General features: G+C 40.3%; 1 protein-coding gene across 6 annotated transcripts; it reads right to left on the bottom strand.

Annotated features, from left to right (window-relative positions):
- Positions 1 to 6,237: 6,237 nt before the first annotated feature.
- FBXO34 (F-box protein 34) lies at positions 6,238 to 77,569 on the bottom strand. 6 transcript variants are annotated; one of them, XM_070469384.1, is made up of 4 exons: positions 77,414 to 77,495; positions 39,589 to 39,704; positions 36,097 to 36,176; positions 6,238 to 9,473 (listed from the first exon to the last, which is right to left on the bottom strand). In XM_070469384.1, exon 4 carries the CDS (start codon positions 9,461 to 9,463, stop codon positions 7,322 to 7,324), a length of 2,142 nt encoding a protein of 713 aa, XP_070325485.1. In that variant the 5' UTR covers positions 9,464 to 9,473; positions 36,097 to 36,176; positions 39,589 to 39,704; positions 77,414 to 77,495; the 3' UTR covers positions 6,238 to 7,321. The 6 variants fall into 6 exon arrangements, with proteins under 6 accessions (XP_070325485.1, XP_020745907.2, XP_020745909.2 ...); XM_020890248.2 differs by lacking the exon at positions 39,589 to 39,704 and having other exon boundaries at positions 77,414 to 77,505; XM_020890250.2 differs by lacking the exons at positions 39,589 to 39,704; positions 77,414 to 77,495 and adding an exon at positions 77,044 to 77,065.
- Between the last annotated feature and the right edge of the window lie 23,785 nt (positions 77,570 to 101,354).

Genomic DNA, 101,354 nt, shown 5'->3' with positions numbered 1-101,354 from the left:
AAGGTGGATGGGGATACCAAGAGTGATGACTGCACAACAGCAAGAGCAGCTCAGACAGATGCTGAGGCACTGTTGCCGTGGTCATCCTACTCTTGTTTACCTGCAGGAAGAGGCCAGCCAGCAGTAGCAGAGCAGGCAGGGAAATGGAAGGAGTCCTGAATAGGGCATGTGCTTCCATGTCAGTCCTTCACCTCCCTGGGTAACAGTTAAAAACATCCTCCCATCTAATGGGTACACACAGATTCCCAGTCTTCAGAGTTAGATCATGATTGATGCAGGAGTCGGGTAGAAGCAGATGGAAAGAACTAAGGATAAATTTGTCCTTAGTGGTTGGGAGGTCATTTGAAAATTGCTTCAACAGCATGCACTAGGAAATTTGAAACCAGCTTTTGGGCAAGCTATCTGAACCCCAGCTGTGAAATACTCCAGAGAAGGCCACCAGTAGCAGCCCGTTCCAAGGATCTGGTGAGAAAGTATCCCCATAAAAAGGGTTCACTGTCTGCCTAGAGTTCCAAAGATGAAGTGTCTTGTTTTTTTAACCAAAAAGGACCGGTGGGACCATCTTTTCTAGAAGAAAAGGGATGGTAAAACAGCAGGAGGTGCATCCGTGACTCTTGTTGTGTTTTTGTAGGAAGGAATGAGGTAATAGTCTGGTGGGGAGAAAACCTGATGGAGAATTCAAATGGTCCCTTTAAAAAGTGAGAAATAGACAGGGGGTATCTGACAGCACCAGGTAAGCTGAAAAGTGGGTGGGAGTCAGTAGGGCAGAAGCAGCTGAGTCATGAGGGCACATTAATACCTTCAGGTCCGTATCAGCTTGTTCACCATCTCCCCCCTTGGGCATGGCTTTTTAGCATTTACTTTATGACTTCAGAAGGCACCTGGATTTTGAGGAAAGGGCTCTCCTGCCCTTCCCAGAAACTTATTTCCCTAAATTTAAAACATTATGAGGAAGACATTTGTAGAGCATAAGCAAGTAGATGGCTCTTGATTTTAACAACAGAGGGGCAAGTGGTTTGGAAGGTAGTAAATGGGAGAGACACATCTCCCAACCAAAGGATGATTAATAATGATAGAAATGGTATATCTTCTGCATCAGTAATGTATTCAGTAACAGTTGCCGTCAGAGTAGGAAGGACCATGTCTAGCACCCTGGACTTGCACCCTAGTGTGCACTTATTTTCTGGCTTAGGGATACTGGTACTGGCTTACATTGGAAGTTCTGCTGCACTGATGGCCTTGGAGAAAAAGTCTGCTGAGGCCTGGAATGCTCTTGACCAAGACCTTTAGTGCCCAAAACATATGTGCATTAATGTTTTAGAAACACTCACCTTATAGCAGTGCTGTCCAGTGTAATATTTATTGTAGCCCACATATGTGATTCTAAACTTTCTGGTAGTCTCATTAAAAAGGTAAGAAGAAATTGGTAAAATGTATAATACAGTTTAATTCAAGATACCCCCAAATACTATTTCATCTAATTAGTGTGAAAAATATTAAAACGGCGGGGCTGTTGTGGGGAGGCTGTAGGAGCGTTCATTTGTATTCTTGCCCTGGGCCACAAAAGCTGGGGAGGGGTTATCCCTTTATTTACACTTAAACCCTCCTTGAATTCACTCTCTTCTGGGGTGTGTCCACAGTCCTGCTGAGAAGGTATGCAATAAAGAGCCTCAGCAGAGCACACATTGGAAGCCTGAAGGGAGACTGCTGACCTGGGAAAAGATGGGCTGAGAGGTCCCAGCCTAGATGCCAGGGCAGCCAGAGCACTATCTCTGCTTAGGAGAAGAATCAATCCAGGCTGGGGTAGAAGGATTGTTTGTGGCAGGCCACACACCCTGCAGCAGAATCGTGCCTGGCTACCCATACAGGAGACTTGGTGAGGAAGAGCAGAGGTTGTCAATGGCTCTGTCCCAGAAGAGAGTCCCGTCCATCCCTGCCTTCCCACTGGGCTGCAAATATGCAGTTACACAGAAGGGCCGTTTCCCCTCCTAATGGATAGGGCACTAACAGAAACAACTTTGCTCTGCATTTTACTGATTGGCAAATAGTCGATTTTGAATCTGGTTTTGAATCTTCTATCAACTTCTTCATACTACTTAATAGACATCTAAAAATACCAGTTAGTAAAGCAGTTTTATTCTCTGATGGGGGTGGTAGGGGAGGTGGACATAAAGGAGGGAAATAATTAAAATAGCACAAGTGATTCTGCCCGAGTTAATCAGGAGACATGATCTGCTCATCACTCAGCAAGCACAAGTCCGTTTACAGGACTTGCACATTTCCCACCACTGTGCCTGGTATGTATCCTTTTCTGCTGGTGGGAGATGGACGTGCGGGACTTCATTTCAGCTGTATGCCATTTTCTCCATAAAGGCTGACTTCTGAACCTAATCCCTGCTGGGTTTTGTCATTCCAAAGAGAAAAGCAAAACATTTAAGTAGAGGTTTCTAATTTTAAACTTTTATAGCCTTAAAAGAATCTTAATCCAAAAAGAATTTGAGACAACAGGTCCCAAAACTAGTTTGTTCTGAGGTCTGTTCTCTACTAAGTGAAGAGGAGATGAGGGACCTTTAAGAGGGGAAGGTTTCACTTTGCATTTCAATCAGAGGACCACCACGTCTCACCAGGGTTGTTGTAGCAGAGAATATGGGCATCTCTGTGCTCCCACTCCCTTCCCAACTGCTGATTTTAGTGGCTCTGCTCCTTTAAGATTATGTATGTATGTGTTATTCACTTCAGTCGTTGTGTGACTTTTTGCAACCCCATGGACTTTTTTTTTTTTTTCTTTTTTTCCATTTATTTTTATTAGTTGGAGGCTAATTACTTTACATCATTGCAGTGGGTTTTGTCATACATTGAAATGAATTAGCCATGGATTTACATGTATTCCCCATCCCAGTCCCCCCTCCCACCTCCCTCTCCACCCGATCCCTCTGGGTCTTCCCAGTGCACCAGGCCCGAGCACTTGTCTCATGCATCCAACCTGGGCTGGTGATCTGTTTCACCCTAGATAATATACATGTTTCGATGCTGTTCTCTTGAAACATCCCACCCTCGCCTTCTCCCAGAGTCCACAAGTCTGTTCTATACATCTGTGTCTCTTTTTCTGTTTTACATATAGGGTTATCATTACCATCTTTCTAAATTCCATATATATGTTAGTATACTGTAATGGTCTTTATCTTTCTGGCTTACTTCACTCTGTATAATGGGCTCCAGTTTCATCCATCTCATTAGAACTGATTCAAATGAATTCTTTTTAATGGCTGAGTAATATTCCATGGTGTATATGTACTTTTCTGCCCGGCTTTTCTGTCCATGGAATTCTCCAGGCAAGACTGGAGTGAGTTGCCATTCCCTTCTCCAGGGGATCTTCCCACCCCAGGGATCAAACCCAGGTCTCCTACATTGCAGGCAGATTCTTTACCATCTGAGATATTGAATAATACCAGGTCAAGCAAACCACCTAGAATAGGTGTTACTGCCTAACTGGGTTTTGCTTAAACCAGTTAGATGTATATACACTGGAAGTCCCCCAAGGGTTCCTAACCACAGTGATGTTTGCTCTTCCCATGAGGCTATGCAGACACCAACTATGGCCACACGCTTCGGTGCATGTCATAGAAGGGACTGCACATTTCCCATGAAGGTCCTTTTGCCAGTCACGGAGATTGCAGCACTAGCTTGTCTGAACCCAAAGCGACACCCGGGATAGAAACTCAGATTCCCTAAGTGCCGGTTGCTGTGCATGGCAGAGAATGCCTTTATGTAAACACGGCATGGTGCCTGACAGTAAGGGCTAGGTAATGCCAGCTCTGGTTACTGGTGCAGTCTATGGTACAGCAGGGTTTTGGCACAGATGGGCTTTAGTCTTTTTGAGGTAGGCTGTGGGAGGTAGAGGAAGAATAGCCAGTCTGCTGAGTCAAGAACGAATAGAGGCTATTAAAGCAGTGGGGGGAAAAAAATGCCCAGGAAGACCCACATAATAAAAAATCTGAGTCCAGTTCATAAAGTTTGGCAGGGAGGCCCTGACAAGTCCAAGTTAGAAGGGTGGTTGGACAGAGTCCAGGAAGGGAACTCTGAGATCAAGCTTAACTATCAACTCACAACCTTCTGCAGTCAGGAAGCCCAAAGGAACCTGCTGCCAGAGAAGACATGACAAAGCCCAGATCATACCAAACACAGCTGACAGCACCCAGCAAGACTGCAAGGGCTGCTACGGAAGCGACCCTAACCAAGAAAGCTTCCTGGGACCAGCTGTGGCCAGAGGAAAAGATCCTCCCAGGCCCCTTCATCCCTCTTCACGTTTCTTATACCAGGAGTTACATACAGTAGAGCGCAGTCAGACTATAAACACTTTATGGCATGTGTGTGTACTGGGTGTGAGGCCCTGAGAGGTGGCCTGGCCAGGCCGCCCTTCATGAGCCCTGAGTGGGGTTGCAGAGCAAGGTCCAGGCACACGAGGCAGCAGAGAGGAACTACCTGGCAAACCAGCTGGGCAGGGCAGGTGGGGGCTGCCGAGGAGCCGCCGCCTGTGCAGTTGTCAGTGTGTTAGGGCAGGGAACGTGCTCAGTTGTGAATGAGCCTTCTACATGGCCATATTAACGCCAGAGGCATTTTGACAAGGCCTGAAAAAAATGTTTTAACCTTGGCCCTTTTGCCCTTTCTGGATTTCCTTTCAAACGGTGAAGTGAGGGGTGGGAGAGAGCTGCTAGGCCAAGTATTTCAGACCCTCTAAGCAAAAACTGACGGGGTAAGTGTTCTTTATTTGGGTCCCCACAGGGGCGGAGCTTGAGTGAGCCTGGGGTCCTCACGCCCACATTATTTCCTCTCGTGTGAGTCTAGGATTCTGCAGTCAGGCAGGGAGCACTGCAGTGCTGAAGTGAGTGAACTGGTTTCCCCAGCTTGGCACTAGGGGGCTCTGAAGCACAGCATCTCTCTCCTAAGGGGAAAAGCTACCCTTGTCTAGAAACGAAGACCAGGGAGGAGGCGCCCTCTGACGCCACCTGCCAAAGTTCTCTTACCAGTCACACAGACAGTCCTGGGAACTGGGTCTTGCATCGGATTCAAAAGGGGTCATCGGTGATTTCTGAGGACCCCAAGAATTGCACGCCAAATGGGGTTGGGCTGCCTTGTCTTCTGCTCTGTGTCAGTCCAGGCCCTCACAGTCAACAGCTTTGTGTCCCACGTGGAACCAGATCCAGGATGGCTGGCCTGGGAGAAGCACGCAGGGCACATGTAGAACCAGGCACCAATAACAGTGAAAGCTGACGCACTCCAGGCACTTTCTGCACACCGCGCTGTATGAAGTCCCGCGAGCGCACACCTTTACTCCTGAGTCAGGAGTGAAACCAGCCCACGACATCAGGGAGGTACCCTGAGACAGCCGCTGCGGAGCAAACCACAGGGGAGGCCCGTGCGTACTGGAAACTTCAGCCCTGGGGAGGGAAAGCGTTCACCCTCACGTCGGCTGGGGTGAGTCACGAGGAAGGACACGAACGTCCTGAGGGGGAAGTCCGCCTCCTCAGCCTCGTCTGGTCCTGTCGGAGGTATCCTGATGTGCCTGCTTGCTCAGCATCCAGAGACACCTCCTAGTTTTAGTTTCCCCTTTTCAGGGAGGAGCAGCTACTGCCTAAGGGTAAGGGCAGAAAGCAGCCGCCCTGTGGCCACACCACCTCCGCCACAGGTGAACCTGGCTCCCTCGACCCCAGCCTCGCCCCCTGCTAGGCAGTCCTGGCCAAAGCTTCACTCCACCGTCACATGCTTCTCCGATCATCGCTGCCGTCGGCCCCGCCGCCGGAACCCTCACCAGCGCCTTCTGCCAGCCCGGAGCTGGCGGCTGCAAGGCTGTGTCGGTGGCTTACTCAATTCAAGCCGACCGAGCTTGCAGGTCCTCCACAGCAGCTTTCTGGGGCCAGATACTTCCCAGCCCCACCAAGCATTACATGAACACAGGTCTGAATGTATCCTCACTGACTTCAAAACAATTAACTCACCATGCGTAGATAATAACGCCTCATCCAACAGGAAATAAAGGCAGTCCTGGGCAGATGAAAGCAAAATAAGTGTTAAAGGTCTGTAAAAATGTAAGCTCACATTGTTAAGATGGCCTCTTTCCAATTGTAGAATTCTCTTTCCCCCTCCCAACAACTCAATTTTTTAAACAAATTCTTAGGACTCAGTTTATAGTATCTCTAGTATTACCTCAAAAAAGAAAACAAATCTGCAAAACTCAAGTTCCACTTAAGATGCATGTTTTTATTGAAGTTAAAAAAAATTTGTAACCAGACAGAAAGAATAAAATAGACAAAAATGTTATAATCTGACTATATAATATTCTCTCATTCTTGGTGAATCACTAAAATATAACAAAGGATTGTTCTCTATGCTAATTTTTAAGGTTGTCCAGTTAAACCATTATTTGGTATCCTTTCAACAGGTTAACCTCTTAACTATTTAGAGTTTCTTCTCAGAAACATTCATATATTATACAGAAAACATTCATAGTTTATTTGGGAAACATTCATATTTTATACAGGATGTACAAATTTGAGATGAGACCCCCCCCAACCCCAAAGAAACCAAAACAACCCACACGATTGTAGCTGCAACGCTATCCTAGCTGCATTGTGGTGATTATGTTCAGTCAGCGTCCACTATTTACAACTGGATTTTAATGGTGTTATTTACAGAGGGGCCAAAGCACTCATCTAAAGCAAAGGCGCGCGGGTTTGAATGTGCACTTTCATAGCCCTAGGAAAACACAACCATTATATACACTGTAAACACCACAGGCCATGAAATCTGTCTCCACTCACAAACATCAACCTCACAGATCAAGCATACAAGGTCTAAGTAAGGTGCCTGACTTGTCCTTTGTAAGCATACTTTTCATCCAAGAGTACTGCTATTCTTCTCATAGGACACTATTCACTTATTTCAAATACGGGGCCAGTGCTCGACACATTCCCGGAACCCCTTTTCGGGGACTGCCTGCATAGTCTGTGACGCACTTGATGGTGGCCAGTCTTCGTCCTCAAGGACTTGACTTGGGAAAACAGGCACAGTTATTCACAGCCAGGTGAATCAAACCGTGGGATACAACCCTGAATCAAACGTGAGGCACCACTATAAAATGATGAGACCAGTTTTCTTATACAGATCATAAATTCAGAGATTTAAGATGCCTGAGCAATGGCGGTCCTGATGGAGTAGCAGAGATTCTCCTGGAGTGATGACTGAGAGGCAACACTCACTGAGATGGTGTATCTAGGTGGTGTTTGCAGTTTCTGAAATTGGTCTGTTGCCTCGCACATATACTTTAGTACTCCTCCTCAGCTTCAGTCCCTTTTGCTTTCTTATGGATTGCCCGATTAAAGCTGTGGCAGGCAGGGACCCAGTGATTGTCATGGAGCCCCAGCTTACAGCCAGGGAAGCCCTTCTGAGACCGGTGGCAGCACATCCAGTAGCCCGGGCCGTAGGGCAGCGCCTGGCAGTAGGGCTTGGGGTGCCACCGGCACAGAGACACATCCCCTCTCACGTACTTCTTCTTGCACTGCTTGCACGGGTCCTCCCTGTAGCGTGGATCCCGCACCCAGCGAGAGTCTGCCGGCCTGATATTGTAATATTCAATGATAAACTTGAAATAGCAGCAGGTACATTTAAGAGCCACTAAACTCTTAGTAGGAAGTAACCTGAAGATTTTCACCATGATGTGGTGGGGCAGAAAAGCCATATACTGCTGAGGCTCTAAAAGCTGTTGGATTTTAAACCTGGTCTCCAGAAAGTCATGTGACACCTGCTTCTTCCAGCTGGACGCCTCAAGCATTGGTAATGTACTTTCCACAGGAGAGGCCAGTGGGACAAATGAATCAACCGAGACACTTTTTTCCTCAGATGCGCTGTCACCTTCAGCAACCTCTTCAAGCTGACTGGCCTCAGAAGACTCTTCTGTTGTGGCTTCATTTGACTTGGAATGGCCTGACTGGTGCTGACCAGATGGCAAAAAAAACAACATCCCTGGAAGTGGGTCTTCACAGGACTCCAAACTGGAAGGCTGGTCTTTCTCCACCTTGGACACAGTGATACTAATGCACAAAGATTCTTTTTTGCGCTGATCAGGATTTTGGTTAGCAAGTGGCACAAGCTCTTCACTAATGCCATCAACAGCATCTGTGGGCAATTCAATGGCTTGGGGACAGGTGCGAGGAGGAAAGGGTGGCCCAGCAAGTTCCTCTGTCATTTCCACATCGTGCCTGTTGCTGCTTTTCATGGCAGTCTGCTGATCTGGCTCTAATTCTGCACTGTCCGTGTGCAAACTCATGCCTGCCGGCAACGAGGGACAACCTCGAGGCGCACTGTCCCAGGCCTGGTCCCCCTGAGGAGAACAACGGTCAGCTCTTAAGGGGCTGCAGCCCCCAGATACAGACCCCACAGTTTTCACCTGAGTGTCAGGAACCTCCAAGGCGCCTTTCTCTGCTTTGCTTTCCTCAGCCTGGGTGCCATTCACAAGCAGCACGCGGCCCACATTGCGGCGAAAGCTGTTATTCCTCGAGAGGCTCCCGGGCTCTCGCTGGCTCTGCCGCTTCAGGCACTCGGACTCCAGCCTGGCTACCATGTCGAGGACACGGACGGGCTCGCTCTGTGGTTCACCAACCTCAGGATTTCTCCTTTCTGCAGGTTCTTCACATGCTCCTGGGGCGGACAAAGGCTCGGGGGCTGGAGGTACACCTCTGGATTGCCCGGAAAACCGCACCACAGCAGGTGAGTTAGTGCAGTTTTTCGCACAACTGGCTAGCAGAGCGCTGGCTCTTTGCTCAAGGAAGGCGACCATCTGTATGACCGATAGAGGCCTCCCGGCATACGTGCCGTCCCCGCCGTCACTCACGTAATGCACAGAACAATGCTCGATGCCACATGCAAAAGGCTCAGGCTGGTAGCATCTACTGTTGACCTCCTTCATCCTTTCTAACTGTATCTTGGCTTTTTTAAGATCCCCTGATTTTTTCCTTCTTTTAGTAGCTCTCCCATCAATATCCCAGGAGCTTTTTATTTTCATAGATCCTATTCTATTACTGCACTGGTGGGCTGCAAAGAATGCTATCTTTTCCCTGGTATTCCCCGGTTTCACAACAGCCCAGATATCGAGTGGCCCTTCCCCTTCTTCACCCTGGTGGATTGTTGCAGATGGTGCATTCTTCTTGGTTTTAACATTCAAGCTGCTCTCTTCAGGACTCTTCCCACTCATACTGCACAGAACATTTGGAGAAAGGATTCCAAAAGGCTTTCGAGACGATGCTTTACCAAGAGAGGCTGAAGGAAAGACACTTGGTTTCATACAGCTAGCTTTGCATTCTTCATCGCTGATGGCCTGTTGGTGGCTCATAGGAGTTCTCAGAGTTTCTGTGCCGATTTCCAGAGGTTGCCCTTTCTTCTGGAATTTCCAGTATGGCTTAAGGTGCATAACAGAGGTTCTACAAGAAGGAAATACACATTTGATTAAAAGTCTGATTTTATTTTTAGAAAAGCTTTTTTAAAAAAAAACTTATACTCGCATGGTTCTAGCAAGTAATAGAAACATCTTTCAGTTTGCTAAATCTCTACCAATTCTCATTTCCGCTAGTTTTTCATATACAAATCAAGAACAACAAAAGCAAAAACAACTATTTTCCCTGGTTTACATGCTGGAAAATAAATTTCAGACTGAGTGACTAGACTAAAGGAATTTCAGGCTGGCATTAATTAACATTCTATACATAAAATTAGTACTTTAAATGTAAAAAAATTTGAACTTACTAATAAGACACAGTATAGAAGAAACAATGGTATAAAAGAAATCCATCCAAAATCCCTGGTATATTAACGCTTTTCTAAGTCACCATAACTAGCATTTTATTGATTGCAAAACAGTGTATCAGAATTGTTATATTGATTTCTAACCTATTGTTACTGTTGAATATTTTAGACATCTATAACTAACAATCTATCTGTATAAGCTCTTAACTGTCAAATTTTCTGCAAATAAAATACAAAGTCCACAATCTTCATTAATTCACTGGTTCAGGAAAAAAGTTCCTGTTTTGTTCCCTGGCCAGGGATGGAGATGGGAACCATTTTATAAATCACAAAGATAATTACATTTAGAGATACATGTTCTAGTCCTTGTCATATCACTAATGGCTAGACAGGGTGATTTTACCTTGGGTAAGTCACTTCCTCTCCGGGTCTGAGTTGAAATGTTAACTTGAGGGGTTGGGATACTAGTCTAGTCAAAGCTATGGTTTTTCCAATAGTCATGTACGGATGTTAGGGTTGGACTCTAAAGAAAGCTGAGCGCCAAAGAATTGATGCTTTTGAACTGTGGTGTTGGAGAAGACTCTTGAGAGTGCCTTGGACTCCAAGGAGATCCAAACACTGTGTCCTAAAGGAAATCAGTCCTGAATATTCATTGGAAGGACTGATGCTGAAGCTGAAACTCCAATACTTTGGCCACCTGATGCAAAGAACTGACTCATTGGAAGAGACCCTGATGCTGGGAAAGATTGAAGGCAGGAGGAGAAGAGGACGACAGAGGATGAGATGGTTGGATGGCATCACTGACTCGATGGACATGAGTTTTGAGTAAGCTCCAGGAGCTGGTGACGGACAGGGAAGCCTGGCGTGCTGCAGTCAGTGGGGTCGCAAAGAGTTAGTTGGACACAACTGAGCAACTGAACTGAACTGGGATACCAGATTATTTAATGATTTTTGTTAGTTTGTATGTCAAGATATCCCACTGCTACACAGAACACCACGGATTGAGAAAAACAAGTCTTGTTGGGATGCCTGGTCTCCCAAAAAATAAACCTACAGCCCAAAATGAACACCTGAAGTCACAGATTGGTGGGAGTGAAGCAAGGGCTTTCACAGGTGGGCTCTCAACCCACTCTTGTTCCTAGGAATACAGTCTAAGCCACACACATGGGGCAGTCCGTCACATCCCTTTCTCATCGCTCCGTAACAGTTACCCAGGGCCTGCACAGGCAGCCTTCATAGTGATTGCTTTCAGATAGCAATGTTATCCATCAAGAATGAAAGTGATCATCCAGAACATATTTACTTTTCATTTCAAATTTAATTCCTAGAGTCCAGTCTCAGCCAAAGGAAGAAATATGGATATGAATATCTTCCAGCTAGGTAAAGAGAAACCTTACTTTTAAGGCACACAAAGTAACGATACCCTGAAATAGATCAGGTTGATTTGTTTCAGATCTTTGACAATTACAGTCTACATTTGTTGAGATCACCTCCTTGTGTGCATTGAAGCATTTTTAACAGCTTTATATTTTATAGAATACAGAATCATTAGATTCTGTAAGTCAGTTTTACAAGGAGTTACCCAGAATTCCTTAAGAAGACAATAAAGATATATACAAATAAAATGAATATAAGAGGCCTCTCTTATATTCCTAGTGCCCTCTCTCTGTGTCAACAATTTTCTGGTTTTTCATATCTCTTCAATCCCTTCCATGTAAAATGTTAAGAAATTGAGGTGTTGAAAAATCCAATTAATTCACACATAATGATCTCATTACAGAATGCCTGTGAATAAATTTAAACTTCAGCATGTGTGTGCCATTCTGCACTGCACATTATGTTCTCTTCGCCTTCCTCCCCCACACAGTTATTTTAGGTGCTATTATTGATAGACAGCGATATTTGGAAGAAACTAATGTGATTACAGAAGGCTTTTGTTTGTGTATATTAACCTGCAAAGTCAGCTCAACTAACACATTACTAATAGACAAGGTTTTAGTAGGATTAAAGTAGATGATCCCACTGAACAGGAGTGAGGGGAGGTCCAACAGTGAAGGAAAAAAGCCAGTAAGGTCATTCGATGCAACCAGGGTGACTGCTGAGAGTAAATGGTGATTCTGTGGGACCCCCAAAGGAAGCAGAACCTTTAGGCACAGGCTGGAATCCTCCACTGTTTGAAGGATGGCTGAGGTATTAACCGCTTGCCCTTCCTTTGCTGGGGTTGGAGGCCCTGAGACAGTAAAATGCTGGCAAGACTCAGAGAAACTTGCAAAAATTGAGAGTTTGGGTTGAAGTCAGTGTTGAAGCACAAGGATGATAGAGGGCATCTACTGCAAAAATCCGTAAAATAAAAATTTTACATTTCTGAGGGATTATGTCAGACAGTGGTGTCTGCCCACCCCATCTCACTCTCTTAAATACAGACAGGCACTGCAGGAAGCTCCAGTCAGATTTCCATGGTTGCCAATCTCTTCATACAACTGTATTTTAAAAGTTCACCACAATAAACTCCTGATTCCTTGCAATTAAATAAAATGTGGGTTATAGCACCTACCCACACATGAGTGTTTGTTAGATGCTCAGAAATGTCCTTGAAAAAAATTAAGATCCCTGTGCCTGCTGAATCAGAATTTCTGGGACTGGGCCAAGAATCTGTTTTTAACCTTAGATTTAATTTGAAAGAGAATTTAAAGGTCGGTCATGTGTTAGATGCAAGAGTGTCAGTGGGGTTCTGGTTTGGGCTGGGGGGCTGGGCTACTGACAGGTGTGAGGTGGAACTGCCCAACACCATTCAGTCCACACTGAAGCATCTACTCGGACAGACAGGTAAAGACAGACCCATCTTTTTATTTTTTATTCTCATTAAAACACACACACAAAAGTCAATGGCCATTTTATTGCCAAATTTCTGTCCAACTCCAGCTCTTCAGTTTCTTTGCACTGAGGAGTTCGCTTTCCCAGCTCTCTTCTTCTCCAGCCTTTAAACAGTGATGTATTCCTCAGAGTTCTCTCTCTAGACCATTATTACTCTTAAGCTATATATCTAAATGACCTCACAGTTTTAATGAGCACAGACTCATGGCGCTCCAGTGGTATGCTCTCTCAAGCTTCATATGCTATGACATGCCTGACAGACATACTCACCTGGATGTCAAAAAGAATCCCCAAAATCAAAGCGACTACTTAATGACATCACCAAGTACCTAGTCAACCACTCCAGAAGAGTCGAAATCACTTCGGCTCCTCCTCCTTCGGCTCCTCCTCCCATCACTAAAGCTAAAAATGGCTTCCTCCTCTTGTTCATCCCGAGTTTTGGCTGCCATATTTTCTCTCTACAGTGCTCTTAGCTAAAAGCCTAACCCCTTGAATCAGTGAGATGCAAGGTCATGGAGCCCACTCCTGCCCTTTCATAATTCAAACTTTGGAAGCTTGTTCACAGGCCATTAACACAGGACCACGTAGATGAAAGCCAAATGTATCACCTAAGATACAGATTTTAAGATAGGCAGAGCCATAAAACTAAGGAAACAGCTTCAAACTTTTTTCATACTAACTGCCACCCATTTCTTTCTATCCATTTATTATCCAAAATTTATTAATAAACACTCTGGGCTGGAATTTAGTGGTGCAATTATAAATAAGACACAGTTACTGCCCTTGGTTGGTTTAGTCACTAAGTCATGTCCAACTCTTGCAACCCCATGGACTGGGGCCCGCCGGGCTCCTCTGCCCATGGGCTTCTCCAGGCAAGAACACTGGAGTGGGTTGCCATTTCCTTCTCCAGGGGAACTTCCTGACCCAGGGATCAAACGCGGTTTAAGGAGACAGTAAAATCAAATAGGCAATTACAATATAGAGTGCGAAATGTGTTACAAGGGGCGGTACAGGTGCCGTGAGAGTCCCTGAGGGCAGAAGGTGGAGGAAGAGGACAGAGGAGGAAGGAGAGTGTGAAAGGGGGAGAGGGACTGTCAGTACCAAGTTCAGTCTGGAGGGCAGACAAACAGGTCAGAAGAGCCATGAAGGAAGATAAAGTCCTAGGAGTTCAAAAGTTAGATGATGCTTTTGGGGAAACTCAGGCAGCTGAGAAATAATGAGCATCCCAGCTAAGCTGAAGAGACAGAAGTAAATGGATCAGAAACGAAAAATAGGCACCATTTTATTTAGCGACTGATTATAAATGGAGGTTGAGGGAGGGAGTCAAGGATGGCTCCTCATGGCTATAGCAACCTGATAAAGAGTGGCACCTTTTAGTGAGACACCGACAAAAGCAGGTGAGCTGTTAGTATGCAGCAGGGGAAAAGGTAAGTTCAGTTTTAAGAAATCATGCATACAAGTCTGACCAACAGAAACAAGAGGGAAGGAACAAGACAGTTGCAACAGAAATTCAACAAGGATAAAGTTTTCTGGACAGAGATGATGATGTCTTTTTCCAGAATTTTCACGAGTATATACTGCATATATTACTATTATAATCAGAAAAAATGCACATAAAAGTAAAGAGCAATCACACATCCTACAGCAAAGCCATATAAAGAATTCTTTTCAGGGGACTTCCCTGGCTGTCCAATGGCTAGGATCTGTGTTCTCACTTCTGAGGGCTGGGGTTCAATCCCTGGTCAGGGAACTAAGATCTAACAAGCCAAGCTGTGCAGCAGAAACAAAAAAGTCCAGTTAGTGATGGAGATCCCCTGGTGCTCTGCTGTGAGGAACTGCAGCAGAGGAAGAGAGGAGAGTCAGAAATTCATGGAGCGAATGGCAGGTGGAAAAGTGAATGTTTGCAACTCTCTCATGAAGTCAGGCTGTAAATGATCTCTGTGCACAAACTGTTACTATAAGTCCTTTCCAGGAATAAAGTGAGATATAACAATGAATCAATTAAAACTTGATCAACTTTTCCTCCTCCAGTAAAGGCCAAAATCTTGCTTTCAAGTAATTCCAGTATTCTTTATCAATTCAATTTCTGATTTCAGCTCAAAAAAGCTGGAAAAAACTCTAACCCAAACAAACTGTACAATCTGAAAATGAAGCCATGGAAGAGAATTTAACTTTGCTTGGGGCGGGGGGCGGGGGGGGGGGGTGGGCGGAAATGCCTAGACAAATGTTAAGAGTCTAAAGAATCACACTAACTCCAGTCTACAGAGAAGTGAACTTGATCATGAGGAAATCAAATGGCAATATGGGAGTAGAGTGAGGAAAGGAACGAGATTTCCTGACATCAAAGGCCTGTTTTCTAACTTGTCGCTCTTAGTCTGTGGCCTTGCCTACCTAAACAGGTTGGAAGATAAGGCGTTTCCTTTTTCTTTCTACTTTATTCAAGTTTCAGGAATGCTAATTCCAAAGACGAGTCATTTATCAGTATAATAGGAGCTCCTCTTTATTTACAAAAGACTAGAGGAATAAAAAAGTGTTTTCCTTTAGAGGATGAAAAAAGTAGAGAGTAAATAAATCACTGTTTCTTTAAAAATGTAAATGCTTCCAGAGAACATCTTATTATGATGGCCTTCTTCACTGGACCATTACAGAAAGGATTAGCAGCTTCAGCAAAGTACTAAATGACTTTTGAAGCCCCACAGGTAGATGGTAGTAGAATTAAGATCAGAATTAGATAAGTCTCTTGGATCTATATTTTCTTTAAACAAAAATAAAAAATTAAAATCCTAGGTCCAATTATGACACAAATAAAATTAAATAATCTGCATCTATTCAAAGATCAGGAAGCAACAGTTAGAATTGGACATGGAACAACAGACTGGTTCCAAATAGGAAAAGGAGTACGTCAAGGCTGTATATTGTCACCCTGCTTATTTAACTTATATGCAGAGTACATCATGAGAAACGCTGGGCTGGAAGAAACACAAGCTGGAATCAAGATTGCCGGGAGAAATAACAATAACCTCAGATATGCAGACGACACCACCCTTATGGCAGAAAGTGAAGAGGAAGTAAAAAGCCTCTTGATCAAAGTGAAGGAGGAGAGTGAAAAAGTTGGCTTAAAGCTCAACATTCAGAAAACTAATATCATGGCATCGGGTTCCATCACTTCATGGAAAATAGATGGGGAAACAGTGGAAACAGTGAGAGACTTTATTTTGGGGGGCTCTAAAATCGCTGCAGATGGTGATTGCAGCCATGAAATTAAAAGACGTTTACTTCTTGGAAGGAAAGTTATGACCAACCTAGACAGCATATTTAAAAGCAGAGACATTACTTTGCCAACAAAGGTCTGTCTAGTCAAGGCTATGCTTTTTCCAGTAGTCATGTTTGGATGTGAGAATTGGACTGTGAAGAAAGCTGAGTGCCGAAGAATTATGCTTTTGAACTGTGGTGTTGAAGAAGACTCTTGAAGAGTCCCTTGGACTGCGAGGATATCCAACCAGTCCATCCTAAAGGAGATCAGTCCTGGGTGTTCATTGGAAGGTCTGATGCTGAAGCTGAAACTCCAATACTTTGGCCACCTGATGTGAAGAGTTGACTCATTGGAAAAGACCCTAATGCTGGGAAGAACTGGGGGCAGGAGGAGAAGGGGATGACAGAGGACGAGATGGCTGAATGGCATCACTGACTCGACGGACATGGGTTTGGGTAGACTCCAGGAGTTGGTGATGGACAGGGAGGCCTGGCGTGCTGCGATTCATGGGATAGAAAGAGTCGGACACGACTGAGCGATTGAACTGAACTGAACTGATTCAAAGATCTATTCAAAGAGCTTCTATCTTTCAAATTGGGATCAGTTTTTCTTAAGTGCCACATAAAACTTCTACTCAGAACTGTGATGATTTAAGCAGATGTGTCATAAGAAGCCACACTAACCTACAAGTATGTACAACTGCTTCTATGGCTATTACAGCAGAAAAAAATGCCAAGATCAGGAGGGTGTGAATACCGGCAGAGACTTTTTTTTAAAAAAAGACTCCCACTAACCTCTAAGCATTGATAGAATGCATCCAACTCTCAGTGTATCTTAACAACAAAACAGAACAAACTCTAAGCCAGAAAAGACCATATTTCTCAAACTGAGCTCCAAAATATTTGGGACTGGCTTTTTTTCAGGAGGGTGTTCACTCCTTTTTTTAAATACTGCCTAGAGTCACTTCATGGGAACTTTGAACTTCTCTCGGAAGGACTGATGGTTACTAGTGTATAATTTAATGGAAAAATCCTTTACTGTCTTTTAATATTATAGTTATTTTTCCTATTTCCAATATTTCTTACAGAAAACAAAGGAAGACTTCTATTCTTTTACATAATAAATTGTTACTTCTTTGAATCTGCTGGTGCTTTTTTAAAATTTTGAAACCAATCATTCTTCCATACCTATTTTATGTGAATTTATATTTTAAACCAATGGCAATTTTTTACATCATTTGCATATGCCATATATTCAAAGAAATAATCAGAGCATATGTCCTATTTGATTAAAATGTAACTTGGACATAAGGATGTCATCTTCTTTAGGGAATAAATGTTAGAGAGTCTAAGGCCAATCATGACCACAGTTTAAAAACCGATTAGGTGCCAAATAACATTTCATAGGAAAACAAATCAGAACAGCAACTAATTCGCAGGTGTAAATGCAGCACCCACACTGCGCTTGTCTGCCAGCGTCCTCACCACTCCATCCTGAGCCAGGCAACCTAACAGCCCACTGGGCACAGCTGGCCCATTAACACTGTTATAAACAACTAAGTTTTATTTTCAATTTTTATTAAAGTACAGCTGATCTACAACGTTGCTTTAGTTCTACTGTACAGCAAAGTATACCAGTTATACATATACATGTATCTACTCTTTTAGGTTCTTCTCCCATATAGGTCATTACAGAGTATTAAGAAGAGGTTCCTGTGTTATATTAGTTATCCTGTGTCCTTATTAGTTATCTATTTCTATATACTAAACCACTAAATTTAAAATTGGTTTATCCCTCAGGAAGGAGGAAAAAGGTAAAAATTCAGGATAACAAATATTAAAGCATCAAGCAAAATAGTTTGCTTCCATTATCAATGAAGACAAATGTTAAGATTCTTGTCAGTAATCCTGGGTGGAGGTGGAAGCAGGGAGGGGATTACTTGACCTACAGTGTTTATCAAAGAAAGAAGCCCAAATCTCAGTCCTGCCCAGCTGTTTTAGTAATTCTTCTCCCACATCCCTGTATAATTTGTTGAATCAAGACTGCAGTAGCAGTCTTCACTGGGTGGTCAAGGTGTTAAGAATTACCACGTGTAAAGAAATGAAGTTTATGATCAATAGAAAACAGAGAAAGTTGCTTTGGGGCTGTTATTGGAGCTTACCATAGCCGGTTTAAATACGGAAGTGAAAAATCAGTATTTTTCCAAGGGGAAACGTGAGAAATGTACACTACAGAAAGCCAATTGTTAGACACTGAGGAGACCAAATTGTTGTGTTACGACAAAAATCACATACTGGGTTTTATGTAGTTGTATAACACATCTCATATAAAACTTTTCTTTCAGTACACAAAGTAATCATGTTTACATTTAGCTACCTTCCAAAGGCCTGGAAGTAGCTAATGATCAACCAAACAGTATCAGAGTAACTTTTAATCCTACTAGCCAACACAAAAGGTGGGCAGAGGGGAGAAGAGAAAAAAAATATTATTACAGAAAATCTAAACTAAGAAACTCCAGTACTCTTGCCTGGAAAATCCCATGGACAGAGGAGCCTGGTAGGCTGCAGCCCATGGGGTTGCTAGGAGTTGGACATAACTGAGCAACTTCACCTTCACTTTTCACTTTCATGCACTGGAGAAGGAAATGGCAACCCACTCCAGTGTTCTTGCCTGGAGAATCCCAGGGACAGCGGAGCCTGGTGGGCTGCCGTCTGTGGAGTCACACAGAGTCAGACACGACTGAAGCAACTTAGCAGCAGCGGCAGCAAACTAAGAAAACACCTATGGCAATTCAGCACAAAATCTTACCCCAGTGGCTCAACAGTAAAGAATCCACCTGCAATGAAGGAGCCTCTGTTTCAATCCCTGGGTTGGGAAGATTCCCTGGAGGAGGGCATGGGAACTCACTCCAGTATTCTTGCCTGGAGAATCCCATGGACAGAGGAGCCTGGTGGGCTACAGTCCACAGGGTCACAAAGAGTTGGATATGACTGAAGCGACTGAGCACACACAAAACCAAGAAAACCTACTGCAATTCAGCAGAAAATCTTAAAAAGAGAAAAGAGCAATAGGCAGAAATCACTGGCAGGTCTTGTTTAGTCAAAGCAGCTCCATTATTTTCTATATACCAAAGTCAGCCAGCAAAAATAACATTGTGCTGTGAAATTTTTAAACCTAGCTACTCTCTATGCAAAGGTACTTTCTGTGACCTTCCTCAAAAAGCAGCTTTGGACCTGTTCAGACAACTGGGCAAAGGATAAGTTTATATAGAAGTCGATCTAGGAACTCTGTGGATATAATTTCACTAAGATGTAAGCTCCCAAGGACAGGGACCCTTGTCTACCTGGTATACCACTATTGCCCTAGAATTTTACTCAAAAAATGTTCGTTGAATTTGAATGAATGATGTATTCTACATTATACAGCCTGAATCTCGAAACCAGAGTGAGAATGTAACATCTGTCCCTACTGCACAAGCACCTCAACTGGATGGCTATTGCCTGTTGGATTCAACAAGGTATTAGTGGCAAGAAGAATGTGTGGCAAGTGTCTCAGAAAACAAAACTGCTATTTGTTAAAATGATTTATTATACTATTATTTTCTAAAGAGTTACCTAAAAATTAACTTACTAAAGATCCATCTGGAATACTATTGAAAAAATCAGGTTTTCTTCCCAATGCAGATATATATGAAGAATAAATTCAATCACACTTATCAGCTATGATTAGAAAGGGAATTCAGCTCACCTGAGGAGCACTGAGCTTGACAAGATGTGAAGGGAGTAAAGAAGAAAGTCAGTAAGAAAGTATTAAAGGAAACGCATTAGTTACCTAACATATTAGTTATCTGGTCACTTTTAGACTCACTGAAGAAAATCTCTCCTATTAACCCCACCACAGATGCTTTCATGAACTTCTTTGTGAGCTGCTCAGACCACTAGGCCTTAGATCAATCACTCTCCAGTTCACCAGTTTCAGCTTCTTGCTTTAAATGAAATATGAAAGACATGACTGGGTTTTTCTAAACAAATTAATTCTTTCCATAAGCAAACAAAAATACTCATATAATACATATTAATAGGAATATCTGGAAGGTCATCAAAGATATCAAGTGAGCCCCACAACCCAGTGAATAATACTCAAATGTAAAAATGCAGGTTCAGAAACAGGAGTTACTGTAAACTACAAAACTCAACAAAATCAGATCACCTTCCAAGCCTCCCTTCTACAATTTTACCAAAAAAAATGCACAATTTTGAAACCAAGGTCTTCAGTAAGTAACCCCACAGTTAACTACACTAAGTAGACATATCTTTGACTCAGAAATGATTTTTAATCAATCATATTTTTTGCCTAGAAAAGATTTTTTTAATTAATTGCATAAGCTCATTAAAAGAAATGACTTACATAAGCAAATAAGACTTTAAAACAGCAATTAATAATATACAAGTAGGCAAGTACACACTAATTACAAGGTATATTTATCCCTAATAATTATTTCTTGCTAGGAAATAACCACCAGTAAGCAATCTAAGACAATTTCATAACTGGATGAACTAGGTGGGTCTGAAGTCATCCTGAAGTAATCAGCTACCCTACACAGCATATAGTACATCTCAACACCAAATCATATACTATATATTAATCACTGCTACAAAGTCAGAGAAACAGAATATTAATTCAAAATAAAATGCCTAATTCATTAAATGCATTAAGTAAAATTTTATTTCCTGACGGGTTTTGATTCAAAATAAACAGAAGGAACGATAGATATCACCATTTTCCCAATTTTACTGAATTAATGGATCGAGGCAACGATCATCAGTAGCTGCTAACATTACAAAACTGAAACACAACCAGACATTACATACTCCTGATGGAGGAAAAAAGACACTTAAAAAAAATTCAGTTCTATTCTGGCCAATCCTTTAGCGCTAGTCTCAGAGAAAATACAGGAGACAGAAAAAATTAATATATATGTGTGCATGTATGTATGTAATTTTAAGTCCTCATCCCTTAGATATACATCCTGAAATCTTTTAAGCTTAAATGATACATTTTCAAAACAAAATGGGGGAAGGAATTCCCTGGTGGTCTGGTGGTTAAGACTTTGACTTCCAATGCAGGGGATGCGGAGCAGAAAAAAAAAGAACCAAAACACAAACACAGAAGCAATATTATAACAAATTCATTTAAAAATGGTCCACATCAAAAAAAAAAAGTCGGGGGGGGAGTGGTTCAGAGTACAGATCAAGCAAGATTGGCAATTAGATGACATATTATTGAAGCTGAGCAATAGCAAAGTGGGATTTATCATTCTATTGTTTCTGTATTTGTTCAGTTCAGTCACTCAGCCATGTCTGACTCTTTGCAACCCCCGTGGACTGCAGCACGCCAGGCTTCCCTGTCAATCACTAACTCCCGGAGCTTACTCAAACTCATGTCCATTGAGTTGGTGATGCCATCCAACCACCTCTGTATTTGTTACCTAACTGAATTTTCTCAGAATTACTGGTTTTTTAAAAGGAGAAATAAATAAATGGAAGCATCTGATAATGATGGATGGCTGAGTCCAGAAATGTCCATCATGCACACACAGTTGAACCTGCATACCCTCTGATTACAGGGAGAAAACTGGAATTCACAGGTTCCCTGGTTAGGGAGCTCTGCAGGGATTATTGTTAAATCCGTCCCGGATAAGCCCCAGGCTGTTTGATGCAGTACTCCTTCCTGGTTCAGACCCAGGGCACCAACCAACAGAAGTTCTTCATGCCCTTTACTGAAAACTGAACAGGAAATAAACCAGAAGGCACAAAAAAGATAAGAAAAGGAAGACAAACACACAGGCAGTCAAATAAAAAAGAACTGAAAGACAACAGTGGTCAAGACCAACCAACTCATTTCTCAAACAAATATGGCTGTCAGTCCCTCATTCTGTAACCTAGATGTGCAGCTTAATACCTGAATCTGCCTTGCAAAAAATGCTCTTAACTTTCACAACTTAAAAGAAAAATATAAATATTTAAATAAATACACATGAAATTTTGCTATTTAAAGATATCTTACTGCAAATTCTTTTCTAACAAGTCACCCCCCACATTCACTCATGGGGAAGGGGGAAATTACAGTATTAATATTAAAATATTAAAATTATTAATAATGTAACCATTGATATTTACTGAGTACTTAAGCTGCACACTATGGAGTTTGATTATATATGTATATGTATTAATTTCATCTTCAGGACAATTTTATGAGATACATAAAATTACTATTATTATTTATTTATCACCAATGTGGAAGTGAACCATGTGGAAGCTGACCAACTAAGTATAACAAATACTAAGTGCTAGGTCATTTTTTTTTTAGGCTTTGCCGCGTGGCACGTGAGGATCTTAGTTCTCTGACCAAGGATCAAACCTGTGCCCTCTGCAGTGGAAGCACGAAGCCCTAACCACTGGACTGCCAGGGAATTCCTGCTGGGTCATTTTTAAAATGTGCTTCATAATATTTTATATGAGGCCATGTATGTGTATATACACATATATTTATATGACAATTAGTAAAACAATCAAATGATTTGTCTACAAGTCACTAAATGGTCTGTACACAGGTTCCTAATTACAAGTACAGTGTATTTACAACTGTCACAGACCACAGTCACTTTAAGTTCATTTTAACAGAAATGTTTCTCTTGCCCAGGAAATAATCAAAGACCCAAAGATAACTGAACATACACAGATCCAAGCTGAACAAAAAGCCAAAGGAAAAGCATTACATATCATCAGCTCCTTAAGAGTACATCCCTGTCTGAGATTTCATAAACCCCTCATTGGGTCAAGTACAAATCACTCTACACAAAGGGATTCTAAGAAAAATGCCAGAATTATTCTACAATAGCATCCTCGTCTCCCACATCTTCATCAATCTGGACTCCAAATACAGGGGCAAATAATGTTAAGGAACGCCTCTGAATGAAAACACCTGCCCTTCGGGGTTGTACCAGATCATTAACGGATCCATCTAACTTGCTAGTGGGACACCCAGTTTGACAAGGCAACCTCCCCACTCAGGGGACTATTTCATAATCTTAGAAATAAGCCCCAAATTCCACCTTACCTCCCACAAGAAAAGTTGTGCCACATGATCTCCTTGTTTCTCTACAAAGCCTCAACATCTTCTCAGTCATCTAAGGTTGACAACTCAGCACAGTGGTTCTCAAATTTCTTGGAACCTGGGTCATTTTCAGAATCTGAGAAAAGGTCTGAGTTCTCTGCCCCAGAAAAATGCCAGAATATCCACAAAAACAACTCTGGACTGAATTTTTGGGAAATCTCGGGCTTATGATTAAATAGCTGCTGCTCTGGCTCCTCCTCCTCCTTTTCCCTTCACCTTCACAGTAGCCATCTGACCTTTCTTCCCACCTGTCAGTATCTTTATCACTCTTTATCCAGAGAAATACTGAAGCCAAACTGGGTCCCTACCTGCCCAGGTCTCATCCACAGCTTCACCTCTACCCACCAATGGTTACTATAAGCCTTGTTTGAATTCTCAGAATACTCTCTTGGGACACTTACCGTGTCTACCTTGCCTCCATCTCCCCTACTACACTTAAGCTCCTGAAAGGTAAGAATAATCTTACTCCTTTCTGTATCTCTTATAGAGCATGCAGCTAAGTGCCCTGCACATAGCAAACATGAATGTCAAGCCTGAGGACTTAAAAGAAGTCAGCCAATCAGCATAACCTCTTAACTGGAAGGTTAGGCGTGTCTGATTAATCAATGCTTGGGCAGCCCAGGAAGCTGATGCAACTAAGCAGCTCCACCCATCATTTCCTGATCTAGCACCCTGCTCTCTCAGAGATGGGGGTATGTGAGGTGGAGACTCAGAGGCTCTCCAGCCCATGGTCAGTTTTCTGCAAAACAAAAAGTAGCTGGGCTTGAGCAGCAGCATTTTTCCAGCACTCTAGTTACCTAAAACATTCTTATGCAGTATCAGCTTTTAAAGAAAATCCTGCTCACCAGCCATGCACAAACACACATTTCCATATACTGTCACTTTAGCTACAATAAAAACTTTACATGTTACTAAGAACCTCCAGAACAGAACAATCTAGATATGCAGGCATTCAGCTATGAGTTAGGCAACCTTCTTCTCATTTTCAAAGCCCCAATCACATCCTTTAAATACTAAAATATACAGATTCTAAGTTTCAGTAAGAAACACTGTGAAGTCTCCACATGATTCTTTAGGATATTAAACACAGTTGTCTAAGGTCATGTTTATATATAGATTTAAAAAAAAACAAATATCAGTGTTAACAAAACTGATGATAAACAGGCTCCTGCACATCCAAACTAGAAAGAGGACACAAAGAAATTTTTAAAGCTTCCATCTTTAAGGTATATAAAAGCATAAACTATGTCCTATTATAATGTTTTGGTTTTTTCTGTGTAAGTTATGTATATAATATATATATATATATATGACTTACACAGAAATATATATAACTTACACTAAAAAAACACCATAATGCTTTAATTACTTCAATAGAAAACCCTAACTTCCCTGGTTCTAAATTAGTTAGATAAAGCATGCAGAGTTCACACCCAGAACCTTGAGGTACTTCAATTATTAACAAAGCAAACCACAAAGGAAAACCTGATCAGATTTCAGTGTGGGTTAAATAGATGCAAAACTACAGATACCAAACAGCAAAGCCAAACAAAATTCTCTCCCCTAAATTTTTATTAACAAGCTTATTCCTCTGTCCTACTGCCCAATCTTATACACAAGATTTTTAGTACAATAACATAACAGTAATCTTAATTCACAAACTGCTAGAATTTGTGACTCATTGGTATAATTCTTGCTTTCCATCCTCAAAGCAGGATCCTACTCGCTAGGCAAGATGGCCCTGTAGCTAACAAACCAATCCATCGGAAAAAAGAAAACAAACATCCTTCCTAAACAAAACAGCACCTGAGCAGCAAGGAACGTTTTGTATCTACAAAGCACTTTCATAAGCATCTCACTGAGCCCTCTTTCTGTCCCTCAGCTTATGTGCATGTTGGGGCCTTTGAGCCAGCTGCTCCTTCTTTCTCCCCGATCTCTGCATGTCCACCTATCCCCTTGAGGTCCTCATGTCACCACAAACTTCATATTCCTCAGTGTTTCTGTACTTCACAGCCTGCAACCACTGTGCCAAAAAGGAGATAGAAGCCCAGAAACTGAAACCTGCTGAAGATCACAGTAGTGATGTAGTCATTACCTCAGAGGTCAACATCTGATATGCTAAAAATTTAAAACATCATATTTTAAGTTATAAAAGATTTAAATAAATAAAGAGGCTCGCCGAGTTCTCTTTATGAAAACATTCTTCAATATGTTTTACTTCAGGAACTGACAGTCCCATCTTGTATTAAACCCTTCCCTCCCAGTTTTAAGACAATCTAAAAAAGCTCTGTATCCAAAACATCTTCTACAGTGATTAGCAAAGAACTAAAAATTTCCCAGGGGCAAACCAAAAGCTAACATGCATCACCTGGGAGAGGTGATAGTGCTAAGCCCAGGTCCAACTATAAGCAGACACTTTGGTGGTGGTGGTGTAGTCGCTAAGTCATGTGCAACTCTTGCAACCCCATGGACTGCAGCCCACCAGGCTCCTCCATCCATGGGATTCTCCAGGCAAGAATACTGGAGTGGGGTGCCATTTCCTTCTCCAGGGGATCTTCTTGACCCATGGATTGAACCTGGGTCTCCTGCATTGCAGGCAGACTCTTTACCGACTGAGCTACAAGGGAAGATAGTAGATATTTTAAAATCAGCCTATTCAGGACTTTCCTGGTGGTCCAACGCTTAGTAATCAGCCTGCCAATGCAGGGGACACAGGTTTGATTCTTGGTGTGGGAAGATTCCACGTGCAAAGAGGCAACCAGGCCCACAGACCTAGAGCCCATGCTGTGCAGCAAGAGACGCCACCGCAATGAGAAGACCTCACACCACAGTGAAGAGAAACCACTAGAGAAAGCCTGCGTGCAGCAGCGAACACCCAGCACAGCCGCAAACAAGTGAATAAAAGTCAACACTTCTTTTTCTTTAAAAAAAAAACACACCTCTGTGGAGTGTTGCACACACAATGAATGTCCTCATGCCGAGTGACATTCACTCTAATTCTTACTTTTACTCAGCGGAATGTTTGTGTGAGAAAAATATTAAAACACTAACGCATGATTAAACAGAACATTCTTCAGTTCCTGAATTCGCTTGGAAAATAATTATTTAATACCTACAGATATGCTCCAATATGTCTGAAACTCTAATTCAAAATGAAAGCCAAACAATGTTAACAAAGGTTTCAGCAGCAGTTCAAATGGAGAAAAAGTAGTGTGTGAGTAACCACAGTATCTTTAAAACATGACAAACACAAAAGAATCTGCAGACTGAATGGCAGCATTTGTACTGCATGTGTCAATTTAGTTTCCAAACTTTATTCAAAGTAACATCAAAAAAATACTGAAGTATTGTATACATTATGAATCTATTTTCTCTTGACAGTTACGTAAATCGAGAAGCATACAAAGTTTACTAGTTTTGTTCATGTATATTTAATTATATTATAATGTAAAAAAATTTTCAATTCTACTCATACTGAAGGGTCTCAATAAAGTTCTTCCTTCAGATGGTATTCATACGTTCTTCAAATTTACAAGATACTGTTCCCAAGACCAGAAGTTATACAGTGAAAAAGAGGATGACAACAGCATAGAAAAAACTGTTAATGTATTTGTAAGTATATACCACAGTGATTTGATTAAAACTACAAAAAAGGCTGGCCCATCCTTATCCAGATGGGCAACACTGGTGATGCACTCAAACTGCTACTTTCTAGAGGGGCATAAAGAAAGAGGGCCCCTTAGAGGATTTTCACCAATCTTAAACATAAAAAATTCATCTTTGGTGAATTTTCTTCCATTTCACAAGTATAGAACCATTTCTAGTCTCTAATTGACTGTTCAAGTAATTATTTCTGGGCTTCCCTGGTAGCCCCATGGATAAGAATCCACCTACCAATGCAGGGGACGCAGGTTTGATCCCTGATCTGGGAAGATTCCCATGCCAAGGAGCAACTAAGCCCATGTGCCACAACTACAAAGCCTCGCTCTAGAGCCCGGGAGCGGAAACTACTGAAGCGGGAGCGTCTTACAGCCTGTGCTCTGCACCAAAAGCAGCCACCGCCATAAGCAGCCCGCGCACCTCAAGGAAGAGAAACACCCACTTGCCGCAATCAGAGAAAGCCCACGCAAAGCAACAAAGACCCGGCACAGCCAAAAATAAACACAATTTTTTTTAAAGGGTAATTATTTCTCCTTCTATTCAAATCTTACAGTTTGAAAGCTAAGTTGTAGAAGAGATCTTTCAATAATTCACTCAGTATTACTGAGCATGTATTGAGCATGTACCAGGAAATATTTCAGAAGTTGCGGGTATAACACTGGGCAAGTACAAAAATCCTCCTTCTCATAAAACCTGTGTTCTAGGTGGGAGAGATGAATAAAACACATACGATACAAAAAGGTAAATATGAAGGGAAATGGAAGCAAGAGGTATATGCATCTTGCACTAATAATATATTCAGGCATAAAAAAAGTGAAGTCGCTCAGTCGTGTCCGACTCTTTGCGACCCTGTGGACTGTAGCCTACCAGGCTCCTCCCTCCATGGGATTCTCCCTCCATGAGATTCTCCAGGCAAGAATACTGGAGTGGGTTGCCATTTCCTTCTCCAATGCATGCATGCATGGTAAGTCACTTCAGTCGTGTCCGACTCTGCGCGACCCCACAGATGGCAGCCCACCAGGCTCCTCTGTCCACAGGATTCTCTAAGCAAGAATACTGGAGTGGGTTGCCATTTCCTTCTCCAAGAAACAATAGGCGCACATACAAAAACTGCACTCAGTTGATGCCAGCAGCATAGGGCACACACACACGCACAGAACTCAAACATCTTTTTTAAAACTTTTAAAAAACACATGTCAAGCACATGCACCATCTGTGCTGTTTTCCTGGAAATCTGAAACATTCTGCCCAAGTTAGCTATGATACCTCAGGGCTCCTCAAACAGTCTGGGAACTAACAGTCTAAGCTCCCCCCAACCCCAGGGGTAAGTGGTTAATAAATTAACCAATACACTGTGCAAAGTGGCTAGCCCCAACCTTTCTGCAGGACTCCAGATTTGTAAACTGACTATTTGAAATCTCTACCTGGATATCTAATAAGCATCTCAAACTTTCCCTTTTTCCTGATATAACAATTAAACTTATGCTTTTGGGGGGTCATTATTATCCATACAGAAAATTATTTGGCTAGTCTAAAATGAATTATACTTGGATTTTCCTAAGCTCTTTAATTCTACTCATAAGCTAAAAGATTAGATAAAATCAGGGTAGATGTTTCAGGCAACAAATTTCAAATCACAATCTATCTTTTTTTCTTCCCACCAACCTTCTTCTCAGATCTTAGCTTTAAACCAATTGTTCAGGAAAATCTCTAAAGACATAGGCCCCAAACAACGTTGTCCCATAGAAAGATCTAAGACAAGGCACTTCAAAATCTAACCACAAGATGTTTATACCAAAGATTACCTGTGGCCCCCACCTACACAATTTGGCCCAAATCCAAAAAACACTTTTTGGTGATTAACCCTGGTGGCCGAGTGGTTAAGACTCAGCTCCCACTAAAGGGGTAGCAAATTTGATCCCTAGTCAAGGAACTAAGACCCTGCATGCTATGTGGTGCATCAAGTAAAAAGTAAATATCACTTCTAACCTTCACATCCTTTGATTCTCTAGTCCCTTAGACCTTCTCTACCAGTCATCTTCAATGTGGACTAGAGGGTGGAGTGTGGTAATCATATTAATGAGCCTTATTAACAGGAAGCTACTTGATCATCCTCAGGCAGAAAGTAGAGCCCACCAGGATTTATTTGGAAGTCTTCGTAATGTGATAGAGCCTCTCAACTCCAGATTTTAGATTTTACTTCTTCTCCTTTGCAAACTACCTCAGCTGTATTTCGTGCATGCCGAGAATGTTTAGACACACCTTGAGCAGGCCTGCAGTCTCACCTATGAAAAGGTATTTGGATTGTTTTTAAGTCCTTTTGAAAAGTAATGGAGTTGGCTCCTTGTTACTAGGGTGATGACAGCCCTAGAAACAGATATAATTTCCAAATGAAAATTCAAAGCATTCTGTAGCTTTGTTTTTTTAATCAGGAATGAGGTAGGAGGAGCAGCAGAGGCAATTATGGAGTATATTTATAAACATGTAAAGGAGTATGTTTCTTAACTCTGAATAACAAGATTTTAAATTGTTTAATTTACAGGAAAAAATGAAGGGAATAAGAGGACTGAAGAAAATAAACATCTGTTGTTGTTGTTCAGTTGCTAAGTTGTGTCTGATTCTTTGCGACCCCTCAGACTGTAGCATGACAGGCTTCCCTGTCCTTCACTATCTCCTGGAGTTTGCTCAAACTCGTGTCTGTTGAGTTGATGATGCCATCCAACCATCTTTTCCTCTGTTGCCCCCTTTGCCTCCTGGCCTCAATCCTTCCCAGCATGCTAGAGTGTATGTTAACATGTATAGCTCTACACCATCACTGAACTTGGCACTACAGAAATGTCCAGAATAGAGGTTGTCAGATTGGTTTTCAGACCGGTCTGAACGGGAAGAAAACTCCACTGAAGTACCCAAGAATCAACCAAAGCACCAGTATTATAGCACCAAGCCTAACGCTTCCAAAACATTAACAGTTTAAAGGAGAGATGCCACATCTCAATTAAAAGAAAATAATATTCCAGCACCTATTCTTGATTCTAAAAAAAAGTTCTTAGCAAACTAGGGAGAGAGTAAAAGTTTATCTTAATAAAAGGAATCTACCAGAAATTTACAGAAAATAGCATACACATTAGCAAAACATTAAAAATATTCCCTCTCAGAATCAAGAATAAAGATGCCAGCCATATTACCAAAAAAAAAACAGATTGAAACATTCAAGGAAAAGACAAAAATCTGTCATTATTTGCACACTACATGTTAAGGGGCTTTCAAATTAAACAATCAAATTAAAAACTATTTGGTTTAATAGTACAAAAACTTATCAAAGATCAAAATTAAAAACAAAAAACACTTTAAAAAGAGTTACCACATGACCCAGCAATTCAACTGCTACAAGTATGTACCCAGAAGAGGTACTTAAAAAAATACTGTGCACAAGTTTATAGCAGCACTACACTTGAATAGCCAAAGGGGAAAACAACCCAGATTTCCACCAATGGATGAATAGATAAATCATAATATAAACAAATAATGGATCATTATTTAATAATTGATACAGGTCCAATCCCTGATCTGGGAAGATCCCACAAGCCACAGAGCCTGTGTGTGCAGGAGTACCAAATCGCTTCAGCCACGTCTGACTCTTTGCAACCCTATAAACTTGTAGCCCACCAGGTTCCTCTGTCCATGGGATTCTCTAGGCAAGACCACTAGAGTGGGCTGCCATGCCCTCCTCCAGGCGATTTTCCTGATTCAGGGGTCAAACCCAAGTCTCCCGCATCGCAGGCAGATTCTTTACCATCTGAGCCACCAGGGGAGCCCCAACTGCTGAGCCTGTGCCCCAGAGCCTGGGAGCAGCAACTGCAGAGCCTGCGTGCCGCAGCTCCTGAAACCACACACCCGCGAGCCTGTGCTCCGTAACAAGAGAAGCCACTGCCGCAAGGGACCAGCGCACCACGCCCGAGAGAGCAGCCCCCACGCACCGCAACCAAAGAAAAGCCTGGACTTCCTTGGTGGTCCAGTGGTTAAGAATCTGCTTCCACTCCAGGGTGTGCAGTTCCATTCCTGGTTGGAGAACTAACATCCTGCATGCCACACGGTAAGGCCAAAATAAAAAAATTTTTTTTTAAAAGGTGAACCTTATGGTATGTGATTCTTATCTACATTTAAAAAGTAGATGGAAAAGAACAATCAGTAAGATCTGAGGTGAGAAAAACATAAAAACTTTAAAAAAAATATGCTAAGACTACAGGAACCAAAAAAGTATGGAAGGAGAGGAGAAACACATAAGGAGTTCAAGAAAACAGCAATCTAAATGATTAAAGACGCACAGTGAGTGGAAAAGCAGAATGTCTGAATAAACTGAGAAAACCAAATATCTGAGTAAAAAGGTAGATGCCTACTACACCATAAAAACATAAAAGTGCCAGACTGAATAAACTGCAAAATTTAATACTGTCAGTTATGAGAAATGATTTTAAAGTCTTAGTGGGAAATAATTCCTTACCTAAGCAAGAGACAAAACACTGAAATATCTGACTAAATACAAATTTTAAGTATCTACTTGGGGCAAACACACCATAAAGTTAAAGACAAGCGAAAGACTGGGAGAATATACACACAAAAGGTTAATTTCCATGACATTAAATATTTCACCTAGGTCAATGGGGGAGGGACAAAGTGTCACTATTTTAGCAATATTTTAGCATAATGGTATAAAACAAAAATGAAAAGACTATAGTCTGCAAAATACATGGAAAGGTATACAATGCCCAGCAAACTGGATGTTTTGGAAGGTGAGTTAGGGACATGTGTTTTTTCACATCTATTTTCAATGTTGTTTGAATTTCTGACCACGGAATGCTAATTTTATAATGTCAAAATAATTTTTTTTTTTTTGAGATGCTCAATAAAGGTTTATTACATTAAAAATACATCACTGGGCCTCAGGCACTCAGGGCTCAAACCCATGGGGCCACCACCTCTGAATGTGGAACACACAAAAAGCAGCAGCGGCTGAGGTGCCAGCTCAGGCTGTGGCCTACCTGGCAAACTCCTATGTGCCCTGTCTCAGTCAAGATAATTTTAGAAGGAAAGTCTGAAAGGCAAAACTTGAAGTAGATGAGGGCCACTGAAGGATTTTTTTAAAGGGAAGTATAGCATGGTTGGATTAGTTTTTCTGACAAATCCCTGGAACAGCTTTACAAAGAATGGCTATGAAAAGCACCAGTTTGGAAATATGACTCGTAATGATTCATTTCTCTATTCAACAAATGCTGAACACTTATTGGGGCTCGGCACTGAGCTAAGCATTGGGACCAATTATAAATGTTGCAAGTTGTCTCAGCAAAAGATCAAGTATGCTAGATATATTATACTTTGTGCACTGGTATAAGGGATGTAAGGCACCATTTGAAAGGCATCTGTGGATAATATTCTTCTGATACTCCTTATTTTACAAGAGGACCAGATATTCCTGATAATATAATCCATTTTTTGACAACTCGAAAAAGCAAGAAGTCCATATCAGCCTGTTCCTACAAGTAACTGTCTTGTTTTCAAGATTCTCTGACTTGATAAAGCCCATGTTCTAAAAATCTTTGAATAAAGAAATTTCAAAGCCACCCCTGGTCATTTTCTCCATATCTTTTTTTTTTTTTTTTGATTCCTTGGTTTTGTCAAAAGATGACTAAAAAAAGAGGACACAATATTAAGAGTTAACCCAAAGGAAAAACATTTTAGTGACTCATATTAGAGATATTTTTAATTGTGATTTAATCTGCATTGGTTTCTTTTTACAGTTGACATGTTCCCATTTTATCACACCCATCTGCTATTGCAACAGCAAGCCAGTTTTAACAAAAGACCATGACTATACATAAAAAATGTTTTAAACTTTCTCATCTTAAAATACATTTTTCAAAAGTGTCCACCAAGTGAAGGCAGGCATGAAAAAAAAAAAACAAAAAACTCTGCTGGTAACTGACAAACAATTCATCCTACCATTTATCTTTCATGTTTAGTCGCTCTGTGACCCTTTGGACTGTAGCCCGGCAGGCTCCTCTGTCCATGGGATTTTTCACGTGAGAATATTGGAGTAGATAGCCATTTCCTCCTCCAGGGGATCTTCCCAACTCAGGGATGGAACCAGCAGGTCCTGCACTGGCAGCTTCATTATCACTGAGCCATTGGAAAGGTCCCACCATTTAGCTTAGGGTATGTCAAAAACACGAGAGGTGTGGCAGCAGCTCCAAGTTATACCACTACCTGAGAGCTAACTGCTTAAATATTTGGGGCTGAGGCTTCTGGTTAAGCAGGCAATGACCATCACCTTGACAAAGTCAACTGCCTGAACGAGCTTTTCTTAAAGGTACCGTAATGCTACCACAATTCTCCCCAAACCATGCCAACAAGGTCCCCCATTTTTATAACTCCTGTCTCAAATGCATGCTGTGGGCAATGCCAAGCAAAATGCACGTCAGTTTCTGAGGAAGTGATTATGGCAAGCATGACAGTCAAGACCTAGATACCCCAAGGCAGTTCCAACTTCACAGTATTTTATTGTTTTCACATAAGATGCCTGTTTAAATATGTTAGTCAGGATGGTTTTCACCCTAACTTTATTTTTATTTACTGTTTTACTTTGCCCACGCTGGGTCTTCACTGCATTGCCTGGGCTTTTCTAACTGCTTCATGTGGTCTTAGTTGCTCTGCTACATGTAGAATCTTAGTTTCCCAACCAGGAATTGAACCTGCATCCCCTGCATTAGAAGGTGGATTCTTAACCACAGGACAAGTCCCTCAAGATGACTTAAGTTATACTTGTGAAAGACTTTTTAATAAGAATAAAGTTCAAACCCCAGAAAAAAATCTTTTCAGACTCTTGGTGGTGCATACTCAGTTATGTCCAACTCTTTGCAACCCTTTGGACTGTAGCCTGCCAGGCTCCTCTGTCCATGGGATTTTTCAGGCAAGAATACCAGAGTGGGTTTTCATTTCCTTCTCCCAGGGATCTTTCCAATCCAGGGATCGAACCCGAGTCTCCTGCACAGGCAGAGTCTTTAATGCTGAGCCATCAGAGAAGCCTCAGACTCTCTGTAAAAAACATATAATCATATGGAAAAAACCTGGCCTAATCCCCAAGCCATCCAGAGAAAGAGCAGCATTTCTTCCCAGACCGATCACCAGAAATTACAATGGATTTTAAAAAACAAAAACTCCTTTGCCAAGAGGAGAAGTGGACAACAGAGGATGAGATGGTTGGATGGCATCACTGACTCGATGGACACAAGTCTGAACAAATTCATGGAGACAGTGAAGGACAGGGAAGCCTGGTGTGCTGCAGCTCCTAAGGTCGCAGAGTCAGACCTGGTGACTGAACAACAAATAACAACAAAAAAACCCCAGTCAACAGCACATACAAAGTGACTGACCTCTATCTCATAAACAGAGGGGGGAAATCCTCTAGTTAAAAACACAAGAGACGATGAGGCAAGGAGAAAACACTGAAGACTGAAAAAGGGGGCAATAAGCGGCACTTACCAGAGCCCTCTGAGTAGGAATATTTAACAACTGGCTATTGCTATAACCATCTTCACAGCTTTGAAAAAGAAGGTTCACCTAGACATCTAATCTAATTTCACATGCAGAGCGTCAAAGATTTATTCCTTTTACATCCCGTCAGATATCTGTTCCTTTTAGCCACAACTGTCACTGCCCTGAGCCACACAAAAAAATTTTTAATATATGTAAATAGCTGCATTCCTTGAATCTAAAAGGAAGTGTCTGAGAGGCCCACAACTCCCTTCTGAGAGATTACAAACAATTTCTTTCACTTTAGTTGCTACACTGGTATCTGAACACCTTTCAACTCTTGCCTTACCCAAAAGATAACCATCAATAGACAAAGGAGAAATTAGTGGACCATGGGGTGGCCTGGTGTAAAATTAATAGTAATGAGAGTCTAACCAACCCAAACACATCAAATCTAATGGGGAGAGGAGGGCACTGAATTTGAGCAGAAGTTAACAGGGGAGACAAAGTCATAAAATTGGAAGACTCACTACATGAGGGAGCAATAAACGTTTGCCACAGAGTAGATAAGGTGACCAGGTTGCCAGATCCAGCCACTTGATGGGCAACTGGAATGGCTACAGAATCTAGGACAATTAAGTACTATGGTTCCAATTCTCTGTAATACCAAACTATATGACCTAAAACTTCCCTGTATTTCTGTATGTCCCCGCACACCCATATTAAAAGCTAATAACATCTACTTACATATGGTTACTTCTTTTTGGAAATGAAAAATATTCTAGAATCAGCAGAATCTTTTCCTGACTGCATTTATGCAGGATCTGCAAATCAGGAGGCTGACTAAGCCTACTGAGAACTCCCTTAAATTGTTGAGTCTACTTACCTAATCTTTTTTTTCCCCCAAGAATTAGATGCCAGACTTCTGGGTAAGGATGATGGACTAAACACATAGCTATTCACTGATCCTTCCCAGAACACCAAGGGATTCCTTTTCTTTTTTTTTAATATGAAAACCCACAGAGATAAAGAGAACTGAAGATTACAGCCACAAATTTTTGAAAGCTGGAAAATAAATGGTTAAGAGGTCAAAGACCCAAGAAAACTGAATCCTAAGGTAAGCATCACGACTGAGTGACTGAACTGAACTGAAGGTAAGCATCAAGGAATAGACCTCCAAAAGGTTCAGTAGGGATAAATGGGAAGAATTAATAAAAAATCTTTCTGAAATGCAATTCTCAGATACCCTTTCACTCCCTCAGGCAGGCAGATAAATGCCTTTCCTTCACCCATGCAACACTGAAAGTAATCTAAGGAGGTTTATGAATAAACAGGTTTACACGGACTGGAGATCACTAAGTACGGTGAAGACAGTTTAAGCTAACATATGTACTAGATTCTAGTCCCCAGTATGTTGATAAACAAATGTATAACAACTGGCTGGGGTCTGGGGAGCAGAGGAAGAGGGGAAACAAGGGTAGTTATTTGTAATATTTGCTGCTTACCATAGCTGCTTCAAGCAACCAACCAATGTCACTGAATGCAGAATACAGAGGAGATGCCTATGACAACATGGTGTTCCCACTCTATAGATAGATGTACATACTCTCAAGAGCATCCACAATTAAAAATGTAATACATAAACAGAAAGTGGTGAGCTTTTAGTATTTATTAATTTTAATAGAACATTTAATAAGTCTGTATAATCTTTAATAATTGTTGTATGTAGCAACTCACTCACAAAGTTCCTGAAAACAACTGTCTCTGACATGCCAGTACTACCCACTAACCCCAGACCCCTTTGTCAATACCTTTCTCAAAAGACTGACAGCCAGGCCTTCACTTCCAGGCAGTGATTAGAAGAGACGTCTCTTTTTGCCCAGCGATTAGTCTACAAGGAAAAATATAAAAATATTGACAAGTTCTCAAACTATGTTTGACCAGCCAGATCATCCTACTTCAACGCTCACAATTGATAAGTCCTACTTGCATGTTCAGAGCTTCCAGTCAGCTTCTTAGGATCCCACTCTTAAGTATCAGGAAACAGCCAAGAGTCATTAGACATTCTAGTATAAAAGACAGCAATGGAAATAGAAAAGGCAAGCTGAGAGGCCTGGGCAGTCCCACAGCGCTCTGCACTTTGAAGAGCTCCATGTTAGGTCTCATGCTCTGCTGCTGCTGTCTTAGAATTCTTCAATAATGTTAAACAAGGGGCCCCACGTTTTCACTCTGTACTCAGCCATGAAAATTATGTAGCTAGTCCTGACAGAGACTATAAAGGCAGAAGAAAATTCTGGGGAGAAAGACATATTAATATTTTCAGAAATATAGCACAAAATAATATAAACATGAAGCAAGAACAATATTTTTTTTAAAAAAGGACAAAAAAGAGACAATCAGAAAGTGATCACTAGCATACTTCCTTGCTGATTTAAAATGTAAGAGCTGAAATGAAAAACTCAATAGAATAGCATAAGAATTCTGGAAGATGAGTCCAGGAGGTCCAACATGTGAATAATAAGAGTTCAAAAGGAGATAAAAAGGAAAAAGGGAGAAGTCATCAAGAATGTGCCTGTGATGCAGGAGACCTGGGTTCAATCCCTGGGTCAGGAAGATCTCTTGGAGAAGGGAACAGCAACCCACTCCAGTATTCTTGCCTGGAGAATTTCATGGACAGAGGCACCTAGCAGGCTTCAGTCCATGGGAGTCACAAAGAGCCGAACACACATCAACAAAACAGTTCCGTGATTGAAAGGATTCATCAAATGCTCAGCACAATGGATGGAACCAAACTCACGCTAAGGTATATTACTGTGCAATTTTAAACACTGAGAAACAAAAGAACCGCTCACATAAATAATTAGGAACTTAACGACTTCAGCTTCAAGAACAATGCAGTAAATGTGGAGAAAACTATAAAACAATGAAGTCATGCCTTGAAAATTTGCAAGCTAGAACTCTATACCCAGCCAAACAATCAATTAAAAGTAAGGACAGAGTAAGATGGGTTCAGTCATTCAAAGTCTCCAAGCTGATTAAAAATCAAACCTTCCCTTTCTCAGGAAGCTATTGGAGAATATGTTCTGACAAAGTAAGACACAAGAAGATATGAGATCTAGAAAACTAGAACTCAACACAAAGAGGAAAAGAGTAACCCTAAGATGCTGGTGAAGGGAAGACCCAGGCTAAGAGGCACACATAAAAACAATGGGCAACCAGTCAATATGGGACCATATCTTCAGGAATATGAGAAGCTAATAGAACACCTTAAGTGTTAGGATTTCCTGAAAGCAAATTTGGGCAAGTTGCAATCTGAACTACAAAAGGCATTAATATAAAAGTAAGCAACAACAAAGAAAACAGAAATTTCACAGAAAACCAAAATTGTATAGAAAAGTAAAAGTGTTCACAGATTGTTAAATGGCTTAACTGTGAATAGCACATTCACTCTTAACTGTGTAAACATTGAACACTGATCTAAGCAGTTATGAACACCTATACCAAGATGGGAAAAGAAAAAAGTTACCTAGGGATAAGGAAAAAGAACTAAATCTTTATCTGCCATAATGGGAAATAAAGTTAATACCTGAAGCTGAGAAATCAAGAAATCAGAATATAAGAACACTATTAAGAATGACAAGGTTCAGAACTTGCTACCCCAAAATACAGTGCCTTGGCACAGTGAATATTTTACGCTGAAGAAATGTGAGAAATGACAGGTGCAGGAAGGACTATCTGACCTCTTTGGACTCTGAAGCAGGTCCTAAGAACCTCGTGTGAGAAAGGCCTTCCCTATACCTGGAGGAAAGGAGGATCCTTATTTCTGAAGATGAGTAGACAAAGAGAAATTCAAAGTAACTGGTCTTGTTAAGCTTCCCATTTATTAACCTTAGCTCATATTATTTTGTCCTATCACATTCTTCCATGACTTTCTACTCTTTCAAACTCAGTATCAAAGTGCTCAGGCCTGGATTTCCCTGGTAGTCCAGTGGTTAAGAACCCACCTGCCAATGTGGGGGACAAGGGTTGATCCCCGTTCCGGGAAAATCCCACATGCCAAGGAGCAACAAGGCCCCTGTGCCACAGGTACTGAGCCTGCGCCCTAGAACCGCATGACTTTACAAGAGAAGACACTGCAATGAGAAGACAATGTACCACAACTAGAGACAGGCCCCGCTCACTGTAACAAGAGAAGGGACGTCCACAAATAACTACATATACACATTTAAAAAAAAAATGCTCAGGCCTAACCACTTCTTCAGGTTTTCATTTCCTTATCACACAAAATCTATATTATCAATAAATAAATTTGTATGCTTTTCCTTTGTTAGTATGTCTCTTGTCAGTCCATTTATAGGATCCTAGCTACAGAACCTAGGAGGATAGTAGGAAAAAGAATTTTTACTCCCCTCCAAGAACACACAGGTAAGAATCAGCTATAAGAAATTAAAGCGTTTGCCTCTAGGGAAGAAGTGGGGGATCAAGTGGGAGAACTGCTGCTTTTCAAAACAAGTCTTAAAGAGCTACTGAATCATTAAACTATGCACATTTAACACACTGATAGAAAAAAATACAAAATAAAAACAGAAAAACTAGAACCAAGTTCAGCTTGATTGAGTTCATGATTCTTTTTTTTTCAGATTACAAGTTTTCCCAATAAGAAACTGTTCTCCTTTCATTTGTTGTATTTCCCATTTTTCTACAATTGATTACTCATATAATAAAAAGTTAATAATCATCTTACTACTGTCTGATATTCTAAGTCATCTGCAACTCCAATTATTATTTAGGGATATTCCTATATCATATGATACCCAACCTGACCCAACTCAGGAAAAGGTGGCAGTTATCCTTCACGGAGTTACCATAGCAATTTATACCAAATGACACCCTATCTCACACAAGGTTTCCCTCCGCAAGCCTACAATTCTGCCAAAACACTACAAAAAGACTTTCCACTTAACCCTGTGAGAAATTCAAATAAAAAACACAACAAACTCCAGAATGTGCCTTTAAGGGGCAACAAATTCAATTTCTTTCATCTCTTTATTACCCTAGACACTAAAAGATTTCCGTACATATAAATTACAATATACAACATTTTAAATACAACTGATAGCATTTAATATTTTTACTCTTTCTTTATATAGCTGTCAGGCTGACCTTAACTAGCTAGCAAAGTTATTATACAGTCAGTTTACAAAACACAGTTCAGGTAAGTAAAGGCTGTCACATCCTCTTGTGCACCTCCAGAAGATGGTAGTCATGGTCAGCACAGGATATTTAAGGAGGAATCTGCTTACCACAGAGAACTGAGCCAATCTGCAGACAGATGTAGTCCAGTCAAAGCAGCTACACATGTTTTCACTTATTCCTTTAAGAGTGATTTGATTTGTCTGGATTTGGTATAGAATCATTTCTGGATTTAAAGAAAATGAGACAAGGTTTTACAGCTTGTTATGTTATGTTAGCAGAAGAGGACGACAGAGGACGAGATGGTTGGATGGCATCAATGACTCAATGCACATGAGTTTGAGCAAGCTCCGGGAGGTGGTGAAGGACAGGGAAACCTGGCATTCTGTAGTTCATGGGGTCGCAGAGAGTCGGAAATAATTGAGCGACTGAACAACAACAAAATGTTGGTAGGCAGGCGGCTGTGAAGAAATTCTAATCTAAAAAGATTCCTTTTGCACTTAAAACTGAGGTGGGACAGACATACCTGAAGTCATAGTCTATTTACATTTCTCATCTCTGTTTTGCCTAATCATGGCAAAGACTATCTTGTCCTGTTATTAATCATTAAACCCTAGCATGGCAATGCGGCCTGTAGGGTTATGAACACTCCTCACACACATACCTCTAAAGCCAGTAAAATAAGTCTTTGGCATTAAAAAAAAAAACACCAAATTTTTCTCAAACTGTCACTAAAAACAAGCTGCTGCCAGAAGAAGCTCTTTGTCAAAGTCAAATTAAACTTTGCCAGTACACACGAAGAACATACTTTCAGATGAGTGGCTGTTAACCAACTTATTCTTAGAACACTCAAAACTTCATGTCCACACTAGAGTGCTTTAGGTAAATAATACTAATCTCTTCTGGCTTCTAGGTAGCTTACAGCCTTAGTAAAGTTCATTTGGTTTCTTGCTACCTTCATCCATCCCCATCTAGCCCTCCCCACCAAAGCAGCTTTTTGTGTCATGTTTTGTTTTTGAAACAGCTTGCTTTTTCCATCCTAGGTTTTCCCAAAATATTTCAGGGTTCTGACAATTCTGCCAGTGACTAAATCTCCTGGGAATAGCTGCCTCATTATCACTATTAAAAACAGTCACTCCTAATAATGACTGATAAGAATCTGGAAACTAGTTGTAACTTCAGGAATGCACATCCCACCCTACCCAATCTAAAGATAAATGTATTACAAATGGAATAACAGACTCACCACAGGACAGAACTCAAGCAGTCTTTGTGTTCCATTTAAGCTATTGTCTTGTGTAATCCTAATTCTTACTACTATGAAGAATTTACCATTACCTTCCTCATAACCAATTAATATGTAAATTACTAAGAGTCAAGCAAGCACAAAAGAAAAAAGGGGGGGAAAAAAATCACAACCCACACTCAACACAAAAACTCAGCAGCAAATGCCGTCATGTTTTTAAGGTAATACTGCCTTCCAACTGATCTCCTGTTTCAGAAATATTTTGTGCAGTACATGTGTTGTGTGGGTAACTTTTGTTCTTGGCAAGCTAGTGCTCCTGGCTTGGAAAATCAACAGTAGATAACCTAAAGTAAGAGGTCTTTTCCTATATCCTTCAAATGGAACAACTACCTGGAAACCTAATTCTTGCAAAAAAAAAAAAAAAAAAAGATATCCAAACTGAGATGATCATGAATTTACTTTCATCATCATCATTTTGCTTCTATCTAGCTTACTTAGTATTCATGGAAAGTTACATAAGCATAGTTCATCATTCTGGAAACGTGAAGGAGCAATGCAGAGATGACTCCCCCATCCATACACAACTCCCCCAAAAAGCAATGTCCAAAAGCTCTTTGACATTAACCAAAATCAACATAGGTCATTTTGCAGTGAAGGCAGAGAATATGTCACTCAGGGCTATGTAACTTTTTTGTGCTATAAACTCCTCTGGCAGTATGCAAAGACTATAAACTGGAATATTTTTTAAAGCAAAAATACACATACTGAGAAAACCTATTATATGGTTATCAAAATGTTTAAAATTCATACACTATTCAATACATTTCTTTTTTAACATACAACAAGAAGTAACAAGTCTGTTAACTACCATAATTTCCAAATTATAACCAACATAAATGATATTTTCAAGGTATCTATAACAACTACAATGTGATATAAAAATATGATGTCAATTGATGACAGTCACAGGGATTGCTAACTTGCTGTGGTTTGCAGGTACATTTCAGTCAGAGATTAGTGAAAACAAGTAACTAACATTTTTCTCATTCAAGCTCACGGATCCTTGAGGCTTTTAAAGTATACTCATCCTGGAGCATTTAAAGAGGTATTTATAGAGATCACTTGGTTCAACCTCTTTATTTTAAAGGTAAGGGAATGATAACACTGATTGCCTGAAGTACATTCATTCCAAATCACTGAGTTCTATTTAGAAGTAAACCACTGTTTTCTTCTGAAAACCTGAATCTCACATCTTAGGCCTACTTAGGACTTGCTTCAAACTTGCACCTCAATTACATCATCTGTAAAATAAAGATAATAACCCAACTTTGGAAGAACTTTAATAATCCATGTTAATATACTACAGCAGTACCTTTAAAGGTAAGGCTAATTAGCAATTAATTCCATGAGAAATCAAAGGCAAATTATTCTTATTCCTTAGTATACCTTAAATATCCTCAAATTCTAATTTATTTACTATATTAAATATGCTATCAAATCTCCCAAAGGACAAACTGACCCTAAAACTAAGACACTTCAAGCAGAAAATGTGTTTAGAAAGAAAAGTACTGGCTTTGGAGTCAGTATTACAAGTTAGTAATTACAAGTACTTACTAGTAATTACAAGTAGTAATTACAAGCTAGTAATATATGCATAGAATTACACAGAATGTAATTCTATGTGAAATGCTTGTTTTTATCCGATCCTCCATTTCTCAATTAGTATTAAGAATAAATGCTAACAACTATATATGTAAGACTACCATAATTAAATGTCAGTCCACGAAGAATATAAGATTCAAAGATAACCTCATAACACAGTAAGGAAGCTTTTCTGATTTCTGAATTATGAATATTCACTTTCTCTTCCATATTACTTGATAAGATTATTTAAAATAGGATAAAGTATAGTGCAAGTAATATCCTTACTTCAGTGCCGAATCTCAGTAATCTAAAACAAAGCCAATCAAATAGCCAGCAATTTTTTTTCCCATCGAAACTCCTTGTTAAAAAAATTAATTACATATTAAACACAATATTATTTGTGCATTGAAAAAGGAAAGGAATTAAAACCAAAGGCCATCCCCAAACTTCTAAACCAGACAAAAGCAAACAAACATTTGGAAGACAATAGTCACACAAAATAATTTAAGCACATATTTAAGTATGCAAGTGGGGTTAAAAATGCCAATAAAGGCAAGGCTAACTCAAGTTCTTCCCACATATTCTGTCTTGCCTGCTTCCACAAAAACAATTCAGTGGCCAACTGTAGACACATCAAAGTTATATGCAAACATTTTAGTTGACTGGGAACAATATACAGAAAATACAGTAGGTAGTCCTGGGAACACAAAAGGATCATAGTCTAAAGCAGATTTGTTCAACTAAGGACGGAAAAAAGAATCATTATCTGTCATGCCCTTCTGTCACACCCTCTTATTTGTAGTCATAACTGCAAGCTGTTTTAAAGACAATGGCAATGTTATTAAGGGTACCTTCATGATGTGCCAAAGCACATATACAGAGCAATTCAGAACAATCAGTCTTACTTTCATAAAAGCAAAGGTTGCAGCCAAATGAAATGGGTGGATACCATATTAAACAATCTTGGAATTAACTAATAGGATATGGGAAAAAATGATCCTAATGCCGATGCTAAATTGCCTTCCTCCTTTACACACAAAATTTTTTTTACTATTTGAAAAGCACTAGTCAAGAAAGATTTCAATTACTAAGACCTAAACACAGACTGTTTTTAAGCACAAAGATGCTTATTATTTCCTTGTATAATATGTCAACTTAAAATAAAAGCACAGGGGTTTCCCTGGTGGCTCAGTGGTAAAGAATCTGCCTGTCAATGCAGGAGATGTGGGTTCGAACCCTGATCTGGGAAGATTCCACATGCCATGAAGCAACTAAGCCTGTGCACCACAACTCCTGAGCCTGTGCTCTAGAGTCCCAGGATTGCAACTACTGGGTCCACTTGCCCCAACTCATGAAGCCAGTGTGACTGGAGCCTGCGCTCTGCAACAAGAGAAGCCACCACACTAAGCAGCCCACACGCCGCAACTAGAGAGCAGCCCCCACTCATCACAACTAGAGAGCAGCCCCCACTCATCACAACTAGAGAGCAGCCCCCACTCATCACAACTGAGAGCAGCCCCCACTCATCACAACTAGAGAGCAGCCCCCACTCATCACAACTAGAGAGCAGCCCCCACTCATCACAACTAGAGAGCAGCCCCCACTCATCACAACTGAGAGCAGCCCCCACTCATCACAACTAGAGAGCAGCCCCCACTCATCCCAACTGAGAGCAGCCCCCACTCATCACAACTAGAGAGCAGCCCCCACTCATCACAACTGAGAGCAGCCCCCACTCATCACAACTAGAGAGCAGCCCCCACTCATCCCAACTGAGAGCAGCCCCCACTCATCACAACTGAGAGCAGCCCCCACTCATCCCAACTGAGAGCAGCCCCCACTCATCCCAACTAGAGAGCAGCCCCCACTCATCCCAACTGAGAGCAGCCCCCACTCATCACAACTAGAGAGCAGCCCCCACTCATCACAACTAGAGAGCAGCCCCCACTCATCCCAACTGAGAGCAGCCCCCACTCATCACAACTAGAGAGCAGCCCCCACTCATCACAACTAGAGAGCAGCCCCCACTCATCACAACTAGAGAGCAGCCCCCACACATCACAACTGAGAGCAGCCCCCACTCATCACAACTGAGAGCAGCCCCCACTCATCACAACTGAGAGCAGCCCCCACTCATCACAACTAGAGAGCAGCCCCCACTCATCACAACTGAGAGCAGCCCCCACTCATCACAACTGAGAGCAGCCCCCACTCATCACAACTGAGAGCAGCCCCCACTCATCACAACTGAGAGCAGCCCCCACTCATCACAACTAGAGAGCAGCCCCCACACGCCCCAACTAGAGAGCAGCCCCCACTCATCACAACTGAGAGCAGCCCCCACTCATCACAACTAGAGAGCAGCCCCCACTCATCACAACTAGAGAGCAGCCCCCACTCATCACAACTAGAGAGCAGCCCCCACACATCACAACTGAGAGCAGCCCCCACTCATCACAACTGAGAGCAGCCCCCACTCATCACGAGAGAAAAAGCCTGTGTACCAACAAAGGCCTAGAACAGCCAAAAATTTTATACACACACACGTACATATATGGAAACCTTTAAAGATAGACACTAATAACTCTAAAGAAAATCAGGTGTTTTATAAACACTTAATGAAAGTGAAAACCGAATGACGGCAACAAGTAACAATAAAACCTAATGCTTTGTTTGTTGCAGTTATTCTACTGCTCTGTTCCTCAGGAAACAAATTATTCTCCCACTGGGTTTCCTGGCTCTGTTTTCCTAATTATAATGAAGTCTAAAACATTAAGCAATTGTTTTAGTCAGGCTTCTCTAGTTGTGGCACACAGGCTCAGCAGTTTCTGTACGTGGGCTTAGCTGTCCCATGGCACATGGGAACTTGGATCGAACCCCAATCCCCTGCACTGGTAGGCAGGTTCTTAACCACTGGACCACCAGGGAAATCTCTAAGCAATTGTTTCTGAACGTTTAGTAATCGCATAACTGTATGGCTTACTTTCAGAGAATAAATGAATTGCTTTTTAAACAACTAGGAATAGGACTATGTATTATATACATGAACACATATTTAAGCAGGCCTTTCGGCAAGAATGTAAAGTTTGTTTGATAAAACAACTAGCTATTTTTTACTACTAGACTACACAGGTTTAAAATGCACTTTATTCATCATTGTGGCATGTCAATATTTTAATCAATTGTACTCAGTCTAAATGAATTACGTTAGTTAATGCTCTGTTAACTGGCTTCAAGGCAAAAATCAGAAAAGGAACAAAGAAAGAGCTAAAACAATGATAGGACTATAATTACATGAACATAACCTTATACACAGACATCGTATTATTAGTAGTAAAACAGAAAAATGAGGGACAAAATTCAAGTCTTAGGAGAAATCTCACTACTGAACTGATTCAGTGAAAACTTTTATACGACAATTTTACTAGCTTGCATTTAAGATTCATATTTATGAAAGATGTTTTTAGATATAATTTTAATGCATTAATTAGAACTTATACGTTAGGTCAACAGCTAGTACAAGAGAAATCTACTGCTCAAACCAAACTGAAAGAGGAGTGTCTTCTCAGATATGCTGTTTTTAAAAGAACCCCACAAGAGTTTAAGCTCTTCCTGGGCAGCTTCTCAGTAGGTATAGTATCTATTACCCTATTTTGCTCAAAGAAAAGGAACCATTTATGAAAATTTCTGCCAAAAATTGCAAGGTAGATAAAATTCAAAGTTTTAATAAAAGTTTTTAAAATATACACTTTGAAAATCAGGTTTACACAGAGCTCCAAACCTAGAAAAATGATTAAAATAAAAGTAGGCTGGGGGGTTCCCTGGTGGCTCAGTGGTGGGGAGTCCATCTGCCAATGCTGGACACACAAATTCAACCTCTGATAGGGGAGGATCCCACACGCTGCAAAGCAACTGAGCCTGGGCACCACAACTGCTGAGCCTGCTAGAGGCCAGGAACCGCCACTGCCAAAGCCTGTGCCCGAGAGCCTGTGCTCCACAAGAGAAGCCACCTCAGTGACTGCACACCGCAGCTAGCCAGTAGCCCCCGCGCGCTGCAACTAGAGGAAATTTCACACAGGAAAGAAGATCCAGCGGTCAAAAATAAATAAATAAAAAATATGTTGGAGACTTCCAGTGGTTCAGGTCAGGAAACTAAGATTCCACATGCCACACTGCATGGTCAAAAAAGAAAATAAATAGAAATTAAAATAAAAAATAGGTTGACCACATAAATTATAGGCTATTTACAGTGACTTTGGGCAAAATCATTTATCATTAAGACTGCTGTTGCTGAGTCGCTAAGTCATGTCCAATTCTTTGCGACCCCATGGACTGCAGACGCCAGCCTTCCCTGTCCTTCACTATCTCCCTGACTTTGCTCAAACTGATGCCCATTGAGTTAGTGATGAAATCCAACCATCTCATCTTCTGTTGCTCCCTTCTCTTCCTGCCCTCGATCTTTCCCAGCATCAGGGATTTTTCTGTTGAGTTAGCTCTTCGCATCAGGTGCCCAAAGTACTGGAGCTTCAGCATCAGTCCTTCTAATGAATATTCAGGACTGATTTCCTTTAGGATGGACTGGATGGATCTCCCTGCAGTCCAAGAGACTCTCAAGAGTCTTCTTCAACACCACAGTTCAAAAACATCAATTCTTTGGTGCTCAGCCTTCTTTACGGTCCAACTCTCACATCCATACATGACTACTACAAAAACCATAGCTTTGACTAAACGGACCCTTGTCAGCAAACTGATGTTTCTACTTTTTAATATGCTGTCTAGGTTTCTCATAGCTTTTCTTCCAAGGACCAAGCGTCTTTTCATTTCATGGCTGCAGTCACAATCTGCAGTGATTTTGGAGCCCAGGAAAATAAAATCCGTCACTGTTTCCATTGTTTCCCCATATATTTGCCATGAAGTGATGGGACTGGATGCCATGATCTTAGTTTTTTGAATGTTGAGTTTTAAGCCAACTTTTTAACTCTCCTCTTTCACCCTCATCAAGAGGCTCTTTAGTTCCTCTTCACTTTCTGCCATTCAGTTCAGTTCAGTTCAGTCACTCAGTTGTGTCTGACTCTTTGCAACCCCATGGACTGCAGCACACCATGCTTCCCTGTCCATTACCAACTCCTGGAGCTTGCTCAAACTCATGTTCATCCAGTTGATGATGCCATCCAACAATCTCATCCTCTGTCGTCCCCTTCTCCTCCCACCTTTAATCTTTCTCACCATCAGGGTCTTTTCCAAAGAGTCAGTTCTTCCCATCAGGTGGCCTAAGTATTGGAGGTTTCAGTTTCAGCATCAGTCCGTCCAATGAATATTCAGAACCGATGTCCTTTAGGATTGACTGGTTTGATCTCCTTGCAGTCCAAAGGACTCTCAAGGGTCTTCTCCAACACCACAGTTCAAAAGCATCAATTCTTTGGTGCTTAGCTTTCTTTATAGTTCAACTCTCAACATCCATGCCATGACTGAGGGAAACAGCTTTGACTGGACGGACCTTTGTCGGCAAAGTAATGTCTCTGCTTTTCAATATGCTGGCTAGGTTGGTCATAGCTTTTCTTCCAAGGAGCAAGCATCTTTTAATTTCATGGTTGCAGTCACCGTCTGCAGTGATTTTGGAGTCCAAAAAAAAAAATAGTTTCTCTTTCCACTGTTTCCCCATCTATTTGCTATGAAGTGATGGGACTGGTTGCCATGATCTTAGTTTTTTGAATGTTGAGTTTTAAGCCAACTTTTTCACTCTCTTCTTTCCCTTTCATCAACAAGCTCTTTAATTCTTCTTCCCTTTCTGCCATAAGGGTGGTGTCATCTGCATACCTGAGGTTGTTGATATTTCTCCCTGCAATCTTGATTCCAGCTTTTGAGTCACCCAGCCTGGCATTTCACAAGATGCACTCTGCATATACGTTAAAAAAGGAGGGTGACAGTATACAGCCTTGACGTACTCCTTTTCTAGTCCTGGACTAGTCCAGTTGTTCCATGTCCGGTTCTAACTGTTGCTTCTTGTCCTGCATACAGGTTTCACAGAAGACAGGTAAGGTGGGCTGGTATTCCCATCTCTTTAAGAATTTTCCACAGTTTGTTGTGATCCACACAACGGCTTCAGCATAGTCAATGAAGCAGAAGTAGATGTTTTTCTGGAATTTCCTTGCTTTTTCTATGAGTCAACAAGGACTGGCAATTTGATCTCTGGTTCCTCTGCCTTTTCTAAATCCAGCTGGTACATCTGTAAGTTCTCAGTTCACATACTATTAAGCTTAGCTTGAAGGATTTTGAGCACTACCTTGCTTGCATGTGAAATGAGCACAACTGTTCAGTTGAACATTCTTTGGCATTACGTTTCTTTGGGATTGGAATAAAAACTGACCTTTTTCAGTCCTGTGGCCACTGCTGAGTTTTCCAAATTTTCTGGCATATTAAGACTGAGGCCATACTTGTCAATGTATCTGGTAAATTTGATGAGAATGATGCAAAAGTTTAGCACTTACCCAAAGTACCGCAAAATGTAAAACAAAGATACATTTCACATCTGTGGGCACTCCAAAAAACTGCCTAAAGCAAGTATAATGATGCAAATATTTTCTAAATTACTTATTATAAATAATAAATTATTTTTAAAGCAAAATAAGGAAATAAAATTTTCAATCTGTTTTATGTGCTGGGTTGGCCAATAAGTTCATTTGGGTTCTTCTGAAACATCTTATAGAAAAATCCAAATGAACTTTTTGGCTGACCCAGTATTTGAAACCTATTAAAGGTCAAAAGAAAAAACAGCGTAATTGAACAGAACATAGACAACTCATAAATATTTCATTTCAGTCAAACCCCCGACTCATCCTCACTACTCTGAAGTGCAGAAACTCTGCTAAGCCCTTAACATCTGTGGAAGCTTCAGTTGGGGTGTTTTGTTCTGTGCTTTTGCTCTGCAATTAAATGATTGCTTCGGATCAAAGAAAGATGATACAAAAACACAGAATTACTCAAGTTCACAATAAAATAAAGTGGTGGGAGAGGAAAAGGAGACTGATATATAGAATTCACTGAAAGATTCCACTCTGCTCAAAAATGACTTAAAATTATATCTAATTAGTATCCAAACTTAAATATTCTGAAAGATTTTTTTCATGAATGAGAATGACAGTGATAGTATTAAGTAAATTCAGGGTTGGTGTTCCAAGAATTTGAAATGATCTGCAATTCCCAACATGAAAAGTATAGCACTCAATTTTGGAGGGTCTTTTAAAGTTTTTAAATGATAGAATGGATGTTATCATAGTAAAAGCTAAAGTCACAAGCATAAACATAAACCTAGAGCCAATCTCATTAGAATTGAGACATATACTAACTCATATTAAACAATTTCATCCTTTTACCAGCAGACATATCATTGTAACTAAGCAGTAAATTCAAATACTCTTCTCTCCCTTGTGCATCCTTAGAAGGTAACAGATTGCTTTATTTTCTGATATAAAATCCTAAATTTGTTTAATGCAAACATATACATGCTTTTTGCAAACACCCATTACTGAGGCCTTCTTAAACCCACCAAAAAAAAAAGTTAGATGAGATGGTATTTCCCTCCATGATTTAGCTTAATCCTAAGAATATCCCTCCAGGATTTTGTCCAAAGTATAGCAATATACCTACATTTGGTTAATGCACTAGTTCATGACACTTTTTGTATTAAAATTTTATAACATCAATCCACTAAAAAAAAAAAAAACCTTAAAACAGATTTTATAGTCTAAGATGTAAACCACTCATTATCAAAGTGTCAATTCATTCTCCTCAAAAGATTAACTAAGTACACAGTTTTATAATGACAAAGCACACACTAGCCTTGGGAGGAAGTCACAGCAGTTGAATTTAATATATGCCAAAGCCCTCATTTCAGATGCTACCCTAACTCCACATATAGTATTACAGACTGAATAACAAATTATGGTAGTAAAGCCCCACAAAATCCTCTTTACTGGTAGAAATAATCAGTAAAGAGGATCTGTCTTTCACTATCTACTAGTGGTGGTGTCAGACCTCTTGAAAGTGGCATGAAATTTTTTGTTTACCACAAGGAAACCCAGAAGTTTAGGAACATGGGACTTGATCACTGGTTTATTCTAGAATCACTGATGGAGACCGAAGTAATAAAACTCTCCAAGTCCAATGTAAATGTAACTTGCCCAATTTTGTAAGCTAAAGACAGACAAATTCTGAGAACTAAGGAAGGCAATCATTTAAGGTCTCCTAAACCTCTGAAGTATAAATACAACTCCTGGCACACCAACAAAAAATATAATGCTTCAGTTCCTTTTTTTTTGGAAAAAAGTGTTTCAAGTTAGGTGTTTTAATACATTTTGATAACAGCTCCTTAGTCTTTCCAAATAATAATTAACAACCATTATTGAACACTTAATATTTTCCAAGACTTAAATGAAGCCCAAACAACAAATAAATTGGACAAGTATCATCTAAGCCCTCCTATGGTGCTGACATTCTAACAGGGAAGGCAGAAAAACAGTTATAAAACAAACATACAAGAGCTAAAACTATAAAACTCTTAAATCTTCAGGACCTGGGATTAAGCAATAGTTTCTTAGGTATGACACCAAAGGTATAAACAACAAACAACAGAAGAAAAGAAAGACTTCAGCAAAATTTAAAACTTTTTTAACTACCAAGAAAGTGAAAAACAGCCTCCCAGAATGGGATAAAATATGCACAATTAATATTTCTGATAAAGGATTTGTATATAGAATATAATGAACTCTTGTAACTCAATAATAATACAAAGTAATATAAATATTACAAACAGACAGCGCCATTAAAAATAAGGAAAGGAGACTTGCCTGTAGCTCCAGTGGCTAAGACTGCACTCCCAACGCAGGGGGTCAGGTTCAATCCCTGGTCAGAGAACTAGATCCCACCTACTGCCCCTAAAGATTCTGCATGCCACAATTAAGACCCAGTGCAGCCAAATAAGTAAAATTTTTTTTAAAAAAGGAAAGGATATTAATAGAAAATTCCCCAAAGACGACATACTAATGGCAATAAAGACATGAAAAGATGCTCAACACCATTAGCTACCAGAAAAACTCAAATCAAACCCACAATGAGATCAACTTCACACACACTCAGAATGATTAGAATTAAAAAGAGGCAATTCTTGTTGGAAAGAATATGGCTAAGCTGGAACTGTCACACACTGGTGCTGGAAATGTAAAATATGTGGCAGCTATGGAGAACAGTTTGGCAATTCTTCAAAAGACGAAACATACAGTTGCCATATGATTCAGCAATTCCACTCCTACTTATGGTCTCTAGAGAAATGAAAACATCCTCTACACAAAACTGGTACATGGATATTCATAACAGCATTATTCATAATAGCCAAAAAATAAAAACAACCTAAATGTCCATCAATTGATGAACAGTGTATATCCATATGCTGAAATACTATTCAGCCATAAAAAAGGAATTTTTAAAAGTGCTGATATGTGTTATATGGATAAACCCTGAAAACATTATACTAAGTGAAAGAAGTCAGACATAAAAGATCACATAAAGTATGATTCCACTTATATGAAATATCCAGAATAAGCAAATCTAGGGAGACAGAAGGTAGATTTAGTGGTTGTTATTAATAGTCGCTGGAGGGATGGGGGAAATGTGTATGACTGTTAATGAGTACAGGGATTCTTTTTAGTATCTTTATGACAGCAGGTAGTATTCTCATGACTTGAATCAAGTGTTCTATAATTGATTTTGGTGGTGATTACACAACTCTGTGAATAGCACTGAACTGTATACTTTATACAGGGTAATTGCATGGTATGTGAATTATGTTTCAATAAAGTTGTTACTTTTTTTAAAAATGGGTATTAAGAAACATATAAAAGGAAGCTTCATCTAATCTGGAGAATCAGGAGAGTTTGGTGAAGATCTGGATGCTGGGTTTTAGTTGCAGTACACGGGATCCAGTTCCCTGACCAAGGATCAAACCTCGGCTTCCTGCACTGGGAGTACGGAGTCTTAGCCACTGGATCACCAGGGAAGTCCCCAAACCCTTTAATTGTTATATGTAATCCTAATAACCCTTTGAGGTATGGGCAGTTATTACCATCATTTTACAGATAAGGAAACTGAGACATGGTGAAGGAAAGTAACCTGCCCAAGGTCAGAGCAAGTGGTGCTATCAGGACTTGAACAAAGGCATCCTGGCCCCAAAGTCCCCCATACTCTAATACTTCATTACCCACCCTTTCCTGGAAATTGCTGATCAATTAATTACAACATAGTTGTGTATAATCAATCCTGTACAGTGAGCAGATACATTATACATTTATACACAAGTTTCTGTGGTTGAGCACTAGGTGAAGTACTTAACTTGGGTTTAGAGACCATGTTTTGTAACACTTTTAACCTTTAAACTCTGGAATCACACTCAGCAAGACAGGTTTATTGATTATTAGTGGCTCTGAGAATGAAGACTTCCTTAAAGACATCTGTTTCATACAACTGAGGGGGTATTTACTCATTATATTATCATCACTGTTATCCTTTATGTGCATAAACCAGTAAAGGAGAAGAATGTGGTTAGAACTTTTGGTAAAGAAATATTTTAGTATTTGTGTAAGAAAGTAGATCAGGCTTGGGTTCCTAGCATAAATATCTGCATGAATGACAGTCCCTATGTCTAGGAGACATTACAGTCAAAATAAATAATAACTGGATATGTGGACCTGGTCCTCAGAAAAACTGGATCAAGGAGGTAAACTTGGAAGTTTAGGCATACAGCATGGTAGCTCAAAGCCATGATATTAGGTTGATGCAAAAAGTAATAGCAGTTTCGGATCCTGAATTTTAATTCATTATAACCAGGCTCAAACACATCCTTATTAATCAAAATAGAAACCATTACAATCAACACATTTTTGCCAATGAAAAATGTTTGTTTACTCCCATAGCAAAAAAAAAAAAAAATCCATGCTTCGAAATTCAATGAACTCTTGGAAAGCATTTTCTGCATCCGGCTGGTTGTGGAAGCGTTTTCCCTGCAAAAAGTTGTCAAGATGCTTAAACAAGTGATAGTTAGTTGGTGGGAGGTTCAGTGAATATGGCAGATGAGGCAAAACTTCATAAATCAATTCATTCAACTTTTGAAGCATTGGTTGTGTGACGTACAGTCAGACATTGTCACAGAGAAGAATCGGGCCCTTTCTGTTGACCAATGCCAGCTGCAGGCATTGCAGTTTTCGGTGCATCTTACTGATTTGCTGAGGATATTTCTCAGATATAATGGTTTTGCTGGGATTCAGAAAGTTGTAGTGGATCAGACTGACAACAGACCACCAAACAGTGACCATGACCTTTTTTTTGGTGCAAGACCACTGAGCTGATAGTTGCTGGTTGTAATATAAAATCCACTTTTTGTTGCAGATCACAATCCGGTCAAGACATAGTTCACTGTTGTTGTGCAGAGTGAGAAGATAACACTCCAAAATGATGATTTTTTTAATTTGCAGTCAGCTTAGGAGACACCCACTTTTAGAACTTTTTCACCTTTCCAATTTGCTTCAAATGCCAAATGACCATAAAATAATCAACATTGAATTCTTGGGCAACTTCTTGTGTAGTTATAAGTGGATCAGCTTCCATGATGCTCTCGGTCACTATCAACTTCCAATGGCCAGCCACTGCTTTCTTCATCTTTAAGGCTCTTGTCTCCTTTGCAAAACTTCTTGAATGACCACTGCACTGTACGCTCATTAGCAGTTCCTTGGCCAAATGTGTTTCGTTAATGTTCCAAACTGTCTCCACAACTTTATGACCCATTTTGAACTCAAATAAGAAACTGCTCAAATTTGCTTTTTGCCTAACATCATTTCCATAGTCTAAAATACATGTAAAATAAACAGCAGGTAATAATTCATTAGCAAAAAACATAAAGCAAGAAATGTACATTAAAAGATGTATAACATAACCACATTTAATTTAAAATGTATTCCAATATCAAATGGCAAAGTTCAACAAGGCAAAACTGAAATTACTTTTGCACCAAGCTAATACCAGATTAAATGCCTAAGGAGAAAGCACAGATAGAGAAAAGGTCTTAAAACATTGGTTTTCCAATTACATAAGCATCACAATCACCTGGAGGGCTTGTTAACCAGACCTAGATGGCTGGGTCCCATCTCCAGAGTTTTTGACTCGGTAGGTCTGGGTAGGACCTGAGAATTTTCATTTCACATTTCACTTCACATTCCAAACCAACAAGTTTGTAAGTGATGCTGACGTTGCAAGTCTGGCAAACCACACTTTGAAAACCAATAGCCCAGAGCAAAGCCCTACAGAACACTGATAATTCTCAGATTAGGAATTTAAAAGGAGACCAAAAGGAGCCCAGAGCAAGGCAGGAGATACACTACTCCAATTAAATTATTTTTTATCAAGGTTACCAGCAACATAACTAATAATCCAGTGGAAACATACGACTCTTTAAAACTTCAAACTAAATTCTACTTGAAAGAAAAATGTATGGAGCACCTACCATATGCTAGGCAAATCTGTTACCTGTAACTTGACCCTATTTCTCCCTTGGCTTCTGAAATATCACTCACTCCCTTGCTGTTACTTCTTTCGAACACGTGTTACCTTGTTTCTCTCTTTCCACCCACTCAAAACATTTCAAGATTTCCCCAGAACTCTGAGTCTTCTCTTCTTCATGCAAGCTCTCCCAGGGCAACTGTACCTAATCCTCCGAGTACCATCTAACTGCCAATAATTCTCCCACATCTCATCTTTAGAACTGACTTTGCCTCTGGGCTTCAGATCCTATTTCCCACAGACAACCAACCATATATTTATTAATACAAACTACGCCTCTCTCATTCTATATTCTCTCTTCAAAAAGCACAACTATCCACCCAGAGGACCAAGCCAGAAATCTGTGACTCTTCCTAGAGCAACTGTTGTCAACCTTATCTGCATACTAGAACTCCCAGGAGCTTTAATTTAAAAAAATAAAAACTCACTCATAAGTCTAGTAATAATATGGTAACAATAATCCTGTTACTTATCCTGTTCTATGTCCCTTACACACATGCTCATAAAGTACTTAGCAAAAACGCTTGTGAGCACCCAGGAAAATAGATCTTCATAAACACTTTAAATTCAGCTCTTCTGAAGTCTCAAATTTCTGACGAGAATCAACATTTGTTTAAACTATTTCACTAACAAAAAGACAAACAGACGAAAAATTTGTTTATAAGACCCTCTAAGGTAAACTTTAAAAATGTTCAAATTCACTGATGAGCCATAAACGGGGTGGGGGGACACCAATATATTCAAACAAGCTAATATGAGAAGCCCATTATATACACTACTTAAAAGTGTTTGCAAATAAGACATTCAACTCCATAGTGATAGCAAAGTTCCTCTTTGGTGTTACTTTGTATTTTGAGTATTTTCAAAAAAGAATAACAAAGATTTAACACAGCCACTATCTTTCAAAGTATATGCTTTGTTTGTGTCCCTTGCCCAATGATGTTAGTATAGCAAATCTACTTTTTCTTGAAAAGATGTGCAGGAATGGGCAAATGGTAAGTCAGTAAGTTCATTTAAGGCTGCAAAATTCTGCTACTTTCACCTAAGATAGCCAGTTTCTTATAACTTTAGAATTAACAGGATAGTTCACAAATAGCCTGGAACGTGACAGGAAACCAAAGAATAAAAGTTACCAAAAACTTTGACTGGAATAAAGAGTACAGGTTATTTTTAATTGTTGTTTGCTTTAGCTGAACACATGAGTAGTACATCTGTGTTATAAATGGATCAGAATAAAGCTATACATTTAAAAAATAAAATGTGCATGCAAATACCACCAGAGTATATAAACACAGTAAAAAAAAATCCTTAAAAAAAAAAAACAAGCTTTTGCACATCAAAAAAAAAAAACCCATAAACAAAACAAAAAGGCAACTTAAAGATTGGAGAAAATATCCGAAAATGATGTGACCAAAAAGAGCTTAATTTCCAAAATATATAAACAGTTCATACAACTCAGTAAAAAAAAAACCCCAAACAAACCAATCAAAACATGGGCAGAGGACTTCCCTTGGGGCCCAGTGGTTATTAACCTGCCTGCCAATGCAGGGGACACAGGTTCCATCCCTGGCAGGAGGATTCCGCATGCCACGGAGCAGACAGGCCGTGCAGGACAACTGCAGGCACGCGCACATTAGAGCCCGAGCTCCGCAACAGAAGCAGCCACCAAAATGAGAAGTCCAGATGCTGCGACTAGAGAGCAGCCTCTGCTTGCCGCAACTAGAGAAAGACTTCGCAGAGTAAGAAACACCCAGTGCAGCCAGAAATAAGCACATTTTTAAAACAAACAACAAAGGTAGCTTAAAAGGTGTGTGGGGGGGGGGAGAAGACCTAAAGAAACATTTCTCCAAAGATTTACAGATGGCCAACAAGCACATGAAAAGATGCTCAACATCACTAATTACTAGAGAAATGCAAATGAAAACTACAATGAAGTACTGCCTCATGCCAATCAGAATAGCCAACAGTAAAAAGTCCACAAACAGTAAATGTTGGTGAGGGTGTGGAGAAAAGGGAACCCTTTGACACTGTTAGTGGGAATGTAAACTGGTATAGCCAATATGGAGAACAGTACGGAGCTTCCTTTAAAAAAGTTACCATATGACTCTGCAATCCTACTGCTTGCCATGTTTCTGGAGAAAATTATACTTCGAAGGATAAACACACCCCAATGTTCAAAGCAGCACTATATACAATAGCCAAGACACAGAAGCAACCTAAATGTCCATCAACAGGTGGATAAAGATGTGGTATCCAGACAATCACAAATGGAATACTACTCAGCTATTAAAAATGAAATAACGCCATCTGTAGCAGCATGGAAAGACCCAAGATTACTGTACGAAATGAAGTAAGTCAGACAGAGAAAGACAAATATCATATGCTAACACTCAATGCGAACTTTAAAACATGATACAAATACACTACTTACAAAACAAACAGATTCAGGCATAGAAAACAAACTTACGGTTACCAAAGAGAAAAAGGAGGCGAGAAGGATAAATTAGGAGTCAGGAATTAGCAGATACAAACCACTATATATAAAACAGAGAAACAATGAGGTACTACTGTATAACACAATGAACTACGCTCAATACCTTATAATAACCTATAATGGAAAGAATATGAAAAATACAAATATATAACTGAATCACTTTGCTGTATACCAGAAATACAACATTGTAAATCAATTACAATAAAATTTTTTTAATTTTAATAAAATTCTAAAACATACAAATTAGTCATCTTTGTTATCTTCAGAATTACTAGGATATTTAGAATGCTTACTGGTGATATACAAGAGCTTAATAAAAACATTTCATTCTAGACACAGTAACTGCTTCTGGGGAAAGACACTGAAAGGCACAGTTTGAAAAAATGACTGACTTTCCAATATATACCCTTTAGTATCATTTAAATCATTTACCATGTGCATGTATTAGGTATTGTATAAGTATGCCTCCAGATTCAATCGCCAATTTACAGGAGATACAGAAGACGTACGAACATGTTAATTAAGCTAAACCACAGGGATACAGTCATTAAAACCCAGACTGAGAAACTCTAAAAGCCATAATATAAAATCTGATTTCTCTAATAAACAGATTCACAAGGGAGAGAGAAAATGAGAGCAGTAGATTAAAAGGGACTTAAAGGTCATTACCAACCAATTGCAAATTAGGAATTTTATATGGATACTGATTCAAACTACGACATCTGAGATAGGTGAACCTTTGAACATGGACATTTGATGATATTAAGAATTTAAGGGGGTGATATATATATACATTTTTTGAGTCCTTATCTTTTAAAGATACCCTAGACTCCAAATGATACTTGGGTTTTGCTTAAAAATAATCCAGGAGGATGAAGCCAGAGGGCAATAAATGAAACAAAACTGGGAATGATTTGACACAGTGGTAAAGAATCCACCTGCCAGTCCGGGAGACACAGGAGTCTCGAATTCCATCTCTGGGTCAGGAAGATCCCCAGAGTAGAAAACGGCAACTCACTCCAGTATTCCTGCCTGAGAAACGCCACGGACAGAGGAGCCTGGTGGCTATATAGTCCATGGGGTCACAAAGAGTTAGACACAACTTAGTGACTGAGCAGGAATACAAAGCTGTGACAGGTACATGGGGGTTTATTAATGCACTGCATCTACTTTTGTGTGATTAAAATCCTCCATAACAAGCTAGAAAGTCAACTATTTGCAAGATATAAATATTTTTATATAAATGAAGAAAACCAAGTCATTTAAAAATGACACCACATATAACTTGAATATATGTGGGTTTTACATGACATAAAGGAATTTGATGATACTAAGACGGAGATTAAAACTCAGAAGCTAAGGGGTCAGATCAATCTATTAATTTTGTTAGATAAGATAACGTTATTGTAGTTATGGGGAAATTGCCTTTTTAAAAGACAAAATATTTATTTACAGCTAAAAAAATGATATGTCTAGAATTAGCTTTAATCTTTTTTTTTAATTGGGACAAGAACAAGAATAAACAAGCATGGCAAAATGTTGAAACTGCCTGGTACATATATAGGGGCTCAGGGACTATATGGTAGTGTGTATTTCCATCTTAAGATGTAAATAACATTATAATAATAGCAACAGTAAAAATAATAGATTCTAAGAACTTTCTCCACTATGTGAGAGAAGGGGAAAAAACAATATAAATAATCCAAACTAAAACCCTAATTCAGATAAAGGTCAAGATTTGAGGGGAGGGAGCAACAGATCCTGTCTAGGTAAAGAGATGCCAATCAGTTTTACATCGCTTCATTCTTTCATTTGATTGGTTAAATCAGAATCAAACATCTGTAACATGAAAGAGATAAGGAAACAAAAAGTTAAAGAAATGTGACAAAGGAATAAACAATTCATAAAACAGAACTTGTTAAAAGCTCTCAGAGATCCTCAGAAAGATGGTGCATTCATAAATCAAAAAAGGAAGCTGTGAAAAGGCAAAAAGGTACAAGAAAAGACTCTTGAAAACAAGTTTTTTAAAAGGTAGTGTAAGGTTTTATATTGTGGAGGCAAAACCTAGAAAGTAGACAGAAACAGGAAACAGACAAGAAATAACCAAAGGATACCCAGCATCAGTCCAGGAGGTCAGCATTTAAGTAACAGAAATTACAGAATGAAAAGGAAAAAAAAAAATTAAAGAGAGAACATTTTCAGAGAAATATAAATGTTCTACAACTAAAAGATTTAATTAACTAAAAGATTTATAAAGTCTTCCAATTAATAAGGCCCACTCAGTGGTCAAATGAATAAAGACCCACACCCAAATATCTTTGGGAAATTTCAGGCAACAAAGACAAAAAAGACAATAAACGCTTTCAGAGAAAAGGTAGCTCATATGCAAAGGAACAAGAATCAAACTGGCCTCCCACAGCAATATAAATAAAACCAAAAATAAACAAATGGGACCGAGTGAAACTTACAAGCTTTGTACAGCAAAGGAAACCATAAACAAAACAAAAAGACAACCTACCATATTTGCAGAGAAAATATCTGCAAATAATGCAACTGACAAAGGCTTAACTTCCAAAATATACAAACAATTCAGTAACAAAAAAACAAACAACCCAATCAAAAAAATGGACCGAAGACCTAAACAGACATTTCTCCAAAGAAAACTAACAGATGGCCAACAAGCACATGAAAGATGCTCATCATAACTAATTATTAGAGAAATGCAAATCAAAACTACAATGAGGCACCACCTCACATGGGTGAGAATAGCCATCATTTAAAAGTCTACAAGTAACATGCTGGAGAAGGTGTGGAAAAAAGGAAACCCCTTACACTGTTGGTGATAATGTAAATTGGTCCAGCCACTATGAAAAACAATGTGGAGGTTTCTCCAATAAACTAAAAATAGAAGTGCCATATGAGCCAGCAATTCCACTCCTGGGCATACCTAGACAAAACTATAATTCAAAAAGATACACGTACCCCAATGTTGGCAGCAGCACTAATAGCCAAGACATGGAAACAACCTGAATGTCCATTGACAGAGGAATGGATAAAGAAGATGTGATGCATACAGTGAAATACCACTCAGCCATTAAGAAGAATGAAATAGTGTCATTTACAGCAACACGGATGGACCTGAGATTATCACAGTAAGTGAAGTCAGTCAGAAACAGAAAGATAAATACCATCTAATATCACTGATATGTGGAACCTAAAAAAATAATACAAACGAACTTACTTACACAATAGGAACAGACTCACAGGCATAAAACAAAAAACCTTACGGTTACTAAAGAGGAAAGGCTAGGAGAGAGATAAATTAGGAGTTTGGGATTAACATATACACACTACTATATATAAGACAGATAATCAACAAGGACTTACTCTATATGACAGGGAACTTTACTAAATACTCTGTAATAACCTATAAGGAAAAAAAATCTGAAAAAGTGGATATGTGTATGCTGCTGCTGCTAATGTGACTAATCACTCTGCTGTGCACCTGAACTAATACACCACTGTAAATCAACTATATTCCAACAAAAAATTAAAATAAATTTAAAAGAGAGAAAGACAAGTGCCATATGATATCATTATCTATGGAATCTAAAATATGAAACAAACGAACTTATCTATGAAACAAACCAACTCACAGAGAGAGAACAGACTTGTGGCTGCCAAGAGCAGGGGAGGGGGGACAGGTTGGGAGTCTGGGATTAGCAGATGCAAACTATTACTTACAGAATGGACAAACACCAAGGTCCTAATGGATAGCACTGGCAACGATTCAATGTTCTGTGACAAGCCATAGTGGAAACAAGTATGAAAAAGAATGTACAGACAGGGTAAGTGAATCACTTTGCTGTACAGCAGAAATTATCCCAACACTGTAAATCAGACTTCAATTTAAAAAAAAATAATAAAACTGGCCTAAGACTTCTTTTCAATAATGAAGAACACTAGCAAAGAATGAATCAATGCTTTTGAAGCGCTGACAGAAAATTATGTTCAACCTACAATTCTACTCTCAGCCACACTAACATTCCATTTTAAGAACAAAATAAAAACATTTTCAGACAAGGAAGTACTCAAAATTTACCTCCCACACATCTTACCTTAGTATACATTCCAGCAAAACAAGGCAATACACCAAGAAAGAGGACTATATAAAACTGGAGCAGAAGGATACAGGACATCAAGAGATGGGTAACTATGAAAAAGGGAGATACCAGAAATTCATTCTATCTTTAAGAAAATGAAAAATATTAAAGTCAGTTATAAAAAGTAACAAAACCCTTGTCCAAAAAAAAAAAAAGAGTACAACTGAGAACTCTGATATGGAGAGGTTATGACATCCGTTTTATCTCTGCAGAAGTACTTTCTCCCCACCCCCAACATACACCTCCATCTGGGCATGGGACCAGGCTCAAGCTGCTCTAATCTAGTCTCTCCACCTTGCCGCAGCAACTTGTTCAGAAATAAACAGAGCCAAGAATCAGTACTGGTGAGAGAGAGGTGAAGGAGGGTACCAAAAATAAAGCCAGAGGAGGAAAGCAAAGGGATGCAGGGAGAGACTAATTATTCTAAGAAACATTCAAGCACCTGGGTCCAATCCCATTCTATCCCCCTGAACTCTCTATTTCCTTTCTTACTTAGGCTCTAACTGAACTAGTTTTCTAACGCTAATAAGGATCCCTAACCAAAATACTCCTCTTTCAAAGCAGGAAGTCAAAAGACACCACCTACTGTCAGTAAAATAAAAATATACAGTATTTACTAAGATGAGCAGAAAGCTAAAAATAATGAATATAATTATATCAGAAAGAAGGCGGGGAACAGGGTAGTGGTGTTGGAAAATAATTCTTCATGGTTTTCTGTGTCTTGCAAGCAAGGCACTGTCTGCTCTTTGTTCTGGACTATATTCTCAAGGATGTTCATATAGTGAATCTTGGAAGACAGAAGCTCTGTCTTCAGTATACTACTGTCTCCCTCTGAAGCAAACAGCAAGCATGCTTACTGCCCATTATGAAATATTTGAAATCCATAAAATCAGAGTTTTCTCCAGTAACAAAATCCATTACATGAACAGTGTTGGCCCTCTCTGCAGTGTCCTGTGCGAAGTGCAGCTCAGGATACAGGCACAAATGAATGCTGATACCCGAGCTACTGCTAAGGCTATAAAAAATAAACTGTACTTCATCTCTGACTCTGCCTCCAACCATAACAGTCTATATTTCCACCAGCATCCATGGAACTGTGACAGGCTAATCTGTTAGCTTCAAGTAGAGTAAACCCCCAGATCCTTTGTAATTCTGGACAGATCATAAATGAGAGCTAAATCTTGAATATCACTATAGACAATGCTTAAAATTGACAAATCCAGAAATGGAAGCATAAGCACATTCATATGGGGATTATCACTAGAAGAATCAAATAAAGGAGGAACTGAAGTGGTTCCCTGGGGGGTGGGAGGGGACTGGAAAGGCAGAGGACTAGGGGATTTTACTGCTTTCATCATAAACTCTTTGAACTATTACATTTTCCACCCACCATGAACATGCATTCAAAAAAGAAGCCTTCTTCGCTTCTTTAAAGGGGGGAAAAAAGAAGCGTACAAGAAAAAAAAACTCTTTTCAAGAGGATGGGATGAACTGGGAGACTGAGATTGACATATATACACAACTATGTACAAAACAGGTAACTAATGCAAACCTGGTACTCAGTGACCCGGGGTGACCTAGACGGGAGGGAAGTCTGAGAGGGGACGCGTGCACACGCATGAGAGGACGCGTGCACATGCACAACTGCTTCACTTTGTTGTACAGCAGAAATGCCACAAGACTGTAAAGCAACTATGTTTCAGTAAAAATTAACTAGAAGAAAAACCTCTTTTTAGTACTCATTCCACTAAAATTGGATGAGAGAATCAAGAAAAGCACTAATTAAGCATGACGTTCTCCTCACAGTTCTAGAAGTCTAAAAGGGAAAGTCTCTCACCAATGATCATCTCAAGCCAGAAAACAGTCTCAATGTATCTCCAAAAATAAGTATGTCATGTCTTGCTTTGGAGAATTTTTTTTTTTATGATTCTACTAGCAATGTACACAACAGTGTCCTACAACTTGTATGGAAAGCATATTACGGGCTTCAGCATATAAATGTATCCTTAAGCACGATTTCCCACAATAATAAGATTCTAGGTTACCCCTTAAATCACCAGTGTTTTAAAAGTGAAATTAAAATTATGAGAAGAAATACTTTTATGGTGAAGAGAATAAAATATGTCATCTTACAAGGAAAAAAAATAGACAAACAGCTAATCGATGGTCAAAAAGTAAATCACATTAAAGAATCAGAATTTCCCAACCAAAATTTGAAATTAAAACAATTAAAAATAATTTGCAATTATTTTGTATAGTTGGTAGGGGATGACTAGTTCCATTTAGTAAAACTTTTTTCTTAAAAATCCAAAATAGCAAAGCCTATTCACTGTCTACTTCTCCACCAAATTATACTTCTTATACAGCTCCCACTGAACCTAATTTTTAGGGATGATGAAGAAAGGCCACATACAAATTCTACTCCTGAGATAAGCTAAATTGTTCTTGGGCTAAACTATAAGTCTAAGTAATAAAGGATCTGATTAGGAGCCAGCTCTGGTTTCATTTAAAATCCACTTTAAATTGTTGTTTAGTCACTACGTCATCGTGTCTGACTCTGCAACAACAACATACATGTGCTTCAATCATACTGGTTTCATTCAAACTACTTAACTTTTGAGAAGCTGGGGCAAATAAAAGAGCTCTGTGAAGTTAGTTTCACTACAGTGTTGCTAATTTCTTTTTCATATCTAGCTGCTCTTCACTAAGAAGGCTTACTGTGTAGTTAAGTTCCTCCTCAGTCAGACAGCATGGGTTTGAAATCCAACTCCTACACTCTACTGAGACAAGTTGCCAAACCACTAAGATTCAGTTTTCTGCAAGAAAAAAAGGGACAGGAATACTTTCCTCATAGAATTGTTACAAAGTTTTTTTTTAATACATACAAAAGCTTTAGCATAAGACCAAGTCAAAAGAAAAAACAAGGAAGAAAGAAGACAATTATTAATACTGTCATGCCTTATTTCATGGAAAGCCACATCCAGTAGGAAAGAGATGCCTCATCTGCACACAGTGGAACACACTCTGAGATTCATTCTTATTAAACTACCAGTGAAGGATATGAAAAGCAACTTCACCAAAAAGATGCTACAGACATGAAGCAGACAACGCATTTGATCAAGCCAAACTCAGACCCTTTTCCACCAAAAGAAGAATCCTTAAATTCTGCACATTTGTTTGCCTTGGGCTTCCCAGATGGCGCTAGTCTAAAGTATCTGCCTGCCAACGCAGGAGACGCAGGTTCAGTCCCTGTGTCGGGAAGATCACTTGGAGATGGAAATGGCTGCCCACTCCAGTATTCTTGCCTGGGAAATTCCATGCACACAGGAACTTGGCGGGCTATATAGTCCACGGGGTTGTAAAGAGTCAGATATGACTGAGCACACACGCACACATCATTATGGAACACAAAGGTCAACAAAAGCAAAACTTCTTAAACAATGGAGGTACTTTTAAATATAAACTTTAATGTAAATTATTTTATAGCTAACTTTATCATGTTACATTCTTTCCAACCTTCATTCATTCAACAAGCATTTGTTAAATAAGCACTTACAAAGCTCTCAGAATAAAGTGAACAAATTATCAAAGCCCTCAAGGAATTTACATTTTGGTAGTAAAAGAAACAATAATCACAATAAGTAGTGTTCACAGTACATGTTTCAAGGAGGTAACGATTATGGGAGAAAATTGACTAGTGTAAGGGAACCTGGAAGTGCAGGAAGAGAGTGGCAATTGCCATTTTAGACAGGGTGATCAGAGTAGGCTTCCTTGAGAAGGTGCTGTTTAAGAAGAGATTTGGAAGAGGTGAGGGAATAAGAAATGAAAATTTATCTAGGCACATGGGACAGGCTAAGATAAGCACTTGCCTGCACCACCATTACCTAAAAAATAAGCAAAAATGTTGTCTCTTATCACCTTCTCAAAAAAAAAAAAAAAAAAAATCTGTGCTAGCAAAATACATATATGACTCAGTGGTAAAGAATCCGCCTGCAACGCAGGAAACTCGGGAGATGTGGGTTCGATCTCTGGGTCACGAAGACCCCCTGGAGGTGCAAAAGGCAACTCACTCCAGTACTCTTGCCAGGAAAATCCCCTGAACAGGTAAGTCTGGCAGGCTACAGTTCAAAGGGTCACAAAGAGTCGGACACAATTGAGCGACTAAGTATATATAAATTCATTCAACAAATGTTTAGCTTAAGGACACAGGAAAGAACATGATATGCACCACTTTCTAACCTAAACTATGAAGACCTCAGCAAGGGGCCTAAGGTTGACTACAAAGATCTTTTAAGTGTTAAGATATACTTTTTTCCTCTGTTATTTAGCTTATTGGGTCTTCACTGCTTTCAGAAAGGAAAGAAGGAGGGGGAAGAAAGAGAGAAAGCAGAGATCTATAGAAAGTTGTCCTCCAGATAAAGTGGGATGAGGAAAAGTAGACTTCTCATTACAATGGCTTCTCTTGTTGCAAAGCACAGGCTCCAGGCTTTTGGGCTTCAGTAGTTACAGCCCTTGGGCTCAGGAGTTGTGGCTTAGTTCCTTTGCTGTACGGGAAATCTTCCTGGACCAGGACCAGGGATCGAATATACAAGGAAAAATATCTCAGTCTCTATTCTTTAAAGCACAAACATAGGTCCCTTAAGTTTCTTCACCTGAAGAGTGAAAAATTTCAAAAGTACAAACAATGATATTATAATCTCTCCTTGACTGCAGCAGGCCAAAATATTGCTACTGGAAGTCTAATACTTTTTCTAACACTTTCTCAAGATCCACTTCGATTACAGAAAAAATGTGATCTACCAAGTACAAGGTGCTATATGACATGCACTAGCTAAGTAAGAGGTCTCTGACCTCCAATACCTCATCAAGCAGTAAGGGAAAACATGCATTGGATTTACTACTTCAAAAGTAAGTACAGCTCATAATACCATTTGGTTGAAAAGAAAAATACTATGAATTTTATTTCCCTCAAGTCACAACCAAAAGCTTGTATTTATAGAGTTGAAAACACATTTTACAAACACTCTACAAAAAATTACTTTAGCAGAATTTTTTTTTTCAGAACATACTTTATATAATTTATCTAAGCCCACTTAACAACTGGAGAGTAAAAGGTTAGAAAGTTAAGAGACCCACAAGAAATATATAAAAGGAACCGAAAAAAATGTATTTATTATTTTCCCCAATTACATTAAAGGACATTTTAAGATTAGTTGAAATACGATTCTACATATTAAGGAATGTACGCAAGAAAAAACAGAAGACCAAGAAGAAAAAAAAGTAGCACACTTTAACCTTATGCCTTAATCTACTTTTTTTTATTAAAAGTACAAATCCTGGACTTTCCTGGTGGTGCAGTGGATTAGAATCTGCCTGCCAATGCAGGAAACAAGAGTTCGATCCCTGGTCCTGGTTCAGGAAGATTTCCCATGCAACAGAGGAACTAAGCTGGTGCGCCACAACTACTGAGCCCAGGGCTGTAACTACTGAAGCCCAAGAGCCTAGAGCCTGTGCTTTGCAACAAGAGAAGCCACCGTAATGAGAAGCCTGCGAACCACATGGAAGAGTAGCTCCCCCTCACCACAGTTAGAAAAGGCCAGAGCATAGCAATGAAGACCCAGTGCAGCCAAAAATAAATAAATAAATGGGATTCCCTGGTGGCTCACGGGTAAAGAATCTGCCTGCCAATGCAAGAGATGTGGGTTCAATCCCTGGGTCAGGATGATCCCCTGGAGTAAGAAATAGCAATCTACTACAGTATTCTTGCCTGGAAAATTCCACAGACAAAGGAGCCTGGCGGGCTACAGTCCATGGGGTCGCAAAAAGTCAGACACAACTGAGCACATAGGCACACACAACCTCCTACTTATACAACAAAATTGTGAATTTCCCAGAAAAGTTAGTATTTACTTGGACTTTAATAATCAATTTTATTAATGGTATTTGCCATAAAGGGGGAAATCCACAAGATGGTAAGATAAACAATAAAAAGACATAAGGATTGGGACTTCCCTGGTGGTCCAGTGGTTAAGACTCCATGCTCCCAATGCAGGGGGCCCCAGTTCAATCCCTGGTCAGAGAACTAGATCCTACATGCCCCAACTAAGAGTTCACATGCTGCAACTAAAGACCCCACATTCAGCAATGAAGATCAAAGATCCCGCATGCTGCAACTAAGACCTGGTATGGCCAAATAAATAAAAAGAGATATTAAAAAAAAAAAAGACAAAAGGATAAATTCTCACATTTAAGACTGGTACTTGCCAAAGAATATAAAGGTCTGTAAATTGTGCTGAGAGAAAAAGTGACAGAAGTTAACTAATGCACTGTACATAATGCCTGGCATATAAAACATGCTCCCTTTTTTTAAGTAAATGAAAAAATACATAGGACTTGAAATTCCACAAGTTAAAAATGGTGGTATTTAACTATTTTATCAAGATAACCATGTAACTTTTCATAAAACACAGGCAAAGAAAATGTCAAATGAAAGATATGATTCCTAAAGTATAAATCTACAGACTTTCTATGTGTTTATTTTCAGGATCCATTTTCACAGTCTTCATAGCATCCCAAATAAGCCAGACTACTATGATGCTAGTGTAGATCTTCAACTAGAAGACAGCCTGAACCACAGAAACTTATCCCCAAGGGCTGAGGTGGTACATAGAAAGTACCAAGAACCTCCAGAGAACAATTCTGATGACTGAACTTGAAATAAAATCTCTTGCCCTACTTAGGAAACAAGTTTGTCTCTCCTGGTTCCTGGACAATAGAGCAAATGTGTCCTTTGAGACTTCCTTACCAAATTCAAAATCATCTTCAGAAACTCCAGCTAATCAATTTCCTACGGTAGTTCCAAGAGTGATTTCAGAGCTTCAGATAGGCAATTTTTACATTATGAATTATTTAATATACATTTTTTTTTTTTTAATGATCCAGTGGATGTTGGCAATTTGATCTCTGGTTCCTCTGCCTTTTCTAAAACCAGCTTGAACATCTGGAAGTTCATGGTTCATTTCTGAAGCCTGGCTTGGAGAATTTTAAGCATTACTTTACTAGCGTGTGAGATGAGTGCAATTGTGTGGTAGTTTTGAGCATTCTTTGGCATTGCCTTTCTTTGGGATTGGAATGAAAACTGACCTTTTCCAGTCCTGTGGCCACTGCTGAGTTTCCCAAATTTGCTGACATATTGAGTGCAACACTTTCACAGCATCATCATTTAGGATATGAAATAGCTCAACTGGAATTCCATCACCTCCACTAGCTTTGTTCATAGTGATGCTTTCTAAGGCCCACTTGACTTCACATTCCAGGATGTCTGGCTCTAGGTGAGTGATCACACCATCGTGATTATCTGGGTCGTGATGATCTTTTTTGTACAGTTCTTCAGTGTATTCTTGCCACCGCTTCTTAGTATCTTCTGCTTCTGTTAGGTCCATACCATTTCTGTCCTTTATTGAGTCCATCTTTGCACGAAATGTTCCCTCGGTATCTCTAATTTTCTTGAAGAGATCTCTAAGTCTTTCCCATTCTGCTGTTTTCCTTCATTCCTTTGCATTGATCACTGAGGAAGGCTATTCTTTGGAACTCTGCATTCAAAAGGGTGTATTTTTCCTTTTCTCCTGTGCTTTTTGCTTCCCTTCTTTTCACAGCTATTTGTAAGCCTCCTCAGACAGCCATTTTGCTTTTTTGCATTTCCTTTTCTTGGGGATGGTCTTGATCACTGCCTCCTATAAAATGTCATGAACCTCCGTCCATAATTCATCAAGTACTCTGTCTATCAGATCTAGTCCCTTAAATCTATTTCTCTCTTCCACTGTATAATCATAAGGGATCTGATTTAGGTCATACCTAAATGGTCTAGAGGTTTTCCCTACTTTCTTCAGTTTAAGTCTGAATTTGGCAATAAGGAGTTCATAATCTGAGCCACAGTCAGCTCCCGGTCTTGTTTTTGCTGACTGTATAGAGCTTCTCCATCTTTGGCTGCAAAGAATATAATCAATCTGATTTTGGTGTTGGCCATCTGCTGATGTCCATGTGTAGAGTCTTCTCTTGTGTTGTTGGAAGAGGGTGTTTGTTATGACCAGTGCATTCTCTTGGCAAAACTCTTATTAGCCTTTGCCCTCTTCATTCTGTACTCCAAGGCCAAATTTGCCTAGGTTATTCCAGGTATCTCTTGACTTCCTACTTTTACATTTCAGCCCCCTATGATGAAAAGGACATTTTTTTTTTTTTTTTTTGGTGTTAGTTCTAGAAGGTCTTGTAGGTCATCACAGACCATTCAACTTCAGCTTCTTCAGCACCAGTGGTTGGGGCATAGACTTGGATTACTGTGATACTGAATGGTTTGTCTTGGAAACAGAGCTCATTCTGGCGTTTTTGAGCTTGCACCCAAGTACTGCATTTTGGACTATGTTGACTATGAGGGCTACTCCATTTCTTTTAAGGGATTCTTGCCCACGGTAGTAGATATAATGGTCATCTGAATTAAATTCGCCCATTCCAGTCCATTTTAGTTCACTGATTCCTAAAATGTCGATGTTCACTCTTGCCATCTCCTGTTTGACCACTTCCAATTTACCCTGATTCATGGACCTAACATTCCAGGTTCCTATGCAATACTGTTCTTTACAGCATAGGACTTTACCTCCATCACCAGTAACATCCACAACTGGGTGTTGTTTTAGCTTTGGCTCCATCTCTTCATTCTTTCTGGAGTTATTTCTATATTCTCCTGCAGCATACTGGGCACCTACCAACCTGGACAGTTCATCTTTCAGTATCATATCTTTTTGCCTTTTCATACTGTTCATAGGGTTCTCAAGGAAAGAATACTGAAGTGGTTTGCCATTCCCTTCGCCAGTGGACCACGTTTTGTCAGAACTCTCCACCATGACCTGTTTGTCTTGGGTGGCCCTACAAGGCATGGGTCATAGTTTCATTGAGCTAGACAAGGCTGTGATTCATGTGATCAGTTTGGTTAGTTTTCTGTGACTGTGGTTTTCATTCTGTCTGCACTCTGATGGATAAGGACAAGAGGCTTGTGGAAGCTTCCTGATGTAGACTCACTCAATACTCACTCCAATCTATTCTCACATGGATGTCCTGTTTTACAGAGGCTGGATAGCTAAAAACTACATTTTTCAGATGCCCTTGAAGCAAAGGTTTCACATAAGACCAAAGTGTGGCCAAGCAGATCACTTAAGATATAGAAAAGTAACATGTAATGATATTCTTGTCCAAAGAAGTTGAAACTTCTGCCACATATGAATCAGCTTTCTGATTCAACAACACAGCCCATAATGGCAGTAGCCCCTTCTCAGGCAAGTTCTATAATGTCCTTACGGGGTTTATTCCAAGAAAGTCAGTCTAATCTGTTCACTCACCCTACTCAATGTTTACCTCTTTCTTAATATATCCCATTTGCTACACCTACTTACAGCAGATGCTCTTGCTACAGATTCTTGTAAAATAAGTACAAAGTAAACAAGGATGTAAAAAAAAAGCACCATCCTGGGGCTATCCTGGTGGTCCAGCGGTTAAGAATCCACCTTGCAATGCAAGGGATACGGCTTTGAGTCCTGGTCAGGGAACTAAGATCCCACATGCCATGGAGCAACTAAGCCCACGTGCCACAATGAAGATCCTGCATGTACAACTAAGATCCACAGACAAATAAATATTAAAGAAAAAAAAAGCACCATCCTATTAGCAGTTAGAAACCTAATAAGAGTTAACAGCTTATGGATAAAGATACAGGCTTGACCTGGAAAGCATTACAGTTGAAAAGCCTAAAAGGCTAACGGCCAGATTACAAGGAGCACAATAAAGAGTTAACAACAGAGCTTTAGACAGACCCACAGATCTAGAGAACAAACTAGGGTCCACAGTTGCGGAGGGCGAGGAGGATACACAGGGGGAGAGAAGCATGAGGTACAAACTATTAGGTAAAAAACAAGCTACAAGGATTATTATATAACACAGTGAGTACAGCCAATATTTTATAATAACTATAAGTGGTGTATAACCTTTAAAACTTGTAGGACTTCCCTGGCAGTCCAGTGGTCAAGACACCACACTCCCAATGCAGGAGGAGGGAGGTCACTCCCTAGCCAGGGAACTAAGACCCCACATGTTGTGCAGCATGGCCCCCACCCAAAAAACTGTGATTCAATCATTATATTGTACACTACTGCATACAATTGTACACATTATTTTATAACCTACATAATATTGTACAGCAACTATAGTTCAATTTAAAAAAAAAGAGGTTTAGATAGTTTCGATCTGGAAGAGAAAGCCAGCAAAGCTGATAAATCAGGAGAAATAAGAGACAAGAACCAAGAGAGGAGAGAATTCAAAAAATGTGAAGATGTCTTCCGTTCAACTAAATACCAAAGATGACAAACTGGGTTAAGACCCATTTTTCCTATTACTTCCTTTCTCAAAGATTGTCCTGTACAAAAAATAATGTTCATGTAAAGTAATTAGCCTCCAACTAATAAAAATAAATGAAAAAATAAAAAATAAAAAGCAGAGACATTACTTTACCAACAAAGGTCCATCTAGTCAAAACTTTGGTTTTTCCAGTAGTCATATATGGATGCGAGAGTTGGTCTACAAAAAATAAAAATAATAATAATAATAATGCTCAAACGCCCTCCAAAATTGGGCCCCTTGGCCGCTACAGTGCCTTTATACCATGTATTTCTGTTTCCTTTCCTTATGGCTGTCCTGGGTGCTCGCTGCTGCATGTGGGCTTTCTCGGGCTGTGGCGAGCGCTGCACTTCTCACTGCAGTGGCTGCTCTTGATACAGAGCGCAGGTTCCAGGAGCTCAGGCTTCAGTAGTTGGGGCTTTGTTGCCCCGCATGTGGAATCTTCTCAGACCAGCAACTGAACCCATGCATTAGTAGGCAGATTCTTAACCACTGGACCACCAAGGAAGTCCTTTTTTTTTTAGTATCACAACTTTTATTCAGTCTTTAAAAAAAAAAAAAAATCTCTTTTTTAGGTCCTAGAAGTCCAACCCAAGACCCACACCTAAGAAGCTTTCACAGCAGTCAAAGTTGCCTCTTCTGAATTCATGTAACATTTATTTATCAGACACCAAAGTAAAATCCAAACTAAATGATAAGCTTAACTAGAGCAGGGGCTGTGTTCTTCTTTCTTTATATTCTGAATCCCCAGCATAATGCCACATTCACTGCTAACAGACAGGCCCTTTCAACAGGCAGTTTCAGAAAGGTGGAGTTAAGATTGCAGGAGACTAAAATTTTACCTAAATTGACTTGGAAGGTGCACAAAGAAACTTTCTGTAGGGATAGTGATGTTCTATATCCTGACAGGGTTATGGGTTAAAGAGATGTATGAACTTGTTCAAACTAAGGGACAAGTTAAACTATTTGTTTATTTACAAAATAAATAAATAGTTCATGATAGGAATGCTCAAGTGAAGGGTAAAGTATACTTACTCTGAAATACAACCAAAACATAAGATGGATTGATAAAATACATTGACAGAGAGGTCAGGATGGACAGACAGATAAAGTAAATATAGCAAAATAAGAATTACACAATCTAGGTTGTGGATATTTAGGTATTCAATGTATAAACAATTCTTGCAACTTTTCTGTGACTGAAATTTTCATGATAAAATGATAGGGGGAAAAAAAGCAGGGTGGATATGAGGCTGTGAGAAGCTCACATTATTTCAGAAGTTAGACAGTTAAAGGACTGATCTTAAGAAGAAAAGGAAGGTATATACATTCCTCTAGAGGGATGTCTAGATTATTCCCCTTCTCTCTAGCTCTATCTCTAGTCTTACACTGACTACACAGGCTAGTTCTGGTCTTGAGTACTTGTTGCCTGAAAGAAAATGCACACTCACTAAGCTCCCTTCATTCTAGAACAATTCAAATCTGTGGAGCCTAACCCCTTTGTCTGTCGTGGGATAAAATAATCTGTTTCTCATTCTTTTTACCTGAGTTTCTAATACCTCCTTGACTGACCTTTACACTAAACCTGTGACCAATCTGCATACCATAAATGGTTCATCCTTTTGGCCCAATTCTTGCCCTTCAGACTCACGGGCCTCCACACCAACAGAATGTTACAACAAAGGTCACACAGTCCCTGGCTGAGGACCTGGCAGAGAGTACCCAAACATGCTTGCTGTATGCGTAAAACCCATGCTTGATAACAACATGATGAATAAATAGAGTTTAGTTTCACATTTAAATCTACACTGTGTTGAGGGTTGAAAAATGTTTGTGCTGTTTCCAGAGCTGAACATTTACTTCTGGAGCCTCTTCTGTGGAAAGCAAACTAGAAGATGGACCCAGAAACAAAAAGGTGACAAACTCTTTCAACTGACTTTAAGAAACACCTACATTTAAATCATTAATGAAAAAAACAAACAAATAAATAAATCATGAATGCTTTCTCCAGATAATACAGTATGTTCATCAGCTTCAAAGTACCATAAAGATGAACTAAAGGGGGGGGCGGGGAATAAATTATGTATGGGTAAGAATTGACAGGAATTCAATTTCCAATGACCTAAATGCATTTGGAGTTCATTTGCTCTTTTTTGTTATTGTTGCTTCCAAAGGACTGCAGATTATGCACTTGCTGAATTTAGCCTTTGTCACACATGACCTAACAAGGAAGGCATTCATTCTACCATAGTAGCTTCTCTCAAGTGTCTGGTTCTAAACAGCTGCAAATTTTGGAAGATAACACTGAATGATGTCTCTAACCATTAGTATGTTCTCTCCCCAACAAGTATGAAAATAGATTAAGGGTTACTAGAGTATCAAAATTGCACAAATTAAAGTGGCTGAGCATAAATTTATTAGAAAATGAAGTTAAAAATGTGTATAAGAATTTTAATTCTATGTGTTAATAGAATAATTGATACAATAAACATATCCTAAAGAACTTCTAGTACTTTTATTGTTTGTATTTGCTTTTATCTGTCAGAAAGATGCTGTGTCACTAATGATTGGCTAACTTCGTCCCTTAAATACAGCAACTGGATAAAATAACAAAATAATACTGATCTCAAATAAAGTTCCATTTATAAGAAGTAAAAACTGCTTCTGAGTCCAGAACTGCAAGGCCTGGGTGAAAAATAACCTGCCCAAAGTAGAAACAAACTGTAAAAATGTTTACGTGTTATGGCTGGTTTAGTTATACAACTATTCAAAGCTTTTTTTTAAATACTTTTCATTGTCTCTCAGTCATATCAGAATACATGAAGACCTTTATTCACCACCTATCAACTCATTTTCCATAAAAAAAAAAATCATTAAACTGCTAAACACAATGGGTTGGTGGGGGAATGCACTGCCAAGGAGAAGCTATTTTATTATCATCATTTATGTGTCTTTCAACTTACACACAGTTTGACTTTCACCCCTTCCCAGGTACACCAGTACATTTAATTTGCACACATCCATGTGGCCTCCCCTAGAAAGGTTCATTGGAAAAGATACATTAAAGTGTCCTTTTTGTACCTCCTTCAACTCCATTACATAATATCTTGTCATGATCCTTCCATTTTAAAATGTAGCTTGGTTAATACCCTCAAAATTAGCAATTTCGTTGTTAACTTGGTGCTTATCAGTCTTGAGGATCCAAAAAACCAAATTATGTCTTCAGAGCCTCACCACTGTCACCACACAATTCCTAATGTTTTAAAATATGTATATTGTAATTTTCAAATAGTACACACAATACTGTAGAATGTCCAAAGTATGGTGAGTATTAAAATGAGATTTTTAAGAACATCTTGTTTTGTAAACTTCCAGTCAAATCTAATAGCAATTAACAAGGGTAAATTTCTGCTTTCATTTTCTGCGTAAACATAGAAACACAGCACAACTTCCACCAGCATGTTGATGCAAAATCTAGAGACACAATACCTTTTCAATCACCTTTAAAGAGCAAATAAGAGAAGGAAGTATTAACAACAGAAAACCCCTAATAAACCCAGGTCAATGAAGAGGGACTGAGGACTCCCTTCCTAGCTTCCTGCTGAAGACACTAAATTGCAATTATGCTTCAATTTTAGCCATCCGCCTCTCAAACTGCTGCTGCTGCTGCTAAGTCGCTTCAGTCGTGTCCCACTCTGTGGGACCCCCCAGACGGCAGCCCACCAGGCTCCACGATCCCTGGGATTCTCCAGGCAAGAACACTGGAGCGGGTTGCCATTCCCTTCTCCACCTCTCAAACTAGATCCTATTTAAATGGCTTTATAGAGAGGAAGGAATGATAAGCAAAAGTACTGATATGCTGCAATACTTGAAGCTAGTAACGGCAGGTCTAGCTCCTCTTCTAGCCTGATGTCTCTGGAAAGAAGAAAAGCAGTATTTACAGAGAAAGCATTTTTATAAATTCTGTAATTTCATATTTGCAAGCACTACAGACAAAATTTTAGTTACTTGTCCAGGCAAGCAGTTCCTGATATATGTTATTTTACTGTTACACCCAGTCTTGGTAGGAAAACAAGAAAAAGCCTTTTTGGTGAGCTATAACCGCAGGAAACCCTCAATTATCCATGGGTAGGGACAACCTGGATAAATTAAATCCCCAGTTAATTATTATTTAACAATAATATTGAGTTAATTCAGACCTCCTCCTTTCCTTTTTACAAAAGAAAAAGTTGACTTAAAAGCCACTCTCTTCCAGGCCACTCTCTTAACAACAAAAAAGCAAATGGGGAGATAAATTATTTCAAAATTGTCTAGCAAGAAAGAGTAAGGAAATCATCAGCACTCAAATTGGTTCTTTTTCAGCAATTCCGATCACAAGCTATCAAACTACGAGTTAATCTTTCTGAAAAACATTTAAATCAAACACCCACCATCCACCTCCACCGGAAAGAAAAAAATCCTTCTGATTGAGATTTTCCTAAATCAAATGGGTCTTATATTGAACTGTGTAACAATGCTTGTTCGAAGTGAAGTTAAAGAACTTGACAACTACTACATTAAAATGGTAAAATGCTGATATTGAACAACTTTCGATTCAAATTCTCTGGGACCCCAGGCGTTGACAGAAGCTTGAACTTCTCTTTTTTCCCCTCCCGGTCCTCCCGGCCCTTCTGCGCGCCAGGGTTCCCACCCGGGCCTGCAGTGACATCACAGCTCATCTCCCCGTAACCCCTGACGTCACAGACACGCGGACCCACAACACTGTGACTTCATCGCGGACTGAGACGGAACCGCAGTCGACCTGCACCAGCCCAGAGGCCAGAGAAGCCTCCGAGCCTCCGTCCTGCCCGGTCCCCAAAGAAGGTTAAGGACAGGCGCCAGCTCACCTGCGCTGGGACAGGAAAGGACGGAGCGGCCGAGCCCTGGCGGGCGCGACCGAGCAAAACAACCCCCACCCAGGGCCCGACTTCCTCACCGGCCGCCAGTCCCGGGGGTGGGAGAGACGATCCCGAAACTCCTCACGGCCTATCCCGGATCTCCTCGGCTTCAGCCCAGACCCGGGACCCCGTTCCCGCCCGCCGGCCCGCCTGACCCTCCGAGCCCCGCGGGGGCGCTCAGCGCCCGGCCCGTGTGCAGGCGCAGGCCGTCCCTGGACAAGGTGCAGGCCACCGAGTCCCTGCCCCAGACCGAGCCCCGGACCGGCGGGCGGCACCCCCGCCCCCACCCGCCCGGCGCCCCAAGAGCGCAGGCGGGTGGCGGGAGGGGGCGGGGAGCGGCCACGGTGGCCGCCGCCGGACCCCGACCGCGCTGCTCTCGCACCACGCCCCACCCCGGCCCGAACCCACCTGCGCTTCTGCCCCGGCCGGGGCCTGGCCCGGGGCTGCACACCCCTATACAGCCGCGGCGGCGGGAGGCCTGGCTCGCTCCGCACCGCTGAGACAGACCGAGCGCCCAGCGCGGCGCGGCGGAGCCCAACGCTCGCCCCGAAACCCATTTGTTTGGCTAAAACGGCGTGACGTCACGCGCCGGCCCAATCGACGGTTGGCCAGGGGAGGGGCCGTGGAGTCAGGGTCACAACGCCCCCTGCCGGGGTTCTGCGGCACTTCGGGCGCTGGGGATTCAGAGTGGGGGACAAACAGGGAGAAAACCGGGTGAGGCTTCTTCGGGCCCCCAGGTGGTGAAGAGGGAAAGCTCGAGCACGACCTGAAGAGAAAGGACTCAACCCCTCAAGCTAGCCAGAATGGTAGTAAGCCAGGGTTCAACAGTCAGTAGCAATGGCAAGTCTGTTAATACTCGTGGGTGGATGTGGGTGGAACTATATAAATGGTGTTAGATCACTGGTAGATAACCTGGTAGACTTGGGTTCATATTTTGGTTCTGCTACTATCTGGGGAAGTTGGGCTTCAGAGTTCTTATTTGTAAAATGAAGGGATTGGGAATGTCCGTTATGTTTTTTTCTACACAAATAAAGGCAGGAATGCGTGAGTGCATGCTCAGTCGCTTCAGCCGTGTCTGACTTGTGACCCCACGGACTGTAGCCCGCCAGGCTCCTCTGTCCATGGGAATCCCAGTAAAGGGTACTGGAGTGGGTGGTCATGCCCTCCTCAATGTCAGGAATACCTACCAGCAATTTGATAAACTTTGAGGTTGACAGTCTCAAAATGTGATCTTTAGAAGAGCAAGGGATTGTAAATGATGATTACAAAAGAGGGTTTTGGTACTTTATTTAATACTTTGAAATGAGAGTGCCAGTCCCTATTTGATACTCAGCCTTTGAACTGATAATTGTGTTCACTGTAAAAATAGTTTTGACCACTTCATAAAACATGAGGACAATAAAAGAAAAAAACTCCTTCACCCTAACACAGGCACTCAGCATTCAGCTTATTTTCCTTTAGACATTTTCTCATGCATATTTATTTTACAATGTTGTGCTCATAGTGTACAAACAATTTTGGATCCTTGTTGGTTTGGGGTGCTTTTTTGTTTTTTGCGTTTTTAACGATTTTTTCCTGGTTCTACATAAGCTTCATAAACACTTCAGAAGCTGTGTAAAATTAAGTGAACATACAAAATTTACCAAATTCTTCATTCTCAGACTTATTTCCTTTATGACATTATAAGGAAACCATAGGACATTTTCATGGATGTAAATTTTTTAAGATAAATACCCAGAAATGGAATTTCTAGGTGAAAGAGTATTGCTACTTTTAAAAGTCACGCCCTCATGGTAGTTTGCAGTCACTTTTATGGGTTATTTCTTCTGGGTTTCCTTTGACCAATCATCTTGCTTTCCCTGTTTCTGAGTCTGTATTTAATATTTCTCAGGGTCCTTCCATGTGTGTGTGTATCTTTTAGCCATGATGAATTCTAGCCAAGAGACTTATGGGCAGCTGACATCACTAACTATGAGGTTGATGCCCACCCTCTCTTTTGACCTCCAAGGAGCCTTTTCTGAGCATGGATAAGCAGGGAGTTTTCCTTAACTCTGAAAATGAGGACTATGTGGTCTCTTACTGGTGGCGCTGGTGGTAAAGAACAGCCCCCCCCCCCCCCAATGCAGGTGATGTAAGAGAGCAGGTTTGATCCCTAGCTTGGGAAGATCCCCTGGAGCAGCGCACGGCAACCCACTCCAGTGTTCTTTCCTAGAGAATTCCATGGTCAGAGGAGCCTGGCGGGCTACAGTCCACAGGGATGCACAGAGTCGGACATGACTGAAGCGACTTAGCATGCACACGTCTTCTATCTGGAAAGGCCCCAGACTCCTCCATTATCCTGCTTTTATGGAGTTCCTACTGTTTTGGAGTTTTTCTCCTCAAGGGAGAGACTGTTCAGCCTGGGGCCCATCTACCTCCTGCCTCATTATAGAGCCAAACTGAACAAGGACCCCAGAACTCTTACCGTATCACTCACTGTACTGTTCTTGGAAATTGCAGATGGGTTAAAGACACTGAAACTGCAAAAAACACAAATATCAAATGACAGTGGTTTCCATGTGGCCAGTACATCTTCATTGTAAGAGTCTGATTAAAGACTGTCTGGTCTAATGCAGTGTTTTTCAAACAGTCTCTGATTGAGAACCAGTCATGCAGGGATTTTTTAATATTTAATGCATTGTGAACTATTTTGTAAAATGTAGTATAACTGACTAAAACTTCTAGAAATATGAAATTGTTGTTTAAAACAGCCCAAATTCTTGATTATTAAACTCAGCACACATAAAGTTACTCTGTCAAATTGCTAGTAAAGTTTCTGAAACTCTTCCTCTCATTTCTGCTCTTATCATGGACTGACTCTAAAGCTGCCTAGTAGGCCACACTTTTTGAATAGCACTAGTCTAAGAGAAAAATCAGAATAGGAGGCAATGAAACCACTTGAGACAAGTTCTTTGATTCTATTTCTCCATCTGTACAATGGGAATAAACTTTGAAAAAAGCTAGTAGACCAGTGCAATGCCTCACACCTGGGAGGGAGTTCCCTGACCTGCTTGGGTACCTGGTGTGGCACAGTGGGGTTGTGGGATTGAAGCAGTGCTGACAGAAGAACAGATTAAGGGACTTCAGGGGGCACAGCAGCTGAGAAGGTCTAAATATTATAAAGTATTGGTATATTACTTTGGTTATTTCATCAATGATTAGAACTTAGTCATCTCAAACCAGCAAGCAAACGTCACATTAAATTAAGACCCAGTTCAATGGACTTGTTTGTATAGATCCAGACTCTCCACTCAGATAAAAACTAAGAACCTATCATGGCTCCTCAATAGCTCACTCCTACCTCAAAAGAAAAACATGTTCTGACCTTCCTCCACAACCCCAAACTCTTAACCCAACCTACTTCTTCCATTCAGGACAGAGGAAACCAAAAGGCAGGCTCCATTGGACTTTGTCTCTAGGCCCCTTTTTACTGCAAAACTAGCTTCCTGAGTGTGATTATGATTTTCCCTTCCTAGTCCACTGTATTACCATGAAGCTCAAACAAGTGAGAAAAGTGAAAGTGCTTTCCAAAATTTAAGGCTTACACAGGTTAAGGCATGCAGTTAACCTCTCCTTGAATGAAGTCACTGGAGCATGTGTGAAGCACTGGGCTTATGCCCGGGGTGTGCACGGATGAAGCATGGTGATGGTGATGGGAGACAGCAAAGGCTACTCAGCCAGGAGAAAGAACTTCATTCGTGATAAACAGAAGAGCAACTAAAGGGAAACAGAGGGACCAGGGCAGCAAACTGCCAAGAAAGATGAGTATATCTTGTAATTCGTTGATGTTGTTCAGTTGCTAAGTCGTGTCCAATTCTTTGCAACCCCATGGACTGCAGCACACCAGGCTTCCCTGTCCTTCATCTCCCGGAGCTTACTCAAACTCATGTCCATCGAGTTGGTGATGCCATCCAACCATCTCGTCCTCTGTCTTCCCCTTCTCCTCCTGCTTTCAATCTTCCCCAGCATCAGGGTATTATAATTTTGAAAATAAATTTAACTTCTCCAAAAAAAAGTCCCTTAGATCAACTTGCTTTATGGTGACCTGCACACTTAAAAAGGGAAGTAAAAGACAACAACCTCTTCTAGGGAAATGCCAAGGCAAAATCGAATCAAGCTCTCAGGTCTTCCTCCCTCCAAGGTATTGCCCTTAAACAAGCCCATTGTTGTTAAGTGCCCTCTGACCTTTCAGCAGCATTCAGATGACAGCTTCTAACCACACCGACACAAAGATCCGTAGCAATTTCCCCTCCCTCAATTTCTCTCCATTCTGACCCTGTCTTGGCTGAAATGTTACTTCCTCAGAGCTTTCTCTAACTCTCTGTGTAGTATTTCAGCCTTGTCACTTTCCTTCACAGAATCCATGCCTGACAATGATGGGCATCCAATACATATCTGTCGAATTATTTAAAATAGTCATACCTACTCGAACCAAAGAATTTAATACAGGATGGATAAGTTCATCATCAATGGATGACTAATAAAAATAGCAAGAGTAGAAGGTCTTGTACAGTAGAAGTAGAACCTGAATAAAATCAAAACCTAAGGTCCTAGTACCAGAAAATGACCAACAGTAGGAACATCCTATAAAACCCAATCAACCAGTCATGATTTTGGTGCTTCCATACAAATTACCTTTGACCAAATTTTCTGATTCACCAATTAATCATATATATATAATATATCACTACATTATTAATATATTATTATTACATATAACTAATATATTTGCCTTATAATAATATAAACATAAGGATATTTATATTAATACTACCCACCTGGCATTTAGACAGAAACTAGCATTCATCTGGTAATACCAGGTAACTCATTCTTATATCTTTCATATTTTTGATAAGGCTCTGATCTGTTTATTGAAAAGTGGCAAGAAAAAAAATGATAGGGGAAGGGAGGAGTCACTGTCCACTGGCTGTCTATAAAATAACAATTTTCCTTTTCTTCCTTGCTAACAGAATCCTGGGCTTGGGCACTTTCTGCATGTTTCAGAGGAGATGGGCCCAGATCCATGGGATGAACAATGAATGACCTAAGCCAGTGGTTCTCAGTGGGGGGATAGATTTTGTCCCCCAGGGGACATTCAACCACATCTGAAGATATTTCTGATTGCCACAGCTTGGAGAGAATTGCTATTGGCATCTAACAGGAGAGGCCAGGGATGCTACTCAACAGCATGCTACTGTTGTAAACAGTTCAGCACTGCCACTGCAAAGAATTATCCCTCCCCAAAAGCCAAAGTTGAGAAACACTGCAGCAAAGTCATCACTTTAGTGGTCCCAAACTCTTTGTCGGGGATTGGTTGAGTCATGGGTGTGTGATGCAAATCTATCTAATAAAATGCAAAGGGAAGTTTACTGAGATATACCTGAAAAAGGTTTTTCCCGCCAGGCTCCATCTGTCCATGGGATTCTCCAGGCAAGAATACTGAAGTGGGTTGCCATGCCTTCCTCCAGGGGATCTTCCTGACCCAGGAATTGGACCCGAGTCTCTTATGTCTCCTGCATTGGCAGTTGGGTTCTTTACCACTAGCAAACCTGGGAAGCCCGAGATATATCCAGAAAAGGTTTTGCTTACCTTTAGTAAAAAGACATTATTTTCTGTTGAAATGCATTACTTTCATAAATAAGATTATACTTATGAACAAGAAGAGAGAGAGAAAAACACAAGAAGAAGAAGTTTGTCCTCTGCTGCTAGATACTGTGCCCGTGTGTGGTGCCTGGTAGCGTGACTGCCATCTTGGAATCATGAGAGATGTTAGCTGCAGACAACGTGAGAGAAGGGCAAAGCAGAAAGATGGAAGTATCCTGCATCCTTGATGCCATAATTGAACTTCTGATTAAAATAATCCTTGAGACTTCTTTTTATATAAAGTAATAAACTGTATTACTCTTTAAGACATTATAGGGCTTCCTAAAAATTTTGAAGGTAGCTAAAAACATCCTAGTACATATATGTGTGTGCTGTGCCATACTAAGTCGCTTCAGTCACGTCCGAATCTTTTGCGACCCTGTGGACTATAGCCCACCAAGCTCCTCTGTCCATGGGCTTCTCCAGGCAAGAATACTGGAGTGGGTTGCCCTGCCCTCCTTCAGGGGATCTTCCCGACCCAGGGACGGAACCGTTGTCTCTTATGTCTCCTGGACTAGCAGTCAGGTTCTTTACCACTAGGGTCACGTAGGAAGTCCATATGTGTGTGTATATGTATAAACACACACACACACATATGGGAGCTTCCCTGGCGACTCAGATGGTAAAGAATCCGCCTGCAATGCCAGTGACCTGGGTTTGATCCCTGGGTTGGCAAGAGCCCCTGGAGGAGAGCATAGCAACCCACTCCAGTATTTTTGTCCAGAGAATTCCATGCCCAGGGGAGCCTGGTGGGCTACAGTCCATAGTGTCACAAAGAATCAGACATTACTGAAGCAACTTGGCATGCACACACGCACACACACACACTTATATTTATGGATGGGAGATTGTTGCATAGGAAATAAATCGGTGGGGGGTGGACACTAACCTACTTCTTTGGGGGCAAGCGCTACTATAGTGTAATAATAAAATAATTTTGTTTTTGCTATGCTTCTGGAATAATCCTAAACTAATGATACTAGAAGTTGATAAAACCAGTGGGAAAAGAATCTATCTGTGAATGCGTGTTTGTGTTCTTTAAATAAATGAGTAGGAACTCGTGACACTTTGAAATCTTTAAGAAAATGATATTTTCAAATCATTGACATTTACTTTGGGGGAGCCTGCGGCATTAGTACAAAACTAGCCAACCTGTCCTCCTTCTTCCTCAGCTTTAGCACACCAAATTCACAGGCACCTGCTATAGCAAAGGAAATGCTGCCTGGCTAAAGTAACCTAGTTACATCAGCTTGCTAAAATGGTCCAGGGCATTGATTTTGCTGAAAAGTGAGCTCTTTAAAAAAAAATGCCACCAACATATTTTGCAATTTTAGGATTTGCTGACATTTTCCACCAGGCATAACTATGCTCTTAGTGCCAAGTCTTACTTTGAAATACCAAAGATACTTTGCAAAAAGTACAGAGCTCAGTTACCAGCATTTCCTTGCTAAATCATTTGTTTTATCAATGAGTAATATACTAATATGACATTAATGAACTAGATATTTTCCTTGGAAAAGTATATGGTGATTGGCTTCTTCTGAACACACCCATTCAGAAGGGATGGACCCATCCCTCTACTGTGTTAGGATTTACCATTACTCTAACAGAGAACCCCATCATTTTTTCATACCTCGATCCTCACGGCTTTTTAAAGCTGCTGGGCTATGTGTAATGTTTTGGATACCTTCAGTAAGACATGTGTGGCCAACAACACGTGTGTGTATTAGAGCTTGTTTTGTCCTTTATTTGGGCTTCCCGGTGGCTCAGACGGTAGAGAATCTGCCTGCAATGCAGGAGACCCAGTTTCAATCCCTGGGTTCTTTAGATGCCCCTCCTCTCAACAAAGCCAAAGCGTGCCTTCAGAGCAGCATAATGGCCTTGTGAAAGAGTTGGGGCACCTGACTGCTCCCTCTTATTCAGAACCACTCTGGTTTTCTTATCTCAGAGCCTCTATTCTCACACTCAGATAATATGCTCCTTAAGGCCCCATTCATTGCTCCTGTGGCTTTGCCATCTGTTCCTCTGACTACTGCTGCACTTCTCCAGCCTCTGCCCCCACTATAGCTCCTATATTTCCCAATTTTCTTACCTAATGACCTGCTTTTATAATCGCCACTAGTTGAGAAGAACATTCCTGTTAGTCCCTACACGATACCATGCAAGTCTCTACATATTGAGTGTAGGTTTGAATCCTCTCTCTCAGTGATTTCCTTCATTCCCTGCTACTCAGGGCCTACTTGTGCATGACTGAATGCATTATCTTTCTTGTATTTCCAGTACTGGCAAAACTCTAGGGCTCTACTCTCTGAATAAATCAATGTGTGCTTAATATTTGTAAGAATCTTGTTCTTAAGTTCTGCTTCTCCAAAATGTCCTAAATATATTTCCACATATGTGTTATTCTATACGTTGGCATATCTGATTCTTAATTTCCTGCTTTGCCGAGGAAGTTGTGCTCTGATGATAAAAGCCCTGTTGGAACATTACAGGAAAAAAAAATTGTTTTTCAAGCTCCAAAATAATTGGTTAAGCCACTCTTCCTTTAAGAGTCATAAAATGAATAAAATTGTGTTCATTTTTTTACCTTTTTGTGATTGCTCTTACAATCCAGGTGCCCAGAGAAGATGCAAGTACTGTGGTTCATACTGGCATGTTATTCACCTACTACAATATCACGACTGCTATGACTCATTCCCTGAATCCCTAAACAAAATTAGTCATTCTCCCGATCTATGATCTCATGGTATTTGTTCCACTTGTGCTACTCCACTTAAAACATTTCAATGTGCTTTATTGTGTATAGAGCTTCCCTTCTCCACTGTGAGCTCTTCAAACTCATAAACTGATCTCCTGAGGAAAAAAAAAAACTGATCTGTTGAATCAGTGAATGAGTGAAAGAGCTAAGAGATCAATTTTATTGACTGCATCAAAATATTCAAAAAATATTCAGAGGTCAAAGTATCTTTCCATTAAATGCAATGATATTTAAACTGCCAAACTTGTCAATTTTACATAAATGGAACTAAATTAAAGAACATGTTGTTTTTGTTGTTTTTAGTCCCTGAGTCATGTTGGACTCTGGGACCCCACGGACTGGAGCCCCCCAGGCTCCTCTGTCCATGGGATTTCCCAGGCAAGAACACTGGAGTGGGTTGCCATTTCCTTCTCCAGGGGATCTTCCCCACCTGGGAATCAGACTCATGTCTCCTGCATTGCAGGCTTATTCTTTAACTGCTGAGCCACCATGGAAGCTCCCCAAAATTAAACAGCATGACCCTCTCCAATGGTCATAGCTTTGTGATCCTTTCCTAAGTGGTCAACTTGTCTTTATGAGCAGAGTGCTGCTTGTTGTCTTTTGAAAAGGCTCACATTTTTCCCCAGTGTCTTCTCAAAGGTAAAATGATTTACATGTTCTCTTCAGAGAGCCTGATGCATTAAATTAACATTGAGTTTTATTCTGTATTGGACTATAATTTGTACATTATTGTCAAAGATGAATTATTTGAATCTTCTAACTTATTCATATTAAAGAAAATTTTTAAAACTTTTAATGAGTTTGTGATAAGTGTTTTATTTGTTTTCAAGCACAATTTAATATTCATTTAGGCAGTAACTGAGCCTGCCAATTTTAAATCTTATTCCAGTCAAGCTCTCCTTTCCCTTTTATCCCCTGTCACTCTTACAAAACTGCCAGTCAACTTTAAAACCAGAGCAGGACTACCTAGTACCTAATGAAAAAGGAAGACGAGGAATGGGAGGACGATGAAGAAGAAAGCTGTTTTCAAATACTTAAGAAAAAGTAAACTATTTTTATGCATATATAATTTGTCCCTATTCGTAGGTATGAAAAAAAAGATCAAAAATAGGGAACAGATGACTACTACATGGGAGTATCTTCATATAATGGAATAAGAAACCGTATTAGAATTCAATCATTTAGATCTATGTGTATCAATGTGGTGATTCTCAGAAAACACTGGGTTCAGTGATAAAAAGTGAAAGTGTGAAATTGGTTCAGTCATGTCTGACTCTTTGCGACCCCATGGACTATATCAGTGATAAAAGCAAGTTGCAAATGGATACACATTATGTGTTACCATTTACACAAATCTTCAAAACATGCAAATGAAACACACACAACAATGCTAACTATTGTTTGTGGACAGCTATATTGCAATAAAAGTATAAAGATATGGGTGAGAAGGGCCCAAAACAGCTTCAGAATCATAATTATTTCTGAGGAGAAGGAGAGAAGAAAATGTTAGAAAGAGGCACAAAGAAGGACTTCAATCATAATAGAATATTCTATTTATTTAAGAAAAAATATCTGAACCAAATATGGGTGGTTCACAGCTGCTGCTGCTGCTGCTAAGTCACTTTTACTCGTGTCCGACTCTGTGCGACCCCATAGACGGCAGCCCACCAGGCTCCCCCGTCCCTGGGATTCTCCAGGCAAGAACACTGGAGTGGGTTGCCATTTCCTTCTCCAATGCATGAAAGTGAAAGGTGAAAGTGAAGTTGCTCAGTCATTTCTGACTCTTTGAGACCCCGTGGACTGCAGCCGACCTTGCTCCTCTGTCCATAGGATTTTCCAGGCAAGAGTACTGGAGTGGGGTGCCACTGCCTTCTCCGGGTTCACAGCTAATCTTTTTAAAAATCAAAATGGTGAGGGGCTTCTCTGATGGCCCAGTGGTTAACACTCTGCATTTCCAGTGCAGGGGGCATGGGTTCCACCCCTGGTAGGGGAACTAAAATCTCACACGCCCTGCCGTGCAGCCAATAAAATAAATAAAAATGGTGACTACAGAGGCATTTATAAAATTATTCAGGGTTTTTTTTTGGCATCTTAGATGTATTTCATAAATGTAACAAGTAAATGGAAACTTTTCACTTGAAAATTTTAGAAGAGGTTGTGATGTGAAGAATATCCTTGAGAAAAAAACCATTTAACTTACTGCCTATAGGTAATAGTGATGAAAGCAAAAAAGCTTCAGTTCATTCTTCTTTTCTCCTCTTATACCAAAGTATTTATGACACTGTTTATGAAACATGCAGAAGTCTTAATGTATAAAAATGTACTTCTTTGTTTAAGTGGAGAAAGTGAAGTTAAGATTTCTGTCTTTACTTACCCTGGCATTACTGCTCTATTTTTCCAGTGAGAAGGCAATAACAAAACTCAGGCATTTATAAGCCACCTGGAATTTGAACTCTAGGAGCAAATGCTTCCATAATGCTGTTAAAAAAACAAAACAAAACAAAAACACAGAAAGAAAAACACGGTGGTGGGGGTAGGTTCAGGAGGGAGGGGACATACGCATACCTGCAGCTGATTCATGTTGACGTATGGCAGAAACCAACATAACATTGTCAAGCAATTATCTTGCAATTCAGAAAAATTTTTCAGTGGAAAAGAAAAAAGCACACATAGAATTGACAGTGAGACCGAGTATCAAAGTTCTCTTCTCATCCCTACATCGTCCTCCTATTAGCTTCTTTTCTGGCTGGTTCCATAACCCCCAGAACTGTACACAGACAAAGCACACAAATATATGACTAACCTGTGATGAAGCAGCATCACTGAATGACTAAACACCGTGGAGGGCAGAGGGAGCTGAAACACACATAAGGAGACACCCACAGAATTCTCTTACGAGCCTGTATGGAGCTGTGGCAAAGCCACTGTCTATGGTCACCCCACCAAGTGCCCAAACCCTTGACCTCTATTCTTCATGCAAAATAAATTTCAAACATATTGTTAGGGCTAATGAGGCCTCAGTAAGCTCTAAACAACAACAACAAAAACCTGATTCATCATTAAAATCTTTTACTTTAAATCTGAAAGATTTAAAATTCTTATGAAAGAAGAAAAAGGTCCTATTTATTGAAAATGACTTAGTGCCAGGGACTTACATCAAAAGTAACATGCTACATAAAGTAACCACACTGTGGTGTTAGAAAGCTGATGGGAAGGAGACACCCAAGCATCCTCAGGAGGGGTTTCCAGCTGAGAAAGCCAGTAACTCTGTGCAAGGCATTCTACAATCTTCTCACATACTGTGTCTACTTGACTCAGGAGAGAGAGGTCCCAGGAGATAAGAACTCAGAACTTGATAAAGTAGATTTATTTTTCCATAAAGAAGTATTAAGGAAACATCCAAAGGTCTCTTGCACAATAAACAGATCAAAGGCTGGTTGAAAGTATTTATAGGCAGTTGTTCTGAACCTTGGCTAGTCATTAGAATCACCCAGGGAGTTTCTGAAGAGTAGGATGCCAAGGCGCCACCCAGACCAACTGAATCAGAATCTCTGGGAGGGGGAGCTGTGGCATTTGTGATTCTGATGCACAGTAAGGTTAAGAATCGCTGCCAGAGTGCTGGGGATTCACTGGTAAACTGGTTCTTGGGGGAAGGGGAGGGTTATTCCAGGGAGCCCTGATTCATACAATGTGAGCCTATTTCTTGGTGTAAATACTCCCACCTTGACCAGTTTCAAGCTACTAATGTGAAGATGAAACAGGAGGGAAGTGGGCAGGACATAGCCTTTAGAAGAATGACATAGCCATAGAATATGATGAGAACTGGTTAGAACCAAATAGGTCCAAGATGGTGGACAAGTTGATTTCCACTAGACCTTGAGCCTCAGTATACGCTCACTGTAACACATCAGCCAGCTAAATGATACACACACCAGTGCCATGACAGTTCCAAGGCCCACCATCAAAGATCAAGAGGCGGGCAGCGGCCCTATTCCTGCAAATCTCTACCCCTTCCCCAAAACAGTTGGAATAATCCTCCCACTCATTAGCCTATGAAATTACCTAACCCATAAAAACTAATCGTGCCACATTTCCAGGCCTCTCACCTTCTGAGATGGCCCACATTCTGTCTATGGAATGTGTTTCTAAATACATCCACTTTTTACCTATCACTTTGTTTCTCACTGAATTCTTTCTCTGATGAGATATCAAGAATCTGAGCTTAATTAAGTCCTGAATCCAGGTGTGTGATCTTAGTTAAAAGACCATGGATTCAAGTCCTAAACTGGGTTACGTAGTTTCAGAGAGACAAAGTGGAATTGGAAACAGATGGGCATAATCAGCCCTCACAAGCTCCTGAGTGCTAGCTCTAGCAATGACCTTTAGGGGCTTTTGATGATGAAGTTACAGTCGAGTGAGAAAACAATAGCACAGAGACATGTCAGAGTTTATTTCCTCAATTTAAAGAATATGAGGACAAACTAACATGTTAAACCAAGACTTGACTACCATTTCATCAGCTTTTTCCCATTCCACTCTTTTCTAAACCAAAAGTTATTTTAAAATATCAGTCTTATAAAGAGAATTCTCTTTTTCCACTTTATTAATCATTATTTGAAATTAGGTCATTTTTACAATAATTATTCTGAAAATCTCACAACTAGAGTAAATTTAGTCTTTGGTAAAAGACATAAACTATGAGTTTCAAGTGTCTTTGTTTATGAGACAGCTCATGAGATTTCTACAACAATTCATGTTATGGAAGGAAGACTTGTTAAAGAGAAGTGAAATGTTGTCCTCATACCATCCAGAAATAGAACAAAAGGAAACCATTTACTTGTGAAAGTCATTTTTAAGTAAATTACATTTAAAAACACTATCCTGTGAATTATATCCTATCAAGCTCATTTCTGAGCAAATATATAACAACTGTAGCAGAGAAACTAAATGCAAGAAAATTCAAAACCACTTTGTAAGAGAGACCAAAAAAACAAAAAAAAAAAAACAAAAACAAAAAACAATGCTGTTTGTTAAATAATACAAAAATATGATGAACTATCTAGAAATCAAATAAAATGAAAATAATTTACTAATAAGATGCACATTCATTTAGTATACATTTAGAAAATCTAAGAATCATAGTCCTATTAATTTTGTTTCAGTAATTGTATAATCAGTTAAAGAATAAAACCAAGAGAGGACTTCCCTGGTGGTCCAGTGGTCAAAAATTCACCTGTCAATGCAGGAGACACAGGTTCGATCCCTGGTTCGAGAAGATTACACACACCATGGGGCAAATAACCTGTGCACCACAACTATTGAACCTGTGCTCTAATGCCCGAGAGTCATAACTACTGAGCCCACTTGCAGCAACTATTGAAGCCCGAGCACCTAGAACCTGTGCCCTGCAACAAGAGAAGTCACCACAATGAGAAGCCCATATACTACAACAAAGACCCAGCATAGCCAAAAAAATAAGGAAGAGAAAAAAATAAAAAATTATTTTAAAGACAAAACTTGTTTCCAAATTATTTTAATGAACTTATTAACAAAAACAAAAATTTTGTAATTATTCTACCCACAAATATTATAAAATGAAAGCAATTAATTTTTAAGATTTGCAATTTAAAACTCTATCATTGTAAAACATTATGGACATGAATTTGAACAAACTCCAGGAGATGGTGAAGGACAGGGAAGCCTGGCATGCTGCAGACCATGGGGTCACAAACAGATGGACATGACTGAGCAACTGAACAACAAAGAACAACAAATCACTGGAAAACATTATTCTAAGAATTTATAATATTGTCAAACTTCCATTTGAGCCAATGTATAATCACTTGTGTGCTTATTCGCTCTGTTGAGTCTGACTCTGTGCAACCCTATGGACCAGAGCCCGCCAGGTTCCTCTGTCCATGGGATTCTCCAGGCAAGAACACTGGAGTGGCTTGCCATGCCCTTCTCCAGGGGATCTTCCCAACCCAGAGATCAAACCCAGACCATCTGAGCCACCAGAGTAGCCGATATAAACACTTCATAGCAATAAAACTAAAAGAAAAAATATAATTTAGCTTAGCAGAGAGAACAAAAGTTACCTGCTGTGGTCTTGGATCTACAAAAGTAGACTCATTGACAAGGGACCACCTTGGAAAGTGATACACTTGTTTTCCAGCTGTGTGGTTAGAGACTGAGCCTTGGTGCGCAGTCCTTTCTTGTTGCCAGTGAAGAATGTGCTGAGTCAGGACCTTCCCCAGAGGAGGGTAGGAAGGATTCCTGGAGAGCTTCATTCTTTCCTTCCAGAGTAGGGGAAGAAGGACCTGCATGTGTGTGCTTAGTCACCCAGTCATGTCCGACTCTGCAACTCCATGGACTATAGCCGACCAGGCTCCTCTCTCCATGGGCATTCTCCAGGCAAGAATACTGGAGTGGGTTGCCATGCCCGCCTCCAGGGGATCTTCCCAACCTAGGAATTGAACCCAGGTCTCCTGCATTGCAGTCAGGTTCTTTACGTCTGAGCCAGCAGGGATGCCCTAGAATACTGGAGTGGGTAGCCTAACCCTTCTCCGGGTGATCTTCCCAACCCAGGAATTGAACCAGGGTCTCCTGCATTGCCGGCAGATTTTTTACCAGCTGAACTACCAAGGGAAGCCCCAAGGGGAGAAAAGGGAAGGAGACCTAATTTTCAGGAATCGCATTTTCTCCCCTCTGCAACATCTAACTCCTGGCAGGAGGATGAGAGAGGAACTGCCTGGGTCAGTGTCTTCCAGTTCAGTGGTAAGGTAAACCAAAAAAATCCTAAGCATCTGTCACCACCAGGAAAAGAGGGAAAGCTCTGTGTTGCTTCTGGAAGAGGATCTATTTCAAGATGAATTTAGCCTGATGGATGGATCATTTTCCTGGGATCCTGAACCTGAAATGAAGCAGGACCCTGTGGGAACCTCCCAAGTAAAAATCGTTTCTGTGTTCACTTCCCTCCCCTCCCTCTCCTCATTTGTTTCTTTTTTGAAGGAAATAGGCTTCTTTCAGCCTCCTGGACTTTCCCTGAGTTCCAAAGGGCAGATTCAAACAGCTGCTAATCAGGAAAGGGAGGGAATGCAGAAACAAGGGAGGAGGAGTCAGGAAACAGTGCAACCTTGGGGCAGAGTCCTGGTTCCTCCACAAGGAATATACAAAGCAATATCTCTAAGTTCTGGGGAACTAAGGCCCCCACCCAGGAGGAGGGTGGTAACTTAAGACTGAGCCCTGGGTTTCTGGAACACCACCCTGTTATCTCACCACCAACCAGTCAGAAGAGAGTGCAGCCCTCTACGTGCCCTGCAGCCCTCGCCCCAAATTTTACCTATTAAAAATTCTTCAAAAACCATGAAGGAGTTCAGGGTTTTTGAGCATAAGCCACTTGTTTTCCTTGATTGGCTCTGCAATAAACATTTCTCTGCTGCAAACTCCAATGTTTCTGTTTGGCTTCACTGTTCATCAGGCACTTGAACTTTTGTTCGGTAACAACCCCATGAGGGTGGTATTTGGTCCATAAAGGACCTGGACCCACCTGAATCTCTGCCAAATATCCTATTTGGAAGATTGGGAACATAAAGATCTTTTCCCAAACATCTTACAGCATGCATTTTCTCTTCTTAAATTATCAAAGTTTCTCTCAGCCAACAGAGCTCTCAACCCATTACACAAGCCTTTCTTAAGTGGAAAATAAAGTAGCATTGATAACAGCCAGCAGTTCTTTTGAATTTTTCTGAAAGAACTTTGGCTTCTATTTCATAGGTGTTCAGCCCTTCACATTCATGGCTCATCTTCACATCTGCTTTGGAAAGATTCTCCTTTATCTTCAAAGGGTAGATTCTCTTTAAATTGGTTATTTGTTGAAAATTCATTTCTTTTTCTTGATGCAACTCAGGAAGAACTTGGAGTTTCAGTCAGACCATTGGCCTCCTCCTTTCCCTGCTTTTTTTTTTTTCCCCCTAACTTTAAGACACTTACACATTTACCAACTTTTAATGTGCTCTTTTTAAAATGTGTTTATTTATTTATTTATGGCCGCGCTGGGTCTCCACTGATGCATGAGGGCGTTCTCTGGTTGCCGTGTGAGGGCTTCTCATAGCGGTGGTTTCTCTTGATTCAGAGCACAGGCTGTAGGCACAAGCTTTGGTAGTTTTGGCACGAGGGCTTAGTTGCTCGAAGGCATGTGGAATCTTCCTGGACCAGGGATTGAACCTGGGTCCCCTGCATTGGCAGGCGGATTCTTTACCATTGGATCACCAGGGAAGTCCTCTTTTAATGTGATCTTTAAGTGCATCAATTAACTTACCTTCTTTCATTGATTTTGTGTACATTTGGTTTCTTTTTTTCTTCAAAAAGCTTTAAATAAGTATTTAACTCTCATCAATCTGTTTCTTCAAAATCCCTTTTATTCATCTTCTAGGAGCTGAACATTTTCTAGAGCATTTCTCATATCCAACTCCAAGTGCCCATGACATACGTTGGCTTTCAGAACAGAAGCCTTGTGGCTCATCATTAGCACACGTTCACCAGATCCTTGCTCCGTGTGCACTTTACCATTTCCTCATCATTTTTTTTTTCCTTCTATTGGATCAGTCTGTCATTCATCCTTTCTATTCTTCCCTTTCTTGTGAGTACAGCTTTATGTTTCCTTACAAATTTTCATTAAAGCATATGTCAGTGCTTCTGAAATTGTTTCTTACTCTTGCTGTGTATATTGAAGGCTGTTTTGGTTGCAGTTACTTTAAACTTTATGTTTTGATGCATATTCTAAAAACTGAATCTCTCTTATAACATCAATCATCAGCTCAACTTTTTTTTTTCCATTTATTTTTATTAGTTGGAGGCTAATTACTTTACAATATTGTAGTGGTTTTTGTCATACATTGACATGAATTAGCCATGGATTTACATGTATTCCCCATCCCAATCCCCCCCCCCTCCCACCTCCCTCTCCACCCGATCCCTCTGGGTCTTCCCAGTGCATCAGGCCCGAGCACTTGTCTCATGCATCCAACCTGGGCTGGTGATCTGTTTCACCCTAGATAATATACATGTTTCAATGCTGTTCTCTTGAAACTTCCCACCCTCGCCTTCTCCCACAGAGTCCAAAAGTCTGTTCTATACATCTGTATCTCTTTTTCTGTTTTGCATATAGGGTTATCGTTACCATCTTTCTAAATTCCATATATATGTGTTAGTATACTGTAATGGTCTTTATCTTTCTGGCTTACTTCACTCTGTATAATGGGCTCCAGTTTCATCCATCTCATTAGAACTGATTCAGATGAATTCTTTTTAATGGCTGAGTAATATTCCATGGTGTATATGTACCACAGCTTCCTTATCCACTCGTCTGCTGACGGGCATCTAGGTTGCTTCCATGTCCTGGCTATTATAAACAGTGCTGCGAAGAACATTGGGGTGCACGTGTCTCTTTCAGATCTGGTTTCCTTGGTGTGTATGCCCAGAAGTGGGATTGCTGGGTCATATGACAGTTCTATTTCCAGTTTTTTAAGAAATCTCCACACTGTTTTCCATAGCAGCTGTACTAGTTTGCATTCCCACCAACAGTGTAAGAGGGTTCCCTTTTCTCCACACCCTCTCCAGCATTTATTGCTTGTAGACTTTTGGATAGCAGCCATCCTGACTGGCGTATAATGGTACCTCATTGTGGTTTTGATTTGCATTTCTCTGATAATGAGTGATGTTGAGCATCTTTTCATGTGTTTTTTAGCCATCTGTATGTCTTCCTTGGAGAAATGTCTGTTTAATTCTTTGGCCCATTTTTTGATTGGGTCATTTATTTTTCTGGAGTTGAGCTGGAGGAGTTGCTTGTATATTTTTTAGATTAATCCTTTGTCTATTGCTTAGTTTGCTATTATTTTCTCCCAATCTGAGGGCTGTCTTTTCACCTTGCTTATAGTTTCCTTTGTTGTGCAAAAGCTTTTAAGTTACATTAGGCCCCATTTGTTTATTTTTGCTTTTGTTTCTAATATTCTGGGATGTGGGTCATAGAGGATCCTGCTGTGATTTATGTCAGAGAGTGTTTTGCCTATGTTCTCCTCTAGGAGTTTTATAGTTCCTGGTCTTACATTTAGATCTTTAATCCATTTTGAGTTTATTTTTGTGTATGGTGTTAGAAAGTGTTCTAGTTTCATTCTTTTACAGGTGGTTGACCAGTTTTCTCAGCACCACTTGTTAAAGAGGTTGTCTTTTTTCCATTGCATATCCTTGCCTCCTTTGTCGAAGATAAGGTGACCATAGGTTCGTGGATTTATCTCTGGGCTTTCTATTCTGTTCCATTGATCTATATTTCTGTCTTTGTGCCAGTACCATACAGTCTTGATGACTGTGGCTTTGTAGTAGAGTCTGAAGTCAGGCAGGTTGATTCCTCCAGTTCCATTCTTCTTTCTCAAGATTACTTTGGCTATTCGAGGTTTTTTGTATTTCCATACAAATTGTGAAATTATTTGTTCTAGTTCTGTGAAAAATACCGTTGGTAGCTTGATAGGGATTGCATTGAATCTATAGATTGCTTTGGGTAGTATAGCCATTTTGACAATATTGATTCTTCCAATCCATGAACACGGTATATTTCTCCATCTGTTTGTGTCCTCTTTGATTTCTTTCATCAGTGATTTATAGTTTTCTATGTATAAGTCTTTTGTTTCTTTAGGTAGATATACTCCTAAGTATTTTATTCTTTTTGTTGCAATGGTGAATGGTATTGTTTCCTTAATTTCTCTTTCTGTTTTCTTATTGTTAGTATATAGGAAGGCAAGAGATTTCTGTGTGTTAATTTTATATCCTGCAACTTTACTATATTCGTTGATTAGCTCTAGTAATTTTCTGGTAGAGTCTTTAGGGTTTTCTATGTAGAGGATCATGTCATCTGCAAACAGAGAGTTTCACTTCTTCTTTTCCTATCTGGATTCCTTTTACTTCTTTTTCCGCCCTGATTGCTGTGGCCAACACTTCCAAAACTATGTTGAATAGTAGTGGTGAGAGTGGGCACCCTTGTCTTATTCCTGATTTCAGGGGAAATGCTTTCAATTTTTCACCATTGAGGGTGATGCTTGCTGTGGGTTTGTCATATATAGCTTTTATTATGTTGAGGTATGTTCCTTCTATTCCTGCTTTCTGGAGAGTTTTAATCATAAATGGATGTTGAATTTTGTCAAAGGCTTTTTCTGCATCTATTGAAATAATCATATGGTTTTTATCTTTCAATTTGTTAATGTGGTGTATTACATTGATTGATTTGCGAATATTAAAGAATCCTTGCATTCCTGGGATAAAGCCCACTTGGTCATGGTGTATGATTTTTTTAATATGTTGTTGGATTCTGTCAACTTCTTTTAAGTGTTTACATTTCTCTCTTTCAGTCCTTTTCTCAATTTCTCATAAAATGCGTTCAAAATTTCCAGCTCTTTATTAATGACTTCCAGCTTTTGTATTTCTGATCATTTTCCTCAAATGTGGCATCCATTAAAGTTGATTCAAGGCTTCTAAATTTTGTTCCCCCTGAATTGGATCCTTTATTTTGCATTAAAAGATACTATTGGGACACTTCGTAAAATTCAATGGGATCTCAGGATTAGTTAGTATTGTCAATGTTCAGTTCAGTTCAGTCACTCAGTTGTGTCCGACTCTGTGACCCCATGAACCCCAGCACGCCAGGCCTCCCTATCTATCACCAACTCCCGGAGTTCACTCAAACCCATGTCCATCGAGTCAGTGATGCCATCCAACCATCTCATCCTCTGTTGTCCCCTTCTCCTCCTGCCCTCAATCTTTCCCAGCATCAGGGTCTTTTCAAAGGAGTCAGCTCTTCACATCAGGTGGCCAAAGTATTGGAGTTTCAGCTTTAATATCAGTCCTTCCAATGAACACCCAGGACTGATCTCCTTTAGGATGTACTGATTTGATCTCCTTGCAGTCCAAGCGAGTCTCAAGAGTCTTCTCCAACACCACAGTTCAAAAGCATCAGTTCTTCAGTGCTCAGCTTTCTTTATAGTCCAACTCTCTCATCCATACATGACCACTGGAAAAACCATAGCCTTGACTAGACGGACATTTGTTGGCAAAGTAATGTCTCTGCTTTTTAATATGCTCTCTAGGTTGGTCATAACTTTCCTTCCAAGGAGTAAGTGTTTTTTAATTTCATGGCTGCAATCACCATCTGCAGTGATTTTGGAGCCCAGAAAAATAAAGTCAGCCACTATTTCCACTGTTTCCCCATCTATTTGCCATGAAGTGATGGGACCAGATGGCATGATCTTAGTTTTCTGAATGTTGAGCTTTAAGCCAACTCCTTCGCTCTCCTCTTTCACTTTTATCAAGAGGCTCTTTAATTCTTCTTCATTTTCTGCCATAAGGGTGGTGTCATCTGCATATCTGAGGTTATTGATATTTCTTCTGGCAATCTTGAGTCCAGCTTGTGCTTCCTCCAGCCCAGCGTTTCTCATGATGCACTCTGCATATAAGTTAAGTAAGCAGGATGACAATATACAGCCTTGATGTACTCCTTTTCCTATTTGGAATGTTAATTTCCTGATTTTGATGGTTGTATTGTGACTATGAAATAGAATGTCCTACACAAACCTCTAAACTATTTGGAGGCAATGGGGCATCAGGTTGGCAACTTACTCCCAAAGTGAAAGTCACTCAGTCCTGTCTGACTCTTGCAACCCCATGGACTGTAGGACCCACCAGGCTCCTCAGTCCATGGAATTTTTCAGGCAAGAATACTGAAGTAGAAACTGGAGTTTCCACTCCAATACTCCCAAATGGTTTAAGATAAAATGTTATCTGTACTGTACTTTTAACTCTTCTGTAAATTTCAGATCACGTTTTTAATTAATAAATTTTACTTTTTAGAGTAGGGTCACAGCAATGTTGAGCAGAAGGTACAGAAAGTTACCATATACCCCTGTTCTCTTTCACACATGCCTGTTTCTCTTTCATACATACCCCTCCTTTATCACCATCCCCCACAGAAGTGGTCCATTTTTTACAACTGATGAACCTACTCAGACACATCATTATCACCAAGAGTCCATAGTTTACATTTCACTCTTAATGTTGTACATTCTTTTGGCTTTGACAAATGGTATCCCTCATTATAGTCTCATAGAGAATAGTTTCACAGACCTAAATTTCCTCTGTGTTCCTACCTATTCATCCCTTTTAGCTTCACAACCTCTGGCAACCACTGATCTTTTTATTGTATCTGTACTTTTGCCTTTTCTAGAATGTCATGTGGTTGGAAACATACAGCATGTAGCCTTTTCTAAATTCTTTTTGAATGAAGTTAAGCTTGTGAAAAACTAGATGTCTTTCTCCAGAAGGGCACAGACTCCAGAGGCCAGTTCTTTCTCTCTTGCATAGAGTAGTATATAATAATTAAAACTATGACTATGAATATAAGCACATCATTTCCCACAGAAATCCAGAATAATCTGGGCCAGGTCTGTATTCCCCTACTTGTGCTGCCATCACCTGGTACAGTGTCTCCGGGACCCATGTGACACAGAGCATCACATTCCCAGGACCCTGCCGGCTACCTCAAATGGCAGAGAACACACCAAATCACTTGGTCCAAAGCCAAACTAGTGGCTAGCAACAGGCACAGACCTTGATGGAGGTGGGGAAGAAGAATCAGTAAAACACTGGCCAATGGCTCTCCCTTTTTTGAGTAAATAGTTTATTCTGAGGTCCTGGAGGCCTTATCCTGCCCACAAAGCTCACAGAAATCTCCCTATTCTCAGGTCCCTTCCTTGGCTTGTGTCTGACTGGCCTTTGAATACAAGTAAGGAGAAGTGCTGAAGCAGTTACAGAATTTCAACTTACTTCGCTAACTTTATCTTTAAAAACTGGGGAGAGACTTCGTTGGTGATGCAGGGGTTAAGACTCTGTGCTCCCAATGCAGGGGCCTGGGTTTGATCTCTGGTCAGAGAACTAGATTCCACATGCTGTAACTAAGAGTTCTACAGCCGCAACTAAAGATCCATCAACAAAAATTGAAGATCCTGCATGTAGCAACTAAGACCTGATACAGCCAAATAAATATGTAAATATTTAGAAAAAAAAGACCTAAGGAAGAAGCAAGAGGTGTTTTCAAAGTGTTCACATCTTCAAACTGTGTAGTCCAACTGGGATCAAAAACAGCATGATTTTCAAACCATTCCTGACACAGAAGGCACTCAGGTGCTAATGGTTCACAGTGAACATTTCAGGGGCTTTCGGGAGCTGGATGGATGCTCCTCTCAGGGACAGGAGTATTGGGCCAATGAGCATCTCCTCAATGCAGAGCCTACTCTTTGAGTCCTGGGGGTCACAGGCATGGTCCAGCTCAATGAGTAGTTCAGTCTTGTTGAATCTGTGGGTCAGCTGGGAACTGGCCAATTTTAACTGGGCAGGGATGAATAGGTCTGATAACCCGAGCTGACCTTGATATATGTCTCAAGGTTACCTGGGGATGAGCTGACCTATGCTGATCTGGGCAGTGCTGCTGACCTTGGCTAGATGTGCTCATGTGCCTTGGGGTCATCAGAGGGAGGGTGCGTTGGGCTAGACTAGCTCAGTGTATCTCCGAGTCAGCTGGGAATAAGCTGATGCAGACTGGACCCTGCTGTGCACTGGGCTCTACTCTATCTGTTCCTCATCTTCCTCCTAGAGTGGCAGAAAAGCCCCGTCACATCACCCTTTGGCAATGGTAGAGACAGAAGTGCTCTTTGCATTTTAAGAAGTTTCCTCTGGCTGTGAGATAGCAACAGCTGTTTTGATGGTCTTTTCTTTCCATCAAGTCCTCATCCTCCGGGAAACTGTTTGGAACTGGGATGTACAGTAAGCTGTGGTTGCCCACCTCTTCTTTTGTTTCTACAGTTTACTTCACCAGCTCCAGAACCACCATTGCTAGGATCTGCAGCAGCAAGATGCATACCCTGCACTCTCCCTCTTTGTGCGTAGAACTCCATTCGGAAACAAAGTTTCGAATCTGGTTAGCAGAATTTATACCACATGTCTGCACCCTAACAAGGAGGAAAGCGGGGAAAGGAAAATGGTTCCACACTGAGAAGGTAGGATTTCTACTACGAAGAATTGTGATTATGCAGAGAGAATGATCAGAAGGTTTGGGGCAGCCATGAATTACAGATGCTCATTACAGTTGTCATATTGGGTCATGTGACCTGGCTATTCAGGACATAATGGTTCATCTAAAGACTAAACATAAGGGCAATATTTGCTCTTTGAAGTGGTTTATAGGTACACCATGAAACAACATAACCCTGTCTCAGGGAATCTGTGGAAGACATACAAAGAGGTGAGCAGTTAGCAAACAGAGAAAAGTGAGGTTACAAGAATAGAGAGAGAGAAGAGCAGGGAACAGAGACCCACACCACCAGCATCAGAGGTGGTTTTTGCAGAAGCCATTGTGGTATTACCTGATTTGCCACAGTACCCAAACTAACGTTCTACTTCTAAATGGAGCCTGACATAATCACATCCCAAGAGAAAACATCTCTGAACACATCTCTCTACTCCTGCAATATGAAATGTGCAGTCTCCTGAACCCCTCCCCTCCAAGGTAGAGCAAATTCCAAGTGTCCCAATGGTTGCCCATTAGATTTGAGCTCCTAAGGGACCCATGTCAGGTTAATTTCATCCCAAAGCATCTACTATTTATGGCAAGTGCTCAGGAGATGTTTGTTGAAAATGGAACTGAGGGTGTAGCTATAAGTGCTGTGGGATTCAGAATAGAAAGCAATCCCTCTTCTAACTCCAGTGTTCGAGGTACTCTGGGTTGGTCCTCTCACCACAGATTCATTATCTGCTCTTCTCTGCCCAGCTTTCTGTGCCTTAGAAGGATGACCTCCAAGGACCGCATGCCCT

The sequence above is a fragment of the Odocoileus virginianus genome, chromosome 6 (assembly GCF_023699985.2).
Source record: "Odocoileus virginianus isolate 20LAN1187 ecotype Illinois chromosome 6, Ovbor_1.2, whole genome shotgun sequence".
NCBI classification, from domain to species: domain Eukaryota; kingdom Metazoa; phylum Chordata; class Mammalia; order Artiodactyla; family Cervidae; genus Odocoileus; species Odocoileus virginianus.
The sequence above is the reverse complement of the archived record's forward strand: the minus strand, read 5'-3'. Positions and strand labels throughout refer to the sequence as shown.

Excerpts from the sequence above, each read along its gene's own strand:
- FBXO34 (XM_020890252.2), bottom strand. The coding sequence starts at position 77,562 with ATGGGTTTCGGGGCGAGCGTTGGGCTCCGCCGCGCCGCGCTGGGCGCT. Across the intron at positions 9,474-77,413 it reads CGGCCGGGGCAGAAGCGCAG|AACCTCTGTTATGCACCTTA; the intron begins GTGGGTTCGGGC and ends TCCTTCTTGTAG.